At 36.8% G+C, this 144,179-nt stretch overlaps 5 protein-coding genes across 5 annotated transcripts; 4 read left to right on the forward strand and 1 right to left on the reverse strand.

Annotated features, from left to right (window-relative positions):
• Window positions 1-692: 692 nt before the first annotated feature.
• On the forward strand, window positions 693-7,257 carry LOC121967258 (nuclear transcription factor Y subunit A-7-like). Its single transcript, XM_042517361.1, has 6 exons — window positions 693-827; window positions 1,813-2,077; window positions 4,678-4,826; window positions 5,243-5,314; window positions 5,454-5,618; window positions 6,701-7,257. Exons 2-6 carry the CDS (start codon window positions 2,050-2,052, stop codon window positions 6,923-6,925), a joined length of 639 nt encoding a protein of 212 aa, XP_042373295.1. The 5' UTR covers window positions 693-827; window positions 1,813-2,049; the 3' UTR covers window positions 6,926-7,257.
• A 40,871-nt stretch (window positions 7,258-48,128) lies between these two features.
• Window positions 48,129-54,613, forward strand: LOC121967259 (homeobox-leucine zipper protein HOX32-like). Its single transcript, XM_042517363.1, has 18 exons — window positions 48,129-48,997; window positions 49,832-49,991; window positions 50,327-50,442; window positions 50,520-50,610; window positions 50,697-50,792; window positions 50,871-50,984; window positions 51,068-51,151; window positions 51,244-51,399; window positions 51,481-51,555; window positions 51,629-51,732; window positions 51,822-52,014; window positions 52,108-52,299; window positions 52,387-52,467; window positions 52,535-52,669; window positions 53,369-53,697; window positions 53,846-53,948; window positions 54,058-54,207; window positions 54,295-54,613. Exons 1-18 carry the CDS (start codon window positions 48,762-48,764, stop codon window positions 54,439-54,441), a joined length of 2,562 nt encoding a protein of 853 aa, XP_042373297.1. The 5' UTR covers window positions 48,129-48,761; the 3' UTR covers window positions 54,442-54,613.
• A 208-nt stretch (window positions 54,614-54,821) lies between these two features.
• On the forward strand, window positions 54,822-69,153 carry LOC121967260 (vacuolar protein sorting-associated protein 2 homolog 2-like). Its single transcript, XM_042517364.1, has 11 exons — window positions 54,822-55,009; window positions 55,319-55,363; window positions 65,618-65,652; window positions 65,735-65,785; window positions 66,018-66,122; window positions 66,199-66,270; window positions 66,394-66,465; window positions 68,305-68,385; window positions 68,525-68,560; window positions 68,665-68,726; window positions 68,815-69,153. The coding sequence occupies exons 1-11, from the start codon at window positions 54,976-54,978 to the stop codon at window positions 68,882-68,884; spliced, it is 663 nt and encodes a 220-aa protein (XP_042373298.1). The 5' UTR covers window positions 54,822-54,975; the 3' UTR covers window positions 68,885-69,153.
• Window positions 69,154-110,747: 41,594 nt separating this feature from the next.
• Window positions 110,748-111,711, forward strand: LOC121968503 (PHD finger protein rhinoceros-like). The gene is made up of 2 exons (XM_042518844.1): window positions 110,748-110,965; window positions 111,063-111,711. The coding sequence occupies exons 1-2, from the start codon at window positions 110,831-110,833 to the stop codon at window positions 111,531-111,533; spliced, it is 606 nt and encodes a 201-aa protein (XP_042374778.1). The 5' UTR covers window positions 110,748-110,830; the 3' UTR covers window positions 111,534-111,711.
• Window positions 111,712-112,788: 1,077 nt separating this feature from the next.
• Window positions 112,789-115,300, reverse strand: LOC122055100 (proline-rich receptor-like protein kinase PERK4). The gene is made up of 7 exons (XM_042616492.1): window positions 114,386-115,300; window positions 114,220-114,301; window positions 114,056-114,126; window positions 113,911-113,987; window positions 113,668-113,812; window positions 113,434-113,595; window positions 112,789-113,368 (listed from the first exon to the last, which is right to left on the reverse strand). The coding sequence occupies exons 1-7, from the start codon at window positions 115,298-115,300 to the stop codon at window positions 113,087-113,089; spliced, it is 1,734 nt and encodes a 577-aa protein (XP_042472426.1). The 3' UTR covers window positions 112,789-113,086.
• Between the last annotated feature and the right edge of the window lie 28,879 nt (window positions 115,301-144,179).

The following is a 144,179-nucleotide window of genomic DNA, read 5'->3' on the forward strand; positions in this document are numbered from 1 at the left end:
AGATGAATATTATCTCTTCGTTCACATTGTTTCGTTTTTTTTACCCCTCAGATCTACATAATTCTCGGGGTCCTGCTTATGATCTTGGCTCCTATTGGTGGATTGCGAGAGATCATCATAAATGTCAAGACTTACAGGTATGGCATGATCGATCCACAGACTGATCAGGGCTTTCCTGGACCGATCAGACTATGGCCTGATCGGTCCAGGTACTGATCGGTCTGTGGACCGATCCACCTATGGCCTGATCGGTCCACAGACCGATCAGGACTTTCCTGGATATAGCCGTTGAGTCGACAGCCTACTAAGCACGTGTTTTTTTTTTTATCGTGTAGCGACGGGCGCAAAGGGCGCAGGGGACACGGGCGCATAGGATCCGGTCTCGGGGCGCCCAAATCCAAATCTGTCGATCCTCCCCATGACTCATCCGATCCAACCATCCACGTGTACTTCGTCCCCCCGGATCTTTAAATGAATGATCCTGATGTCATTTCTTATTGAAGAAAAAACGTGGAGACGATTACTAAAATCCACTCACGATCAGCTACCACGCCGTGGAAAACTTTACTGATTTGGCAGAAACACAAGGCCCCACATATTCCTTCAATAGAAACACAGTGTATGTTCTAGTAACGTGACAATACGCAGCGCTATTAAGGAGCCAATATGTATTTATTCTTCTTTTCGGGTATCTTTTTAAATCATTAAATCGAGGAGGATAAATGCGGAGAGAAGGCGTACTTCTCCGCTGAAAGGAGGAAGGGATCGTTTTCGAAGTTCTCGAAGCTTCGCCATTCCAATCAAGCACAAGACGGGAAGCGATCCAGGTACGGTACGAGCGAAAGGCTCGTTCAAGCCTGCAGCTGCTGTCCTTTGTAACTAGGGTTTTTTGAATTCCGCTTCTCTGATCTTCTTCGCTCCTGCGTCAATCTCTAACGCGCGTCGTTAACTTTCATCGCAATTTGTGTTTGGTTCGAGATGGCTGCCCGCGATGCCGCAACTGGAGACTGTTTTGTTCTAGAATCATTCTTAGGGTTGGTTTTTTTCCATGGAGGATACGGTTGCCGGAACTGAAATGGACGATTTTGTTTTCGAGACGGTGTGGGCGCTTTTCTTGGGCATGATAATTTCTTGTTAAACTGGAATGTTAAGTTGGAAATTTAACATATTGATTCATCAAAAGCTCTGCTTTCGCTAGAATTGCTGTGAGTTCACGGTGAGAGCTTGATTTAGAACCGTCACAGTTTACTGCATGAGTAATTTACATGGAGTGTAAAGCGAATTGTTGGTTTAGAACCAACTCATAATAATATTCCACCGTAATTAAACACTGACTCGTAATTTTCCTTTACGCATGATCGACATCATGATTGCACAGTTTAGTCGTAACTTTGATTATTTTTTGTTGGACGTTTAGCTCTTCTTCATTCAAATGCAATACGCAATTGTCATCTTTTTGCCTAATGGGATTTTCCTCAATGGTTTTGTTGGACTAATTTGAACAATTTTCTTTCTTGACACTCATCTTTTTTGTCTTTTTGACTATGTGGTTTACTGCTATATCAATTTTTTTATCCATTATTTTCTCATATCATTTTATTTCTTTTTACTAGATCTATTTCTAATTTATTTTTTATATTCATGACCCTATTCATGTCAGAATCTGACTGGGATACCAGACCTTTTCTTATTTCAAATGAATAATAAAATATGTGTCCGTATAATAGTTTTTTATATAGTATATCATCTGTTTCATGTTAGGTATTTTGTATTATTTGTGTTGTAGTTAGTCACTTATGTTTGACATTTCAGGATAATATTCTTTGAGAATGTAAGGCTTAGCTTCAAGCTTTCTGTTGGGTATATTCAAGACCATCTTTGTTGGAATTTCACTTCAAACTTGCTTAGCTTCAAGTTCCATTGGGAATCTATCTGCAAGATCTGTTTCTTTTGAATGTCACAACAAGCTTCTGCACCTTTCAGTTTAAATAGGGCCGGACTTTGACCATACTCTGGTTATGTTTGTGAAGTTAGAAACTTGAATAAAGCATGAGTTCTTCGGGTCAAAGCTTGTCAGGTAATAGTCACTTACAATGATAATTTTCTGCTATTTTACCTGTGTGCTTCTTTGTTGGTGCTTTCTCAGTGAATCAACTCATAATCTCAAATGGAACATGTATTATTGATCTTCTGTCTTAATTGTTTAATAGGAGATGACTTTTATAATTGGGTTAATAGGTGTCATGCTAGTAGATTATCCTAACTCTGTGGGTACTTAAGAATTGGAAATTTAACCATTACTGCCTTCAACATATAGGATTCACTATGCTGTGTGCGCGCACGTCTATATGAAGGGATTGTTCTATCAAAAGTAGGAAACTTAAATTATTTGATAAATTTTCTACTTGCTTTTGCTTATAAAAGGAAAATCTTTTTTTTTTATTTCTAGGTAATTCATTCTTTTTTTTTAGGCTTGGTTGTTGTTATATAGTTATATATATTCTCTATCTGAAAGTAGCGCTCTATCAAAAATAGGAATCTTAAAGTGTTTATTAGATTATATATTGCCTTTGTTTGTTAAACAAAACTTTTCATTTTTTTTTTTTGTGGGTGATTCCCTATAGTTGCAGATGTGAAATATGCTTTGTTTTGCTAGTAGATGTTAGTCTTAGATATATAGTTGATACAAGAAAAGTATTTCAGTACATGTGTACTACATTATGGTGTATCTTTGAGAAGCGAAACTCCCTACAAAGCAATAAGTTACCAGTTGTATAAATCGACAACTGTGATGTTTCACAATTGAATAGTTTTGCACAATAAATTCATTTGGTCAGCACTTTACATATGCGTGCTTTCAGTATATTTTAAGAATCTTACATACGCCTGCTTTCATGTTATTTCGAGAATCTTGCAACAATCACTTCAAGATCTATGAAGTCAGATGTTCCTATTCTTTGAATTTTATTTTTTAATGGACTTCAGCAATGTAAAATATCACATAACAGTATATTCCATTCATGTTGAGCAATCTACCATGTTTGTTGGCTATTGATTTTTTTTATAAGTTTTGCTGTTTCTGTATTTGCTTTTCCTCCTATTGATGTTTTGATTGACTATTTCAAACACCACAATTAAATTTTATATGTATTTTTATTTTATAGTAAATTAGTAATGCACTTCTGACCTTTTTCTGTAGACTGAAACCATTTCATAAAAATTCGAGCACTCTCTGGCCTCTATTTTCAATTTTTGTGATACTAACCATTAGGGCTTTGAGAATAATACTTTTTGGGAAATTTTATAAACTAACTGGGTTGGATTTTTGGTAATTTTAGGTATTCTATGTTAGATTCATCCAACATTATACAATGATATATTTTCTATGCATAGTTCCTGTTTCTGTGATTCTGTGTCCATTCGACCAGACACGAAACCCTTATAATGTCGTTTGAAATGATAAAATTAATAAGAGCATCTGCAATGCTCGTTATTGCAGATGTTAATAACATCGTAGGGTGTTAATGTATGTTGTGGAGGGGTGTTATAACACCCCTCCGCTTGAATGCGTTCAAGCAACGTGGGGTGGGCCAGCCCCCACCCCACATGTTTTTTTTAAATTTATTTATTAAAAATTAAAATTTTTAAATTAATAATTGAATAAAACGGTTAATTTTTAACGGCTAGTTTTAACGGCTAGTTCGAAATTCCATTTATAAATATCCACCAATGTGTATGCATATTTTCATTCCAACTCGCTGCACTCTCCAATTCTACTTTCTAAATATTCATTCCATCTATTTTTTTTTAAGTTCTCCAATTCTGAGCTACTTGACACTCAAGTTCATCACCAACTTCGCGCTGACTTAGTTGAGCATATCTGGGGCAATACAACAACAATCCGTGAATTAGTATTTCATATGTTATTTTTAATAAATTTTGTTTTTCCAATTTTGTAATTTCAGCTGCTTAGTTGTAATTTATTTTTCTAACTTTGTAATTTCATTTTCTCATAAACATCTATTTTATTTAATAAATATATTAAAAAATTAAATTTTTTTGTGAAGAATAGTAAAATTATTTTTTAAAAGTAAGATTATTATTAAAAAATAATGATATTTTAAAATATATTTATTTAATATGATATAATTTGAAGATGATTGAGTGGACTGTGGGATGGATAATGAGTATTAACGTTAAAAGGAATGTGGTGAAAGAGATATGTTGTTATAATGAGTATGTGGCAGTCAACCTCATGCTTTTTGATAAGAAGATGGGTGTTATAACACGGATACATTGTGGATGCTCTAAGCACTAGTATTGAATCTGTCAATCTGATTTCTACTCAACTGTCAGGTATGCAAACAATTGCAATGCACTCCAATTCTTCTTTTTCTCATCTTATGTCATTTGCCACCGATTGTTGATAAAAAAAACATTTTTAATTGGGGATAAAGTAGTACTGCTGTTGCTAGTAGATCTATGTTACGTCTTCTTTTAGTTTTGAACAATGGTACAAATGATGGTCTATGTAGGTACGCTTAATTGCTACTTTATTCCCATTGCTGTCATCTAGTATTAGAGATATTGTTATTTATGTGTTAGCTCGAACCATTTTTGTATTTCGGCTTCTCAATGGTTGTTTAAAAATATTTAATTAGTTTTCAAATTTTCCAGATAATAGTGAAACTGATGAGCAGCAGGTGCAGGCACAATCTGAAAACCAACATCAGCCTTATGCTACTGCATGCTTCCAATCTGGTGCGGCAACACCCTTGATTGGATACATGATGCCCAGTGGCCAACTTGAAGCAGGGCAAACTATGGTATTCTTGAAATTGCTAACTATATTAAATTTCTTTGATGCATCTTTGACATTATGTCTTCTGAACTTGTCATCTTTTGTTTATCTTTCTCACAGTTTAGTCTTGTCATTTTTGGTTGGATATTGACTACAAATTCAAGATGACAATGGAATAATATAATATTTCCTCCCATACAGTAGTATATCTGCTAGTTAAGTGGTCTGCCTATTGGAATGTTCCTAGATAGACGTTGCTGTATTTGGAAGTAAATTTTTTCAGAACTTTTTTTCCATGTCATTTCATTTATGCTTGCCTTAGATGTGCAATCCTTGCTCAAGTTCTGTTAGTGGTGGATTTGATTTCAAAAAAAAAAAAAAATAATAATGATGATGGACTGATATTGGCTAATCGTTGTTAAAATTACTTTTTTGTGGCAGTCTCCAGTAGCTTACCCGTATGTGGATCCCTTCTATGGGGGAATATTTGCAGCCTATGCTGGACAGCAAGTGGTAGAAGTTACCCCATCAAGCATGCATGAATTACCATTATCAGAGTCCTTCGAGCATCTACAAATTTGTTTTTACTATGGTTCTAACCACTCACCAGCTATTACTTATTTTCTCTCTTAAAATTGGCAATTTCATTTAGATCCAACCACAACTGATTGGGGTGCATCATCCTGGTGTGCCTTTGCAAACTGATGCTGTTGAAGAACCTGTTTATGTCAATGCAAAGCAATATCATGGTATCTTAAGGCGTCGGCATTCTCGAGCAAAAGCAGAATCAGAAAATAAATTAGCTAAAATTCGTAAGGTATGTGTATCTAGATTATAACTAGAAGTGCATTCTAGTTTGGTCTGCTATCGTCCTTGGGGATATGGTGCAGCGGTAGGATATTTAAGTTGTCATCCAGGTACTTACGGCTCAATCCCCAGTTATAGTATATTTGTAAGAATTTTTCCTCCAAATGAAGGGTCAACCAAAGGATGCTGGACTTTTGGGTTGGCCGCTGTGTACGCTTTCCGATTTATCCTGTGAAAAAATTTCTATGGAGTCAAACCGGTCACCCTAAGGATAGTCAATAAGGCGAACTGATTTTTTTTTTTTAAGTTTAGTATGCTATCACCCTTTTATTAATGTTGTTTACTTTCTTAAAAGCTAAATAAATAACATATGTCAGCACCAAACATTCTTTAAATTCTTATGCAGGGGAAGTTCACCTCAAGTTTTGCATTTTATAAAACCTTCACAAGCCTTGCATGACAGATTTTTACTTTCATCGCCAGTAAAAAATTTATGATATTAGTTTGTGAGCCTAATTGAATCACAGTTGTTAGGCTTGCCCACTGCAACATGTATTTCAACTGCCCGTCCAACAGCAATCCTTTTGCATAACATCGGAATTGAATTCCCAATTCTGCCAGTAGTTTCCCTGTCCATGGTTTGTCAACATTGATAGAACTTTCAATATCTTGCTGCCTTGGCAAGTGACTTGACATGTAGCTTTTATCTACATTGCATTTTGTAGCAGTAGAGAGGCACACCTTAATCTCTTTCCATAGTCTTGGCGCTCTCTGTTTTTAACCTACATAGTGGTCAGACCATAATAGATAGTAATGCGGCGAATTGAAATTCTTGATTTATTTGTAGTATTTAACTCATCTGTCAGCCTTAATGTCTCTCATACTCATTTTGGCTGATTCTGGATATGTAGTTGTTTTTTCTGATCATTCAAGTTCGACCTTGTAATTCTTTTAGTTTGTTTGCACAAATGTATATATATATTATGGCTATGCAATGACTAACTACGTTGCTTGCTAATGTCACGTTTCCTTTAAACCCTAAACAACCAAAACATGTAGCTAATAACACAATTCATTGCTGACTCCCCACAGCCTTACCTTCATGAATCACGCCACTTGCATGCTTTAAGAAGAACAAGAGGATGTGGAGGTAGATTCCTGAATTCCAAGTCTGAAGCAAACCATCAGAGCGAGTCAGAGGGGAATCAACCAAAGGAACTTGCTTCAGATAACAATCCCCAACAAGATGCTCCTCCAGCTTCTGACCATTTTGATCACATACAAGACCTTGCTAAAGCTGCAGAGTCTGAAAAATAGATATCTGAAAATCCACAAAAGACGTCGTAAAATTCTTGCCTTGAGAGATCTGATGAGCATTCCAAAGAACAATGTTCTGGTCCAGACAGTGATTGCAAGATCAAACTACAATCTCTTAATCTTTAACAATTGTCACCGTGTCTCTGGGAGATTTCTCTTGGTGTTAGGAATCTCAGTAGGATCTTGTAAAGGCGGTACTTTATCAGTTGTTACTGTAACTTTTTGTCGAGATGTGTTTCATTAAGGAGTATCAGACAGTAATTTATGGATTTTAACAATTTGTCTCTGAAATTAACAGTTACCTTCTTGTCCAAATCTTTGAAGTTCTGAACGAGTCTGCTTTTTTGGCCGTATTATAGGTAAAAGGATCATGATTATACTAACTGTAGCATTTTTTTGGTTTTGTCATTGCAGGGTCATGAAGATGCTTTTGTTTTGGTTTTCAAATCAATCACATCTTCAGACTTAACTCAAATAATTCATATTTTATAAAGATGTGACATCATGATTATCAACTTTTCAAAATATTATTTTTTATTGCTTTTAATATGCAACTGATTGGAAATCAACTTGAGTATTTGCTCAAGAAGGAAATACTGTCAAGGTGGTTGATATCATCACACTTCCTTTCTCAATGCCTCTGCGTGAAGTTTTAGCAACAACTTTCACACGATCATAACCCTAATTGGTCAGATCCCTTTACCAGTTGAACTCACTATTTATTATGCAATGAGTGAGATGTTTTGAGACAAGATCTCTAGCTACAGATTTTGCGCCGCCAAAAATAGCTCGTAGGTCTCCCTGATCCTCGACTCTGGTCAAAGTCGAACTGAGGCATTCAACTAAAAAACAGCGGCTATTGATGAGAATTACTATGCCAGCACCTATTTTTAATATTTTATTCATCTTTCTGAGTAGTTTAATATTTAAGTTATTTAAATCTTTAAAAATAATTTTCTTTAAAATAAATCCTCCTATGTGATGATGCATGCAATATTAACTTATATAATTGCGCATCTAATTTAATTTAATAATTTTTATTTCTTAAATATTTTAACTATTTAATTACCTATAATTATTTCATCACTTAAAGTATTACTGCATGAATATGTTTATAAACTTTAAATTATAAACACAATATTAAAATGCACATGCTTTTATATTTGAATATTACCTAATTTTGATTTTTTTCCTTTTACCAACTAACTTATAATATTCATTAATTAATTATCAAAATAATTCAAATTTCTTAAATTTTAAAACTAATAACATAATTAAAGTCATCCTAATTATTTTTAAAAATCATAATAAATTAATTTTTTTAAAAAGTACAAACTTTATATAACAAAATATAATGTTAATAAACATCATTCATATTTATAGATACAAAATAATTAGATAATTTTAAAATTCTTATATGTTTTCTTTAAACAATCTAAGTATCTAGCCCACCGAATTAATTAATACAGGAGATCACTGATTCCATCTCACAAAAGTATTAGGATACTCCGGGAACTAGAGGGGGCATGATTAAAGTTGTAAATAAGTCGAGTCGAGCCGAACTTTGGGGTGTTCAAGCTTGTTTGATAGGTAATTAAGCCGAGCCGAGCTTAAAATGAACCAAGCTTTTGAAATGAGTGTTTAAGTTTGGCTTGGTTTATTTTTATGAGCTTGAGCTTATTTGAAGCTTGGCTTGAGCTTGTTTGAAGCTTGGCTTAAGCTTGGTTTATTTAGATGTTATCAAGCTCTCAATTCAAGCTTGTTTAATTGTTTGAAATTTTTAGTTGTTTGATTGGTTATTGAGCTTGATAATTTAAATTTATTTATTTTATTTTATTGTTTATTTAGCATATTGAAAAGAGTTTTATTAATGAATATAATTCGTGAATATTGTACATGAACATTGTTCACGAACGTTAACGAGCTGAACACATGTGTTCAAGCTTGTTTGTTTAGCTTAACGAGTTGTTCAAGTTTGTTTGTTTATATAATTTTATATATATTGAACGAACATAAACAAGCTCTTACCAAGTCGAACACCAAGCTTATTCATGAACACTTGGTTCATTTACAACCCTAGGCATGATTAGCTCTAATCACTTCGTTGATAATTTGTTATAGCGAAAAATTCAAATCAAGCGTTAACACTAGAATTTATTTAGTATCCACCTCCTTGAGGTGACTAATCCAAGGATTCATATAGTACACACACTCTACTATGAAAAACACTCCTTTTCAGAATCAATCTGGAGGTGGAGAAATCAAGTGCAAGCTCACAATAAGAAATATAACAAGAAAATGAATACACAATACAATAAACACCTTGTTTGATCTCTTATAACTTATAGATGCCTCTTGATCTTTGAAAAGTATAGCAACACTTGTCTTGCAAGGGCTCGAGAACTGGCGGAGAGTGTGTGAAAGAGACGTGCCTTCAAACCTTCACGAAAACCCTTTTCTAGGGTTCACTCTGTTAGTGCAATCGACCTCTAGGGTTTCGATGTTTGACAATATGACCAAGGGTTGACCCAAACAAGTCTTGATGTTTGGGAGAGAGAAGTCTAGTCAGGACTAGATGACTAGCAAAGGTAAATCCTAATCAAAGGTTAGACAAAGTGGAAGTCCCGGTGAGTGAAGTCGGACCCTAGTGAGTGAAGCTAGGTGGTGAAAGCCCCGGTGAGTAAAGTCAGACCCTAGTGAGTGAAGCTAGGTGGTGGAAGTCCCGGTGAGTGAAGTCGGGCCCTAGTGAGTGAAGCTAGGTGGAGGAAGTCCTGGTGAGTGAAGTCAGAACCTAGTGAGTGAAGCTAGGTGGAGGAAGTCCTGGTGAGTGAAGCTAGGTGGAGGAAGTTCTGGTGAGTGAAGCAAGGCAATGGAAGTTCTGGTGAGTGAAGTCAGGCAATGGAAGTTCTGGTGAGTGAAGCTAGGCAACCCTAGGAGGTAACCCTAGGTTATACTTGAATTCTGTTAATACTGTGCTAACTCAGTGTTGCAGGGAAGCTCAGCTAGGTCAACGGACTGACCAGGTAGCTGACACGAAGTCCAGACGGGTCGAAGGGCTGACCGGACGTCTAGTAGGTAAATTAAGGTAAGTCACTGGAGGGGAGTGACTGTGAGGACACGTTCCCAGGAAGGGAACATTAGGTGTCGATCCAACTTAGATCCATTTCGGAAATCTAAGTTGAGATCGTGACTAGATTCCGATCTCGAGGAGACGGAATCTAATTACTATTCTTTTTTATTATAAACTATGCTAACACTCTATTTTGCAGGATATATAGTTTACATTTGCCTCGGACTAACGTTTTCTTGCAGAAAGGAGATTGTTGGAAAACAAGGGTCCGAGCGCCAGGAGGCAAGTTTTATCCCCAAACGAGCCTTGCCACATGGAGCACCCTGGTTGGCTTCGCTACGTCACATTCAGGGTGCCCCGAAGGGATCCGGGCGCCCCAAACCTCCTATATAAGGAAGGTGAAGGCTGGAGCAAAACAACGAACTACAACGTCTTCCAACACTTGCGCTACCGTGTTGTGCTCCTGCGACGCTCCTCCGACAAAGTGCTACTGTTTTCTTTTTCTAATCATTGTCGGTACTATTTCCTTAAAAGCATTTGTACTTAAACTTGTAATATTTTACGAATTGCTAGTGGATTGCCCAACGAAAGCATTTGCCGAGTGCGGGCCTTGGAGCAGGAGTCGACATAGGCTCCAAACTAAGTAAATTGATTCTGTGTTAGCGTTGTTGTGTTTTTTGCTTATTCCGTTGCGTGCTTACTCAATATTTTTTTTCAAATCGCTATGCACCCCCCCCCCCCTCTAGCGAATTCTTGATCCAACAAGTGGTATCAGAGCAGGTACCGCTTTGATTTGGTGCAACCATCAATCAGGCAAAGGGGGGTTTTTTAAAGAAAAATTAGATATCGTTTGTTCTTAAAATATATTCTTACGCCTTTCGTTTTTTCCCTCAAAAAATATTTTTAAAAATTTTATTTCCATTTTTTCACCATTGGTTAATATTAATAAAATATCGTATTTACCAAAATTTGAAATAACATTTTTTTATTAATATTTTATTATTTTTTTAATTAGTGAAATATTATATTATTTCTCCAGCACTACTAATCCAAGACCAAGTCTTGGGATTTTTTTGTTTGTTTCCTTGTGTGCAAGACTAATGTCTCTTCTAGAAGGATGGAGCATCCACGAACCACCTTCATATGAGATGTACGAGAGACATGAATTCAATCTGTGGAGAATGCAGATGGAAACCTTTATTCTTATGAACGACCTCGATGGTGGCATGGCACTGAGAAGACCAACACAAAACTCAGAAGCAAACCAAAAGGTAATAAAGTTAGTTTCATATTTATTACCTAACAAAGTTACTTGCAGAATAGGGAAGGTCAAGGATGCCCATGAGTTTTGGACCTACCTGACCAAGCTTCACGAGGAGCCGATGGAGCTAGAGGATCAAGTCGAACTAGAGATCGAATCTGAGTCCGAATCCCCAGAGTCATCCTCAGAATCAGACCAAACAAGCTTTATGGCCTTAGTGGCACAAGAAGAAATGGAAGGATCTGAATCAGAGTTAGAACAAAAGTCAGAATTTGAATCTGAGACGACGGTGGACAAGGAGGAGAATCCTAAAAAGGATTCTATAGGTAAATTTGAAAATTCAAAATTTAAATATCATTTAATATGTTTTAAATGCAGTGAAAGAAGGCACTACAAAAGTAAGTGTCCCACCTATAAGACTCCAACCACACAACTAGAGGTAAAGGAGAAGTCGACACCTAAAATTCAAAAAGGGAAGGAGCATATCCAATGCTTCAATTGCAAAAAGATGGGTCACTACAAACTTCAATGCCTAGATAGAAGACTCAAGGATCTAGGGGGAGCAAAGGTTAGTAAGTTTACTATACATGACAATCCAGTTTTTTCTACACATGGTAGTAAATTAGATAATTATCATTGCCCTAGGTTGGATGTACCTCAACAAATAGATATGCATGCTTAACCAAATAAATTAACAAATAAAAATCTAAGCAATAATTTAGAATGTAATTCTTAATCTTTTATTCAAGGTTTAGGAAATTAGAAAAATAAATCAATCTTTTAAAAAATAAAATTCATAAACAAGAACAGATAATTAAATCTAGACATGAATTACAAATCTAAGATATAATCAAGTATCTTTTGATTATGAAATTAATCAACAGATATAATTCAAATAAATTAATTGATTCAAAATTAAATTAAAACTTAAATTTAAATTCAAAATTAAATGTTAAACCTTAACTAAAACTAGTAATAACCACACAAAAAATATTTAGGGGGAGGCTCCAGAATAGTTGGCATCTCCAAAACTAACTTACCCGACAGGGTAACCAAAAACTAACCTACCCGACAGGGTAATTATGACTAGTTCAAAAGGGATAATAGTTTAACTTGACCAACGGTACTAGTGAAGTATTGGATGATAGTACGTTAGGGAAGTTTTGTCTATGCATGTCTAGGAAGATATGACTTCGACCTGGTGCATTTGATTTAGTGGAACTAACCGAAACTACCATTTACGGATTCTAACCAGTTAGATCAAGGTTTTGTATTAAGTCCAGTGGATAAGACTATTTGGAAAACCTCGAAGGCATGGTTACTCTAATGATGTCCAAGTGACTCACCATAGCCTAGAAGTTTATCCAAAGAATGCCTATTTGTTGAGCTCAAAGCTAAACCTGAATCTAACACAAAGTTAAACCAAACCCTAAAACTAAACTTAACTCATCTCACAAAATTATAGGATTCCGTGATTGAAAACATAGATCGGGTGAGATGACTAAGGACTTAAATTAAATTAAAATTAAAATTAAAATTTAAAACTTTAATTTTTTTTTTAAAAAAAAATATATCTAAAAAAATTTTTAAAATCTTTTTAAAAAATTCTTTTCAAAACTATAAAAGCCTTTTTAAAAAATTATTTTAAAAACTTAAAAAAAACTTTTTAAAAATTCTTTTAAAAAAATTCTTTAAAAATCTTTTTAAAATCATTTTTTATTTAAAAAATTCTTTTAATTTTTTTTAAAAAATGATTTAAAAATCATTTTTTATTCTTTTAAAAATTATTTTAAAATCATTTTAAAAATTCTTTTAAAAATATTTTAAAGATTATTTAAAAATCTTTTAAAAAATTATTTTAAAATTATTTTAAAATCATTTTAAAAAGTATTTAAAAATCATTTTTTATTTTAAAATTTATTTTAAAAACTTTTAAAAATTATCTAAAAATAATTTTTAAAAATTCTTTTAAAAATCTTTTAAAGATTATTTAAAAATATTTTTAAAAATTATTTAAAACCCATTTTAAAAATAATTTTAAAAATTCTTTTAAAATCTTTTAAAAATCAATTTTATTTTAAAAATCAAATTTAAAATCAACTTAACTAAAAATTAAATTAATACTGATTAAATTAAACTTAAAACTTAAATTATGTTAAACTAATTAAATTATGTTAAACTTAAAACTTAAATTAAGTTAAAAACTAAACTTTAAACTTAAAATTTAAACTTAAATTTAAATCAAAATTAAAAATTTAAAATTTAATTAAGTTAAACTTAAATAAACCCAAACTTAAAGTTAAATTAAAATTAAAATTAATTCTAAGTCTATGTTACTTAAATGTGATTTAACAACTTAAAATTAACAACTCATTTAATTTACTTAATTTCTAAGCTTATTTAAAATAATAATAATAATAACAGATTAATTAATCTACTAATTTATTCAACTTCGAATTAATACTGACTACAAACTTAATTAATCCTACTTAAAACAAAAAATGAAATAAATATTATAACTAATATTGTCATTAAATTAACTCAATCTATTAATACAAAATTTAAGCTATTTTAAACAAATAAGTATTAAATTAGTAACAAATAATTTTAATACACCTAAATCTAAAATTAATTATCTTTTAGACTAGTTGTTTAATAAATGACCAATTATACCAAGTATATAGAGATAATTATGTCGAAAAATATTGCTAACCCTAAATCCCCTAGACCACTTAGGTACCCAAACCCCAGTGTTGACTTCAGGAGGAGTGTTGACTTTAAGGGGAGTGTTAACTTCAGGGGGAGTGTTGACATCAGGGGAGGTGTTCTTGAAAATTATGTTTGTAAAATCTTTTGAAAAATTATTTTTGTAAAAATACTTGAAAAATTTATAAATACGAAAATATTTTGAATAATCTTCTCACACTTTATTTGAAAAATATTCTTAAAATATTTTCAAAACTTTTTTTCATTTTGAAAACTATTTTACAAATTTATTTTATATATAAAAAACACTCTATGCTTTCCAAAAATCATTACGGCTTAACATATTTTAAAAAATTATTTTGTTACTTAGTAAATATTTTAAAACTTAAGTTGACAAGGTCTTCTTAAAAGGTTTTGGTGCACAATCACTTTCAAATTTTTTAAAATATTTTGAAAACTCACCTTCAAACTTTGTGTTCTTTTAACTTGGATCAACCCCCTTGACACATAAGAAGTTTTACTTGTGAAGTCCTAAGAATGTGTCAAGTTGAGGGGGAGCCCTGATTGAAAGACTAAAAGTAATCTTTAAAAATTACTTTTACAAATCTTTGAAACTAAGTTTGAAAAATTATTTTCATAATCCTTTATAAAATCTCTATTTACTTTACAATTGTTTGTGAAAACACATTGAAAAATACTTTAACATATATATATATATATATATATATATATATATATATATATATATATATATATATATATATATATATATATATATATATATATATAAACTTTCAAAATATACATTGAAAATATATGTTAAAATATACGTTGAAAGGTGTTTTTACAAACACTTTGGAAAGTTTTTTTTCGCACATTGTTGGTGCAAAACCTAATAGAACTAACCTTAAGTTCATATTCTTTTGATAAGTGCCAAAGGGGGAGAGTGATATCTTAAGTTAGAAAAGTTAAAACATTCCTAATCTCTCTCAAACTTTCTCGAATTTCTCAATCTTGAGAATTAACCCTTAAAAGACCTAAGTCTAACTTAAGAAAATTGTCAAACATCAAAAAGGGGGAGATTGTTAGTGCAATCGACCTCTAGGATTTCGATGTTTGATAATATGACCAAGGGTTGACCCAAACAAGACTTGATGTTTGGGAGAGAGAAGTCTAGTCAGAACTAGATGACTAGCAAAGGTAAGTCCTAACCAAAGGTTAGGCAAAGTGGAAGTCCCGACGAGTGAAGCTGGACCCTAGTGAGTGAAGCTAGGTGGTGGAAGTCCCGGTGAGTGAAGCCAGACCCTAGTGAGTGAAGCTAGATGGAGGAAGTCCTAGTGAGTGAAGCCAGACCCTAGTGAGTGAAGCTAGGTGGAGGAAGTTCTGATGAGTGAAGCCAGGCAATGGAAGTCCTAGTGAGTGAATCTAGACAACCCTAGGAGGTAACCCTAGGTTATACTTGAATTCTGTTAATACTGTGCTAACTCAGTGTTGCAGGGAAGCTCAGCTAGGTCGACGGGTTGACCAGGTAGCTGACACGAAGTCCAGATGGGTCGAAGGGCTGACCGGATATCTGGCAGGTAAGTTAAGGTAAGTCACTGGAGGGGAGTGACTATGAGGACGCGTTCCCGGGAAGGGAACATTAGGCGTCGATTCAACTTAGATCCATTTCGAAAATCTAAGTTGAGATCATGACTAGATTCTAGTCTCGAGAAGACGAAATCTAATTACTATTCTTTTTAATTATAAATTGTGCTAACACTCTATTTTGCATGATATATAGTTTACATTTGCCTCGGACTAACGTTTTCTTGCAGGAAGGAGATTGCTGGAAAATAAGGGTCCGAGCGCCCGGAGACAAGTTTTATCCCCAAACGAGCCTCGCCATGTGGAGCACCCTTGTTGGCTTGGCTATGTCACATTCAGGGTGCCCCGAAGGGATCCGGGCGCCCCAAACCTCTTATATAAGGAGGGTGAAGGCTAGATCAAAATAATGAACTACAACGTCTTCCAACATTTACGCTGTCGTGCTGTGCTCCTGCGATGCTCCTCCGACAAAGTGCTAATGTTTTCTTTTTCTAATCATTGTCGGTACTATTTCCTTAAAAGCATTTGTACTTAAACTTGTAATATTTTACGAATTGCTAGTGGATTATCCAACGAAAGCACTCGACGAGTGAGGGCCTTGGAGTAGGAGTCGACATAGGCTCTGAACCAAGTAAATTGATTTTGTGTTAGAGTTGTTGTGTTTTTCGCTTATTCCGCTGCGTGCTTACTCAATATTTTTTTCAAATCGCTATTCAACCCCCCCCCCCTCTAGCGTATTCTCGATCCAACACACTCAACACCTCTAATCAATTAGGCTTTTCCATAATTGATTGTCACGCCATCTGACCATCTAATAATCTGTAGAATGGCTCTTTTTTAGAACCCTAATCGATTGATAAATCATCTCAATTGATTCAGAAAGCCTTAATCGATTCTTAAACTCTCTATTCTCTCGTAAAATACCTTAATCGATTATTTCAATCAATTAGCATGGTCTTAATCGATTGCCTCAATCAATTCCCTCTCTCACGACAAAAACACTACCTAATTGATTGACCTAATCGATTAGCAGTGGCTGAATCGATTGGGTCAATCAATTCACCCATTGTTATCATGATTTCTCTTCGTAAAGCTACCAATCAATTGAGCTTCCTTATCAATCAATTCAACACTTCTAATCGATTGACGGAATCGATTACCTAATCGATTCAGTCACCTTCTGTGCTCTCATGAATTAAACTCTAATTGATTAGCTTAGGACCAATCGATTGCCCAATCTATTGTCCAACCCTGACTTTCTTAATCCAAGTCTAGGGTTCTCTTTCCCAACATTCGATGAACCGTAACTTGTTAAGACTTCTCCACCAAGTATCTGGTCAACCTTTGAAACACATGGAATTTCCTTTATCAACGTATGATACTCCTTTACCCACTTGGGCTTTCTGTTGCCTAACCATCGAGTTAGGGCTTACCTTGCCAATGCATAGTCTTCCTTGACCTACTTGGACTTTTAATTGTCTAACCCTCGAGTTAAAACTTGCTTTGCCAAAATGTGATCCTCCCTGACTCACTTGGACTTTTCATTGCCTAACTACAGTTAGGTCTTTGCTTTTCAATCAAGTATCTAGTTCTCCATGACCTACTTGACTCATGTCTCACATATTATCCCACATATTATCCAAATATCGAAACTTAAGCTCGAACTCACTCAAACTTAGTCAAACTGATCAATCTTGACCCTAGGATGATTGCACCAACAATCTTCCCCTTTTTGATATTTAACAATATGTTTAAGTTAGGCTTGTTGGATGTTGTATCAGTTGTAACATTAAGAAGATGAAGGGGTGGCCATTCACCTTCATCTTCCTCCAATGAATGCCATCAAACCATTAGTTTGTAACTGATGCTTGCTTCTTATATAATGAAGCGTCCAAGAGCAATCCAGTTGAGAGGCGACGATGATCAGTGTGTGATCGATCTAGGTGATCGCGAGCAAAGAGAAGAACATTCGAGAAGCAGAGGTTTTGGTTCGTGAACCTTGAGAAGAGCTTTTCGATTCAGTTTCGTGATCACTCTTTTAACAGCAAGCGGTTATCGGTAACCAAGTTTGTCTCGGGAAATCACTGTGAGTTGTTACCTCTTTTATCTTGTATTTGTTTCATGCAATTAGGAACAACAAGGTTAACTCATTAGCCCAACTTCATCCGATACCTAAGCATAAATGAGGGTTTCTAACTTAAACCCTATATTTTCTCCCCCTTTAATACACATCAAAAACTCTTTGCTTTAAGAGTTAATTTTATCAAAGGAACCCAATGAAAGTCTCATACCTTCCATTGTATCATATGCTCATCCTTGAGCATTCTTTCATTCCAATGAAGATTTCTAATCTTCCATTGTCTCCTCATCCTTATCATTAAGAAAAATTATGTTTTTTAAGAGAATCTCCCTCTTAAAGCATGCTCTACACTTTTATCATTGCACCGGCAATGATTTAGAGTTACTAAACTTTTAGGAAACCTAAAATTGCAAGTTTCGAGGTTAAAAATTCAAGTTTGAATCCAAAATCTCCTCCTAAACTCCAAATTAGTCTCATTTAACCATTCATTTCTTATTGTCTTTAAGAAAATTATCCTTAAATACTTATCAAAGCACTTTGGAGGATTAGGGATAGTTAACTCGACTAAACGTGGCTTAATGGACTGAAATCAGACCATTTCAGCCAAAATCAACATTCTTAACCAATTGGTTTCAGCTACCAATTGATTACAGCCTCTCTAATTGATTGAAGTTGGGATTCAATCGATTACGCCCATACTAATCAATTGATACAATCAATTAGGGTGCTTAATCGATTACTTGATCGATTCCGCGAGCTTCTGTGCTCATGAAAATCCACCTCAATCGATTATCCTAATCGACTGAGGTGTGGTAATCAATTGACCCAATCGATTACCATAACTAAACTTCTGATTTCCATTTCTGATTTTAACTCGAAATTTAGAAATACATAAATAATTCTATAAAATTTTAAAAATCATGAAACTTTGTGTAGACATTACTTGTGTCATATATTACCAGAAAAATAGTTTTCTAAGAAAATACTTCTTATTTTCAAAGATTGATATAAAATTAAAAATCATTGACTTCAATGTTTTCACTCTACTTTGTATCCAACTAATCAATGGTGATTCCTATCAAAGATAGACTTTACCCAGGTTTTCTAAAGTGATTTTGAAATATTTTTCAAAATGTAATTTTCAACCACGATCTTTGGGCTAGATGCATATGACTTGTACATTAGCTTTCCTAATTATTGGACTTCACATGATCTATGTTTTGATGATACTAAAACTCTAAAAAGATGCACTAAATCAACATCTTGAGTTTTGTTCATCTTCCAACATCTCATTTGTATCTAATGTAACTCAATACACATACAAGTCATCTTATAATTTTTGTGAGATGTAAATTTAGTTTTTCCTAAACTAAGGGATCATGCATTTTTAATTAGACATGTAAATTTTGATCATCTAACCTTGGATGTCATTGTCCTTAATTTCAAGAAATTAAAATAATATATGAAAATGATTAAGACATACATCAAAGGCATATTTTTCAAAAGAAAAGCTTTCATGACTAAATGATGCATATGTGACATGACATACGATATTTTTCATATGGATATGAGTGCAAAATATGATGTCATGTCATATGATAGGGTATAAAATCATGATAATTTTAGCACATAGAAAATACCTAGATTATCTATCTAAGTATTACTAGCTAATCACTAAATTTAAAAATAACCTAAGTTTTCCCTATTTCTCCCTTGAAAATACTAAAATCTCAACTTGATATTTCTTTGAATTCTATCATATTTATACCAATTTAATCAAGTTTAAATCTTCAAATTTTGACATATTTTATTATTTTAAGAGTAAAAATCAACTTTCATTTTCAAAGTGTAATGCCTTGAAAATGTCCTAAAGTGTCAACTTTATCAATGCTAGGTTAATTACCCTTCCAATTTTAGTTGACACTCTCTAAACTCATCTAGAGTATAGAAAACATACTCTTAGGAATCCAAAATATATTGGTGCTCCTTGGGTGTTTTAGGTATTCACTAAGGATAACTTCTCTTAATACCTTTCTAATGACCTTCCTAGGCTTCTTAGAAGCTTTGGTCACATTAGTCTCCTTAAGGTCAACTCTAGGGATAACCTCCCTTATAACCTTGACTTGAGTCCTAGACTTAGAGTTAGTTTTATAACTATATAGAACTCTATGATACGAGATCACCTTATCCTTGGACTTAGGCTTGTATCCCAAACTCTTCTTGCCCTTGGATGACTCTAGCTTTCCTAAACCTAGGTTTTGTTCTTTTTGGCCCTTTAAGAAATTTTTCATTTTTTAAGAGATTTTTCTAATTTCTCAAGTTTGGACCTCAAAACTTGATTTTCTATCCTTAAATTTTTAAATTTTGATTTTCTATTATTACTTGAATATTTTTATTTCTAGATATATATCAAAAATCCTTAGAATTATTACCTAAATTGTTATCTATCTTCCTATCCTTAGGTAAGGTAGTCCTAGTATTAAAAGATTTATAATTTTCCCTAGAATTTTCATGTTTTCTATTTTTATGATCAATCACATTAAAATGATAAAAAAAATTATTTCTAACATGCTTTTTATCATGATTTAAGTAAGTACCATTAACTAATAGTACCTTAGGCTGGTCCTTAGAAGTTCCCCCTTAACTTGAGCTTCCGTCTTTCTTCTTGGTCGGATTTCTCCTCTTTGGATATTAGTTCTGATAATATCTCTTTTGTTTACACAATAAGCACATGATGTGCTCCTTACCCTTTCGTATCATGGGGTCGACTTCTTTTGATTTTTCTTTGACCTTAGGTGTCACTTGACCCTTCTTCTTGGTCAACTTTAGATACTTGCTCTTGTAGTGTCCATTTTTCCTACACTCAAAGTAAATGATATGATTTTTATTTTACAAATTCAACTTGTTATACCCTTTTTGCTTATAGGGTTGGCACAAGACTCTTCTTCATTTTACCCGGAAGTGAAAGTTTCTTCTTGCTCCAATGTCAATAATTAACGCCCCCCTTAATTCTTGAGGTGGATGCCTCTTCAACTTCATCCTCATATGTTGATTACCTCTCAACCTCCAAATCCTCGTGCACACGAAACAAAGAGTTTACCTCTTTGCCCTTGTGATTGCGTTCGGTTGAGGATGAGTCTTCATAAAACTTTTCCAATTTGCTCCATAGCTCCTTGGCATCTGGTTACTCCCCAATTTTACACAATAGGGTGCTTGACAATAAATTAACCAATAATTTGGTTACCTTATCGTTTGTATAATACCTCTTGACTTGCTCCTCGGTCCATTTTTTCTTCAAACCTCTTAGGGCTTCAAAACCCTCCATTAGAGCAAACTATTGCTCTATATTTATCATGAAGTAGCTCTCCATTCTTGCTTTCCATATGTCAAAGTTTCCTATTTGGAATAATGGAGGTGCTTGGATGTCAAATCCAAGTCTATTTTGGAAATTCATTTTGAAGTTGAGCTCCTTTTAAGATAAGTCCTTTTACTTGTTAAAATTTAGGGCTTCAAGCTTCAAAACTTCTTATTCTTCCTCTAGCAAGTTGCTCTCTCGACGATTAATCCAATGAAGAGCGACCTCACTCTGATATCGCTTGATAGGACAATCTAGGATCTAAAGGGGATGATTAGCTCCAATCACTTCGTTGATGATTTGTTATAGCGGAAAACTCGAAACAATAGCTAACACTAGGATTTACTTGGTATCCACCTCCTTGAGGTGACTAATCCAAGAATTTACACAGTGCACACACTCCACTATTAAAAAAATACTCCTTTTCAAAAATAATCCAGAGGTGGAGAAACAACGTACAAACTCATAATAAGAAAATATAACAAGAAAATGAATACATGTACAATAAACACCTTACTTGATTCTTGTAACTTGTAGATGTCTCTTGATCATTGGAAAGTACAACAACACTTGTCTTCCAAGGGCTTGAGAACTAGCGGCGAAGAGTGTGCGAGAGAGATGCGCCTTCAAACCTTTATGAAAACCATTTTCTAAGGTTCACTCGACACCTCTAATCGATTAGAGTTTTCCCTAATCGATTGTCATGTCATCTAACCATCTAACAACCTGCAGAACGACTCTTTTTTTTATCATAATCTATTGATGAGTCATCCCAATCGATTCAGAAAGCCTTAATTGATTACCCAATCCATTTCCAAACTCTTTATTCTCTCGCAAAAGACCTTAATCGATTATCCCAATCGATTAGCATGGTCTTAATTGATTCCTTCTTTCGTGACAAAAACACTACCTAGTCGATTAAACCAATCGATTACCAGTGGCTGAATCGAATGAGTCAATCGATTTAGCCATTATTATCATGATTTCTCTTCCCGAAACTCCCAATTGATTGATCTTTCTTCTCAATCGATTCAACACTTCTAATCAATTGCCCAATCAATTTTGACACCTTTTATGCTCTCGCGAATTAAGCTCTAATCGATTGCCTAATTGATTAACTTAGGGTCAATTGATTGAACCAATTGATTAGAGATGCCAGAATCGATTGGCCAATTGATTCCGGCACTTTCTGTGCTCTCACGAATTAAGCTCTAATCGATTGACTAATCAATTATCATATGGTCAATCGATTGTCCCAATCAATTTCCCAACCCTAATTTGCTTAATCCAAGTCTATGGTTCATTTTCCCAACATCCAGTCAACCGTGACCTGTTGAAACTTTTCCACCAAGTGTCCAGTCAATCTTTGACTCATTTGGAATTTTCTTTGCCAACGTGCGATACTCTTTGACCCATTTGGATTTTCCGTTGCATTACCCTCGAGTTAGAACTTGATTTGCCAATGTGCGGTCTTCCTTTACCTACTTGAACTTTTTGTTATCTAACCCTCGAGTTAGGACTTACGTTTAATCCTCCCTAACCTACTTAGACTTTCATTTGTCTAACCGCGATTAGGTCTTTTCTTTTCAGTCAAGTATCCAGTCTTTTATGACTTATTTGACTCTCGTCTCACATATTGTCCAAATATTAAAACTCAAGCTCGAATCCACTTGAGTTTAGTAGAACTAGTCAACCTTGACCCTAGGACGATTACACCAATAATCTCCCAACTAGAAGTTTCCCACCTCATAGAAATTTTCCACCAACTATTAGGGTAAATCAAAAAGTACTCGTAGAGGCTCATCCAATCCGTTAACATTCTTAGCATTATAATCTCACTTGAGAAAAATCTCTATAATATACCATAGATAATATTCAACTATTAAATATTTGATTAATTATTTGAAGAACCTAATCATCGGACCATTACCAGGATTAAAATTCTTGTACTCTTGATTAATATTAAATGTATTCTTTATACTTCATGCATGTCATTATACTTATAATATCTTAAATAATATAAAAAATTGGTGCTCAATTAATTCATAAAATCAATAAACTATAATAAACTTTTTATTTATTCTAATTTTAAAATTTTAAAATAAATTAACATTGTTATTAATAAACTACTTAAATTATTTAGTCCTATTAATGTAATATAATGTCATTTTATAGAATAGTGCATTATAATTTCTTTTAAATATATATTGATATATTTTTACAATTTAATACTTATACTTTATAAAAACAATAATTTATATAATAGGGCATCTAATAGTTCCTTTCTTCATGTGATTAAATTTATTAAATAGTTTATATTATTAACTAACAATTTAAATTATCTTTAATCTTTTCAAATTCGGTACTAATTTTATGTATACCCATATGAATTAACATTAATTGTGCAAACTTTTATTATTTATTCTTTTAAATTTCACACAAATATATATCAATTGGTAATGATGAGCTATTATATGCGTGCTCTCATAATAACACCTTTATATTTTTTAAGTTTAATGTTTCCACTTTTATGGAAAGTATTGGTAGCCCTTCTTATAACATGTACCATTCGTGTTTATTTTTCATTTTTAATTATAATATGGAATAGTCATATTATTTTAATTTCATTTTAAGGAAAGCATTAATCCTTTAAAATAACTTTAAATTTACCGAAAGTAGATAAGGATAATGTTCTAATCATATTGCTTTTTCGTTAATGTTAATACGCATTTCATAAAAAAGCGCTGCACCTTTGAAAATGACTCCACTTTCATATAAATAAGTGTTTGACAGAATTACAGGTGTTTTTTTTTATGGTATATTCGGCTGATGCCGATTAAGTCAGAAATGATCGTTTAGGTCTCATATAAATTTTTTATCTGCTATCACAGTAAATAAAGAAGTACTCGAGTAATCTATCAATTTAATATTTTTAAATCAATTACTCATTTAAAAAATTCATCTCTTAATTTATTAAAATTAAAATTAAATTTTTAAATACATGGCATACTTGACATACTAAGAAGATGGGTTGTCATTATATTATTGTCCCGAGGCTGCAAATGTGATAAAAGATGGAATTGTTCGCCCCAGCGCACTCGTCTCCAGACCATCACGAGAAAGATAAATCACGGTAACCGAAAGGATAAGTAGTGGTGAGATGAATTACACAGGGTCCGGGGATTTATGCCCCGGCAACCCTATGATTCGACCCTCACGACCTCATGTGGTAAACATGTCACCACTTACCATCTCGAGACTACAAATATTTTTGATGTTAGTGGATGGAGATGGAATTAATTGTTAAATTGAGAGTCACTTAGACTACGTTTGATGAAGGGTAATTATTAATCAGTCTTATAATATAATCAAAATTATATTACAATATTGATTATTTTATTTGGTACAGTTTTAAAATTATAATGTAATATAATATAATATGAATTACAAAAGATAATAAAATTTATAATCTGGATTAGGCCAATACTATGTAATTCAATTGCATTTCAAGCTCAAAGTTTAATTAAAATTTAAATATCAAATATATCCCTAGTCTATTTCTTGCACCAACCGGTTGTCGGCGTCGCTGTCACCACCGGCCGTCGTCATTGGCCGCCTCCGGTGTCTGCCGTCACCAACCGCCACAGTCGTCCGCCGTCACCAACCGCCTCTGTCGTCCGCCATCACCGGCCACCTCCGTCGTCCACTATCGTTGGCTGTCTCCGCCTCCGGACGTCGATGCCGTCAGTCGTTGTCATCACCAGAATAGGTCATAAGATATTTTTACTATTTTATAATAATATAAATTACATTTCTTATAGAAAATAATGGACACCAAATAAAAAAAATATAATCACCTTTATAATCAAATATTGCATAGTATATAACTGTTTCCCCAAACATAGTAATATAATATTAATTACATTGCATTACAAACTTAATTAAATGATTCCTAACCAAACTTAATTACATTACAACCTGAGTATTTTTCACAAGTGATTAAATAAATTAGAGGAAACTAATGTGATGAATATTTGTTCTAACTCGTAGTTTGATATAGTCTCTTCCATATTTGGCTACTCATCTATGAGATACTTGATTGTATTCAAATGTTCGATCAAGTTTTGATCATCAATCCTTTCCTAAGATCGATTAAATTAATGTACCATATGAATGGAACTAATTCACAAGGCATAATTCAATGATACTAATTGTTTCACCTTATAGCCTCGCTAGCCACCATATAAACTAAGCCAATCTCCAAGTTATAATTTAAGACTGCGTTTGGTATGCATGATAGGATAGGATTGGATTGATTAGGATAGGATTAAAGGTAGGATAAATAATCTCTCATGAGGCCAAGGAATTATGAATCATACCCATAATCATCCATTATCCTACTCCTAATCAACTCTACCAAACGCTCGATTAAATTTTTTTTAAAAATATAATCCTATCCTATCATGCATACCAAACGAAGCCTAATGATACTAATTGTCTTTGGATTATGCTATTTTCTTATTGCTCCTTTGGTACTTTAGACTACTATAAATACCTTACATCAACCAATTTGATATTTTCGATCATCAAATAAAAATTAAACTACTCATGAAAACTCTTAATGAAGAATCCTCCAATTCTTGATAAAAATAGAGGGGGAAAAAGAGAGGGTATATACTCAAATTTGATTACGAAAATGTCAACTCCATCCCTTCTCTAATTTTTGCATAAAAAAGAAAAAAAAAACTATTTTCATTTCTTGGTCAGTCCTTCAAAATGTTCAAAACATCACCTTGTAAAAAGCATATAGAAAATTATGCAAATTTCTGAAATAAAATTTTTATTTAACATTTAAATCACCCTAAAAAATCATTGGACCCATTGTCAAACTCAACAATGTCTCTCTTTAACCAACCCAATGATTTAAAGGCTTGGCTTGTCATTCTCAACAAATGTGCCATTTATTTTTAAAATTAAACATAAATTTAAATAGAAACAAAAACTCAACTATATATATTTTACTGTCTCATAAAATGACAACATATACTTTTAAGGATATTCATCAAAGTTTGATAATCTGGTACTCGGATTGTAAATTATATTAGAGGAGCAAGATTTGAATTAGTTCCTTACATGTAGAAGGTCATTTGGTACTGTAAATTATCTCTCTTTTTTAGGTTAAATAATAAAGGATGTTGGTGTAAGGAGCATGACGATTTAATTTATATTTTGATAATGATAAAGGGGTTCAAAGTTAAGCTATTTTATGATCTAACAAGTATAACTAAGTGTGCAGGAAAATTCGAAGTGATCTTAGGCAAAGGAAAATCCTTGTTGAGACTAGAGAGGTGGAAAGTCCTAGCTGCAATTAGCTAATAAAATCCTGATCCAGGGGACTAGACAAAGTTTTAGCGAATTGAGGATGTTGGGTGAAATCCTAGAGTCAAGGATGCTAGGTGAAAATCCTAGGGGTCGCGGACACCTGGTGGAAGACTGGACGGGTCAGGTATCAGACGTTCAACATAAAGTCTTGATGTCTTAGACGCTGAGCAAAAGTTCAGACGGTCTGGAGGATTGGTCTAGTAAAAGGTAAACTCTCCTGAAAAGAGTAGGTGAGGATGTATTCCCTGAAAAGAGAGCAGTAGACGTCGGTCTGACCTAGAGTTTCAGCGAAACTCAAAGTCAGGACCGAACAGTCCAGAGGCTGTCAAAATTATTCTTTATATATTGTTTGCCTATTATTTTAACTATGTTTTGCAAAAAGACTAATATTTTACAGGTTAGGATTTTACTTTATTCGATCGACCGAATGTCCGGATCAGTCGACCGAACCCCTAAGTAAAAAGATCAAATTTTAGCTCGTGATGAAGTTTTGACCGAGAGATCGATCAACGAAATAGGGAGGTTCAATCGACTGAACAGTTGATAAACATCGAGTTGATCAGACAGATAAGCTAGCGAGGATAGTGGGATTAATCGACTGAACGACGAGATGGATCAACTGAACCAAGATCTCATCTGAAGTAACAACATTTGGATGGAAAGTCAGATCGATACAGAAGGATCAATCAACCTATCAGGGTGGATTGGTTGACCAATAAAAGTCAAGTCATGAGCAGTGATCCCGAGATCAATGGATAGGATCAGGTTCAACTTGACTATAAAAGGAGGCCTTGACCAATACTTCAGACAACGAATTCTCACGATCTCTCTATTGTGTGCTACTCAAAAGACAAGTCAACAAAGTCGTAATGTTGCTCCGACGACCTAAAACTTGAAACTCTAACTCTCTAAGTCATCGATATAATTTTCATTTATAGCATTTAATTTCTAATTCAATTGTACTTGTACTTGTCTCTATAATTTTACGAATTCATAGTGAATTGCCCAAAGTAAACACTCGATAAGTGTGAGCATTAGAGGAGTCGTCAAATGCTCTGAATTAAGTAAAACTAAAAGTGTCGGTATTGTTTTTATTTTCTTTATTCATTCTGCTGCATTTTACTCTGACTGTTTCTCGAAATCATGAAAAAACCATGAGCACTATTCACCCCCTCCTCTAGCGCTTTCGGTCCTACAATTAACACAACTAAAAAATAGTATATTTATCAATTTTTTTAAGTGTTCTATACAATAGATTTTATTTCTTTTAGACTATATTTGACAATAAAATACTATTATTATTTTCTTATTAATCTAAGTATCAGGCTCATACCTATTTGATTAATTTTGGAGGTGAACAACCTTCTCTTAATTTGTCCATCAAATAAATCTAAAAATATTATGTTAATTCGTCCAACAATCAATCGTAAAAAATCTATTGAAGTATGCTCTTGCCCCATCTAGATTTCGAAACATGATACCTTGAATTCACCAAATATCTTACCCTTTCATGGTGTAAGGGGCATTATTATTATTATTATTTTTAATTGATATTAGGTATCCAACTCTTCGAACCAATTAATTCTCTTATCAGTTCGGTCCTATAGAATTTTTTCACTAGCTATCAAGGTAAATTGGGAAGTGTTATTGCAGGCCCATTCAGACGACCAACATTCTTAAACTCTCTTCTCATTGGAGAGAAAATCCCCTACCACTACAGACTCAACCTTAGTTCTCTTAGTTATCCCACTATAAAAAATAAGCTTTTTGGGATGGTTTTTGCGATGATTGTTTTTTTAATTCATCCCAAAATCAATTTGAAAGAATTCTGTGACGAAAAATTTGTCATTACAAATTAGGCATTGCTAAATTTTGCGACGAAAACATGTAAATTCGTCATGAAATTTGTGGTAAATTTTATTTTTGTGGAAAATTTCATTGCAAATTTGCAATGAAAATAAAATTCGTCACAAAATTACCAAATATAAATCTTCGCTGAAATTTTGTTTTTTTCCCAAATTTAACGACTAATATAGTTTTTGTCGTAGATTTGGCAATGAAAATAGTATTCGTCGCTAAATCTGGTTTGCTAGATTTGGCAACGAATACTATTTTTGTCGCATATTTACAACGAATATAGATTCGTTGCCAATATGCTAATTTGCCAAATTTGTGGCACATGTTAATACAATACATCAACTATTTACAAACATGTTTATATAACACGTCCTATTTAACATATACATTCAACACATCCTATTTATATTCTAAACTAAATCTACAATATACAAGTAAAAAAAAATATCAAAATGAAACCAAATAAACAATATCCATACAAACAAATATCTTGTTGGTTGTTACTCGAAATATCGTACCGGTTCCCCTCTATAAAAATTGTGTATAAGTCCTAAACCTTTTATAACAACCTATTATGTTCTTTAGAAATTAAATTTGGAATCACAAACAGAACTTAACATTATTGATTCCAAATTCAACTTATCTGTTCTTAGAAGTTTAGACTTGGATCGCAAACGATGCTTAACATTATTGATCCAAATCCACCCATGTTACAAATTTGATTAAATATTTATTTCAGAGATCGGCTTCCAGGTTAAACATGGCGAGGCACTAGGCCTTCTTGGGTATGGGATCATCCACCATTTCCTAGACAAAGCCTTTCAACGAAATTCAATATTTAATCTCCTTATAGTAACACTAGGTTTAACCATTAAGAACAATCAAATCACAAGATCGAAAAATAAAAGAAACACAAAATCGAAACATAAATTCGATAGTCTAGAATCGTTATCCTCTTTCAAGATCTAAACAAAAGAATAAACTAGTTATGATGCAGAAACTAATAATTAGTTATACCTTTTGTAGCTTATAGACCTCACGATCTTCTATCGTATTCCTCTTCTTATCTCGGACGTCATGTGGGTGACGATCTACCGAGACGAGAATCCACCCAAGCCTCCTTCTTCTCCTTGCAAGTTTCGGCCACCAACAATCTCCTTGAGATGAAGAACTTCGGCCACCAACCAAGCTCCAAGGGATGCTAAAAAACAAAGTCTCATTTCTCTACTTCTTCTCCAAGCTAAATCCGGCCACCAACCAAGCTCCAAGGGATTGATGCTGCCTGCCACCAAAGAAGAAGAAAAGGAGGAGAGGAAGGATGAGGGTCGGCCACCACCAAGGAATAGAGAAGAGGAATAATAGATGTCTTGTAAGGTGAGACACCTCTACCCTCTCTTTTATATTCCTTGGTCTTGGCAAATAAGGAAAGTTTTAAACATAATTAAAATTTCCTTATTTTCCTTGCCAATGGCTAATGAGGAAAATTTAATTAAATTTTCCTCTTAATCCATCTTATGGTTGGCCCCTACAAGTCCTCCAAATAAGGAAAGTTTTAAACACAAAATTAAAACTTCCTAATTTGTTTCCGGAAATTTTTAAAATAAAATTTTCTCTTTTAAAATTCCCTTCATGGTTGGTTATAAAAGGAAACTTTTATAAATTAAAATCTCTCTATTAACTACAAATAAGGAAAGATATCAAACATTTCTCTTAATCCTTTGTAGAAACTATAAAAAGAAAATTTTAATTTTAAAACTCTTTTTTAAATCATGGCTTTCACATAAGGAAATATTTTAAAATTAAAATCCCTTTTATTTTTATTGTGGCCGGCCGCCTACTTGGGCTCCAAGCTAGGCTTGGCCGACCACCTTAAGGTGGGTAAGAAGTTGGGTTTATGTGGGTATAAGACTTTATAAATAAGAGGTTACGACATGGACCGAGAGGAGGAATTGATTTTGGTCTCCCGATGAACTTGAGCTTCCCGTGTTCGCCCCGAACACCCAACTCGAGTTCAGCAATAATAACTCATACCACTAAAGAGTTATTATTGAACTACCGCACCAAACCCATATTACTATATGAGCTCCTTCTTATCATGAGTGTGTTAGTCTCCCTATGTTTAAGATATAGAATGTCCACTAATTAAATGAGTTACTGACAACTCACTTAATTAATATCTAGCTCCAAGAGTAGTACCACTCAACTTCATTGTCATGCCGGACTAAGTCCACCTGCAGGGTTTACATAGCAATCCTTATGAGCTCCTCAAGGGGACATCATCAACCTAGATTACTAGGACACAATTTCATTTTATAATCAACAACACATCATATAAATAATAGCATTTTTCAACAAATCAGGCTTATTGATTTAACGAACTAAATCACACCCTTTGATAAATTAAAGAAATAAATATTAAGTATATGTGCTTGTTATTATATCATGATTAAGAGTGCACACTTCCATAATAACAGAGATATTGTTCTTTTATATAGTCAGTATAAAAAGAAACTACCTCAAATAGTCCTGCTCAATACACTCAGAGTGTACTAGTGTAATTTTATAGTCAAGATAAACTAATACCAAATTACACAACGACTATTCTAATGGTTTGTTCCTATCCATCTTAGTCGTGAGCTACTATTTATAATTTATAAGGAACTGATAACATGATCTTCTGTGTGTGACACTACACACCATGTTATCTACAATATAAATTAATTGAACAACTACACTTAGCATATAAATATAGACATTTGACCAATGTGATTCTTTATTTCAAAAATAAATGTTTACAAAAAGCTAGACTTTTAGTATACACTCTAACATATCTAACATATCAAATCCATACAAATAAACACCTTACATATCAAATTCATATCAAATCTATATAAATAAGTTAATAGGTTACATATCAAATTCATACAGGTCAATGGGTTAGATAATCAAATCATCTTCTTCTTCCACTTTCTTCTCCATCTATTCTTCTTCTTTTTCTACATCAAAACAAACAAATAAAAAGTTTCATTTTTATATAAGAAAGATTACAAAACTTATCCATCACCAAACATTAAAGTCCTCATTGTCATTTTCATCCTCATTATCATCATCATCCTTACATTATTGTCATTGTTATCATCATCATTATTCTCATGAATTTCACTTGCATCCAAGTTTATCATTACTCTGCGGGGATCTCCTAAAGTTGGAATAATATATTCCTCGGTCTGAAATATGTTGGTAACTTCGGCCTCTTGTTGATATGCAATGTCTTTCCAACATTTTTCAATTTTTTCCATGCTTTGGTTTTACAAATAACCCACCAATCAATTTTATCACATTTTAAACTAGGATATGAAGAATACAATACTTGAATCACTTGTTGTGCCAACACAAAATTATTCATATCTCTTATACAATCTCTTATGATTTATTTTAACTAAATTAGAATGTGGATGCACCTTCATCTCTCTGACAGAGTCAAACCAGCGACACATAAATAAAATAACTCACATTTCTGGCCTAGGGTATTTTACCTCTATAATTTCATCCAATAAACCATAAAAATCATTACTTGCACCTCCATTATTGGATAACTGAACACAAACCCTACTATTTATTGTAGTCTTCTGCATTCCATATTCTTGAGTATTAAAACTATATCCATTTATGAAATATGCTGACCAAGTGCATAACAATACTTTTGGACCCCATGATAGATGGATTAGTAAATCATGTTTAAGGTGAGCTTGATTATTATGAACCTAAAGTCAAATACGTCAAGTGTGAATAGTCTGCATATGTATAAATCAAATTTAGATTATTTACTTACATATGAATTGAACCATGGTGCAAATTTTTCTTCACATAAGTAATTAAACTCTTGTGCCGATAATTCAAAATATAAGTTTTAGAAAATCCTATCATAAAAAAATAAATTATAACACAAATAATTTATGACATAAGAAATAAAATAAATAAAAACTATATACTAACTCGTAATATAACAATACTTCTGGATAATTTAATAAATTATATATTGGACCGAGACATATATATATGAGAGGGGGATGAATCACATGGGTTTGAAAACTAATCTTTTTACGTTTTAAAACAAGAGTACACAACAGAGAAAGAAATAGACAGAAATGGAAAAAGACACGAACACAAGAATTTACTTAGTTCAGAGCCTTTTGTAAGGGATCGGTGGTCGGCTAGAAGGGGGTTGGATTGTTAGGTCACCCCCAAATCGATTCTTTTCTACAAGGTTAGTTTACGCAAGCGAAAATACAAAAACTAAAGCAATAAAGATAAGCAAGAATACAAACGCTAACACAATTCCTTTACGTGGTTCAGAGATTGCTTGCTCCTACTTCACGGCGTGTCCTTGAGGTGGGCGAACCCTTGATCCTTCGGTGGATCAATCCTCAGCAATCTCCGGCTAGAGCTTACTCCTTCTCGGTGGAGTATAACCTCTCACAAAGGCTCTCTTCTTCTTACAAGATGAACTTAGGTTTAGGAGGAAGAGAGTATGGCTTGGAAGCTTTGGGCAAAGACTAGGAGTTATTCAACAAGCATGAGTAACTTCCTTTAAGCCCAAAGCTTCCTATAAATAAAAGAAGAGAGTTGATCATCATATCAACTCATCTCGGCACCAGTCGATTGGCAAAACCATCAGTCGACTGGTGTTACCATTGGAGGTAGCCAACGACTACTTTACAATACCAACGGTTTGCTAACGGTCATTTACCAGTCAACTGGTAAAAGTACCAGTCGACTGGTCGCTACTGGCTGAGCGAATAGAATGTTTCTGTTCGCTGCAGTCAACTGCTAAAGTATGCAGTCGACTACTAAAACTAGCAGTCGACTGCTAAGACTGCACCTGGTTACATACACACACTTATCCTCTCTGGAGTTGCCCTTGAAGTCTTCTTCCTTGTCATTCGTCCCTCAGATGCACCCGAGCCCGCGGCTCCTCTCCGTGCCATCCTTCACATTACCTTGAAGTCCGCTTCCCTCAGCTCCACTCCGTTGCTCCTCGTCCGACGGTCCCTTGGATGTCTTCCATACCATCCTTCATCGACTCAAGGATCCGAGCCCTAGGATGAGCTTCCCAAGCTTCTCATGTGTGTTTCACCAAGTCTTGCAAGACTCAAACACACATATCAAAAACATATGAAAGCCTAACTTAAACTCTTTGACACACACATCAAAACCGTGATCGTACCGATCAAGCATAGGTCGATTGCACCAACAATCTCCCCCTTTTTTATTTGTGGTAATATGTTTAAGTTAGGCATAAATAACAACATGAAAATTAAAAGCAATATGTAAACATGAAGCATAATACCCAAGCTCCCCCTTAACATATGCTCTCAACCTTAATTTTCAAGTTTGCACACGAGTAGGTTTCTAACTTAAACCTTCCCATTTCCCCCCTTTTGACATCATCAAAAATTGTACCAAACAAGTACACATACCATGGTATCAATGTGGACTTAAAAATACCGAAAACTAACTTTTGAAGATGCTGGAAAATAGGTACCAGTCGACTGCTAACTGTTGCAGTCGATTGACACAAACTCAATCCGAATTTCAGCATTCTGAATCCAACTTCAGAAATGCATAAAAAATGCTAAAAAATTCAAAAAATCATGAAATTTTGAACATATATTTCTTATAATGTTGTTTAACAGGGAAAAATACATTTCCATGAAATTCATCATATTTTTGAAGTTTTGATAAAAACTCAAATACCTTGAAAATCACTCAAGTTTGTATCAATTTGAACCTTAGTTTTGCAATCATATGTTTCAACATAACTATACTACAGTAAATAAAACATAGAATTATTTTCAAAACATTTTAAAATATCTAACTATGATCTATGGGCAAGATATCCATTAATTAAACATTTACTTTCCCCATAGTTGGCCTATGATCACTAAAAATTGATACATTTCATAACTCATCAAAATGTCATAAGCATATGTGAATTATTTGTATCATCCTAATATCTCACATTTATGGTTAGAAAATAATACAAATCATTATGAGATAAAGGTAACCTCTACTTAGCCATTTTGATCATGAATTTATATCAAGGCTAACCAAATATTCTCCCCCTTAAGGTCTCAAGTCAACTATTTTTCAAGGATTTGAATTATGATTTCCATGGTTGACTTGACCTAAAATCCTCTAACCCTTGAGGATTGATTTTGGCACCTAATAGAGGTTCTTTCTAATTGGGTTGACTAAGTATTCCTTGGGGATTCATTTTCTATCTATAGTTTTGGTTTTTGATTGCCCCTTAGCAAGTAGACAATGATAGGTCTTTTCATTGTTGGGTTCATTGTATCCTAAATCATTTTTCTTAAAGCTTGCCCTTTGGTTCATAATAATCATATTTAGGATTTTAGAGCCAATTTCAAATTTTCTAAGGGCATTGGTAAGGTATTCTATCTTTTCCCTTAAGGCCTTATTTTCTTCTAATAAACATAAATCATTTGAATTTAAAGAAGAAGCATGCATATCATTGTCCTTAGAACACATAGATTCTAATTTTTCTTTAAGCATGCAAATATCATGTTTCAAAGACTTATTTTTCCTTTTAGCCTTAAATAAATCATCATTTGTACTTGTAATAATTTTAATTAAAATATGGGGAGGAAGATTATGTACCTCACTTACTGAGAAGTCCAAATTTGAAGTTTGACCTCCCCCTTCACTTGAGCTCCCTTCTTCATCTTCACTTGAGCTCCTTCCTTCTTCACTTTCAGATGAGGCGGAGGCAACATCATCAATTCCCATTAGAGCAAAATAGGGCACATGATGCTCTTCTTCCTTCGATGACGATGGATCATCTCATGTTGCTTTTAGATTGTGAGACTTCTTCCCCTTTCCTTTTGTCTTCTTCTCCTCCTCCTTCTTTCCTTCCTCTTCTTCAAGAGAGGACAATCATCTCTTATGTGTCATTCTCTTTGGCAATTGTAGCAAATGATCTTCCTTGTCCTGCTTTTGCTTCTTGAATTTTTTCTAGTATGGGATTTGTTAGTAGAAAAGGATTTAAATGCTTTTCTCATCTTCCTTATCATATATGCCTCTTGATCGCTATCCATTGAGGCACTTGACTCCTCAAAATTGGAAGATGATTGAGATGGAGCTTTCTTCTTCTTCCCCTTTCCCTTGTTTGCCACAAGGGCTACTCCTCTTGATCTTTCTCCATCTAGCCCTTCAACTCGTGTCTCATGAAGCTCCATAGTTGAAAAGAATTCACTAAATGTTCTTCCCTTTGCTTCTTGCTCCACCTTATTTTCTCAAGTTTCTTATTGTCTTGATCCCTAGGCACTTCGAAACAATTTTCCATGATTAGCATTATGTCAAAATCAGTTTAAAAAACTACTCCATTCTCTTCTTCCACCAAGAGAAGTCCCCTTCGAATTTGGGTGGATGAATGTTTGAGCCGACCATTTTGATGAAGTGCTCTTTTCGACGATTAGTCCGTTGAAGAGCGTCCTTGCTCTGATACTACTTATAAGGGATCGGTGACCAGCTAGAAGGGGGGTTGGATTGCTACGTCACCCCCAAATCGATTCTTTTCTACAAGGTTAGTTTATGCAAGCGGAAATACAAAAACTAAAGCAATAAAGATAAGCAAGAATACAAACGCTAACACAATTCCTTTACGTGGTTCGGAGATTGCTTGCTCCTACTTCACGGCGTGTCCTTGAGGTGGACGAACCCTTGATCCTTTGATAGATCAATCCCCGATAATCTCCGACTAGAGCTTACTCCTTCTCGGTGGAGTGCAACCTCTCACAAAGGCTCTCTTCCTCTTACAAGATGAACTTAGGTTTAGGAGGAAGAGAGTATGACTTGGAAGCTTTGGACAAAGACTAAGAGTTATTCAACAAGCATGAGTAACCTCCTTCAAGCTCCAAAATTTACTATAAATAAGAGGAGAGAGTTGATCATCATATCAACTCATCTCGGCACCAGTCAACTGGCAAAATCATCAGTCGATTGATGTTACCGTTGGAGGTAGCCAACGACTACTTTACAGCACCAACGGTCATTTACCAGTCGATTGGTAAAAGTATCAGTCGACTGGTCACTACTGGCTGAGCGAACAGAATGTTTCTGTTCGCTGCCAGTCGACCGCTAAAACATGCAGTCGACTAGTGCAGTTGACTGCTAAAACTAGCAGTCAACTGCTAAAATATAATGCCCGAAAATTCTCAAATAAATTTTAGAAATATTCTATTATTTTTATGAAATTTTAGAATATTTTTATGAAATTTTTGGAGTAGCAAAATTAAATAAAAACGTAAAATAGCTTAAGCGGGAATTGAACTCGCGACCTATTAAACCCTACAACTTATAGCATGACTTTAGTAACCAGGTAGAGGAGAGAAATTATATTTATGATTTAGTTGGGTCGTATTAATCACTTAATATAAATAGGGAATTTAAGTGAGAGTTTATTATTTTTGGATCGACAACTCTTCCTCACCCTCACCCTCAATCGTCGCCCTCTCCCTCTTCCTCACCCTCTTGGCACACCAAGCCCCAAGGGACCTAGGGTTCCATCCCTAGGGTCGTAGGAGCACCTTCCGGTGACGACTCTAGTACGAGGATGCTCATCTTCGCGAGAAGAACGCGTAGACATAAGAAGATCGTCGAGGAGATCTTCTTCTTCGAAAACCTAACGATCATAACTGTAAGAAACCTAGCGCAGGAAGTAAGTAACCCCTCACCTGCAGTATAAGTAGTTAATCGTATGTTTTTATGTTTTTAGTTCAGTCATATGCAGATTTTTCGGCACGTAGGGTGTATTTGACCCTCCTCGCAAGTTTAGGGTTTATTTGAGCACCTCTAGATGAGCCAGACATGTTTCCCTCTCCAGTTTTGGGGTTTTAGACGCTGTCGGGTGCCTAGAGGTGGTCCCCCAATAGAGAGGAGAGATAGAGCACACCAAGTGTTCAATAAAATGACTAGTACAGTTAAATGCTACAGTAGACATTTATAAGAGCTCAGTTAAATGCCATAGAAGCATTTTAAATAGCATGCTTAGTCTTGTTTCAGTTTATATGGGACTACGATCCATTGGGTGGGCTCCCACAGTTGTCCCTAGGTTCAGATAACCTAGCTCTAGGTTCAGATAACCTAGTAAGAGCAAGATAAGATAAATTAGCTTATGAATCAGTATTTTACTTTTATCAGTGACACTGTGTTGGACTCTTAGTTGTCCTTGGGTTGGGCTCTCATAGTTGTCCCTAGGTTTAGATAACCTAGTAAACCCTACTAATCTCAGGACTAGCTACCTCGGGTCTAGTTAGGGATGCGCGCATAGCAAGTACAGTTGCCAAACCCATCAACAGCATGATTATTATTTTTATATATTATGAAAAATAGTTTTCAAAACTTCACAATTCAGTTATGTGAATACAATTCAGATTTAGCATTGGCCTAGCATTAGTTTAGCTTAGTTTATGTATTCGTTCAGTTTTTCTTATTGATACAATAAGATAGTTCTATGCTCAGTATTTGATTATCATGACTCATATATCAGTATGCCATGTTTTAGCATCTTCAGTATAATTATCAGCATGCATTTCTAATAGCATCTTTTAAAAGCATGATTTCATCGAATACATGTTTTGTGAGGTAGATGGTTCTTACTAAGCTCCCAAGCTTATAGTTTCCTTTTCCTTATACTATAGATAAAGGTAAAGGGAAGATGGATTAGCGGAGGCTGGAGGACAATGTGTCAAGATTTGTGTGAAAAGGAACTTGGAATAAAATCTCTCGGGGTCTAGCAAGTTTAAAGAATTAGAATTTCTCATATTCTTATTACTCCACGCATTTAGAATGTTTAAATATCATGAATTGTGAAAGTATGCACCATGCTATGCCTAGACCACTGGTTATCTTGATGTTAGTTAATAAACCACGAATAATGACAGTAATGACATGCCTAGGAATCTTATGATGCTTTTAAGTTGATACAGTTGCATTGTATATGGATTAGTGGTGGAATGCAGCAAAAATCAGAGCTCCAATTGATCAGTCGATCGATTGGAGGGTCCTCAATCGATCAGCCGATCGATTGGAAAGTAATTTCCGCGAACAGAGAGCTGCTGAATCGATCAGCTGATCGATTGACCCAGGTTGGATCGATCAGCCGATCGATTCAGAAAAGATTTCCGTGCGCAGAAGCACGTTGGATCGATCAGTGGATCGATTGAAGCCCTTTCAATCAATCGAGTCTCAGCTTCAATCGATTGGGAAGTCTGATTTCAGCTCCTTGATCAAATGGGATGTTTGGGTGCTGCTAGCGGCATGTTTAGTTTGTATAAATGCTTAGTTTTAGTATGAGTATTGATACACAACTCATGGTTCCACTCACATGCTTAGTAATTGCCCCAACATGCTAAATTTGATAGAAACATATATTAGATAGCTTAGAATGGTAGCTTAGAATGGTGTTCTATTATATGATATAGTATGGAAAGTTCAGATTCCCTTCTTTAGCATATGTACAACAATGAAAGTGTATTTTGAACATAAATTCTAGTTTTAATAGCAATTAGCAGAGTTTTTAATTTAGTTCAGCCTTTCGCACATTAAACATCAGTGGTAGCCACATAATAGTTTAGCAACCGTAACCCCCGGCCTTACAGTTTAGTCAGTAGAAGGTGGGGTGTTACATAAAACAAGCAGTCGACTGCTAAGACTGCACCTGGTTACATACACACACTTATCCTCTCTGGAGTCACTCTTGAAGTCCTCTTCCTTGGCCTTCGTCCCTCAAATGCACCCGAGCTAGCTCTCCTCTCCGTGTCATCCTTCACGTTGCCTTGAAGTCCGCTTCCCTCGGCTCCACTCTGTTGCTCCTTGTCCGACGGTCCCTCGGATGTCTTCCACACCATCCTTCATCGACTCAAGGATCCGAGCCCTAGGATGAGCTTCCCAAGCTTAGCTGCACCAAGCTTCTCATGTATGTTTCACCAAGTCCTGCAAGACTCAAACACACATATCAAAAACATATGAAAGTCTAACTTAAACTCTTTGACACACGCATCAAAATCATGATCGTACCGATCAAGCATAGGTCGACCAACACCTTTGACGAATCCTACTTCAAGACCCAGGTCCCGCGGACCTATCGATGGGTAATTCATTAAAAGACTCTTCCAGAACTGTCGAAAGAAGTGATTGAATACAAGAGATAGGGACAGTGTAACATCCTTCACTTTTCCTTTTTAAAGTAGTAATAAAAAGTGCAACACTTAATAAAAATATTACTAACAATTAAGAGCGCTTGTATGCTGTTGTCGGTCTGCCAGAGATGATCAGATGACTTGAAAGGGCAGCTTGGTGGCAGATAGACTTCTATGAAGTAGCAACAGGAAGCCGGAGCAGTCGAAAAGTCGATCAGACGCGTAGAAGTTCGTAGTAGTTGTTTCTAATGGTTTGAGTGAAACGCCCTTATAAAGGGTGTGGAAGGCGCCTCCATAGCTTTAAAGGCGCCTCCAATATGAGAAATCTGATCCTAAACAACCCGACCTTTATCTGTGACGAAGTCTAAATTTTATCTTGTGGAAGGCGCCTTCTATGAATAGTACGAAGACACCTTCCATACCATGGAAGGCGCCTCAGACACTGTTCATCCTAGGTCTTTTGTGCTCTTTTTGTCCTGTAAAATATGTTAGTCCAACAATACAAAGTATATCCTGCAAGACACAGTTTCACACAATCATAGTAAGAAGTAGTAATTATATCATGTCTCCTTAAGACCAGGATCTAGTTAGGATCTCAATTTAAGTTTTCGTAATGGACCTAAATTAGACTGACGCCTACTATCCCTTCGAGACGAGGACGCATCTTCACATAGTCACTCTCCTCTAGTGACTTACCAGGTGTAGAGTTACCTCTGAAATCACACATTTGGACTTCGGGAATCAAACATCCCGACCTAACAGAATCGGACATATGGTCTTTTCTAATCGGGAATCACACATCCCGACCCTTGCTAGAATCTCACATTTAGACTTCAACCTATTGGGAATCGAGCATCTCTACTTTTTGAAATCACATATCCAGTATTCAACCAATCAGAAATCGAGCATCTTAACTTGGTTTAGTCAATCCTGCTCACTCGATAACAAGGTTAAACTATGACAACACCTAACTTAACTCACTTATCATTCATCAAAACCTAAGTTAGACCGCTAGTATAAATTATACCAACAATATATGTCTAGGCTTCTCTCCATTCTTGACTAGTTAAGTATCTCTGCTTACAAAGTCCACTTGATCGACCAAAGTAGTTACAAATTGTTAATGAATTTAAATTTGGATCAATACGACTCTCATCATTTCTTCCATCTCTTTGCCTTTTGCTCTGAATGTAAGATTCAAAATAATATGATGCAAAAGTTGTTACTTCCTCCATAATATTATCCATTAACAATAGAGACTTCAACTTGTACTTTATTTTTTTACTTTTTTATTCAAATGATATAGGAATCTGATAGTAATAAAATAAATTATATTAGATATTAATATATAATGAAATTAGTCAATTTTTAAAATAATAGATTATTAAAGTATAGAAAATAAATTTTTTTACCATTCAAATGGATACATCTATCAAAAATAGATAGGTCGTCCTGTTAGGATGTATGCTAAAAGTCTAGCTTTTGGTATAAACATTTATCTAGAAATAAGAATCACATTGGTCAAATGTCTACATTTATGATAAATGTAGTTGTTCAATTAATTTATATTGTAGATAACATGGTGTGTGGTGTCACACACAGAGGATCATGTTATCAGTACCTTATAAATTATAAACAGTAGCTCACGACCAAAATGGAAAGGAACAAACCATTGGAAGGTCGTAGTGTAATTAGGTATTAGTTTATCTTAACTATATAATTACACTAGTACACTTAGAGTGTATTGAATAGGACCATTAGAGGTCGTTTCTTTTATACTAATTTTATAAAGGAACAAAGACCTCAGTTATTATGGAAGTGTGTGCTCTTAATCCTAATATAATAACAAGCATATATATTTGATATTTATTTCTTTAATTTATCAACGGGTGAGATTTAGTTCGATAAATCAATAAGCCCGATAAGTTGGGAAATGATATCACTTATAGTGTGTGTTGTTGATTATAGAAGGAAACTGTGTCCTAGTAATCTAGGTTGAGAATGTCCCCAAGAGGAGTTCATAAGGATTGTCATGTTAAACCCTGCAGGTGGACTTAGTCCGACATGACGATAAGGTTGAGTAGTACTACTCTTGGACTAAGATATTAATTAAATGAGTTGTCAGTAACTCACTTAATTAGTGGACATTCGACATCTTAAACACAGGGAGACTAACACACTCATAATAAGAAGGAGCCCAAAATGTAATTTTGGATTGGTGCGGTAGTTCAATAATAGTTCTCTAGTGGAATGAATTATTATTGATAAAATTAAGTTGTGTGTTCGGGGTGAACACGGGATGATTAATTTTATCGGGAGACCAAAACCAATTCCTCCTCTCGGTCCCTATCGTAGCCTCTTAATTATAGAGTACTATACCCACCTATACCCACCTTCTTACCCATCCTATAGGGGCCGGCCAAGCTAGCTTGGAGACCAAGCTAGGGCCGGCCAAAGTTTGGTTCATGGGTGCTTCAAGGTGGCCGGCCCTAGCTTGGGTTCAAGCTTGGTGTGGCCCACCCAAATTAAAATAAAAGGATTTTTATTTTTAAAATTTTTCTTATGTGGATAACATGATTTAAAAGAGAGTTTAAAAATTTAAATCTTTCCTTTTATAAGATTCTACAAAAGATTAAGAGAAGAGCTAAATCTCTTTCCTTATTTGTAGATTAAAAAGGTTGATTTTAATTTTGGTAAAAACTTTCCTTTTAACCATGTTCATGATTTAAAAGTTTAAAAAATTAATAATTCTCTTTTATTAGTTTCTACAAAAGATTAAGAAAAGATTTGATATCTTTTCTTATTTGTAGATTGAAAGAAGATTTTAATTTTTAGAGATAACTTTCCGGAAATTATCCACATGTTTAAAGAAAGATTTAATTTATAAAATTTCCTTTTAACCAATCATGAAGGGATAAAAATTATTGGAGAAATTTTTATAAAATTTCCGGAAGCAAATGAGGAAGTTTTAATTTGTGTTTAAAATTTTTATTTGCTTGGAGATTTGGTTTGGTCGGGCATTATAATAATGAGAAGAAAAATTATTTTTAATTAAATAAAATTTTCCTTTTCATGGCAAAAGAATTAAGAAAGTTTTTATTAAAGTTCCTTATTTGCCAAGACCAAGGATTATAAAAGAGGAGGTGGAGGAGCCTTCATGTGTGAACAACCTTGATTCTTTTCCTCCCTCTCTTCCTTGGTTTTGGTTGCCGGCCCTATTTCTCTCCTCTCCTCTTGTTGGTCGAAACCTATCTTCTTGGTGGAGCTCTTGTTTGTGGCCGGATCAAGGAAGGAGAAGAAGAAGAGAAAGCAAGCTTCGGCTCTAGCATCCCTTGGAGCATTGGTGGTGGCCGAAATTCTTCATCCTTGAAGAAATTTATTGTGGCTGAAATCTAGAAGAAAGAAGGAAGGTGGAAAGGTGGTTCTCGTCTCGGAAGATCGTTGCCCACACAACGTCCGAGGTTAGAAGAGGAATACGGTAGAAGATCAAGAGGTTTTTGTCTTCAAAAGAAAGGTATAACTAGTAATGTTTTTCCGCATCATGCTAGTTTTATTTCTTTGTAAAAATACCAAATACAAGAGGCATGCGATTCTAATATTTCGAATTAGTTTTCGATGTTGTGTTCTTTTTTTTTCTTTTTAAACTTGTGCTTCGATTGCTCCTTTTGGTTGACCTAGAGTTATTTAAGGAAATTAAATATTAACTTTCCTTAAAAGGCTTTGTCTAGTCGGTGGTGGTTGTTCCCATATCCAAGAAGGTCATGTGCCTCGCCACGTCAGTACTGGAAGCCAATTTTGGAAATAGATATTTAATTGTCTTCGTAACCTAGGTGATTTAGATCAAACGTGTTAAGTTCCGCAGGAGATCCAAGTCTAAACCTAAAAGAACAAATAAGTTAAACTTAGGATTAAACGTGTTAAGTTCCGCAGGCGATCCAAGTTTTATTTAAAAGAACACATGGTAGCTAGGAAAAGGTTCAGACCTTTGTACAAAATTTTTGTACAGTGGAACCGTTAGGCTTTCCGAGTAGCAACCAACACGTCCAACATAACTTTGGCCTCGTATGTTAAGTGAACTAAAAGATATTCCATGGAATCAAAAAATAAGGGTGGAAATATCATTTCTAAATTACACAAAATGATTGGAATATCTCTCTTTAACGTCTCTATATGTGAATGTTTCAAAACTATTAAGCAAATATCATATAGGAAAATGTTTAACTCCGTAATGACCCTCATACAAAATTTGGTAAGAGTTCCTTAAAACTAATAGGAATGAACCTTTGTATGAATATATGATAGTCATAACTTTTCAAGACAATAAATTTGTATTCCTTCATATCGACACATCTTTCAAGATTAGAGACATAACCATCTAAAAATTTTGATGATTTCAACCATTCGCAAACAATAAATTCCTAATCCTTATTCAATATATAAGCTATCTTTGGCTTTGGTCTCCTATTACTTTCATTGACATCTAGAGTGGGTATTTTATAAAGGAGTCACATATCTTTTCTTAGGGTACTCCAACACGATAGCATATCATAAGCAAGAAAATCATTTATAGTCCAAAGAAGAGCAACCTTCATTATAAACATCTGATTAGTATAAACATCGTATATAGGAAAACTTTCATCTCATAGTTATTTCATCTCTGTAATCAGTGGTTGGATATAAACATCTATTAACTTATTCAGATTTATGAGCCTAGCACAACCAATGTTAAAATTATATAGGGTGTTTTCATGTACATCCTAGGTGGAAGATAATACGAAGTCAAGATAACTATCAACAAGAAAAACTTTTTCATAATTTGCCAAATAGAGTAAATCCATAAGCACAAAGACCTAATCTAATGTTTCGAGTCTCCTTTGCAAATTCTGGATATGTTCCATCAAAATTTTTCCACGCCTCTACATTTGATGGATGACACATTAGCCCCTCTTCTGTTTGATGGTTTACACGTCAAGTCATATGTGCAATAGTTACCTTTGATGCATAAAGCCTTTATAACCTAGGAGTAAAAGGCAAATAAAACAACTGACTGTATGATTTACGTCGTTGTTGACTCCTTCTGGTGCTCTTGTACCTACCTTAATTATCAAATTTACAAACATCTGCATCTACATCATCTCTTTAATATAGTATACAACTATCTCTTGAAACATCAATTCTTTCTACAGAAAGACCTAATTTCTTCACAAGTTTTTTCATACTGTAAAAATTATTGGGCATTATGCGATCACGTGGCAATGCCTCTCTAATAACTTGAATGAAATCATTAAAAAAATCTTCAGACACATTTTGCTTCGCCTTGATATTTAACAGTCTTGCGGTGATAGATAATTTAGTGTGACTATTACAACCAACCCATAATGGTTAATCTACATCACTCAATACTTCCTAAAATTAGAGATATATTTCATCAATACCTAGTACTTATACATCCTCCAAGGGGGATGTATAAATAGTAAACATTTGTTCAACTGTTGAAGGATAATTAGAATTTGCATCACGCGGTTCAGGAATAAAATTCTGACCTACTATATCAATTATCATCCTCTAATATGGATTTAATAGATTATAATAATTATGATCCCATCAACTGAGATTTGTATGTTTCGTCTATAATCCTCATCAGATGATGTGAATGGTTCATCATAATATGCCCAATTATAATAATTTGTGGTAAAACTAAAACTACAAAGATATTATAAAAGTTTTTCGCATGTAAAAATTTACCATTATGACACTTTTTATACGAACATCTTATCTTATTGTCATCCATATACTTAACTTTACTAGATTCAAAATTCAAAAATTGGTTCAACTTAGTTATAAACTCATCAGTTAAAACTCTGCAGTCAAGTAAATTCTTTTTATACATCCAACTTCTTTCATTCTACATTTTGCTTGTTTCTAATTTATCACAATATTATAAAAACTGCTATACATAAAAACTAGATAGTACATACACTAATGGTGTACTTAGTTTATATACAAATTGAGAGAAAGTTATTGTAATAAATCAATGACATAAGATAATACACTAATGTTATCATTATTAAAGTAACGGGTGTAGGTATACCTAACAAAGTCCAACAAACATGAGTGTCTCTCCAAACGCGTCAAATATAGACCCTGCACAAATAATATTATAACAAGATATTACAATAACAAATACAAATAGCCGCGGATAGCTGCGGATAGGCAAGGCCTGCTAAAGGCAGCTAAGGCATGCCGTGGCCAGCTAAGGCAGGCCGTGGCCAGCCAAGGCTAGTCGTGGCCTACCGCTACAGGGCACTTTGGCCACTGTCGGGCAAGGTCGGACAACTGTAATTGCCCACTACCAGGCAAAGCCAAAATCGGCAACCTACAACCAGTTGTGGCTACTCACAACCAGCCAAGCCTAGTCATGTCTGACAACTGCTAGTCACGGCTAGCCGTTGCCACTTGTAACCAGCCAAAGCCAGGCGTCACACCTGCAACCAACCAAGGCTAAGCGTGGCTACCCGCGGCCAGCTAAGGCTAAGTGCGACTGCTCACGGTCAACCAAGGCCAGCCAAGGTTGACTGCCTGTCAGCGAGGAGAGCAAAGGGTAAGGGAGAGAGAGGGAGCTTACCAGCTGAAGATCATCGCCGTAGGAGAGGAATCGCTGCCAAAGTCATCGTCGCCATGGGAAAAATGGGACAGGAAAATGGGGGAATCATGTAAGTATTGAATTTTTAGGGTTTTTGGAGATAAAATTACATTATCGTCAAATTCGTCGTAGATTTGGCGATGAATTCATGGTTTTGTGGCGGAACTGAAAAAAAAAATGTATACGAACCCGAATGAGGGATCTAGAGAGCTTGTAATGACATGAAATCTATTTCTATGTGTTCATCTAGTTTTCCTTATTATATAAATGATTTCAAATATCAATTTAACTTAATATATTTAGATTAGTGATTTTTCAAATACATTAGTGTTAAAAAATCACTGATCTTAATATATTGGTCAAATTAATATGTAAGGGTATTTTTATAATTAAGAGAATTATACAAATATATAAAAACTAATTTCATATCATTCTGAACTCTCTAGGTCCATATGCAAATTTTGGACATATTTAATTTATATTTAGTTTGTGACAAACCACCCTATGATTCATCGCCAATTTTACGATGAATCCTATTCATCGAAGAATCAATGGGTTCATTGCCAATTTTGTGATGAATCCATGGATTCAGAACTAAAAAAAATTAAATAAAAAATAAATGTGTCGAAAACCGGTCGAGGGACCTAGATAGCTCGAAATGATATGAAACTAGTTCCTATATGTTTATCTAACTCTCTTGAGTATATAAATTCTCTTAAATATCAATTTGACCCAACATATTAAGAGAAATGATTTTCTAACATCAAAATGACTATAACATGTTCAATCAATAACTTTGTAGCATTTTTACTAAGTCATGAGTCGATTAAAGTTCATCTAATTGTCTTAGTTATGAAAAAATGTATTATGTCAAATTGATATTTGAGAAGATAGATGTAATTAAGAGAACTAGACGAACACATAAAAACTTGTTTCATGTCTTTTCGAATTCTCTGTGTCTACAACTGATTTCGGAGGCATTTAGAGTCATTTTGATATTGAAAAATCACTAATATCAATATATTAAATGAAATTGATGTTTGAGGACATTTATATAATTAGAAAAAATACACGAATATATAGGAATTAGTTTCATATCATTCCGAGCTCTTTAAGTCCCTCAACTGATTTCAGACATATTTATTTATTTTATTTTTTTATTCTATGACGAATCTTAGGATTCGTTGTAGACTGAATAAAAAAATAAAAACTTACAAATAGAAGTAAAAAAAAATGCGACCAAAATCGATTTCAATCACATTTATTTTTTATTTTTCAATTATGCGATGAATCCATTGATTCATCGCAGAATTAGCTGCATCAATTCCTATATTTTTGCAAGTTTTTGCGACGAATTCGAAATTTGTCGGAGAGTTTGCAATGAATATTAGTTTCGTTGTAAAGTTTACAACTAATAATATTTTTGTTGTAAATTTTTTAATAAATATGGAATTCTTTGCAAATTATGTGATAAATATCAAAATTCATCACTAATTTACAATAAATTTTGTGATAAAATATTATTTATTACTAATTGACAACCAAACTTTTTCATTACTAATTTTGTTACTAATTAGGGATGATTTTTTATTTTATCATAAAATTTATTACAATTTTTCATTCTTAGATTAAAATTTTTTACAATGTTCATTAGAATGTCTAACCATTGAATGATTAGCAGGGCAACAACGTATTATTATCATTGAGGTTTGGATGATTGTTGGATGAAGTAAATTATTGCATATAATAATAAATTTAGAAAAAAGGGTGAACTTTGTTAGATTTGTTGAAGTAATGAAATGAGACTACTGAAATGGAGTGGAGCGTGAGAGAGAGGGCGCAGAAGAAGACAAGGACAGAGAGCACCTGGGCTCAGCAGCGCTGCGCAGGTCATGTAGGCAACACCGTCTGCTTTGCCCATCACAAACATCCATTGCATCATGCAATCCATGCCACCTACTCCTGCATACCAATACAATCTCTCTTTACCACTGACACCACCACCACATCGATACGACGCTCCCCTCCCCTCCCCTCCCCTCCCCTCATTTGATTTGATGTTTGAAGCAATCTCTCTCCTATCTCCTTCACTCTCTGTGCGCGCAATCGCATTGAAGCGATAAAAAGAGGCACTTTTATCTTTACTCCTCCCTCGCCAACACAGCTACAGGTGCAGTGCTACCAGCGGGTGTGAGGCAGGCCAAGCTCGAGCGGCACCAGCAGAGCGCCATAAAAAAATCCAAAACTTTTCCTCTAAAACAGTAGTTTTTTAATCTCTTTGCTATTATTCTGCAAACGAAAAAGCATACGGAAGGAGAAGGGGCAGCAGCACATCGCCGCACTCCCCAGCTTTTGAACTTTAAACGCGCCGCTCCCACCGTAAAGCCACTGGCCGACGAAATCCAGCACGCATCCAGAAGAAAATCGTCTTCTTTCGCCCTTCTTCTTATTCTTGTTCGTCACTGACGCCGTAGCTATGCCCCCTGTGTAGGGAGAAGAGCGGAGAGTGGGGGTTGTCTCTGCTGTGCTGTCGGCGAGGTCTGAGGCGCTACGATGCGTTCCCTTCTGCCTGGGTAAAGGAAGAGGAGTGGTCGCGTGAGTTGCGAGTCGGTGAGCGCCTCTGTTGTGGAAATATTTGATTTTTAGGGTTTTTTTTTCCTTCTGTGAGGGCGGATGGAGATGGAGTTGGTGGAAAGTGGAAAGGAGGCGCGGAAGGGACATCAGGAAGAGGCGGTGATGGATGCTGGAAAGTACGTGAGGTACACGCCGGAGCAAGTGGAGGCGCTTGAGAGGGTCTATAGCGAGTGCCCCAAGCCGAGTTCTCTCAGGCGGCAGCAGCTCATACGGGAGTGCCCCATCCTCTCCCACATCGAACCAAAGCAGATCAAAGTCTGGTTCCAGAACAGAAGGTAAACTTTGAGTGAGGGGGAAAAAAAGTAGTTTTAGGTCGATTTTTTTTCCCTCGTATTGAGTTTTGGCCATGTTATTAGGATAAATTTAGGTTCTTCAAGTCTAGGTTTCGTATAATAGCTCGGAAATGTTTCTCCTTCGTTGTTCTTCCTTTTAAGTTTTAGGCTGGGCTCTTGTGTTAGGACACTGTTACATCTATGTCGAATTTAGCAGAATTAGTGTTGTTTGTACGTTTCGACTCCACTTTTTCTTTGTCCATTCTATCGCAATCAATAAAATCTTAGAAATATGAAAGGAGTTTTATGTGCTGGTGTATGCATAAGGTTTACTTTATTTATCCATTACCTTTCTGAGCAATTCTGGTTCTTTTCTTCTCATACTCGCCCATCAGAGTAGTCTGAGGATTGAATTTTGTTACTTAATGAGGGCATTTCTAGGATGTAGTTCTGCTGCAGATAAATATCTGGAATTTCTTAAGATGACCTGGGGACAAGTTCTTGTTCTTTGTTTGGTGAATTAGTGTATTTTTCTTTGATCATATTTTAAGTGTTGCAAATTTGCTGTTTCTGAAGTTCCAGGTGCTGAAGTTTTGGTATCGGTTTATATTTTGGGTTAAGTTTCTAATATGTATATATGTATTTTGCCAAAAAAAAATTCTGAAAGACATCTAAAGATTCTTGTCAAAAGTTTAGTTTTTTTCTGTAGTTGTTAATTCCTGTCAAAGTTTTGACCATTGAACTGTGGTAGAGGATTGATACTTATCAGCATATAAATAATATGTAATGCATTAATTGTATGTCAAATTTGTAGTATTCACTCTTTTCTTTTGCTAGATGTCGGGAAAAGCAGAGGAAGGAATCCTTTCGGCTCCTAACAGTTAATCGCAAGCTTAGTGCCATGAATAAACTGTTAATGGAAGAAAATGATCGGCTGCAAAAGCAGGTGTCTGAACTTGTTTATCAGAATGGCCATATGCGCCAGCAAGTGCAAAATGTATGTATGCTTAAACTAAGCTTATCATACTTTCTGAAGTGCCTATCACAAAAAAAATGCAATGTTCTTGTTTGAATTATTTTCTTATTGTACTTGTTTTCGTATATACCAATTTTTTCATCTTTTCACTCCATCTAGTACAGGAACTTAATATGTTATCTATCTGTTTCGACTTGGATAGGTAGTTCCTCACAGCTGCTGTTATTTTGGCAATCCATTATGAACAATAATGCAATTTTATGAAATATTTGTCATATTTCAATTCTGAAAACACACACTAAACTCTGTTGTATGAAGTTTTTAATTGATCTTACTATTTGTCACTGAACATTCAGGCATCTGTGACAACAAGAAACACCAGTTGTGAGTCTGTGATTACAAGCGGTCAGTTTCACCATCAGCAAAACTTAACGGCTCAGCCTCCTCAAAGAGATGCTAATAACCCAACCAGGTAACAATAGTGTATTTGTCATAAAGACGAGTTTAGTGTCTAACAATTTGTTGTGTTTGGGGATATTTCTGTTGTAGTCTTCTTGCAATTGCGGAGGAGACCTTGGCAGAGTTCCTGGCAAAAGCTACTGGAACTGCTGTTAATTGGGTTCAGATGGTTGGGATGAAGGTGATCTTCTAGAACTATTTGACCACCTGGTTTTAGCCTAACTTTCTGTGTTCAAGTAGTATGATACTTCTCATTCTCTATAATAGCCTGGTCCGGATTCCATTGGAATTGTTGCTGTTTCTCACAATTCTATTGGAGTTGCAGCTCGAACCTGTGGCCTCGTGAGTCTAGAGCCCACCAGGGTGAGTCATTGCATACTGAATTCTCATTTAGGCGGTTTGCATCCGTTTAACAATAGTGATGTGTGTTTGGGACCTTAGGTTGCAGAGATTCTTAAAGATCGTCCTTCTTGGTATCGTGATTGTCGTTGCCTTGATGTGCTCAGTGTAGTTCCGACTGGTAATGGAGGAAATATTGAGCTTATATACATGCAGGTTTGCTCTTTTCTGATTTGTTCTGACAAGTTGGTCAGTTTGATGATTACATATTTTGGTTGTATTTTATCTCATTTATACAGGCATATGCACCTACTACTTTGGCAGTAGCCAGGGATTTTTGGACACTGAGGTATACCACAGCTCTTGAAGACGGCAGTCTCGTGGTATGGATTTTGCTAAGATATTCATTTAGTTTGAGTGTTGGGTTCTGTGCTTACACGGGTCATTGTACATCGGCATGACACCTTTATTTCAGACCTGTGAGAGGTCATTGACTCCCGCAACTGGTGGTCCGGCTGGGCCATCGGCTCCAAGCTTTGTACGAGGGCAAGTACTTCCCAGTGGTTTTCTAATTCGACCTTGTGATGGTGGTGGTTCGATGATTCACATTGTAGATCATATTGATTTAGATGTGAGTTTTCTTTCTTTTTTTCCCTATATCTTTAGTGAGGTTTACTTCTTTTTTTTATTGGCTATATCTTTCATACTCCAGGCATGCAGTGTACCTGAGGTTCTAAGACCCTTGTATGAATCATCAACATTTCTAGCGCAGAAACTGACCCTTGCTGTAAGCCTTTTTGTTTGTTGTTAATTGCTCGACTCAGCTTCTCCACTACTTGTGCCTTATCCACTTTTTGCAGGCCCTTCGCCACCTAAGACAAATTTCTTTTGAGGCTAGCGCTGACGTTCAGTGTGGGAGTCAACAACCTTCTGTTTTGAGGATTTTGATGCAGAGATTGAACAGGTCATGGATTTCTATTCTGTCGCAGTGTCTTCTCCAACTTCTTCTGTGTGTTTAAAACTAAAAATTCTGGTTTGTATTGATTATTACAGAGGTTTCAATGATGCAGTGAATAGCTTTGCTGATGATGGTTGGTCTTTACTGGGCAGTGATGGTGTTGATGATGTTACCATTGCTGTAGATTCTTCCTTGAATCGAATTATAGGGTCTCATAGTAATTCTTCAGCAATGTTTTCGACCATAGGCAGCGGTATTCTCTGTGCAAAAGCATCAATGTTGCTGCAGGTCTAATCTGAAATTTCCAGAAAGCTCCTTCATTCTGCCATCTTATTTCTTTCAACAGTAATTTGAAATTTTTGCAAACTTGTTTGCTCGTAGAATGTACCACCTGCAATACTGGTTCAATTTTTGAGGGAGCATAGATCAGAATGGGCTGATTGTGCTGTTGATGCTTATTCGGCTGCATCACTAAGAGGTTGTACCTATTCAATCCCTACCGTTAGAGTCAATTCTGGTCTTTTGGGCAATCAGGCAATACTTCCTTTAGCTCACACTATCGAACATGAAGAGGTAATCTTTTTTCTAATGCTCGGAAAAAGTATCCTTATGGTTGGTGATTGCTTCTTTGGATGTTTTTTTTTTTGTTTGTGACTGCAGTCCTTGGAGGTGGTCAAGATCGAGGGTCATTGTTTCAATCAAGACGTCAATTTATCCTCCAGGGATATGACCTTGTTACAGGTTTGTATTGTACGAGCTGTCTTACACTAGAATTGTTTGCTGATTTCTTCTATCCTTTCTATTGCAGCTTTGCAGTGGAATTGAGGAGAATGCTATCGGTGCCTGTGCTCAGCTTGTCTTTGCGCCCATCGATGAATCTTTTACAGATGATGTTCCTTTGCTGCCCTCAGGCTTTCGTGTTATACCACTGGAACCTAAATCAGTTAGTATCATGATGTTAACTATATCTTGAAGAACTTCATAATTGATACTTTTGATTACATCTTCTGCTGGTGTAGATATTGTTTTAATATTTTTATGATTAATTGGATGTGAAAGACAAATGATATCTCATGATTGTTAATGCGAGTAGGACTTTTTCCATTCTTGGATGTCTCATGCTATCTCCAATATTGCTTGTTCTCCTACTTGTTCCTCGATAGGTAAAACAAGTTCTATGTCAAACAACATAGACATGGTTTTGGTATATGATGATGTCAATTGACACTGACCAGGTGTTTCAGTACAATTCGATGCTGAACTACACTAAGTAGGGGGTTGGTTTTAATATTTACGGTGGCATGATACTTGTGCTGAGATTTGATCTGCGGGTTTGTACACGCGTGGATGAGTGGTGTTGATCTGCCTGTTTCAGTGGGGCAATATCATCTGACAATAGATCCGAATCGGCTTGGATTAAGATTGTATTCCATGGGTTTTTGTACACAAATACAAGTGATTTGGATTCAGATGACGTAGTGAGTAATTTGCTCTAACAAAAAAGATCCAATAGTTTAAAAAATAATATTTTATTTTGCTTAGCGCTTCTGTTAATTATCAAAAATAGTTGGCTAATCATTTTTATTTCATGTACTTAAGACTTTACCCGACTTGTAACTAGCTTTGTAAACTGTACTCTTAGGATTCCTCTGCTCCTTCACGAACCCTCGATTTGGCATCCACACTAGAGGGTGGTTCTGGTGCTGCTCCACGGTCCACTAATGAGACTGCTTCAACTGCCTACAATCTGCGATCGGTCCTCACAATAGCCTTCCAGTTCACATTTGAGAATCACCTTCGAGACAATGTAGCAGCAATGGCTCGACAATATGTTAGAAGTGTGGTTTCCTCAGTTCAAAGAGTTGCTATGGCTATTTCTCCAACACCAGGCTTTCAGATTGGATCCAAAATTCTTCCACCTGGCTCTCCTGAAGCTAACACTCTGGCACAATGGATTTTCCGAAGCTACAGGTAATTTTACTCCGCCGTGGCTTATGTTAAAACTGAGAGTTGTTCTTCAATACTTTCATGCTTTGCTGCATTGATCACTGAGATGAAAGAAATGCAATCTTAATACTTGACTGAATTACCGGTGGTCTCTTTTTATCAATTGTTTTAGGGCTCAAACTGGAGCTGCACTCCTTCAGATAGACTCACAAGCTAACGACTCGTTGAAAATGCTTTGGCACTGTTCGGATGCAATCATGTGCTGTTCTTTAAAGGCAAGTTCTTATCATTTTATGAATTGTCTTGTTTTATGGCTGCTTGCCAACCGACACCACAAACGCTCTTCCGATGCTTCAATCACCTTGAATGTAACACCATTTGCAGGCCTCGCCTGTTTTTACCTTCTCAAACCAAGCTGGTCTTGATCTGCTGGAAACCACACTGATAGCACTGCAAGACATTATGCTGGAAAACATCCTAGACGATAGTGCCCGAAAGATGCTTTGCTCGGAGTTCCCAAAGATCATGCAACAGGTGAGTAATAAGCAAGTGAAGCTGTTGCATTCGTGTAATTGTATTTCTGATTTGCCTAAACTTGTTCCGACTGTCTCCCAATTGAAGGGCTTTGCTTATCTACCCGCCGGTGTCTGCCTGTCGAGCATGGGGAGGCCGGTGTCATACGAACAGGCTGTTGCGTGGAAGGTCTTGAATGAAGAGGGTTCAACCCACTGCCTTGCTTTCATGTTTGTGAACTGGTCTTTTGTTTAAGTCCCAATTTCAGTTATTCTAGATCTGTGAGCTTGTAAAAGTGGTTGAAACAACAAAAGTCATGCATCTCATTTTGCTTAAGCCTGAAGTTGGCAAGAACTTGTGTTGCAACATCTACGGATCTATCTAGAAAACAATGTTATGTAATCTTATAGTCCAATTTATCTTGTTATCATTGTTATTTAGGCAAAATCAAAACAGTTCTCAAATTATGTAAATCATTGAAAAGGTTATTTCTTTTTTTAAAAAAGTTAAAAGGTATTTTATTATGTTTATTTTTTTTAAAAAAGGCGTTTTTTACCCTATTTCTTTATTACATTTCACGGGACCGAATCTGCCCCCACTGCTCAACGGCTAGTTTGGGCTGCGTGTTGACGACGTTATATTTCACCGTTTAGCTGCGGCTTATTCCAGGTGAGCCGTGGTGACGCAGTGTACCGTTTCCTTGCCCCCAAACCTGGTCTCGCTCTCTCTTTGTCGATCTCCGTCGATCTGGGATAGCTTGACTTCCTCCGGTCATAGCGACGACGAACCATGAATATCTTCAGGAAGAAGCCTTCCGCCAAAGGTAAGAACCAAGAAAAGACGTCGTCTATGATCTACATTTTATCTCGTCGCACTGGATTTGGGAGGTTTGCCCCTTGATTTCTGATCGACTATGGGTACAATGAGTACAAACTCTCCCACTCTCTCAAATAAAACAAAGATTCTGGCTTTACTTCTTTCTTGTTTCTTCGTTGTTGTTTTTTCCCTTTTTGATTAGTGCCATTTTATTGGTTTAAGCAGTAAGTGCATTGTCGTTTTCCCATATTGTTCGATTAATTTGGATGATAATCTTTGGAATTGTTGTTGTTGTTTTTTTTTTGTTTCCTTGTAGATGCTCTAAGGACGAGCAAAAGAGAAATGGGAGTTGCGACACGAGGTACGAACTTCGCTTGCTGGTATGTTTAGGGTTTTATTATGATAGGTAGTGAGGATCGCTTTAATACTAAGGACAAAGACACAGTTTTTTACCTTGTGCATAAATTTTCAATTGGGGTGGTATTTAGTATGTGATTCGGTTTCAGACAAATGACCATTGATTTGGTTTATAATTAGGAGACTAAAAGTTAATTATCAAATTTTTGGTCAAGGAGTAATTATCATTAGAAGGTGATTTCAAATCACCACTGTGGCTGAATCATCCTGAATTAGAGTGATTAAATCACTATTAAATCACTTTTAATGATGTGTTTATTTGGGCGGAAATAGAGGAAAAAGAAATGAAATAAAATTATCAATTTCTCCCTTTCACTTAGAAGGAAAATTAAGACGTGAAAGGAATTTAACTACATTCTATTTTTGTCCAAATCATCAGAAATGAAGAGAACTGGAATTTGTGAATTTTTTTTTATAGATGACAAATAAGCATGCGACATTAGTTTCCTCTTTTCAATTCTGTTGAGGTAAACATGATGAAGTAAAATGAGTGAATACATTCTTTTCTCTCCTATTGCCCCTCACTTAAATCACTTCCTTACTCTCCTACTTCTTCCCTCCATGTTAACAAAAACATTGGTTGTGTTCAAAATATTGTGACAGACCTATCTTCAATTATGGCAATAATCAATGGCGTAGCCAGGATTTTCAATTAGGGGGCGAATTCAATAAATTAAAAAAATTAATACAACACAAAATGTATAATAAAAGTTATATATTAACTTCATATGTTTTACAATAACATTTTATGAGATTTCTACTTTGAAAATGTTGAATAATAACTTCATTATAAATTGTATCAAACACATCTCGCTCAATATATGATACCAAACAATTATTTACCATATCATCTCTTAACTGATTATGAAGTGAGGTTTTGATTTTTTTCATTGTTAAAAACACACTTTCTCTAGAGTTGTAGTTGCAATAGGTAATAGCAATGCTAACTTCAAAAATAAATATACCAAAGGATACAATCGATATTTCGTCAATTGAATCATCCTCTTAGTAAGCTTGAATCCGCGCAACCTCAGAGAATTGATTACTACTTCGCATGTTAAAATAAAGTTATCAAGTCGGTGCTCAAGATGCATTAACTCCATCGTGGAGTAATCGAATGGATAAAATTGAACAAACTGAAACAATTTTTTTGTATCAGAGAATGAATTTGATGGATCAAGACAAGTCATACATAACAACTCCATGTTCACCTATTAAACCGACTATTAACTTTTGATGTTGCAAATCTATCATTTCATAAAACGTTTTAACGTGATAATAATGAAGATTTGTCCTTCCTTTAATATTTCGTCATGATCTCCGTGCTAACAAGTCTTCCATTTGCAGGGTGACTACCTCATATTTAACACAAAATAAAGAAACTTCATTCAGTAGCAAATCCCAACCATCATCTCTCATGGTTTGCAATTGATGTTTGCTTGATCTTACAAGAATCATGACATTTATGATATCTTGATCTTTTCTTTGCAAAGCTTGCAACAAATCATTCGTGACTCCTAAGATATTTTTCATTAAGTGCATCTGAAATATGAATTCATATTTTCCATCAATTCCAATAGATTATTTGCTTGCACCCTTTGCTTGTGATCTTTTCCTCCTCTTCAACAATTAAAAGGACATCAATAAACAAAGGATACAAGCATATCAAACTCAACAATGTTTTATAATATGAACTTCAATGTGTACTCCCACCTCTTTTCAATGTCTTCTCTTGATTCATACTTCGTTCACCATTGCAAATTCCTTCAATAATTTTTTCAAATTGTTTCTCACTAAGTATGTTTAGTTGCTTGCATGACGTTCTAACAATATTGTTTAACTGTGCAACCATATCAACAAAAGTAGAAATCCTAATATGATTTTCAGCAAAAACTACAATTGTAAGTTGCAGTTGATGAGCAAAACAATGAACATAATAAGCTAACTTGTTCTCACAAAAAAAATAAAATAAAAGGAAGGTCGTTGCTTTTGAGAAAAATAGAAAAGAGAAGATAAGGAGGAAGAAGCAAAAGAGGAGAGCTTTACCTACTTTGTTAGCAACCTCGACTATCTTCGGTGAGCTCGACTATGACACAAAGAGAGTAAGGCAAGGCAAAACAAGGCTATTCTTGCGGTGCCAACAAAATCTTAGAAAACACGAGAAGAGGAAGAAGATGTGAGGATTACTCTTGTTGCTGGAAGAGGGCAGTAGCTAATGTTGCATTTCTTGCTTGCTGGAGAAGAGAAATGAGAAAAAAAGAGGACTCTTGTGCTTGAGAAGAGGAGAGGAAAAAACTACAGGTTTACTCCCATTGGAGAAGAGATGGGGAAGAAGAGGAAGGGAAAAATAAAAAAGAGGGAAGGGCGAAATGGCGGTGGACTACGACATGGCGGAGGATGTTGTGTGCATAAAGAGAAAAGGGAGAAAAAAAAAGGAAAGAGAAAGTTTCCTCAAAAATACCCTAATTCGTTTTAAACCGATCGAACCCGTTTAAACCTTAAACTTGGTTCGATCATAACTTGGCCAAATCAACTCCAAATCAACAGGTAATCCTTGTCTCCGTGCCTACTCGTTGGATTTAGTTTGAAATCAATTTGATTTTAATTTAGCGCTATCACTTTGTGTTCTACGATTTAGTTCATCTTTTTATTATTATATATTTTATTTTTAAAATTCAATACTTAACATTCTAAGTTGCAATATTTCCTCATAAAAGTGGTACTAATGGATAGCTTAGGTCGAGGATTTTCCAAATATATGGTTAATTTTAATTTCCAGCGACGAACGGTAGTGAATCAGCAAGTTAAAGTGGTGGTGAGGGTTTGATATTATTTTCTTTTAAATCTCAAATGTCAAAAACTCTCCAAATCTTATGCCAACTCAACAAACTAAGGATGCCAATGCCAATTGCTCTACTCTTTCCGGAAGATAAATATTGATTATGAAAAATATATCCTACACAATTTTAGAGGAAAATTGATCACTTCATTTACACTTATGGATTACGAGCTTCTATATAAACTTTAGATACGTGACTTAGATTCTGTAAGACTTTCCAAAGACATTGGGCAATATTTATAGCCCATGCCCTTGAAAAAGAAACTTTTGTTATATGTACATTCAAGAGTTCTCCACTGGAATGACTAAACTTAAAAATCAAACCAGACAGACATTTAATCAAATAGATGTCCATGAAATAAATGGTCTTCAACTAGAAATCGAAGAGTATCCTTCCTATCCGGATCTTGAATAGACAACACGTAGTGAATCAGCAGACTAACTAAAACATTGGCGTGCTTCAGTCCAAGGTTGTGATTGACTATGAGACCGATATGATGATCCTTGAAACTATCTCCTAGTCGGAGAAACATCTACGAGATATGAGTACTAGATTTTTCCCATTCAACTTCACTACCTATTACAAGAACTATATCATCATTACGGAATAATGGATTGGCAAGAATTGGTTAGTTCACTCAATCCAGAGTCACTAGCTCACATGCTCAATCCATAGATTCTGTTGTTGAACAAGATCTTGACAATATAATGGAACCATAATAGAAACGTAAGCGTTGACGTCACTACTACATAAAATGTCAGTCATGATAAAGCAAATATTACTTATTAGTAACAGCTAAAAAGAAATGCTCATACTCAATGGATACTTTACTTTATTCCCCACTCAACTTTACTTCCCACTGAACTTACTTTATTCTCTACTCAACATTCTGAATGAACACCTCATCCTTCACTCAACTACTTTATGAAGAAGCAAAGTAAGAAAGCCTCTCTATAAATAACTTGAAGCAAGAAGCAGATAGAGAAGAAAGAAGCAAGTGTGTGCCGATGCAAGTGTGTATGAGTGTTTGTGAGCAAGAGTTCCTTCTATAATTTCCTATAGTAAGTCTTTCCTTCTGTAATTTTATACTATAAGTTTCTTTCTATATTATCTTATGTGTGTACTTTACAATAAAGTTTGAATATATAAGTTTTATATGGCAGCGTAAGACTTTTTCTAGGTTAGAGCAAGGCTCTGTTTTCTTCTTGATCTGAGTCTTAAGAACCTATGAACCACAAATGAATGACTTCTAGTACAATTGACTGTTTGAGAAACTAGACTGTCTAGATCTAGCTTGGTGGACCACAACAGAGCCTTGCTTTGACTAAAAAAGTCTTACGCTGCCATATAAAACTTATGTATTCAAACTTCTTAGTAAAGTACACACATAAGATAATACAGAAAGAAACTTACCATAGGAAATTATAGAAGGAAAGATTTATAGTAGAAAATTACAGAAATAACTCTTGCTCACAAACATTCATACACACTTGCACTGACACACACTTGCTTCTTTCTTCTTTATCGGCTTTTCGCTTCAGGTTATTTATAGAGGGGCTTTCTTACTTTGTTTGTTCATAAAGTAGTTGAGTGGAGGATGAGATGTCCATTCAGAAGGTTGAGTGGAGAATAAAGTAAGCTGGGTGGGAAATAAAGTTGAGTGAGAAATAAAGTGCCCACTGAGTATGAACATTTCTTTTTAGCTGTTGTTGATAAGTAATGATTGCTTTGTCATGACTGACGTTTTATGTAGTAGTGACATCAGCGTTTACGTTTCTGTTATGGTTCCATCATATTGTCAAGATTATGTTCAACAAAAGAATCTAAGGATGGAGCCGGTGAGCTAGTAGCTCTTGGCTTGAGTGGCTAAGTTTCTTGCCAATCCACTATTCAGTTTTCTTCTTGTAATGATGATATAGTGTCTTTGTACAGGGTAGTGAAGTTGAATGGGAAAAATCTAGTACCTATATCTCGAGGCTAGTAGATTTTCTCCGGATAAGAGATAGTTTGAGGGATCATCATGTCGGTCCCATAACCGATCACCATCTTGGACTGAAGCACGCCAATGTTTCAGTGGGTCTGGTGGTTCACTAAGTGTTGTCCATTCAAGATCCGGATCGGAAGGATATTTTTCGATTTCTAGTTGGAGACCATTTATTTCATCGACATCTATTCTGATTAAATGTCTAGCTGCCTTAATTTTTAAATCTAGTCATTCTGATGGAGAGCTCTAGAATGTATAGATTCCAATATTGCCAGTGTCTTTGCATTTGACAGAACTTATTCAAAATTTATATAGAAGCCCGTAATCCGTAATCCATAAGTGTAAATGGAGTGATCAATTTCCTCTAAAATTGTGCAGGATATATTTTTCATAAGCAATATTTGTCTTCTGGAAAGAGTAAAGCAATTGGCATTGGCACCAAAAGTTTGTTGAGTTGGTACAAGATTTAGGGAGTTTTTGACATTTTAGTTCGTAACTAAATTCTGCTTCATAGACTATTGTTATGCCTTTTAGGGGACTTGTATGAAGTATTTTCAGTAGCTCGCATAAGTCTAAAAAGGTTTAGAAAGTTAACTTTTCAACCATGCTACGTATGTATGTGGAAATATCTTCTGGAATAGTATTGGGTAATCTTGTCTTGTTTGGAGTTCAACGAAAGTTAAGTAAGAAGGCCTATGAGTGTGGTCTGATGGCTGTATTTTCAATTTTTTAGACCGACAACTAGTTGCTTGTAAGTCTTTGCAGTCTTAAGTAATGTATAAAGAAATTAGGGACTACTTTTGTCCTAACGGAAGTAAATGCATCATCCAATGAGTAGAAACCTTTGTAAGAAGGTTCTTCGCATCCTTGGATGATGCTTTTTTACTTCTTCCCATTCAGAATACACTCGTGCTTGGGTACCAAAAAATACTGCATAGCAAGAATATTCTTGTTGTCCAGTTTTTGTGCCATTGTTAAGAAGTAATTAGACAAAGCTTTGATTATAACAATCTTGTAGTTGAAGCTTCCCGGTATTGTAGGAATATTCATATAGAATCGAGTTTTTCTCTTGGGGCAAAATGAAATTAATCCTCATGTCTTATAAATTGTTGAAGTTCCTGATTACTAAACTTCATTGTTTTAATGGGAAAGGTTCTCACCTTCTTTTGTTGATCCATAAGCCTATAATACCTCGTAAAGGTTAATGTAAAAGTCTCAATAAAGCATAATATGCCCTTAAAAAAAAATTAATGTCAAACCCTCACTGCCACTTTGACCAGCCAATTCACCATCGTTCGTCGTCATAAAATTGAAATTGACCACACATATTTGGAAAGCTCTTGACCCAAGCTATCCATTGGCACTATTTTTACAAGGAAATATTGTGACTTGGAGTGTTACGTATTGAATTTTAAAAATAAAATATATAATAATAAATAGATGAACTAAATCATAGAACATGAAGTGAGGGTGCTAAATTAAAATCGGATCGGGTTTGAACTAAATCCAATGGATAGGAGCGGAGATAAGGATTAAGGGTTGATGCATTATACTTGTGAAATATAAAAAAGGGCAGCCCGGTGCACGAAGCTCCCGCCATGCGGGGTCCCGGAGAAGGATCCATTGCATCCAGCCTTACCCTGCTTTTTGCAAGAGGCTGTTTTTAGGATTCGAACCCGTGACCTTTTGGTCACATGAGAACAACTTTACCGTTGCGCCAAGGCTCCTCTTCGTTATACTTGTGAAATATAATTTTTTGAAATTATTATGTGTAGTTGTGAAGTAAAATGCAAAGTTTGAGACTTTAGAAAATTTCGTATGCTATTTGTTTCTAAGTTGTTGTAAAAATTAGGTGATAATGTTTCTAAAATATTATAAAAAGCAGCCCGGTGCATGAAGTTTCCACCATGCGGAGTCCCGGGGAAAGATCCATTGTACACAGCCTTACTCTGCTTTTTGCAAGAGGTTGTTTCTAGGATTCGAACTCGTGATCTTTTGGTCACATGGCAACAACTTTACCGTTGCGCCAAGGGTCCTCTTCGTTTCTAAAATATTATGTTAATGGTAAATTAGGTGAAATAGCAATGTTGAGATATTTTAAGATGTGAGATGAACCAACTTCAAACACGACATCTCCCCTTCCACCACCTCCTCATCCATCACCACCTCCAAATGTTGACTCGAATGAGTATCCTAGTGATCCTTGACTCAGAAAGCACATCCTCAAGTATAATGGGAATGAAAAGGAGATTGTTCGGCATTACTATTTGCAAAAAGGGCTGTTTCAACTTAAAAATCATGAATTTCCTTGATGCTCTTGTCCAAAGGAGAAATAAAAATTTTGAGTTATATGGTTCAGTAATCCATCTTAGAGATTATAGCATTTCAAAAGACGCGGTCTTCTGTCTCTATTGCTATTTATTCAAAGTTGATCATGGTAGTCAAAGTGGTGGTGATTTTTTTTTTTGTTACCGAGGGATTTAAAAATTAGAGAAAAAAATAAAAATTTCATGAACATATCGGAAATCATAGCATTGTAGCAAAAGGTGATTATGCTCATCTCAGGCGCCCCTCACAACTTGTCCCCAAGTTATATGAAGGGAGATAAATCACGGGGTCAGTTTATAGTTGAGTGGCTAGGGGTGGGAGGAATTTTTTCCCTGTGGACTTGCTCTTACGGGAATTGATCCCTTTCCCGTTGTAGTAAATCTGTCACTCTTTAACCAATTGGGCACCCCGGACAATATTGAAAATCATAGCAGCATTCATAGCAGGAATATGATGGCGACTTATGATTTAATGAATCAAAAACATTATATTGAAACTTGTTTGGTCAATTAGTCAAGTTAGGTAGTTGTTGATTATTGTGTTCATTTGATAGTATCAATTGATTGCATACGATTTCTTGTGTGTCAAGGATTACCATTTCGTGGTCATGATGAATCCACAAATTCATGGTAATTTTTTTAAACTGTTAAGATTTCTTATCGACCATAATGAGGATATCAATAGAGCTGGGTTTGTAGATGAAAGGGGAAATATTGTTGAACATTTTTTAGGCATTGTATATGTAAGCGACACTACTATTTTATCATTTAAGACTGCTATTGATTCTTTATTGTGCCAACATGGGTTATCTATGTCTAATTTTGTGGGGGTGGGGGTAAGGATACGATGGAGCTAGCAATATGAGAGGAAAAATCAATGGCTTATGTTCATTGTTTTGCTTATCAATTGCAACTTATACTTGTAGCTATTGCTAACAATTACATGAGGATTTCTACTTTTGTTGACGTGGTTGAATAGTTGAACAATATTATTGGAGCGTCATGCAAGGGAAGATATACTTTGTGAGAAACAATTTGACAAAGTTATTGAGGGAATTTGCAATGGTGATATCTTCACGGGGGGGTGGTAAGGATACGATGAAGCTAGCAATATGAGAGGAAAAATCAATAGCTTAAAAAACTTAATTATGTTTATTGTTTTGCTCATCAATTGCAACTTATACTTGTAGCTATTGCTAACAATTACATGAGGATTTCTACTTTTGTTGACGTGGTTGAATAGTTGAACAATATTTGTTGACGTGGTTGAATAGTTGAACAATATTATTGGAGCGTCATGCAAGGGAAGATATACTTTGTGAGAAACAATTTGACAAAGTTATTGAGGGAATTTGCAATGGTGATATCTTCACGGGGGGGTGGTAAGGATACGATGAAGCTAGCAATATGAGAGGAAAAATCAATAGCTTAAAAAACTTAATTATGTTTATTGTTTTGCTCATCAATTGCAACTTATACTTGTAGCTATTGCTAACAATTACATGAGGATTTCTACTTTTGTTGACGTGGTTGAATAGTTGAACAATATTGTTGGAGCGTCATGCAAGGGAAGATATACTTTGTGAGAAACAATTTGACAAAGTTATTGAGGGAGTTTGCAATGGTGATATCTTCACTAGATGAGCTATGAAGCTCGAGAAGACATTGAAAAGAGTTCGGAATGTACATTGGAGTTCATATTATAATGCACGTTGGAATTGATAGGAAAATATGAATTCATATTTCAGATACACTTAATGAAGAATGTCTTGAGAGTCACGAATGATTTGTCACAAGCTTTGTAAAGAAAAGATCAAAACATCATAAATGTCATGACTCTTAATATCCTTGACCCCTCCATTAATCTGCAACCGAATGCCCAAATCAAAAGAATAGCTGCCCCCCTTAATAAAATATCCTCCAAAGACCCCCACCCCAATTAATTTGTAGCCGAATGTTTGAATCAAAAGGAATTGTTTTTCTTTATAGATGCTCTTTATCGGTAGTCTTCATCATTTTTCTTATGTGATATTTTTTTATAAATGTATTTGTGATATCTTGCTCTTTGCCCCACCATCCCACTCTCTCCTAAAAAAATTTCTGGATCTATCCCTGCCTCCGCACATGGAAGACTTGTTCGTTTTTCATGGGAGATCATGATGAAATATTGAAGGAAGGACAAATCTTCACTATTATCACATTGAAACATTTTATGAAGTGATATATTTGCAACTTCAAGAGTTGAACAGTCACTTTAACGAGGTGAACACATAGTTGTTGTTATGTATGACTTGTCTTGATCTATCAAATTTATTCTTATGTATGATAAGAGAAAATTATTTCTGTTTGCTTAGTTTTATTCATCCGATTTCTCCCCGATGGAGCTAATGCATCTTGAGCACCAACTTGATAACTTTATTTTTGACATGCGAAGTAGCAATCAATTCTCTGAGGTTGTGGAGATTAGCAGATTAGCGAGCTTGCTAAAAGGATGGTTTAATTGAAGAAACATCGATTGTATCCTTTGGTATATTTACTTTTGAAGTTAGCATTGCTATTACTCATTGCAACTGCAATCGTTGAGAGAGTGCTTTTAGCAATGAAAATAATCAAAACCTCACTTCGTAATCTGTTGAGAGAGTAAATGATTTTTTGGTATCATATATTGAGCGAGATGTGTTTGATACAGTTGATAATGAAGCTATTATTTAGCATTTTCAAAACATGAAATCTCGGAAAGTGTTATGGAAAAACATGTGAAGTTAATTTATGACTCTTATTAGACATTTTGGGTTGTATTAATTTTTTTAATTTATTGAATTCCGCCCCGGTTGAAAATCTGGGCTATGCCACTACAATCATCCTTGATTCTATGTCACCTTGTGATTCTATAACTTGAGCCAAACAGAATACAATATATTGTCTTGTCTCTGCTAACGCAGAAACTGAGTGTCAGAGGCTAATTACCAGGTCTTAATCAGATGGACATGACTATAATTTTGGACATGACTAGATTTTCAACTACTGACCATCTATCTTGGCTTCAGGTGTAGAAAGAGAGATAGCTTCATTGCAGCTGGAGGTCAGTTTGTGCAAGCAACCATATTAATAATCTCTAAATTTTATGTCCTTAATTCTTTTTCTGAAAAAAAGGTCCATTACAGGAGAAGAAATTGGTTGCAGAGATCAAGAAGACTGCACAAACTGGGAATGAAGCAAGTTTCTTTCGTGTTTTTCTGCTTCTTTGCAATTTAGATTGATTTCTTCTTACTGTTCATGTCACATTAAACTTTAATATTCTCCATTTGGCCATTCTTATTAGTTTTGATCTCAAGACACTTCATCATATTCTGTAGTCAAATGCCACATAATAACATTGTCCGACTATTAATCATAAAAAATGAGGATTGGATGCCACCACTTAGCAGTACATGTATAACTTTACAGGCTGCCACTCGTATCTTAGCTCGCCAACTTGTTCGACTGAGACAGCAAATCACTAACCTGCAGGGAACCCGTGCCCAAATAAGAGGCATAGCCACTCATACCCAAGTTAGTAGTTATCAATCAGCCATTGTACACAATGATATGATGGTATGGAAAAACTAAAACCTTTATTGTTTTCCAGGCAATGTATGCTAGTACTTCAATTTCCACAGGAATGAAAGGTGCAAGCAAGGCCATGGCAGCTATGAACAAGGTAATATTAAAATAAATGTTCATCCTGTCAAAAATACATTCCTATTTGAGACATTAGCTAACAGCATTAGTATTCATAGCAAACAGTACCAGTGTTCTTACTTGTTGGGTTGTACTGTTTCAGCAAATGCAACCAGCAAAGCAGGTAAAAGTAATGAGAGAGTTTCAGAAGCAATCAACACAGTTGGATATGACGGTAACACAAGCAACTACACTTTTAATACACCTTTTCATCAGAAGCTTGTTGTTAACTAGATGTTGTTTTGATCTTTGTTAAAGTTTTGAACATTTAGTTCTCAAGATTGTGTTATGGAATCATATTGAATAGGCCTCACATTCTTTAATAGCCACACGTAACTGCTGATTTTTCAGTTCTCAAGATTTAGTTCATTGGTTTGGATGATTTTTCAGGCATGGTTGCTTACCCCTGTTCCCTTTACAATTTTTATCAAACAACTATTTTTTATGCCTTGTACATTATTGTGGAAATTTCTATTTGTAATATTTTCTGAGCTAAACCATATTTTGTTCTGTGAATCTAATTCTTTTGCCAAATTTTGACTGAAAATCTAAAAGGAGAAATTATTTGGTAAAATCTTCTTCCATAGACATCAATCCTGGATGTTATAGTACTTCAAACTCGACTATTGCTTTGCTCAAATCATAAATAGCAGGATAATGAGCCTTTTTAGGTCTGACATACTATTATTTGCGATGCTTTCTCTTTTCTCTTGTTCAAAATCTTCTCCAGAGTACATAATTTTATAAGAGAAGCATCCCTTCACAATTTCTTTTCATTTGATATTCATGCTTTGGGGGGCTTATTATTCAACAGGGAGATCTTAGTGAGAATGTCATAATAGGATGAAGAGTGGATGTTTAAAATGGATAGGAATTTTTTTTGAGTGTTGGGTAATTGTCATATGTAATGTATTCTAACAAAACATATATGTGTAATATTTGTACTACCAATCACATTCTATTGGTGAATGTATTGAGCAATCAGAAGAGAATTTGTAAAAAAATGCTAATATAAATTATAATCTTATTCAGCTCTAATAGATGAAATAATTTAGAAGATATTTACATGTTCAAAGATGCCAATAGATTTTATAGTTAACAAATTGAATTAATTGGAGTTGGAATTCTGAAAGGTAGAAGGAGATTATTCAGATTCTATTTCATGGAATTAGAAGTAAATTGAAAGATTTTAATATCCTTATCTGCTTAGAGTTTGACAGGATGACATCTATTAGCATAGCCCCAATAGCTGCACACACGGCTTGTTATTCTTGCTGTGTTGATCCTTCTAGGAGTGTGTAGCCCATCACATTTTCTGAAGCAGATTATAGTTCCAATTGTAGTTGATCTAGTACTTAAACAATTTACTTACATTGTCATTAAGTACTTAAAGACTAGGTTTTAAAAGAGAATCCATTTTTCTATGTATGTTGTATCTTAATCTTCCACGATCAGTAGTTACCTGTGGACCCTCCTTCAGTTAAATTTTGGGTAATTTTGATCTCCAAGTTTTGTTTATGAGTATTCTAACCAAATATTTTAATCCTAGTTAAGATGGAGGGTTATGATGAATACTGGCTTAGTCAATAGTAAAGCGTTTAGTAGATATTGTATTTGTTAAGACTTTATTAGTAACAACAGCAGAGGTTGCTACTTGTTTATATTGCAAGGACTAATCGTGGGAGGCCTTTATATTTTGTCATCTTGGACTCAGAACTTTGATTCTTTCATTCATAATATTTCATTGCAGTAAGTTCTCATCTAGATATTTGTATGTCTCAACTAGTTGGAGATAAGAGAGTTGCACAACTTTTTCCTCCATCATCAAGATCTATCTATTGGATTCACCATAAACAACCAAACTAAGACCCATCATTTCTATTTAGTGATTTATAATGACTTTCTATGTAGTTAGGTGAACTTAAATACAATGTCTATCCCAATGATTAATGAAATCTGTGTTTATTGTCCACAAATATGCACTGAGAAACATAAATATGTTCTCATTATGAAGATTGAGATGATGTCGGAGGCCATAGATGAAACGTTGGATAAAGATGAAGCAGAGGAGGAAACAGAAGAACTCACAAACCAGGTAAGCTTATATATTTTACAGTGTTAGCATCATGAACTATAGTAGCTGTGAGATCTATTATTGCAGCTAGCAAAAAGTTTCAGTTAAATTTTCTGCCATGAAATTATTTTAATCTCAAATTTCTCGTTTTATTCATTAGGTGCTTGATGAAATTGGTGTTGACGTTGCTTCTCAGGTAGCCCTTCTATTTTGTCCCTATGACATTTGCCCTTGCAGATTCTTTAGATTAGAAAGTGATGATGAGATAACTCATTCTTATCTCTAAACTGCTTTTTGCAGTTGTCTTCGGCTCCTAAAGGTCGGATTGCAGTTAATAATAAGAAAGTTGATACTGCCTCGAGGTATGAAAGCTTTTCTAGTCATCAATATGCTCATACATTTTTGCTAGTTTAAATTCTTGCATTCTGAGCTCGGACAACTGCTTCACAGGCATGTCGCTCCAGAGAAACCCGAAGTTGATGAACTAGAGAAGCGGTTGGCATCTCTCCGGCGCATCTGAATCGCCAACTTGGAATAGCTCTAATAAGGCTTTTGGCAAGAACTATCATCCTATCGTTATGTGAAGATTGTTTACTTGTAAGGCATATCTATTATTAGATATAAATCCTATCAAGAGAACTCTATGAAGGGTGTTCATGAGCAACTCTATCGTCTCCCGTATTTAACATTGTAATATATTATTCTCTTATTGTGTATCGATCATGTGATGGGTAGAAAAAACCTTGTATGGGTTCTGAAAATATTTTTAATTTTAAAAAATAAACTACAGCTATTGGACATTGGAAAAAAATAAATAAATGTCACTCAACCATTCAATTTTAATAAATTAAAATATAGCAAAGCAAAAAGATCAATATTAAATATTTATTTTAGTTCTTTTCAATGTGATCCTTTGTAACTGTATTTCTTAATCTATCGTAAACGCACGCCGCCGCTTCGTCGCAGACATCAATTACTGGAATCAATCTTGATTTCTCATTGCATGTTTTGTGTGGAAGATGTCAGTCTGTCTGCTAGGTTTTCTGAGTGATTTCTTCTTTTTAATTTTCGGAGTTAATTTGCTAGATTGTTCTTCTAAAGTCCGATTTGCGTCGGATTTTGCCCGATTTTTCTACCTGAAAATTTAATTGGATTGACGTTAAATATGTTTCCCCTTTGCAACTCCGTTCTCTTTTGATTAAGTTTGGTTGAACTCGATCCTGTCGTTTTCTCCAGAAAAATTCTTTTTTTTTTCCTTCCGTTTTTATAATTTTTTTTTCTTTTTGGTTTCGATATACAATCATTTCGGGTATTAAGTACTGAGACAGACGTTCTGATTTATTGGGTTATCCACCTTAAATCACCGATCATTTGATGCGTTCTTTATGATTACTACAGTCTTGCAGAGCCAATCTGTCAGCCGATTCTAAAAACATTTGATTTTATTTAAAATTATTAAATTTAGTTAAATTTGAACATGTTCAATAATTTTTTTTTTAAACAATTTATCATAATATCTTCTTCACGCAGATTTGTCCCTTCAGGATGGTCATTATGAGGTCTAGATTTAAATTTTGATATAATTAAGATAAATATTTTTTTCATGTGTCTTTTACTATTCTAAAGACTAGTAGTTATCCATAATTTACTTTCTCCGTATTACTATTAGGATAAATTAGCATAGATACTAGGAGCGAACGTAATCATCTTTTATCATCTTGTTCGCGCCTCCCATTATCTGCTTTATCAATTTTTTCCGATTATGCCCGTGATTTTTATTTAATTTTATTATATATTTATAATACTTATTATGTTATCCAATAAATAAAAATTAAAATATAACATTAATTGGGTTAACGAGTTAATAGGTTATCTCTTTCATAACCTTAATCTTTTCACAATAGTAGTAAAAAATGAAATATGTTACCCTAATAGTCTCATAGGGTCGACCCCACAATCATATATAAAGAGGTTGTTAGAGTCAATTTGTAGCTAGGGGGTGAATAGCTCGTTCCGCTCGTTGTCTTGCTTCGTGATGATGATATGCAACGGAATGAAACACAAAACACACTTACAACGCTAATACGAAAAATTTACTTGGTATCTATCTCAAGATGAGGCGACTAATCCAAGGATCCACACACACGAGCTCTCTCTACTAAGAAAAACATTCCTTCTCGATATTACCGGAGGTGGAGAAATCTCTTACAACACCCACATAAGCACACTACTCAACGCAAGAAGAAAAATACAAATAATACAAATGAAACCCTTCTTCTTGCTCTCTTGTTGCTTGTAGATGCCTCTTGAACACTAGAAGTGCAACAACACTTGTCTCCAAGAGCTTCCAAGACACGGCGGAGAGTGGTCGGAGAAATTGTGCAAAGATCAGGAGAACACTTGCGAAGAAGAAAGCGTGCAACGACTTTATACTTAGTGCTTTTAGGGCTCCCAATTGATTGAGCTTGCTCCCAATCGATTGCCGCGTCAGATCCCAACGATCTTAGCCGTCCAAAGCCTACAACCTGTACAACGGTCATATCCCAATTGATTGACCAATCGATTGAGGAGGCTTGAATTGATCAACTGATTGATTTAGCGCGCCTTTGTGCGCTTGCTTCCTCTTGATAATCTTAGCTCTAATCGATCGACCGATCGATTGGTGGTGCCCAATCGATCAGCTGATCGATTGGGGATGCTTCTGTGCTTGCGATTCAAGCTCCAAATCGATCGGCTGATCGATTTGGCTACTGTTTATCGCATCACTCTCCCAATCGATCGGCTAATCAATTGAGCTTTGGTTCAATCGATCGACTGATCGATTGACCGTCCTTGACTTGCTTAACTCAAGCTCAAGGGTTCCCAAATCCAATATCTGGTCAACCATAACCTATTGGAACTCCTCATGCTTAGCATTTGGTTAACCTTGACCGGTTGAGACTTCTTTACCAAGTGTCCGGTCAATCATTTGACCCACTTGGACTTTTCTCCTAGTGCCAAGTGATCGGTCAACCTTGACCTACTTGGACTTATCGTCTCGTGCCAAGTGTCAGGTCCTCCATGACCCACTTGGACTTCCTTCCACCAGATGTCCGGTCACCCTTGACCCATTTGGATTTTCACGTGTCTGGCTTCACTCACCAGGTCTTTCCATCTGCCTAGCTTCACTTACTAGGACTTTCCATCTGCCTGGCTTCACTTACCAGGACTTTCCATCTGCCTAGTTTCACTCACTAGGACTTTCCATTTACCTAGCTTCACTCACCAGGACTTTCACTTAGCTTCACTCACTAGAATTTTCACCTGACTTCACTCACCAGGTCTTTCCAACACCAAGTGTCCGGTCAACACTGACCCACGTGGATTTCCTCTTCTGCCAACCTCCCTATTGGACTTGTTCTTGCATAATCTCTAGTTAGGACTTTCCCAGTCAAGTATCCGGTCAACGTTGACCTACTTGACTCTTCTTCTTGTCAACCTGGTCAACCATTGACCAGTGGGGAATTGCACCAACAATCTCCCCAAACAGACAATTGCACCTGCAATTTTTATATATTGTCAAACATCGAAACTCAAATCAAGACTCAATCTTAAGCCAACTCAAGCTTAGTCAACCCGATCAACCTTGACCCGGGGAATATTGCACTAACAATCTTCCCCTTTTTGATGCTTGACAATACCTTTAAGTTAGGCTAATTCCATAGTCTCAACTTCCCTTCATGCCAAAGTATGAATGATGGTTTCCTTCATTCTCTCCCTTTCCTGGGTAATCTCCCCCTTTTTAGGTAATGAAGGCCTAACTTAAATCCTACATTCTTCCCCTTTGACACGCATAAAAAACTGTCCCCCTGAAGAGTTACTCATACATTGTCACAACCTTACATGTTGTTCACAACACTACAATGAAGGTCTCATACCCTTCATTGTATCTAATGCTCATCCTTGAGTATTAAACCACTTCACAGTGCTTATCCTTGAGCATTCACAACTCAACAATGAAGATATCCACTCTTCCATTATTTTTCAATGCTCAACCTTGAGCATTTACTCTAATGAAGGTTAACCACATTCCATGGTGTTTGAAAAATAATTTTCATGTCCTTAAAGAGTGGCTCCCCTTAAAGACATGTTTCAAACTTCTGCCATTGCACCAACAATGACTTAGAGTTTCCAAATCCTTAGAAAATAAAAAATTTAAAGTTTTTGAGGTTCAAGTATCAATATTTGAATACAACCTCAACTTCAACTTCAACTTAGTCTTTGTTTAACCAAACCGTTCTTGTATCAACAAGAATATCACCCTTAAATGTATATAAATATATTATAAAGAGTTAGGAATGGTTATTAGGACTCAAGGTGGCTTAAAGTGATGAAATTATACTTCTATAGCCAAAATCAGCCTTTTCAATCCATTGAGGTTGGGACTCAATCGATTGAAGTCATTTCAATCGATCCACTGATCGATTCCGTGAGCTTCTGTTCAAGGAAAATGCCTTTGAACTGATCCACTAATCGATTCAAGCATGAATGAATCGATCGATTTATCGATTCAGTGAGCTTTTGCTCACGGGAAACTTATCTCAATCGATCAGCTGATCGATTGGGGCACTCCAATCAATCGACTGATCGATTGAAGCTCTGATTTCATGAAATTAAATTTTAGCCAAAATTTAAAAATGCCCTAAAATTTTTACAAGATTTAAAAAATCATGAAACTTTTTGTAGACATTATTTAGGGTATATACTATCATGAAAAAAATAGGTTTATAAGAAAATATACCTTATTTTCAAAGATTGTCATAAACTTGAAAACTCTTGAAAACTTTAATGTTTTCTTTTAGTTTGTGTCTAACTTTTTAATGATGATTACTATCAAAAGATAGCCTTCACCAAGGTTTTCCAAAGTATTTTTAAAATGAATTTAAAAATCAATTTCTAACCATGTTTTTTGGGCTCAATGCACATGACTTGTACATTAGTTTTCCCAATGATTGGAGGACGCATAGCTATGTGTTTTGTTGAAATCAAAACTCAATAAGATGCACTAAATCAACATCTTGAATTTTGTTCATCATCCTAACATCTTGTTGGTACAGAAAGTATCCGACGATCGAACCTTAATTTTGATAATGACAAAAGGGATTCAAAGTTAAGGTTAATTGTTATCTAATGACCTTAAATGAGGTTTCAGGAAAGTCAGGCAGGTGAGAAATCCTAAGGGGCAGTAACCTTAGGTCCTAGGGGGTGGTAACCCTAGGTGGAGGAGAAATCCTAAGGGGTGGTAACCTTAGGTCCTAGGGGGTGGTAACCCTAGGTGGAGGAGAAATCCTAGGGGGAGTAACCTTAGGTCCTAGGGGAAGGTAACCCTAGGTAGAGAAAAACCCTAGGGGGTGGTAACCCTAGGCGGAAAGTCCAGTCGGTCTAGAAGACCGGACTGACATCAGGTATGCTCTCCTGAGTGGAGTAGGTGAGGACGCGTTCCTCGGAAGAAGGAACAGTAGGCGTCGGTTCGACATAGGGTTTCGGGTCGGAAATCCGAAGTCGGAACTGGACAGTCCGTGACTGTCAAACTTTCACATTATTATGTTTATTGTGTGCTAACTTTGTTTTGCAGGATATGCAGTTGGTTTGTGGACTAACATGTTTTGCAGGGACAAAGGAGCAAGATCAACCTCGGATGAACAATACCCGAGGCACCCTCATGGAGCTTGAGGCGCCTCGGGTGCAAGGCAGATGCAGCGCACACAGTAGGGCTGGAGGCGCCTCGGACGGATCTGAAGGCGCCTCAGACAGGCTTGGAGGCGCCTCAAAAGGGTGATGGAGGCGCCTTCAACCAGATAAGTTACGACTAGTTCTGTTCTGATCCGCGCGGTTGACTTGGCAAGTTGAAGGCGCCTCGGATAGGCTTGGAGGCGCCCTCAACAGCCTATTTAAGGACACTTCGACCAGCAGCTCAATTAATGATCAGAAAAGCCATCTGTCTTCAATAAGCTGCTAACGAGACGTTCCGGCCAAGCTACGATAAGCCACCGATGACCCGGAGCTTCAGTTTTAAGATTTCTTGTTGTCGGTATAAGTTTTCAATACTGTTAAATTGTAATACTCTTGTACACTTTTGCACTATATAGTTGTTGTCCACCGAAAGTGATCAACGATCGCAGGCCTTGGAGTAGGAGTCACCCAAGGTTCCGAACCAAGTAAACACTTGGGTCCTTTCTGTGTGTTTGATTTTATTTCTGCTGCTTTACTTGTCAAATTTCTGGTTATGAAACGCGTGAAAGCCACGAGCGCTATTCACCCCTCCTCTAGCGCGATCTCTATCCAACAATTGGTATCAGAGCGAGGTAGCTTCGATTTGGTGCAACCACCAATCAAGCATTCTTTTCGTGGTGATTTCATTTTTTTCGGAGTCGATCGAAATCGGTATTCTTGTCGTTTTCCGATCTTATTTCTTTCGTAATCGGATTTGTCTCGAAGTTGGTGCAACACCACTCGAGATCATTATTTATTTTTATACCGCACTGTTAATCCAGGATCAAGTCCTGGGACAATCTTTTCGTTTATTTTTTAGTGTACAAGTTTTTCAAATGGCCCAACAAGAAGGCTACAACACAGTCCGTCCCCCGCTCTTCTCCGACGAAGACTTTGACTACTGGAAAGGCCGAATGGAATCATACCTGCAAACCCAGTTTGAAGTCTGGATGATCACCAAGATAGGCCTCGAACTCCCACTTGACGACACGGGCAAATTAGTATCATACGTGAACTATGATGCATCCTTAATAAAGAAAGTAGAAGTGAACGCAAAGGCAACCTGCATACTCCAGCGTGGTCTGACAAAGGAGGAACTTAACAGAGTAGAACCCTTCTCAAGTGCAAAGGAGCTGTGGGAAAAGCTAATCGAACTACACGAGGGTACATCAGAAACCAAGGTAAGTAAGCGAGATTTACTTTTCAATAAATTATATAATATCAAAATGCAAGAAGGAGAAACAACAAGCCAGCTCCACGCCCGGATACAGGATCTACTCAACGGTCTACATGCAATCAGACAAAAAGTAGAGAACCGGGACATCTTGAGGTATGCCTTGAACGCTTTTCCGAGGAATACCTTATGGGCATCCATGGTAGATGCTTACAAGGTTTCTAAGGATCTCTCTTCCATTAAGTTAGATGAATTATTTGCAGAATTTGAATTACATGAACAGGTAAACTCACAACCAGCCGAGAAAGGTGTTGCTTTGGTTGCAGGTACAAGCAGAACCAGGGAAGCAAAAACAAAGCATAGAACCGAACCAAAATCGGAAGAAGAACCGAACTCTGATGACGATGATGAACTCACAACAGAACTCGTCAACTTGGTGAAGAAACTCTACAGAAAGAAGAGGGGCTTCAACAAAAAGGATATTAAAAAGGTAATTCAGTCGAAGGAAGCCCAATCAAAGGTAAAGTTTGAGGTGACGTGCTATGGATGCAATCAGAAGGGGCACATTAAGGCTAATTGCCCAAATCAGAAAGATGCGAAGAAGCCAAGAAGGAACAAAGCTCTGAAGACAACCTGGGACGAGTCATCCTCAAAAGAGTCCGACGACGAAGAACTCGAACAGACGAGTTTTCTCGCGATGACGGCCCGGGACTGCATCAACAAATCCGGAAGCGAGGACGAATCGGAAGCTGAGTCCGAGAGAAGCCACGGATCCGCATATGTTTTCGAAGGGCCAAACCCCTCTGTAAGTACAAATCATCTATATAATTTAATTAATTATTTAATACATAAATTAGCAAAATCCAATGTTCGGATCAAGTCACTTCTAAAGGAGGTGACATCCCTTAAAGAAGTGACTAATACCGAATCCTTGATGACTGAAACCTCAACTCAAGTCTAAAAACTTGAGGAAGAGAATTCCAGCATGAAAAGTCAAGTCAAGGATTTGAAGACTACATTGGAACGGTTTACGCTGGGTTCCAAGAATCTTGACTTGATTCTTGGAAAACAGAAAGTCGTATACAATCGATCCTGACTAGGATATAAAGCTAAAAAGAAATATCATTCTTATTTATCGCTTATTAATAGACTGAAGAGTAAGATAGTCCAAGCATGTGTACCTAAGTCCAACTTGGTCAATCAAGTTGGACTTGGTCAATATTGGATCCCCAAGGATCAAGTTCATTACCTTGATAAATCATATCGATGCTATGATCCATGGGGAGCCAATAGAAAAACTATCGTAATAAATAAATAGAATTGTTTGATGATTGTTTATTTACTTTCTTGTTAATATGTATGTTTAGATTATATTAGACTAAGGACCTAGGCGTAATTTACACTTGTTTAGTTAAACCTAGGGGTCTCAAAAAGAAAATTAAATATATGTTTTCTTTGAAAGGTTCTGTCTAGAAATGGTGGATGATCACATACCCAAGAAGGCCTAGTGCCTCGCCACAGCCTGGGAACCGATCTTCGAAATGTATATTTAATTAACCAATTGGAAAACCTAAGTTTAATTCAAATGTAAATTAATCCTTAGAAATAAACTAAATCAAAGAAAATCATCTCACAAAACCACTTAAGGTTTCCTAATTGACAACTTAGTATCGGATGAGATGAATCTAGGCTGAATTTAATTAATTAACTTCCAAATTTAAATCTTTTAAACTTATTTAAAATTCTTTTAAAAAACTTATTTAAAAAAAATCTTTAAACTTATTTAAAATTATTTTAAGAACTTATTTAAAATTCTTTTAAAAACTTATTTAAAAATTCTTTTAAACTTATTTAAAATTCTTTTAAAAACTTATTTAAAAATTCTTTTAAAAACTTATTTAAAAAATCTTTTAAACTTATTTAAAATCCTTTTAAAAACGTATTTAAAAATTCTTTTAAAAACTTATTTAAAATTCTTATAAACTTACTTAAAATCTTTTAAAAACTTACTTAAAATTTTTTTTTTTAAACTTATTTAAAATTCTTTTAAAAACTTATTTAAAAATTCTTTTAAGAACTTATTTAAAATTCTTTTAAAAACTTATTTAAAAAGTCTTTTAAACTTATTTAAAAAACCTTTTAAAAACTTATTTAAAAATTCTTTTAAAAACTTATTTAAAATTATTTTAAAATTTTATTTAAAATTATTTTAAAAATTTATTTAAAATTATTTTAAAAATTAATTTAAAAAATCTTTTAAACTTATTTAAAATTCTTTTAAAAAAACTTATTTAAAAAATATTTTAAACTTATTTAAAATTCTTTTAAAAAATTATTTAAAATTCTTTTAAAAAATTATTTAAAATTCTTTTAAAAATTTATTTAAAAATTCTTTTAAAAACTTATTTAAAAAATCTTTTAAAAACTTATATAAAAAATCTTTTAAACTTATTTAAAAATTCTTTTAAAAATTTATTTAAAAAATTCTTTTAAAAACTTATTTAAAAAATCTTTTAAAAACTTATTTAAAAAATCTTTTAAAAACTTATTTTAAAATTCTTTTAAAAACTTATTTAAAAAATCTTTTAAACTTATTTAAAATCCTTTTAAAAAATTATTTAAAAAATTCTTTTTTTTAAAAAAAATAATCAATTAAAAAGCCCAACGAGGCGCCTCTGCCATAGCAGAGGCGCCTTCTAATATCGGCAGGAAAATTCCCACCAAAGACCACGAAGGCACCTCAGACTGAGTCCGAGGCGCCCTCAAAGCGACATTGAAGGCACCTTCGAAGGGCTTGAAGGCACTCTCAATACCGAAATATGCAACGAACAAAATGTTCGTTGCATTTCACTTTCACGCGGAAAACTATCGATCCAAGGTGCCTTCAACCCAAGTTTTCTTCCTCTAAGACCAACAATGCCTCCTAGGTATACCTGAATCCATTTTTCATCATTTTATATGTATTTGTTGTGTTTTTTTTTACTATTTTATGCTTATATGGGTAAAATTAGGAAACGACGCAATGTTGCGTCCACATTGGGCACTGCCCCCTCTGCCGATGCTAGATTCCCCACTGAGCAGCATAGGCTTAGTTTCTTTCAGCATTCATACTCTGTGATTAAATGTAGATACCTAAGTAGACCTTGTTTCATGAGTTATTGTCAGCCTGTCATTCAGATGATTGCACACTATCAGCTAGATAGACTGGTTTACTGCAGTCATGCAGTAAACCGAGATTTATGTGCCCAGTTTTTCAACAACCTTGAGAGGGTTGATGATTTGGTCTATTCCACTAGAGTTGGTGGAAAGAACATCTAGTTTACTCCTTCTTTATTACGTACCAGTTTAAAGCTTAGACAGTCGGCTTACCCTTTCCTGTGCTACCCTGGTAGGGATCTGTCATTTGGCGAGCCCTACTCCCACATTACTCTAGATACACTCTATGAGTATTTTTTTTTTTTTTTTTGGGGGACCACTTGGAGTCTCTGACTTCAGGTCGATGTCTCTTAGGGTGCAGGACTACGTCATGTATAGATTCCTGACTGCATGCATTCTACATCTCAGGACGTCCCGAAGATGCGTCCATCTCATTCCTTCTTTTTATATGCATTATGTCATCATCTAGATATAGACATTGCATTGCATATGTTTTCTAACATTATTCATGCGGCTAGTCTCGTCACATCTCGAGTAGTCCACATACCCTACTGCCATGTGCTGACTTTCATCTTCTCGACGATAGAGGGCATAGATGTGACTCAGGGGACGACTATTCCCCTTACACATTATGATGAGTTTGGGCTGCATCATCTTAGATTAGCGCATATAGATATCACTGCTCAGGGGGTCCTAGCATTTGGGGGGGGGGGGAGGCCTCCGCCAGCCGATCCAGCTGAGGATGAGCTAGTTGCTCCAGCCGAGGGAGGTGGCCTAGCCCCAGATGAGTTCTTTCAGCCACCTGAGAGACGAGAGGAGTTATTTGAGTTCACTCATGATCAATTATTTGGAGAGCCCCTCGATCCATCTCAGCCTTCGACATCAGCACAGCCTTCCACTTCCTCATCCATTGAGGATAGCTCGCTCGTCTTGAGCGGACCTCCGCGCTGACACATCAGCTGGTCGTGGACAGGTTCCTGACACTACAGACTGAGGTCACTTCTCTCCGAGAGGAGATTCGACGAGCGTTGCATATACAGCCCCCACCACTAGCTGACGTTCCAGTTGATGATCCTTCTACCTGATTCTATCTTTCTATGCATTGTATATTGGACATGGACATCTCACTAGTACTTTGTTTGCTTAGATATTTGATTAGTCGTACTTACTCCTTCAAAATTCCTTATGCTTAATAGTACCTCTATTTTTTTTTTTAAAAAATAATATTTAAGAAAATATTATTTTCAAAATCCCAATTTCTTAGATTTTCAAAATTTTGGACTTAGCCTAGGCTTAACCCTAGAAATCATCTTAGATTTCATCCAGAGCATCTCACAAACACACTAGACATAACTTGTTTGTGTTTGAAACACTTAGAATGGGGTGAGATGCATAGAGTACAGTCTAGACTTTAGAATGCTTATTTCTGTGAATCGCAGTAAGTCTGGACAATAAATATCAAAATAACAGTAATCAAGTTAAGTTATCCAGACTTAGTTAAATATAACTGGATCACTAACTTAACTTGACTAGTCAAGTGAAAGCTGTTACCCTCTAAGTAATCAGCTAGTAACTAATAGTTAGACATGTGGCCAAGGAATGTTAGTTACTCATGCTTGGACTTTAGAAAAATGTTTTCTGCTTGTTTTAATTCTCCAAAGTGAAAATACCTCAGTTAAAATTTTACAAGTGTTTCAAGTTAAGCATTTTTTTCAAAATTATCTAAGTTTTTTCCAAATTTGACTAAGTTGTTTAAAAGCTTCTCACTTTTCAAAGCCAAAATACTTCGCTTAGCTAAAAGTGTTTCAAACTTAGCATTTAAAGCGATTTCTAAAGGCAAATTTTTTCATGCAAAGTGTCTTTCAAAACTTGTTAAATTTGACAAAGTACTTCCAGCTAAGTTATTTTTTTTTTCAAAATCAAAGTAATTCACTTAGCTAAAAGTTTTACAAAAAAATTAAGTGTTTATCAAAGTATGTTTAATTCTCTCTTTAAAAGCCTTTATGTTTCTCAAATTTTTTCATCCCTCTTTAAAAGCTAAGTGTTCATTTGACGCCCTATTTTGAAAAATAAGTGAAAAATTATTTTTGAAGAGTTAAGGTTTCTCAAAACTAGCCAAGGCAATTTATTCGTTTCTTTCTCTTTTGCTCCCTTAGTTATTTTGATATATGACAAAGGGGGAGAGTATATATATAAGAAAATTCAAAGAAAGCTCAAAGAAAATTTTATATTTAAAATTTTTTATAGTCTAAAGGGGGAGCTGTTATTAAGGGGGAGCTTATCTTTGTATATGCTAAATTTGTGCTATCTTTTGCTAAATTTTTGCTTATGTTAGGTGACGTTTGGTTTAGAGGTTTGGGAATGAGGGAATGGATTCATTCCCAAACCTTATGTTTGTTGGTGCAACCTTAGGTCAAGGTTGACCTGGTTGACCCGACTCGAGTTGACTTGACTCGAGTTGTATTTTGATGTTTGACTTGGGAAGATTGTTGATGCAACTTTAGGTCAAGATTGACCTAGTTGAGTTGCATGTTGATGTTTGACACTCGTGAGAGAGTTCTATTCTTGATATGGGACAAGAATAGATGTTTGGGAGATTATTGGTGCAACCGTAGGTCAAGGTTGACCTGGTTGACCTGATTCGGGAAAAAGTCCAAGTATGGAGACTTGGCAATGGAAAAGTCCAAGCAGGGAGCTTGGCACGGGAAAAGTCCAAGTATGGAGACTTGGCACTGGAAAAGTCCAAGCAGGGAGCTTGGCACGTGGGAAAGTCCTAACTGGGATGTTAGGCAGTGTGGAAAGTCCTGGTGAGTGGAGCCAGGCAGTGGGAAAGTCCTAACTGGGATGTTAGGCAGTGTGGAAAGTCCTGGTGAGTGGAGCCAGGCAGTGGGAAAGTCCTAACTGGGATGTTAGGCAGTGTGGAAAGTCCTGGTGAGTGAAGCCAGGCAGTGGGAAAGTCCTAACTGGGATGTTAGGCAGTTGGAAAGTTCTGGTGAGTGAAACCAGGCAAGGGAAAATCCAGATGGATCAGGGATGATCGGACTTCTGGTGTTGGAAAGTCCAAGTAGGTCAAGAGAGTGATCGGATACTTGGCACGAAGAGGAAAATCCAGATGGATCAGGGATGATCGGACGTCTGGTGTGGAAAAGTCCAAGTAGGTCAAAGGGATTGACCGGACACTTGGTGGAGAGTCTTAGCAGGTCAAGGGAGTGACCGGATGCTAAGCATGATATACCAACAGGTCAAGGTTGACCGGATGTTGGCTTGGGAGACTTGGGACTTGGTTTGGGCAAAAACCAAGCTCTGGATCGGTCTGCAGACCGATCCAGTGATACGGTTGGGTATCTGATCGGTCTGGTGACCGATCAGATAACCAACAGAAGGCGATCATGGTTCTGTGGGCTTACTGATCGGTCGATCGTGGAGCTGATCGGTCCCGGGACCGATCAGGGACGCGAGGTGGGATCGGTCCGAGGACCGATCAGATTCCACAGAGAGTTGGGCAACTCTGTGAAGCCTTCGATCGGTCGCACAGGGCCTGATCGGTCCCCACGACCGATCGAGCACGATAGCGGAGTTCGGGAGAAAGCGCTGATCGGTCCGTGGACCGATCAGGCACCTCTGATCGGTCCACGAGACCGATCGGATTCGAATCACTTCCTCCCGATCGGTCCGCGGACCGATCGAGTTCTAGCTGCACGCAACGGCTAGTTTTCATTGTCTTCTTCGCGGTATAAAGGGTCGAGGCATCTTACGTGCGATAACTCTTCTTCCTCCTTCCTGCTAAGTGCTGCTGTGCTTGAGTTTTGTTGAGCTCGTCCAAAGCTTCGCGTGAGCTTCCAGCTGCTGCTGTTAGAGTTTTTGAAGCTGCTGCTTCATCCGGACTCCAGTCGACGAGAAAGCAAGATTGGTAGAGTGCTTGTGTATTCTTATTGTATTTCTTGCTTACTCTTTGTTCTTGTACTCTTTGTTTGCTGTTGCAAACGTTTGTGGCGAGGTTTCTCCACCCACAAGGAGTATATTGTATTAGCCGGTTTTCCGGGGGCTCATCCACCGACGGATTGATAGGGCTCGTCCACCTCACGGACACGCCGAGGAGTAGGAGTTCATCTCCGAACCTCGTTACATCCTTGCGTTTGAGGTTTGCTTTCTTCTTCTTAGTTTCTTCCTTGTATTTCCGCTGCAACTAACCTAATCGTAGGAAGAAACGCGAAAGATTGGGGTCGGCTATTCACACCCCCTCTCTAGCCGTACGAAGAGATCCTAACAAGTGGTATCAGAGCGAGGCCGCTCTTCGACGGATCAACACCCGGGGGAGCACGGGCTAGAGATGGATCTCTATGGAGAAGATATCACGATTCAACCCTTCTACGAGTCTCACGACAACTTCACGTATTGGAGGGTAAGGATGATGTATTTTCTTAGGACTAATATGTTAAATTGGTTTTGTGTACAAGAAGGGTTTTCCCCTCCGATGGATGAGGAAGGAAAACCTATCAAGAAGAAGGAGTGGACGAAAGAGCAAATCCGACAATCCGAAATCAATGACGAGGTAACAAAAATTATTGAATTTGCGTTACCTAATAATGTTTTGTGCAAGATAGATAGGTACAACAACGCTAAGGAATTGTGGAACAACTTGGCCAAGTTCCATGAGGAGAGCTCCACTTCAAGCCATGAAGAGGAGTCAAGTGAGCTAAGTAGCTCACACCATGGAGGAGAGGAATTAGAAGTTGAGGGTTACTCAACATCTAAGGAAGAAGAGGATGAGAGCACTTCTTCAAGATTAGAGCAAGAAGAAGAAGCATCTACCTCCGGAAGGGATGAAGGAAAAAGCATTCATCCATCTTCAAACCTAGGTAACTCAAACATGTTAATTTCAAGTAAATTGCATATAATGTGTTTTGAGTGTAGGGGATTTGGGCACTACAAGAGTAAGTGTCCAAAGAGGGTAAGAAAGACTCCACCGGCACCAAAGGTCAAGAAAGCAGGAGTCCCGATACGCAAAGGCAAGGAGCACGTAGTGTGCTTCCAATGCAAGCGAAGGGGACACTATAGGAGCCCAAGGGGAGGCAACCTCACAAGGACAAGGGATGCACATCGATAGGGGGAGCTAAGGCAAACCCTAAGGTACCTTTTAAGGCATACTATTGCAATTCAAATAAGAAACATGCTAGTAGTTTTATTGCTATTGCAAATAATGATGAGCATGTTAACACTAGAAATCAACACATGTGCTTAGGTGCTAAACATGTCAACCTAGATAGGGATACTACTAGGAATGCCAACCCTAGAATTATCTCATCTAAGGTTAAGGAGAACCTAGGTAGGAATCCCAAATCAACTAGACACATGCCTAGGAATGCCTCAAAGAAAAATGACAAATCAAAAATTGAGGTATTAGAGAAGGAGAATCAAGTCTTGAGGTCAAGACTTGATACTTTGGAAAAGGCTCTTAAGAACTTGGAGAAGTCATCTCTAGGGTTTAAGGGTCAAATTTCAAAGCCCAAGGACAAGAAAGGTTTGGGTCACAAACCTAAGTCCCAATTGGTCAAGCCCACTTACCATAATGTTCCATTCGATTATGGAACAAAATCTAGGACTAGGAAGACCACCACCAAGGTCACAAGGGAAGTCACCCCTATAGTTGACCTTGATGAGACCCAAATGACCAAGGCTTTAAAGCCTAAGAGGGTCATTAGGAGGGTTGCTAGGGAAGTCATCCCTAGTGAATATTTAGTGAACCCAATGAGCTCTAATAGGTATTGGGTTCCTAGGAGCATTTTCTCTACCCCATAGATGGGTTAGAGAGTGTCAACTCCAATAAGAAGGGTAGTTAACCCAACTTTGAGGAAATTGACACTCAAGGAGCATTTTCAAGGTTTTTGGGAACCTTTGAAAATGAAATGGAATAATCTTTGTCATTCACTCCTTGGAAGAGTAAGTTGTGCCAAAGTGAGAATATATTAATCTTACTTTAAATTGACACAATTTGGAAAAACCTAGAGAAATATCAAATTGGGATTTTGATATTCTCTTAGGTAATCAAGGCAATCCGGGCCTTAACTTAGAAGTGCTACTCTTGTAGAATTTTAAATGGTATAAATCAAACAAGAGATCAAGAAATGTCAATTTGGGTTTTGACATTTTCTTGGAGCACTTTGGGCAATCTAGGATTAGAATTTAAGTTAGCTAAGTGATTAAGGATACTTAGATAGATAATCTAGGTATTTTATTTGTGTTAACTTACCATGGTTGTTTGCCATATGTCATGTCATGACATCATATTTAATTTATGATCATTTGAAATGCCATGATAATGCTTAGGTTATTATATGTCATGTGTTAGTTTAGTTTCAAACTTTATGCCATGACATCATGACATTGGCACATGTTTTTACTTATGATATCATTATATGCCATGTCATCATCTCTTGCATTATAATCAATAAAATTGATTTAAGGACAAGCATATAATTTGATATTGAGATCAAATTGATGTTTAGAAAATGCATGAGAACTTAGTCTAAGATAACCTAAACTCATATCTCACATCAAAATTGACTTGGATGTGTTTGATACACTTTAGATGTGTGTGAGATATTAGGATCATGAGTTAGGATCAAGGTACATAGGTCTTGTACCTAGATGAGCCTAATTCAAGAAATGAAGGATCATAGGGAAAGCTTGTGTACAAGTCATGTACATTTAGCCCTAAGATTATGGTCCTAAATTCAAATGGTTTTAAAAGCATTTTAAAATTGATTTGAAAAACCTTGATGAAGCTTTCATAGTGATAGCATTCATCATTGAACATTGTGATATAAAGTTGACTTAACTTTGAACTATTTCAAAGCTTTTGAATTTTGTATCAAGATTGAAAAATGGAAACTATTTTCATAGAAAACTATTTTTCCATGATAGTGTATGTTATGAGGAATGTATCCTCAAAATTTCACGATTTTTGGAATTTTCTGGAATTTATTAGGAGTTTCTGAATTTCCGGAAGGGGAAATCAGAAATTCTGATTTCAGTGGCTGGATCGGTCCGGGGACCGATCCATGGGGTTCCTGATCGGTCTGGGGACCGATCAGTGTGTGCCAGTTTCTGATTTTCAGCTGTTGGTCTGAAATTTCAACTGGAAGTTGGGTTTTGTGGATTTCTAAAGGTTTGAAACTCTCCAAGACATTGTTGGTGCAATGGTCAAGGGGGAGTTGACCTTTAGGGGGAGTTTTTACCTAATTGTCAAGGGGAGTTGACTTTTAGGGGGAGTTTTTACTCTTAAAGACTTGAGTGATATGGAATTATCACTAAGTTGGTTGTTGAGTTTAGTATCAAGGGGGAAATTAAGAGTTTCAATGAAAGGTATGGGACTTTCATTAGGAAGAAACTCTTGACCTTGATATCCTCCTTTTCTTTTTGATGTGTGTCAAAAAGGGGAGAGTGTTCATTGGAGAATTATTGAAGAACCCAAGCTAGGTTATCGGGTTAACCTAAGCTAGGGGAAGAATGTCAAGGAATGTTCGAGGAAGAACATTGGAATACTGTTTGATTTGTGTCAAATAGGGTGATAATTATTGGAGAACCCAAGTTAGGTTATCGGGTTAACCTAAGGGGAGAATGTCCAGAGAATGTTCAAGGAAAGAACATTGGACATTGGAAGATGGTTGGAAAACCTAAGTTAGGTTATCGGGTTAACCAAACTTGATTATGGTTTTGTCAAACATCAAAAAGGGGGAGATTGTTGGTGCAACCTTAGGTCAAGGTTGACCTGGTTGACCCGACTCGAGTTGACTTGACTCGAGTTGTATTTTGATGTTTGACTTGGGAAGATTGTTGATGCAACTTTAGGTCAAGATTGACCTAGTTGAGTTGCATGTTGATGTTTGACACTCGTGAGAGAGTTCTATTCTTGATATGGGACAAGAATAGATGTTTGGGAGATTATTGGTGCAACCGTAGGTCAAGGTTGACCTGGTTGACCTGATTCGGGAAAAAGTCCAAGTATGGAGACTTGGCAACGGAAAAGTCCAAGCAGGGAGCTTGGCACGGGAAAAGTCCAAGTATGGAGACTTGGCACTGGAAAAGTCCAAGCAGGGAGCTTGGCACGTGGGAAAGTCCTAACTGGGATGTTAGGCAGTGTGGAAAGTCCTGGTGAGTGGAGCCAGGCAGTGGGAAAGTCCTAACTGGGATGTTAGGCAGTGTGGAAAGTCCTGGTGAGTGAAGCCAGGCAGTGGGAAAGTCCTAACTGGGATGTTAGGCAGTGTGGAAAGTCCTGGTGAGTGAAGCCAGGCAGTGGGAAAGTCCTAACTGGGATGTTAGGCAGTTGGAAAGTTCTGGTGAGTGAAACCAGGCAAGGGAAAATCCAGATGGATCAGGGATGATCGGACTTCTGGTGTTGGAAAGTCCAAGTAGGTCAAGAGAGTGATCGGATACTTGGCACGAAGAGGAAAATCCAGATGGATCAGGGATGATCGGACGTCTGGTGTGGAAAAGTCCAAGTAGGTCAAAGGGATTGACCGGACACTTGGTGGAGAGTCTTAGCAGGTCAAGGGAGTGACCGGATGCTAAGCATGATATACCAACAGGTCAAGGTTGACCGGATGTTGGCTTGGGAGACTTGGGACTTGGTTTGGGAAAAACCAAGCTCTGGATCGGTCTGCAGACCGATCCAGTGATACGGTTGGGTATCTGATCGGTCCGGTGACCGATCGGATACCACTCAGTAGCATACTGTGGGTTCTTGATCGGTCCGGGGACCCGATCGACCTCTGATCGGTCCGGGACCGATCAGGGAGGTGGGATCGGTCGAGGACCGATCAGATTCCACAGAGTTGGGCAACTCTCGAAGCCTTCGATCGGCCGGGACCGATCGGCCTCGACGGTCCCCACGACCGATCGAGCACGATAGCGGAGTTCGGGAGAAAGCGCTGATCGGTCCGTGGACCGATCAGACTCTTCGATCGGTCCACAGACCAGTGACGATCCACTTCCTCCCTGATCGGTCTGCAGACCGATCAGGGTTCTAGCCGTTGCGACGCAACGGCTAGTTTTCTCGCTGTCTTCTTCGCAGGTATAAAAGGGTCGAGGGCATCTTCTGTGCGATAACTCTTCTTCCTCCTTCCTGTTGCTAAGTGCTGCTGTGCTTGAGTTTTGTTGAGCTCGTCCAAAGCTTCGCGTGAGCTTCCCCGACTGGAACAGCTGCTGCTGTTAGAGTTTTTGAAGCTGCTGCTTCATCCGGACTCCAGTCGACGAGAAAGCAAGATTGGTAGAGTGCTTGTGTATTCTTATTGTATTTCTTGCTTACTCTTTGTTCTTGTACTCTTTGTTTGCTGTTGCAAACGTTTGTGGCGAGGTTTCTCCACCCACAAGGAGTATATTGTATTAGCCGGTTTTCCGGGGGCTCATCCACCGACGGATTGATAGGGCTCGTCCACCTCACGGACACGCCGAGGAGTAGGAGTTCATCTCCGAACCTCGTTACATCCTTGCGTTTGAGGTTTGCTTTCTTCTTCTTAGTTTCTTCCTTGTATTTCCGCTGCAACTAACCTAATCGTAGGAAGAAACGCGAAAGATTGGGGTCGACTATTCACACCCCCTCTCTAGCCGTACGAAGAGATCCTAACAATGTTTGGTTGATGGGAATGGAATCAAGATTTTGGAATGAAACCCAAAAATTTGGGTATGGATGAAACCCACCCTCTCCATTGGGTTTTGATGGAATGAGAATAAAAATTAAGTTTTGGATGAAAATACCCTTAGTATATTTGTTCAATTTTTTTTTCATTTCACTCTCTCTCCTTGTTCTCTCTCATCATACTTTCTCTCTCCTCATTCTATCATCATATTTTCTCTCTCAATATCTTTCTCTCTCCTTATTCTCTCTCATCACACATTCTCTACCATTTTCTCTCTGTATTCTCTCTCATCACACACACTCTCTTATATTTTCTCTCTCTTCATTTTTATCATACTTTCTCTCTCCTCAATCTCTCTTACTATTCTCTCTCTCTCTCCATATTTTCCCTCATCACACTTTTTCTCTCTCCATTCTCTTCCATTACACTCTCTCTCCTCATTCTCTCTCATCAGACATTCTCTACCATTTTCTCTCTGTATTCTCTCTCATCACACACACTCTCTCTCTCATTATTTTCTCTCTGTTCATTCTCTCCTCATTTTTTCATCATACTTTCTCTCTCATTATACTTTCTCTCTCCTCAATCTCTCTTACCATACTCTCTCTCTCTCTCCATATTTTCTCTCATGACACTTTCTCTTTCTTCATTCTCTTCCATCACTCTCTCTCTCCTTATTTTCTCTCATCACACTTTCCCTCTCTTCATTTTTCCTAACACACTTTCTCTCTCATCATATTTTCTCATCATACTTTCTCTTCTTAATCTCTTATTTTCTCTCATCATACTTCTCTCTCTTCATTTTTTCCCATCACTCTTTCTCTCTCAACACACTTTCTCTCTCATCATACTTTTTCTCTTCTTAATCTCTCCTATCACGCTCTCTCTCCTCATTTTCTCTCATGACACTTTCCCTCTCTTCATTTTTTCCCATCACACTTTCTCTTTCATCACACTTTCTCTCTCATATCATTTTCTCTCATCATATATTTCTCTCACATTCAACTTTATCTTCCATCTAATTTTTTTTCTTATTTTCCTCTAAAGGTAAAAAAAAAAATTTAAGTTCATTCCGATTGAAAATATTCAACTAACCAAACATTATTTTTAGTAATGCTTTGTATCTTTTCATTATTATCCTTTTGCTTAACTTTGAATTTCAGTTGCTATAATCAAAAAGGGGGAGATTGTTGGTGAGGAAAGCATCCGACGATCGAACCTTAGTTTTGATAATGGCAAAAGGGATTCAAAGTTAAGGTTAATTGTTATCTAACGAGCTTAAATGAGGTTTCAGGAAAGTCAGGCAGGTGAGAAATCCTAAGGGACTGTAACCTTAGGTCGTAGGGGGTGGTAACCCTAGGTGGAGGAGAAATCCTAAGGGGCGGTAACCTTAGGTCTTAGGGGGTGGTAACCCTAGGTGGAGGAGAAATCCTAGGGGGGTAACCTTAGGTCCTAGGGGGAGGTAACTCTAGGTAGCGAAAAACCCTAGGGGGTGGTAACCCTAGGTCCTAGGGGGTGGTAACCCTAGGCGGAAAGTCCAGTCGGTTTGGAAGACTGGACTAGCATCATGCATGCTCTCCTGAGTGGAGTGGGTGAGGACGCGTTCCCCGGAAGAGGGAACATTAGGCGTAATCCGAAGTTAGAATCGGATAGTCCATGACTGTCAAACTTTCACATTATTATGTTTATTGTGTGCTAGCTTTGTTTTACAGGATATGTAGTTGGTTTGTGGACTAACATGTTTTGCAGGGACAAAGGAGCAAGATCAGCCTAGGATGAATAGTACCCGAGGCACCCTCATGGGGCTTGAGGCGCCTCGGGTGCAAGGCAGATGCAACGCACGCAGTAGGGCTGGAGGCGCCTCGGACGGATCTGGAGGTGCCTCAGACAGGCTTAGAGGCACCTCAAAGGGTGATGGAGGCGCCTTCAACCAGATAAGTTGCGACCAGTTATGTTCTGATCCGCGCGGTTGACTCGGCAAGTTGGAGGCGCCTCGGACAGGCTTGGAGGCACCCTTAACAGCCTATTTAAGGCCACTTCGACCTGCAGCTCAATTAATGATCAGAAAAGCCATCTGTCTTCAATAAGCTGCTAACGAGATGTTCCGGCCAAGCTACGATAAGCCACCGATGACCCGGAGCTTCAGTTTTAAGATTTCTTGTTGTCGGTATAAGTTTTCAATACTGTTAAATTGTAATACTCTTGTACACTTTTATGCTATATAGTTGTTGCCCACCGAAAGCGATCAACGATCGCGGGCCTTGGAGTAGGAGTCGCCCAAGTCTCCGAACCAAGTAAACACTTGGGTCCTTTCTGTGTGTTTGATTTTATTTCTGCTGCTTTACTCGTCGAATCTCCGGTTACGAAACGCGTGAAAGCCACGAGCGCTATTCACCCCCCCTAGCGCGATCTCAATCCAACACATCTTACTTGTATCTAATGTGCACTAAAACACATACAAGTTGCGTTATAATTTTTGTGAGATGTAGATTTTTGTTTTGCTCTAAACTAGGGATCATGTATATCTATCTAGGCGTTTTAATTTATGAACATCCACCTAGGATGCCACTTGTTAGTAAATGCCATTATCCTTAATTATAAAGAATTTAAAATTGATGCATGATGATTTTATGACATACATCAAAATAAGTAATTTTCAAAAGAACCCATACTATAGCTACATGACATATGTATGACATGACATGATATTTTTGTTTATTTTTCATAATAAGCATAAATGTAAAGTATGATGTCATGACATATGATGGGCAAACAATCATGACAATTTAGCATTAATAAATATACCTATATTATTTATTTAAATATTCTTAAACCTTAGCTAAGCTTAATAAAATCATTCTAGGTTGCCCCTATTTCATAAGAAAATGTCAAACTCCCAACTTGACATTTCTTTTGATTTTCCTCATTTGTGCCAATTTAAATTAAATCCAATTCCTCAAGGTTTGTCACATTTTACTCTTCCATAGAGTAACCAATTAATCCTTTTTATTTTTAAAGGTTAACAAAAACCTTGAAAATGCCTCTAAGTGTCAACTTTATCAAGGTTGGGTTAACCACCCTTGTCCATTTAGAGTTGACACTCTCTAAACCCATCTAGGGTGTAGAGAATATGCTCCTAGGAACCCAAAACCTATTGGTGCTCCTTGGATGCTCTAGGTATTCACTAGGGATGACTTCCTTAGATACCTTCCTAGCGACCTTCCTACGCTTTTTAGAAGCCTTGATCACACTTGACTCACTTAGGTCAACTCTAAGGATAACTTCCCTTATGACCTTCTTGATGACTTTTTTGACTTCTTAGAAGTCTTACTCACATTGGTCTTGACAAAAATACTTTTAGGGATAACTTCCCTTGAATCTTTGACTTGACCCTTAGATCTAGGGTTGGTTCCATAACTATATAGAACCCTATGATATAAAGCCACATTTTTCTTAGTTTTAGGTTTGTATCCCAAACCTCTATGGTGGCTTTTGTGTTCCTAAACCTAGCTTATGCTTATTTTGCCCTTTTAGAATATTTTTCATTCTTTTTAGGGCATTTTTCAATTTGTCGAGCCTTGACCTCAAGTCTTGGTTTTCCAACCTCAAATCCTTAGATTTGGATTTTTCATTTTTCCCTTGAGCATTTTTGTTTTTAGGACTATATCTAAAGTCCTTAGAGTTATTGCCTAATTTATTATCTATCTTTCTAACCCTAGGTGTGATAGTCTTAGCATGATAAGCTATATAATTTTTCTTAATTCTATCATGCTTCCTATTTTTATAATAATAGCATTAAAATGATATAAACTAGACCTAACATGCTTTTTATCATGACTTAAAGGAATAGACTCAATAAATGATACCTTGGGTTTGCTCTTGAGATCTCCCCCTTGAGTTAAGCTTCCTCCTTTGACTTTGGTTGATTTTTTCCCCTTAGGACATTGACTCCGGTAATGTCCTCTTTGATTGCAAGAGAAACACATAATGTGCTCCTTGTTCTTCTTTGTCATGGGGCCGACCTCCTTGGCCTTCTCCTTAACCTTGGGTGTCGCTTGACCCTTATTCTTGACTAATTTAGGACACTTACTCTTGCAGTGCCTTTTTTCCCTACACTCAAAGCATATAATGTGATTTTTATTGTTTAAAATTGAAATAGTTATACCTTCTTTGCTTGTAGGGGTGACACATGATCCTCTATTTGATTTTGCTTGACTTGTGGAGGTGGCACCATCTTCTTCTTCATTTAACTCGGAGGAAGAAGCTGATGGACCGGGTAGGCCTGTTGGAGAGGGTTGAGTTGCCTGAAACAAAAAAACTAAACACCTTCTCAATCTTTCAACTTAGGTTAGTATCAATAGAAAATAAAATTAAACAATAAGAAACTAAAGAAAGAGACACCAAAATTTACTTGGTTACAACTTAGGTGGTTGTTAATCCAAACCAAATGAAAGCTCTTAAAATATCTCCTTCATTGAAGGCGGAGAAGCCTCTTACACTCGTAATAGCTCAGACTATTTCTAAGAAATGAATACACAAGTTGTTACATCTTTCATAGGTTCAGGGGTCTTTTTATAGCCTCTGGAAAATCTTATCCGCAAGCTGAAGGCGCCTTCCATAGGGCTGGAAGCGCCAACAGCGAGGCGCTCGTGGATAAAACTTTATCCACGGCCAACGGCTCATTTCAGCCTGGTCGAAGGCGCCTTCCATAGCCTTGGAAGATGCCTTCGTACTGTTCATCAAAGGCGCCTTCCAGCCATGGAAGGCGCCTTCCACAGAATGTGTGGAGGCGCCTTCAACAGCCTTTGTAGGCGCCTCTAGTAGCACTTGCAGCTCCATTTGGCTCCTTTGCTGCTGCGATCTCCTGGGTGATTTCAACCACCGGAATAGGGCTCACCCGAACCTAATTTTCGGTCTTCTCCTCGAGCAGCCTTCCTCTCTGGCTTCTCGTTCCTCGAACATCACGTACGTTCTTCTCGTCCACCAGTGTACTCTTCTGCGGCACCTCGTCCCTCAGACGCACCGAGCCCGTCGGCTCTCTCCCGTGCTGTCCTCGCTAGCCATGTCTTCCGCTCGACTTCCTGTGCTCCTAAACTCCTGCACACTTGGACACAGGGATCAGAACATAACAGGACCTAACCTAACTGTTGTGCCCAAAGGATGCCCACATATCTCCACAATGGCATGATATTGTCCACTTTGGGCCTAGGCCCTCATAGCTTTACTCTTGGGCTCTCCCCAAAAGGTCTCATGCCAATGGAGATATCATGCATCCTTTTAACCCCATGATCTTTACCAAATATTTCCAATGTGGGACTTTGATTGAACTCCAACAATCCTCCCCTCAAACGAAGGACCACAATTACTCTCATGATCCGGGCCTCCCCGCGAGCATCTGGTCACTCTGACTTACTTTGGGTCTCCCCGCAAGCATCCGCACCCGGTCACCTTGACCTACTCCGGGCCTCCCTGCGAGCATTCGATCACCTTAACCTGCTTCAGGCCTCACTACGAGCATCCGATCACCCTGACCTACTTGCCTCCCCGTGAGCATCTGGTCACCTTGATCTGCTTTAGGCCTCACTGTGAGCATCCGGTCACCCTGGCCTACTCGCCTCCCCGCGAGCATCTGGTCACCTTGACCTGCTCCGGGCCTCCCTCGCGAGTATCCGGTCACCCTGACCTGCTTTGGGTCTCCCTGCAAGCATCTGGTCGCCCTAACCTACTTGCTTCCGCACAAGTATCTGATCACCCTGACCTGCTCCAGGCCTCCCTGCATGCATCTGGTAACATTGACCTACTCCGGGCTTCTTGCAAACATCCGGTCACCCTGACCTACTCCGGGCCCACCCTCAACTTCGTTCAAGGCCGCCCCACATGACATCTAATTTGGACCATGACTCTGATATCATTTGTTGTGCCCAAAGGATGCCCACATATCTCCACAATGACATGATATTGTCCACTTTGGGCCTAAGCCCTCATGACTTTACTCTTGAGTTCTCCCCAAAATACCTCATGCCAATGGAGATATCATGCATCCTTTTAACCCCATGATCTTTACCAAATATTTCTAATATGAGACTTTGATTGAACCCCAACACTAACTTGGTTGATCACACCAAAAATAACCTTGGGGTTTCAATAATCTCCCCCTTTTTTATGTGAGCAACCCAAGTTAAGGTAAATCAACCATCAACTAGAGATAATAAAATTACAATACCAAATAAAGAATATGCAATAAAATGTAAAAAGATTTTTAAATTTAAATTTAACCACTACCTCTCCCTAGACTTAATCTCCCCTTCTCCCCCTTCGATCACATAAAAAATGAGGTAAAAAAATCTAAGGGTAATTTAAATAAGAGAGTTTTAAAAAAAAACACTGATTTTCTAATAATTTTTAAAAAACTTATCAAGTGTTTTGAAAATTGTAAAAAAAAATTTGGAAAATAAGTTTGATATCACTTTGCAAGGTAAATAATTTAGAAACTTTAAGTTTTGCAAAAGGAATTTCCAAAAAAAAAATTCTAAGGAAAGAATTTTTTTTTTGAGAAATGTTGATAAGTATGTAAAGCATTATCTAATCGTTATTCAATACTTTATCAGTTAGTCAATTAAACATTTTATTTAGTTAATTGACTTACAGGCTGTGGCGAGGCACTGGGCCTTCTTGGTTATTGGATCATCAACCACTTCTAGAGAAAGCCTCATAATGAAATCAAATATTTAATGTACTCTCTGAAAGCCCTAAGTCTAATTAAACTTTTAATTTAGACAAATATTTGGAACCCAATATAGGTTCCTTCCAACTGGATTAATTAGAAATTTCTTTGGTATATATTTCTGAGAAATTTTTCTAACTTGTCCTTTGTGGTAATAAAAATATCAATTTAGACCATTAAATTTTCTGCTACTTGTATTATATGAGCATGCATAATTTTTCAAGTTCTTTATTTATTTTTGTAAAATATCATTTTCCAATTTTATTTTGTCAAATTCTTCTAATGGATAAGATTTGGCTAGAATTAATTTCAACTCTTTATTTTCTTTTTCAAGTTTGTAACAATCTTTAGTTAATAATTTAACACATTTAAACAACTTATCAGGTGGAAGAGCTTACACCTAACTTACCTTGTCGATCTCATTGTCCGTAACTCCCCTTGAACTGCTGCTTTCTTCTGTTGACGCTCCCCCTTCATCGATACTCTCGATGCTCATTTTGGACGACCTTTCTTTGTGTTTGACTTCTTGATGACTTGCTGTCAACGCAAGTCTGGAAAAGGCTTTGACCTCTGATTTGGACGATGTTTCGTTCCATATCGCCTTTAGGGTCTTGTATTTGTTCTTTTGGACGGACTTCTTGTTCTTGTCTTTATCCTTCTCATTGATCTTTAACTTAGGACAGTTGTCTTTAATGTGTCATTCTTCATTGCAATGGTAGAATCTGATTGTTCTTCTCTTTCTATCCTGCCGATTGTTAGATTTTTTAGATTTAAGTAATTTTTTAAAATGTCTTACCCTCATTATTGTTTCGTCGTCGAGAGAGAGGCTTTTGAATCTTGTTCATCCATCTTTGCCTTAAGGGCAATGTCATGCTTCGGCTCCTTCTTTGTATCTGCACATCTTAATTCATGGAATTCAAAAGTTGAAAATAATTCTTCTAAGGTAACAGATTCTAAATCCTTAGAGATAGTAGACATCTACTAATGATGCTCATTTCATATTTCTAGGGAATGCATTAAGAGCGTACCTTAGCGAATCTCGGTTGCTTACCTTTTCTTTGAGATTTGAAAATCCGGTGATGAACTCCTTAATCCTCGAGTGAAGGTGTGCAATGGTCTCGTCTTCTTCAAATCGAAGGTTGGAGAGCTGGTTGCGAAGTAGGTCCCGTCTAGCAAGTTTTGCCTCCGAGGTTCCTTCGTGTAGTTCCAAGAATTTCTCCCAGAGTTCTTTTGCGGACTCATAGGCTCCGATCTGATTGACTTCTTGTGACGGTAAAACACTCAATAGATGAAACTTTGCTTTGTCATTTGCCACAAAGTCGGCTTGCTCCTTCTTCGTCCATTGAAACTTTTCCTTGCCCTTGGGTGCTTCAAAACCAAATTCCATTATTAATAATAAATCAAAGTCTGTTTTGAAAAATACTTTCATTCTCTTTTTCCAGCTCACGAACTTCCTCTCGAACTTTGGTGGGTAGATACTTGGTCTGACCATCTCGTGTGCTTCGTTTGGCAGTTAGTCCTCCTGAAGCAAACCTCGCTCTGATACCACTTGTTGGACCGGGTAGGCCGGCTGAGAGGGTTGAGTTGCCTGAAACAGAAAAACTAAACACCTTCTCGATCTTTCAACTCAGGTTAGCAGCAATAGAAAATAAAATTAAACAATAAGAAACTAAATAAAGAGACACCAGAATTTACTCGGTTACAACCTACATGGTTGTTAATCCAAGCCAAATGAAAGCTCTTAAAAAGTCTCCTTCACTGAAGGCGGAGAAGCCTCTTACACTCGTTAATAGATTAGACTATTGATAGGAAATGAATACACAAGTTATTACATCTTTCCTAGGTCCAGGGGTCTTTTTATAGCCCATGAAAAATCTTATCTGTGGGTTGAAGGCTCCTTCCATAGGGCTGGAAGGCACCTCCAGTGAGGCGCTCGTGGATAAAACTTTATCCACGGCCAACGACTCATTTCAGCCTGGTCGAAGGCGCCTTCCATAGCCTTGGAAGACACCTTCACACTGTTCATGGAAGGCGCCTTCCACAGAAGGGGCGGAGGCGCCTTCAATAGCCTTTGAAGGTGCCTCCAGCAACACTTGCAGCTCCATTTCGCTCCTTTGTTGTTGCGATCTCTTAGGTGATTTCGACCACCAGAATAGGGCTCACCCGAACCCAATTTCTGATCTTCTCCTCAAGCAACCTTCCTCCCCGGCTTCTTGTCCCTCGAACGTCGCGTACATTCTTCTCGTCCACTGATGTACTCTTCGGCGGCACCTCGTCCCTCAGACGCACCGAGCCCGTCTGCTCTGTCCCATGTCGTCGTTCTCGCTGGCCACGTCTTTCGCTCAACTTCTTGTGCTTCTAAGCTCCTGCACATTTAGACATAGGGATCAGAATATAACAGGACCTAACCTAATTTGGTTGATCACACCAAAAATATCCTTGGGGTTCCAACAGAAGCTTCTTCTTACTCTGATGTGAAGGAATGATGCTCCTGTTAGAGTGTATACTAAAAGCCTAGCTTTTTGTAAACATTTATTTTATGAAATAAGAATCACATTGGTCAAGTGTCTACATTTATATTAAATATAGTTGTCCATTTAATTTATATTGTAGATAACATGGTGTTTGGTGTGACACAGAAGATCATGTTATTAGTTTCTTATAAATTATAAATAGTAGCTCACAACCAAAATGGAAATGGACAAACCATTAGGATGAGCGTAGTGTAATTTGGTATTAGTTTATCTTGACTATAAAATTATACTAGTACACTTAGAGTGTATTGAGTAAGACCATTTGAGGCTGTTCTTTTTATACTGACTGCATAAAAGAACAGAACCTCAGTTATTATGGTAGTGTGTACTCTTAATCCCGATATAATAACAAGCACATATACTTAGTATTTATTTCTTTGACTTATCAATGGGTGAGATTTAGCTCGTTAAATCAAAAGGCTCGATAGGTTGGGAAATAATATTATTTATATGGTGTGCTGTTGGTTATAGAAGGAAACTGTGTCCTAGTGATCTAGGTTGATGATGTTCCCAAGATGAGCTCATAAGGATTGTCATGTAAACCCTGCAGGTGGACTAATTAGTCCAACATGACAATAAATTTGAGTGATACTATTTTTGGAGTTAGATATTAATTGAGTGAGTGTTAGTAACTCATTTAATTAATGGACATTCGATATCTTAAATACAGGGAGATTAACACACTCATGATAAGAAAGAGCCCATAATGTAATTTGAGATTGGTGCAGTAGTTCAATAGTAGCTCTTTAGTGGTATGAGTTATTATTGATGAACTTGAGTTGAGTGTTCAGGGCGAACACGGGAAATTCAAGATCATCAGGAGACCAAAATCAATTCCTCCGCTCGGTCCCTATTGTAGTCTCTTATATAAAGCCTTATATCCACCCAAAGCCTAGCCTCTTAGCCCATGCTAGGGGCCGACCCCTATCCTTGCTTGGAGCCCAAGAAAGGGGCCAACCAAGCCAAGCTTGGAACTAGAGCTAAGGCCGGCAAAGCCTTACTTGGTGCCCAAGCAAGGGGTTGGCCAAGTAAGGAAAGGAAAGGGGAATTTTATTAAAAATAAATTTTGATAAAATCTTTCCTTTTATGTTTTTATCCACATGGTTTTAAAAGAGAGTTTTAAATTTTAAAATCTTTCCTTTTATAGATTTTCTACAAAGGATTAAAAGAGAGATTAGATATCTTTTCTTATTTGTAGATATATATATTGTTAAAAGAAAGATTTTAATTTTTAAGATAATTTTATTTTTTTGTAACCATGATATAAAAGGAGTTTTATTTTTAAAATCTTATCTTTTATAGATATCTATAAAAGGATTTAAAAGAGAGAGATTTTAATTTAAAAAACATTCCTTTTATAGCTAACCACAAAAGAGATATTTTATACGAGAGATTTTAAATTTTGTTTAAAATCTTTCCTTGATTGTTTAAACATGTTGTGGCTGACCATATAGAGGAATAAAAGGAAGTTTTATTTTATAAAATTTCCTTTTTTGGATTCACCGAGGATTATAAAAGAAAGGTAAAGGATGTCTTCATGAGACAACCCTCTTCTATTGTTCCTCTCTTCCATCCTTGGTGGCTGGCCCTCTCTTCTTCTCCTTTTCTTCTTCTTTGTGGCCGGCGGCATTAACCCTTGTGGAGCTCTTGGTGGGCAGTTGCTTGGAGGTGAAGAATTAGAGAAAGGAGGCTTTGTTTTCTAGCATCCCTTGAGCATTGTGGTGGTGGTCGAAACTTGAAAGAGTAGAAGGTTTTGGTGGATTTCTTCTTGGTAGATCGTCGCTCACACGACATCCAAGAGAAGGATAGGAATACAATAGAAGATCAAGAGGTTTTTGTTTACAAAGAAAGGTATAACTAGTTGTTTTATTCCACATCATACAAGTTTTTCTTTGTATGAATTTTGAAATACCAAACACAAGAGGCTATTGGTTTTAGGCAATCGATTTTATATTTCGATTTTGTGTTTTTTTATTTTTCGATCTTGTGATTCGATTGTTCTTAGTGGTTAAACCTAGAGTTACTATAAGGAGATTAAATATTGAATTTCTTTGAAAGACTTTGTCTAGGAAGTGGTGGATGATCCCATAACCAAGAAGGCCTAGTGCCTCACCATGTTTAACCTAGAAGTCAATCTTTGAAATAAATATTTAATCAACTTTGTAACATGGGTGGATTTAGATTAATAATGTTAAGCATCGTTTGCGATCCAAGTCTAAACTTCTAAGAATAGATAAGTTGAACTTGGAATCAATAATGTTAAGTTCTGTTTGCGATTCCAAGTTTAATTTCTAAAGAACACAATAGGTTGTTAGGAAAGGTTTGGGACTCGTACAAAATTTTTATACAGGGGAACCCGTACGATATTCTGAATAGCAACCAACAGCTCCCTCTCAATCCTAAAGGTGGAGGCCTCTTCATCTTCATCCTCTTGCACATGAAATAAGGAGTATACTCCTTTGACTTTGTCTTCATGCTCTCTAGAGTATGGACCTTTTTCTTCTTCTTCCCGTGTTGAGCACCTCTCAACTTCATATTCTTCTTCCCCTTGGTCTTGATTTAATGAGTCACCCTCTTTGGATTCTTCTTGGTTTGGTGTAGTGGAGGGGACCTCATGGATTTTAGTCAATTTACTCCATTTCTTACTTAGCAAGGGCACACTTAATTAATTGAAAATAAATAATAAAAGTATAAAGTAAGAGACAAAGGGCTATTTGATTACAACCTAAGTTGTTAACCCAAGACAAATAGAAGCACTAACAAACTCCTTTTTCAATAATATTGGAGGTGGAGAAGACCCTTACAACAGTCAGAAGCTCAAAAATAAAATATAGAAATGAGTACAAAGTGTGTTGTTGAACTCCTAGATTTAAGATGTTATTTATAGCCCTTCGGGCAAAAGTTATTGTCGTTGACATGGCATTTAAGGCATTTCTAATGACATCCAGGGCGTCTCCAATGAGATAGAATCTCATTCATATCATAATGGCTCCTCAATGGTTCTGCGACGTTGGAAGCACCTCCGTTCATCTGGAGGCTTCTCAGTTACTGTTCATTTGAGGTGCCTCCAGTCCATCAGAGGTGCCTCAAGCCCCATTTGCGACAACTTAATTGTTGTGCATCCGAGGTGCCACCAATCAACTAAGGCGCCTCAGGTCTTCAAGTCAACTTCTGAGTTGACCATTTTTCAGACTCCACTCACTTGGGTGTTGCTCTGGTCATCCAAAGTTGAGCTTATCCAAACTCAACTCTGACCTTCTCCTTAAGCATACTTCCTCCCAGTTTCTCGTCTCTCGGATAGGCCATGCGTGTCCTCCTCGCTCCATCAGTTTACTTTTTCGTAGCTTCTCATCCCTCAGATCCACCGAGCCAATCGATTATATTCTTGAGTCATCATTCTCGCTCGTTGTATCTTCTACTCGACTTCTTATGTTCCTAAGTCCCTGCACACTCAGACACAAGGCATCAAATATATAGGGTCTAACTTAACTTGATTGATCATGTCAAAATTTTCCTAGAGTACTTACAATAATATCGTCTTTGATCTCGACCATGACTATGCCCGAGTTGGAAGAGTTTGGTTCCGGAAATAGATATTTGTTGATGGAGATATGATATGCGATCGACCCTTATATGAAGGGGAGATTGATATTGTCACCTTTAATCTCGATTCCGACTATGTCCGAGTCAGATAGTTCTTGTCCAGAAATGAACATTTGCCAATGGAGATATGATATGCACTCGACCTTTATACGAATGGAGATTGATATTGTCACATTTGATCTCGACCCGTGACAATGTTCGAGTCGGGAGAGCTAGTTTGGGCCTAGAAAAGGGTATTTACCAATAGAGATATGATATGCATTTGACCCTTGTACTAAGGGGAGATTGATATCGTTACCTTTGATCTTGACGAGGGAGTTTGGCTCAGAGACAGATATTTGTCGATGGAGATATAATATGCACTTGATCCTTGTACGAATAGGAGGTTGATATTATCGCCTTTGATCTCAACCCTAACTATGTCCGAATTAAGAGAGTTTGAACCCTGAAAAGAGTAATATGTGCACACTAAATCGAGTATAGGCAGAAATAATGTATTTGCGGCTATATGAATTAAACTACCATGTAATATAAGAGCATTGAAAAAGCTAAGATCACATAAGGAAAATGTAACCATATGAGGTAGGAGACTTATCTTGCCATGGAAAAAAAGCTCCTATGAGACTACCAACGGAGGTTCAAGTTGTTCACCAAGAGACAATTTCTAGTGAACAACCTAAAGCAAACAACTTCTTGAACCGATAGACATGTGAAGCGACTAATCCGATGGAGCAGCTTATGCCAGTTTGATTTAGACATTGTGTCAAACATCTTCCTCACATCCTTGTATAGTTGCTCATCCTTGTATAGAGAGACTGTAAACTACAAACGATAATTTACCAAAGGACGCATGTAGAGATCTAAATTTACCAAAAGGCGTACGTTACTTTGGTATTTACCAAAGAACACACTTTTTTAAGTGCATACCCTATTTTACCTTCCTGACAATTTGACTTTTTCTACCATTTTTTTTTCTCCACTATATTTCTCTCTCTTCTCTTTCTTCACTTTTTTGTATCGGCATGCAGAATATATGAATAACATTAGTCAATTTTTTAATAACATTTTAATACATTTGAAAAAGAAAAAATAAATAATAAATAACATATTTGAACTCCTTGTAATTTTAGAAATCCACTGGAAGTAAAATGAGTATAATCAGAGCTCTCTAGGTCGATCAGTGGGTTTCGGTCAAAATCCACTGATGGACCTAGAGAGCTCCGATTGCACCCATTTCAGTTTCTATGGATTTCTGATGTTGCAAGGAGTTCAAATATGGTATCCATTATTTATTTCTACTTTTCATAGGTGTTAATATATAAAATCAAAGAATTAGCAAAAAAGCCCACGTTGGGCCTGATATGGAATCATATCAGGCCCATGTTGGTTGGTCCTAGGAAGATCGTACCGATTCCACTGTACAAAATTTTTTTACAAGTGTCAAACTTTTCCTAACAACCTATTGTGTTCTTTAGAAATTAAAGTCGGAATCACAAACGGAACTTAACATTATTGATTCCAAATTTAACTTATCTATTCTTAATGGTTTAGACTTGGATCGCAAACGGAACTTAATATTATTGATCCAAATTCACCCATGTTATAAATTCAATTAAATATCAATTTAGAAAATTAGCTCCCAGGTCAAACATGGCGAGGTACATGACCTTCTTGGATATGGGAGTATCCACCACTGCCTCGACAAAGCCTCTTAACGAAATTTAATATTTAATTTCCTAAAATAACATTAGGTTTAACCAAATAGAACAATCGAATCACAAGATCAAAAAAATAAAATAAAAGAAACATAACTTCAAATATCTAATCCGAAAATCTAGAATCATAAGCCTCTTGTGTTTGGAATTTATACAAAGAAAAACTAGCATGATGCGGAAAATAATTACTAGTTATACCTTTCTTTGTATGCAACAATCTCTTGATCTTCTACCGTATTCCTCTTCTTATTTCGGACGTTGTGTGGGCAACGATCTACCGAAATGAGAACCACCCAAACCCTTCTTTCTTCTTCACCAAGTTTCGGCCACCAAAACTCCTCCAAGGATGTAAAGGTTCGGCCACCACCACCAAGCTCCAAGGGATGCAAGAAACAAAGCCTCTTTTCTCTCCTTCTTCTCCAAGAAATATCCGGCCACCTTCCAAGCTCCAAAGGATGAAGAGTTTCAGCCAAGGAGAAGAAAGAAAAAGGAGAAGGGAGAACTAGAAGGGTCGGCCACACCACCAAGGAAGAAAGGAGGAGAATAGAATAGAGTTATCACCCATGAAGGCACCCCTACCCTCTCTTTTATAATCCTTGGTCTTGGCAAATAAGAAAAATTTAAACAAAACCTTCCTTAATTTCTTTTCCATGAAAAGGAAAATTTAATTGATTAAAAATAATTTCCTTTTCATGAATCAAGTGGTCAGCCACCTCATAGCTCCAAGCAAGGAAAGTTTTAACACAAAATTAAAACTTCCTAATTTGTTTCCGAAAATTTTAAAATAAAAATTTCTCTAATAATTTTTCCCTTCATGATTGGTTATAAAAGGAATTTTATAAATTAAAATTTCTCTATTAAAACATGTGGATGATTTCCAAAAAGGAAAATTATCTTTAAAATTAAAATTTCCTTACAATCTACAAATAAGGAAAGATATCAAATCTTTTCTTAATCTGTTGTAGAAACTTATAAAAGGAAATATTTAATTTTAAACTTTCTTTTTAAATCATGAATATGGTTACAAAAAAGGAACGTTTTATCAAAATTAAAATATTCCTTTCAATGTACAAATAAAGAAAGATATCAAATTTTTTCTTAATCTTTTGCTGAAAACTATACAAGGAAAGATTTAAATTTTAAACTCTCTTTTAAAACCATGGAATCCACATAAGAAAAAATTTTAAACAAAAATCCTTTTAACTTGCTTAGGGCCAGCCACACCATGCTTGGGCTCCAAGCATTGGCCGACCACCTACTTGGCTCAACCTTTTAGTCTTGGCCGGCCCTAGCTTAGGCTCCAAGCTAACTTGGTCGGCCACCTAAGGGTGGGTAGAAAGGTGGGTATAGGTGGGTATAATACTTTATAAATAAGAGGCTACGATAAGAACCGAGAGGAGGATTTGGTTTTGATCTCCCGATGAAATTAAGCTTCCCATGTTCGTCCCGAACACCCAACTTAATTTCATCAATAATAATTCATACCACTAAAGAATTATTATTGAACTACCGCACCAATCCCAAATTACATTTTGGGCTCCTTCTTATTATGAGTGTGTTAGTCTCCCTGTGTTTAAGATGTCTAATGTCCACTAATTAAATGAGTTACTGACAACTCTCTTTAATTAATATCTTAGACTAAGAGTAGTACCGCTCAACCTTATTGTCATATCGGACTAAGTCCACCTGCAAGGTTTAATATGACAATCCTTATGAGCTCCTCTTGGGGACATTATCAACCTAGATTACTAGGACACAGTTTCCTTCTATAATCAACAACACACACTATAAATAATATCATTTCCCAACTTATCGGATTTTTTTATCAGTCAAGATAAACTAATACCTAATTACACTACAACTATTCCAATGGTTTGTTCCTTTCCATATAAGTCGTGAGCTACTGTTTATAATTTATAAGGAATTGAAAACATGATCTTCTGTGTGTGACACCACACACCATGTTATCTACAATATAAATTAATCGAACAACTACACTTAACTTATAAATGTAGATATTTGACCAATATGTTTCTTATTTCTAAGTAAATGTTTATACAAAAGCTAGACTTTTAGTATACATTTCAACAGCCCAACCTTCATCAACGCTGGAGAAGTTATATGTATGGGAGAACAGTGAAGTCAGCCATGTAAATATGAAAGTTATCATCAGAACATGAAAACAGACAGCTTTCAAAAGCTTGTTTCTCCCTAAACCTAAAATGAAAGTCATTGGCATGCACACAGGGACATAGAGGTAGATCACAAGTGAGAGAATGACCAAGAATACTTGATTTTAAACTCCATAGCACCAGTGCCTATGAGAAGATAACATTCAAGTGATACACAAGATTTAGAAAATATCATATTAAGAAACTAGATCTTCTTACTATAGTATATTGTTTTTTGCTAAATTGTCTATAATTTGCACTAGTCCTAAAAATTAGGTCATTGTAGCAGTCAATAGAACCATTAACAAAATAGATACCTATGATGATCAACCAATTCTGGATGGACCTATAAAACTTCTCCAGCGTTGATGGAAGTTGGGCCTGATATGATTCCATATTAGGCCCAACGTGGGTTTTTTTTATGATTCTTTAATTTTATATATTAACATCTATGAAAAACCGAAATGAATAATGGACACCATATTTGAACTCCTTTCAATATCAAAAATCTATAGAAACTGAAATGGGTGCAATCGGAGCTCCCTAGGTCCATTAGTGGATTTCAACCAAAATCCACTGTTGGACCTAGAGAGCTCCGATTGCATATATTTCAGTTCCTATGGATTTCTGATGTTGCAAGGAGTTCAAATATGATGTCCATTATTTATTTCGGCTTTTCATAGGTGTTAATATATAAAATCAAAGAATCGGCAAAAAAAACCCACGTTGGGCCTGATATGAGTCCATATTAGGTCCAACGTGGGTATTTTTGACGATTCTTTCATTTTACATGTTAATATATATGAAAAGTCAAAATAAATAATGGACATCATATTTGAACTCCTTGCAATTTCAGAAATCCATAGAAACTTAAATGAGTACAATCGTAGCTCTCTAGGTCCATCAGTGGGTTTTGATCGAAACCCACTGATCGACCTAGATAGTTCCGATTACACTCATTTTTATTCCAGTGGATTTCTAAAATTGCAAGGAGTTCAAATATGCTATTCATTGTTTATTTTTACTTTTTCAAATGTATTAAAATGTTATTAAAAATTGACTAATATTATTTATATGTTTTGCATGTCAATATAAAAAAGAGAAGAGAGAGAAATATAATAGAGAAAAAAAATAGAGAAAATGTCAAATTATCAGAAGAATAAAATAGAAAATGTATTTAAAAAAATATTTTTTTTTTGATAAATATCAAATTAATATATATCTTTTGATAAATTTATATTTTTATATGTGCCTTTTATAAATTATCGAATTATAAATTATTACAGATCTTGTAATTATTTGTTTGGAAATAGTTCCAGCAACCCACTCTCAGTGAAGGGAAGAGGTGAAAGACAAACAATGTCATTTGTCGAAAGATGCGCAACAAGCGTCATCGATGGAGATTGATGGACGGGAGCATGGCTTGGGAAGAGGCGGCCCAATAAGTTGTTGGTGGCAACTATTTGTACTGACGTGGGCAACTTCTAGGCATGTGATTGGCAATGGTGATGATGACATTGATGAGGGATGGGCCAAAGGGGAAAAACAGAGGAGTCGGCATTGGCGATGAATGGGAAGGTTAGAATGGCTTCTAACAGTCCATTGATTACAGTCGGAAGTCAAAGTAGACTCAGCAAAATTAGGACGATGATAAATAAGTCGAGTTGAATCGAATTTAAAAATATTTAAATTTATTTAATAAAATAATTAAGTCGAGTTGAGTCGAACATTATTCACTAATATTATTCACGAATATTAATGAACTGAACACATATATATTCAAACTTATTTATTTAGATTAACAAGTTGTTCAAGTTTATTTATTTAATTAATTTTATGTATATTGAACGAACATAAATAAATTCTTATCAAATCGAACATCATACTTATTCACAATGCATTTACAATCCTAAGTAAAACTTCTCAATTTCCTTCTGGTGATGCGGCCCAATAGGCAAACAACGGAAGTGCCGAGGAGTTGCTTGGAGGAATGGAAATCATCCTTCCCACGTGGCCTAAACCCATCCATCTAAAGGCTTCCGAGCCATGTTCTTCTCCTTCTTTTCTTTGTTGGCAACCGAGAGATGGAGAAAGATTGTGATTGAGAGCAGCAACTAGTCTCCTAATAGCCTTTGGAGGAGACGCTCTTTTAGTGTTGAACTTATTTTGTAAAACATTTTAATCACCAACAAATAAGAACAACTTAAAAATTCAAAACTCCTTACGACCTAGAAGCATAGTTGTTAGTTTCATGTCTCCTCGGATAGGTCTAATGGCTAGCACATGAGATGTTGTCACCATGAGATCTGGGGTTCGAATCTTGGTAAAGCCGAGATAAATACCTCCCTTATATGCTAGTCACTATTCCAAAGGTCCGTCTGTGATTTACCTCATCCGTGTTAGTCCTTGGACGAATTGACGGGGAGCACTAGGGGCGAGCGTATTTATTTTTTGCCACCATAGTTGTTAGTTTCATGGAACTAATGATTTAGATTTTCTAAAAATCTGGCATGACGAAAGAAACACAAATCCACCCATAGGATTCTTTGGTTGAATAATTTTGGAAAATGTTTAGAGTGGTCGCCCAATGTTTTTCACTCAAGTTTTCACAGACTCGTCAAAATGTTCCGGTTTGAAAATATCATCACGATGACATGGTGATAGAAATTCATCCTGACATAAAGAAAAATAACGTTGAAGCCTTCTCCTAGCTAGATTTCTTCCTATGCACCGTGATTTCTTACGGAGAATAACAAATATCAAAGAGTTCACCAGGAGTTATCCGATAAGACTATTCTAATGTCTAAGATAACATAGAAATTTGATAATAACGGAAAGAAGGAGAAATGTCATTAGAGAATACCCCTTTTACCTTCTCGTCCCCTTTACCTTTATAGAGAGAAATCCCTATAGACTTCTCTCATTTAAGGAGCATTAAGAGGTCATAAAGTGGTCATTAAAAGATCATTAAGGAGTATTGTTGTAACCATAATATCTTTTAATTTTAGTAATTGCCGCATGTCAGGAGCTCGGGAGGTATGTTGGTCGACAACTCGATGGATCAACAAGTCGGATTGACTTGGAAGATCGGATCGACTCGAAAGGTCGGATACTGCCACATAATATCTACGTTGACCAAAATTAAAAGTCACATAAGTCTTGAATGATACTACCCAGACTCTTTGTTGATAAAGTCAAGAGCCCGCCATGTGAACTCTTACCATCCATATCAAATATGTTTACTTTAGTTGATTCTCTTAACACATCTAGTTTGTTTGATTACTAAATTCATCTAATTAGATAAATGGACCAACTTGCTAGTTATTCACAATGATCAAGTGAACTGTTAAAAATTAGACAAATAACAAAGTTAACGTAAATTGATTCATTATTATATTCCACTAGTATAAATAATCAACCTTAGTGGTCTTACTCTTCTAATCATATCTAATTAAAAATCATTTAAATAGCATTGTGATTGTATTAAATTTACAACAAGTTAAATCAAATTGCATCAAATAAGTCATGCTCACGTAATTAGTAAAGCATGTTTTGATTTATTTAAAAAAAAAGATTTATTTTGTAAATATGCAAAATTAGGGGTGCATTTAAGATTTTGCCCCTGTAAACCGCTGCAGGCATTAAATGAGCCAGCGAGTTGATGGGACTTATCTCATTTATTCCCTTAAAAAGACCCAATCACTAAAATTCAGTTATGCTTCAAACACAATTAAAGTAGAAAGCAACTATTGACTTGTCTCAATTGATAATAAAGAGAACACCTAATTATTTTAAAATTATTAAATTATGTATCTATTTTATTTTTTTATTCCTCCGTATTCATTAGTATCTATCCTAATTAATTTTTAGATAGTATTTAGTTAAATAATAAAAATAAATTTTAATTTATATTTTAAAAATTTGTACTCTCAATTATTTTATGTATTTATTTAGTTCTCCTGATTATATTCATGCTCTCAAATAAAATCTCTATATACTATATTGAGAGCAATACTATTTGAATTTGAATATGTCTGAATTAATTGTTATACTGTAATAATTGATTAAAAAAATTTTAATTTGTATTTAAAAAATTATTTTTCTCAATATGATATATGAAAATGATGTGTTAGGACATAATTATAATTAGGAAAACTAAACAATTCCATATCATTTTGATCTTTGGAGGGCAATCTTGTTAGTCACAAAATATTTATGAAATAATTATTTTTTTTTAGAAAATAAGCTTTATTATGTATAAACTAAAAGTAGAAAAAAAACATTAAAACCATACATTTTTTTTATTACGGGAGGTATTTAGGCTTTTGGCCCGACTAATCTCAAAGGTGAGTGGTCTTTTCTTAATTTATCCATCAGGTAAATTTGAAAGTGTGAGTGGATCATAACGTGATAGTCCAACATCACCAATAGTTTTAGCACTGCGGGTGTACTATATGTCCGACAAAAAATCAAACATTGTGTGGGTTAACTATCGTGTCTCTTACGCTGTGCTATGTCTGGGAGCAAAACAATTTTTTATACCAGGTATCCAGATCTTATAACCCGATTAATCCTATTATAGACAGTCTAATCCCATATTCTGTCGACCAAGTAAATCCAGGAAGCATGGTGGCTCCTAACATGACTCCCCAGTTTCATCAGTAGTTCAATCATTGTAGACATGCTCTGCATAGGAATTGAACCCTGATTATTTGAGAAATACACTCTGCCTCTTACCACCACACCCATCCTTAAGGGTAAAACATGTGTCAAAGATGGCTCGCTCATCCCAAGTGCTTTCTCACTGTCGCCCTCACAATATGACGAAGGGAGTAAATCATGGTAACCAAGTGACCTTTTTAGATGAGAGGAATTTTATATGATAGAAGTGTCAAATTAAGCAAAGGTCGATTTTTAGTAAAGTCAGGAGAAGTACCTTTTTATGTGATGATATACTCAATTTTTTTAATTTATATCTCTATAAATAACTATAGGATCAATCTTATATACCATCCAAGGTTAGCATATGACCTTTTGCCAAATTAAGAAGTTTTTTATTTTTATTTTTAAAATTTTTTATTAAAGTTTTCTATTTCATTTCCTTTCCTTTTTTAGCTTTTTCTTTTTATTTTTTTATTTCAAATTAACTATTAAAAAACAAGAAAATTATGTTTTTTTCTTATGATTTTCTATTTGTCTTTTCTTTCTTTTTTTTTTCCTATTATTATTTTGTTTTGTTTTTCTTTTTTCACTTCTAATTAGCATATTAAAAATTTTAAAAAAAGAAACTAAAAAAACCTAAAGTTAGAGCTACTACGGGGAAAGCCACTCCAAGACACGAGTATTTTGGATAAAACCTTCTGAGTGAAATATTGTTTTGATGATATGAATAAAAAGAATAACTTTTTGTTATTTTTCTGCCACAGAAATTCACTTTGAAATCATCATATTAAATATTATATTTTATTCTGTCTTCAATAAATTAATTTTTAAATTAAATTATTAAACTAATATAAATATTTAACAGTCTTAGAAGTTCTAAATTTATGATGGATATTTATTAAGATATTTAATTATATAGAGTCATTAAATATTTTTAGCCATAACTATTTATAAGTTTTAAAGGTATTAATTTCATTTTAACTTAGTACTATTGTATTTATAAAAAATTTCTTTTCAATTTTTTAAAATTAAAATCTAAACAAATCATTAATATTTATAATTAAAAGTGTTTAATGACTACTATTGGATTAAATTTTTATTAAAGTCAATGTCGATTAATATCGGTCATAAATTTGAAATGGAAGGGCAATTTGCAAATAAAATTAAAGGGTCCACTTGATAAATTCTAAAGTTTGCCTTAAATTTTATGAAAAAACACTATTAAATTGGAAGCGTTACCGAATCTCATATCATTTCATTTCATTTAAATGCGCACTAAACCACCATTTATCTCCAGCTCTCCTTTCTCATCCATTCCTTCTTCTTCGATTGAATGAAATGGAGATTGTGGTTAGCTCGATCGTGCAGAAGAGGGATCTCATCACCCTCGATCTCCTCAGATCCAATCGCTCATCCAAAGCCCTCGGTCCACCGCTCAAGATCTCTTCTGACAACGACGATCTCCCTCCCCTGGTGCGTGCGCATCAATCGATTTTGTTGTTGTTGTTCTTCTTCTTCTTTTTTTCCCCATTTTAAGTAGTCGTTGATCGATGGGGCGATCGCGTCGCAGGACCTCAACCGGGCCCTCGATGACGATGCCCTGAGGCAGGCGGCGCTCCCCGGGAGTCAGAGCGTGTGCACCATCGAGAAGGTGAAGCGGGCGCTGAAGCGTGAGACGGAGCGGCAGAGGGTCGGCGGCGGAGGGGGTTCTGCTTCGACTTCGGCTTCTCCTTCTCCCTCGTCGTCATCCTCATCGGTCACCACGGCCTCGATCAGGCGCCGCGCGGACCGAGGAGACGAGGGGCTAGCGGCGGACGGAGGAGACGGAGACTCCGCCTCCGTCGCCGCCAGAGGGAGCCTCGTGGTGGTTGGGTGCCCCAGTTGCCTCTCCTACGTTCTGATACCGAAGAGGAACCCGAGGTGTCCCCGTTGCGACGCGCGTCTCGCTGCGGCGTCGGTGCTGTCTCCGCCGCCGCCGCCACCACCACCACCGACGAAGAGACCACGAATCGACCTCAATTTTTCGCTTAGCACCCTCTAGTTTCTTTTATTACAAATCCATGCGATGAAGGGCTTTTGCATGTAAATTTTTCTCTCTGTCGTTTAAAAAAGCACAAAACTTTATTTTTTTAAAAAAAATTATTTCCATTTTACTTTGTATTTTTTGTTGATTTGTAGACGTTTGTTTTGCTAATCAATTCACCCCCCTCCCAAATTTTTCTTTAATGCATTTATTTGATTGGTTCCATATTTTTTCATAGTTTATTCTTATTCTGAGGAAAATTGTCCTTATTTTTACCGATATTTTGCAAATTAGCCCAATCAGGGACTAATAGAGTAAATAAAGCACAACCAAATATCAAATCTAACAAACATGGTCCATAATAAAAATATATATGTGCAGGACTGATGTCGTCTTCAAGTAGATCAGAACTTAAATATTTAACACATGGATCTGATTCATGGAAACTCCAGTTTTTTTTAATGCAGATCGATGCATTGATTCTGATAGGTTGGAAACATCAGTTAAGCAATGCATAAATGTTTTGGCAATTCTAACTGAAAAGTAATTGAAATTGAAAGCTGAAAGAAAGAAAAATGTCTAGTGTTTTCTTTCTGAACTGTTCTTGTTAATTGGATTGGGTTGTATTTGCTGGTTAGTTGGCAGCTCTTTTTCATGCATTAAAATTGAGCAGTAGGTTTTCTTCTGAAAAGGAGGGTCTTTTAAATGAGCTGACACTGATGGGTCTGGGTGTCATCCAGATCATAGACACAACATCATTGATGGATATTCTTTCATGCACATTTTCTATTTTTCTATTTTTCTTTCTTTCTTTCTTTTTCCCACACTGATCAGGCTTGCTATCCTGCTAACAGAATGATTTGTAATGCTTTAATAAACTACGACCAAGTGAGCTTTGCACATTTGTCTCTCAAATGTGGGCTCCTAGGCCTTGGTCATGTTACTGACATTCACTCAAGTTTGGGTGTGCTACACCGAAATATTGTCGCATAGTGTTGGTAGCCATGCATTTGCTTGAGCAAACATTTGTGCCACTTCGTTGCAAGTTTACAATCGCTAGTTTATGAGGCTATCTAGAATATAGTTAGCGTAGTGAGTAAAGACATGAGAAGATCATAGAGTTCTACATTGTGACATGACATTCACACAGGATATTATGTTTTACTCAGAGATTGTGTATTACATTGCAAAATTCTATATTCACATGAGATAGTATTACAATACATGGAGACGAGATTATGTTCAAAAATAGCATACTAGTTCCTCTGATTCATAACAATGCAAGCAAAAAAACAATGCATCCTACATTATTAGTGCCCACATTTGAATAATCCAGCACGAGGCAAATAGTTACTCTTAGTGTAGCGCTAGACAAAACAATTGAAGAATACATCTTTAGTCACCAATCCCTTTGTTTTTGTGTTTTGCGGGTAAAGATTACTGCAAGGGATCAACTTGGAGATCGAGCGATGACATGTACTTGCCTTGCTCAAAGATTGGATATGAGGAAACATTATCCTCAAGAGAGAACCTGAACTCAATTATATTCCAAAAATGCATCTTCATAATGGTTAATGAGGTCCATGCCTTTGGTTTCCAATATGATCCAACTCATCGTCAAAGAAGCCATCGCTGTTTGATGGAGAAGGAAGAGTGGGTTCATACTTTGAAATTGGCTCATTGAATTCATCAGTGTACTCAGGAGTTAGTACAACTTTCCTAATGCGATTCATGCTCGAGTTGTATGAGCTAGTTTCATAGTCTGAGCCTGAGCTAAAGAGCATACTTTCTCCCGGCCTCACTCCCTCATTCAAGTCTTCAAGTGGTACAGCACCTTCTAGTGCTCTAACAATCTGTGAATTATTTCCGACATAAGTAAAATTTGGAAATGCATACTAAAATCACCTAGCGATCGCACCTGACTCATTTTGGGTCGTTTCTTGGCTGAATGACGAATGCTAGCAGCAGCACATCCCACCATGCGTGCCATTTCCACGAGATCATATTTTCCATTTAAGCGTGGATCGGCTAGTTCATAATAATCTCCATCAGCCAAAGCTCGCGACAAAGTTGGCCTCGCCTATTTGAATCAAGTTAAACGATATTATTAATCGATATGCCACAATAATATTAAGAACCATGGCAACCTTACCCAATCTACAAAGCTATCTTCCATGAATGAATGAGTGTCGGCAGGTCTTCTTCCTGTTATTATCTCAAGTAGCATTACTCCATATGAGAAGACATCAGATTTCTCTGTTAGCTTTCCGCTCGATGCATATTCAGGAGCTAAATACCTAGCCATCGACGAAAGAAAGAAAACAAGAATCATTATTTCTCAAAAACAAAGAAGATATCTACTAAATATTCTGCAAACATATATCCAATTTCTCACCCAAAGGTTCCCATCACTCTGGTCGAAACATGAGTGTGATTGTCTAATGAAAGCTTAGCCAAACCAAAATCTGCCACCTGAACAAATGTTTTAATAGTATAGTGATCACAGAACGAATTTCAACAAAAATATACAACTTCCATACCATTGCTTCAAATTTGAGGTCCAGAAGAATGTTTGCAGACTTGATATCCCGGTGAATTATTTTAGGATGACCTTCATTTGATGATGATGTTGATGATGATGATAATTTATTCAGAGCTTAGCTTACAAAAATGAACAATAACACGCACGATTTTATTTACTCACAGTCTTCATGCAAGTAGGCAAGGCCTCTAGCTGATCCTAACGCAATTTTCAGTCTCCTCGACCAATCCATCACTGGGAGTCCCTTCGCTACGATCGATAAAGTAGATCGTCAAAGTAGCTAGGAAAAGAATCACATTTGATTCGCTCTTCAAAATTGGGCAAGCACTTTACCATGGAGGTGGTATTCAAGGGTCTTGTTAGGAACAAATTCATAGACCAACATCCTTTGTGCACCAGAGATGCAATAGCCAATTAGAGACACGAGGTGGCGATGGTGAACACGACCAATGATGTCGACCTCGGCATGGAACTCCCTCTCCCCTTGTCCGCTCCCTGACTTGAGCTGCTTCACCGCAATCTCCTTCCCGTTGGGCAGCACTCCTTTATAGACGTACCCAAACCCTCCTTGCCCAAGCAGATTGGAAGGGGAGAAGCCACTTGTGGCCGCTACGAGCTCCTCGTACGTGAACGTGCTACTGTTGAAAGCCGCAAGGGCGACGATGGGGGAGGGAGGCGGCAAGGGTTTCGGGCAGTGGGTTTCTGTAAATCCTACACTCATATCATCGTGCTTCGTCATGCTACAGGGCAGCCCCTGCAGTACTGGCCCGACTTTAACTGCATGGTCTCCATGGTGCCACTTTGGAGGTGGCGCACTGTAAAAGCCACTGTCTACAGATCGCACATGAATTTGTTTGAGGACAAATAAAATTAAGATAAGAATTGGCGATGAGAATTTGATAACATCACCTTTGAATGAAGGATCGGAATAGTATTTCATTGTATCGTGAGGCCTCTTCTTCTTCTTGGCACAGCAACAAGCGCACACAAAGATCAAGAACACAGCAACTAGCCCAACCACTGCCACCACTCCTATGACTATGACGATCGGCAAATTCGCCTTAGGTTGATCGACTTGATTAGAGTTTGTCGATAACTTTAAAGATGTTATTGAATTCTTTGAGTACTCCAACCCTGATGTAAAATGAAACAATGACGACGAGGACCTTAATTGGTGATGGGAAAATTGAAGAGAGATCGCTTTTAACAGAGGAGAACTAGTACCATTTGCAGGTGGCACCATTAATGAGGAGCTTGGTGGAGGAGGTGAGGATGATGGTGAAGGAGACGAGGATAAAAAACTCCTCGAAGAAGTTGAATTATTCACTAGTTGGGGAGCTGAAGACATTTTTCCAAAGATGGGACTCCGGATCTATTAGTTTCACCACCCTTTCTATAACTTCTCATTTGGATTTGTATGCCAAGAATCCCTGAAAAAAAATTCATGCTTGATTCAAATGCATCCAGTATAGCTCATTGTATTCAAAATGTAAGAAAATTTTAGTAGAAATGAAGAAGAAAGGAAGAAAGAAACTTACAACAAAATGTTTTTATCTTGCACAATTGAATTTCTTTTGAAACTAAAGAAACAGGGAGAGGAAAAGAGATGGTGCAACATGCACCACTCTCTTATCTTTAGAAAGCTATGTAGGATCTAATATATTGGGAGGTGAGATGAATTAAAGGCGAGAAGGAAGACAAACAAGATGGCAAGAAAACGAAGAGAAAAAAATTGAGAAAAAAGAGAACTAAATTTGTTAAGAGGTTACCTAATTTGGGTGGGTGGTGACTGCTTCTTGCACCACCATTCAATAAGTTTGATTGAATTTTGAGTTAAATTTTATTAAATTATTAGTTTGTTTAGGCCAAGTCAACATATATATATATATATATAATATAACATAATATAATATAATAGCATATGATTGATTGATTTTCTAAAAAATAAGTCATATTAAAATTTGAACAAATATTTTTACATCAATAAAATAAATCTTTATATTTTAAATTTTGCATTGGTGGGAGGTGTGAATTGAAGAAGGGAGCTATGAATTGAAGAAGCCAACAAACCAAAGGTACCAAAAAAAAAAAAACCTGAGCGGGATGGACTTGTTAGGTTAATGGATTAGAATGTATTAATGGGTTGGTTGACATTAGATAGGATAACAATTATCCTACATGCTATCAAGAAAAGAAGAGTAAAGAGAAAACATAAAAAGAACCTCCTAAAACGAAGAAAAATAAGTTGTTCTCTGAATGTTACCATAATAAGAAATTTTATTATGAATAAATGATAATTCTTCAACATCTAAACAAGACTCTTATATATACTACAACTTAAGGCTTAAATAAAGAAAAAAACTACAATTAATAGATCTTAATTTCAATGTTATAAAGAAAGGAAATAGATCTTTTATATATAAAAAAGTAGATAATTGAACGATATTAACTCAAAACAGGATGTAGATCAAAACAAATCCTCTCCTATAAATACTAGAAATACCAAAATTATCCTAAAAATAAAATTTTTAAAAAATAACAAAAAGACTTTGAAAAGGGTTTAAATGGTGGGATTGGGGCTAAAATTTTGTAGTTACGATTTCATCCATAACAAACGTAGGTTTTCAAATTATGCACGTGTAACCACCGACAGAGCCTAATTCTAAGTATCGAGTCAAAAGTTATGTCTTTTAAAGTTTGAAGAGTCATATTGAGTTTTATCATGGATTGAGTCTGCATTAGTCTTCCTGGGTTGAAAAGAACTTACCCTCAAGTTCATATTAGCTTCATCAACATCCGTCGACTAAGGAGTTAAGTGTTTCTCATTGAAAACATCAGAAGTCTTCAGATAACTAGGAATGCGCAACCTGTAAGCATTGTCGTTAATCTTCTGTAGTCTCTCACATGTTCTAATTTTCTGATTCTTTAACTTATTATACTCTTCAACAGGAAAATGATCACAAGTTAATATAGCCCCGACAAAATCTCTAATTTCAAAAAGTACATGCCAATGATGACTATCGACCCGAGCCTTATACTTGGTATTGTTTTTTATAATTGCTAGTTTTAGCTGCTCATGAATACCTTGAAAATGGTCTACCATTTCATCCCCTTTAGGACTAATTTGCCCTACACATGGAACATGGGCTAAGTCCAGAACGCCCGATGGATTCCGCCCATAGATAATCTCAAAAGGACTTAATCCCGTGGTTCTATTTCTTAATCTGTTGTAGGTAAACTTTACTTGAGATAATGTCTAGTCCCGCTGCTTTGGTTTAGTTCCTGCGAGGCATCTCAAAAGATTGCTCATACTCTGATTCACCATCTAGATTTGTCTATCTGTTTGAGGTTGGTAAACACTGCTAAAGTTTAACTGTGTCCCTAATTTTTCTTATAAGCTTTTCTAGAAATAACGGATGAATTTAGTATTTTGATCTAGAGTCATGGGCCTAGGAACGCCATGTAAATACATTATCTCCTTGAAGTAAAGATGGACAATCCGAGCAACATCCATATGTTGGACTCAGGTGAGGTCGGTGAGAGGGGAGGTGAATTACCTGAAATAGGAGTTAGCGAAATTCTTTTGCTTGGAACTTAGCAAGGATATATGTAATATATCCAATATATATATTTTAAATATATATATTTGATATCTCAAGATAAAGACTAAAACGATTAAAATTCAATCTAATGGAATAATCTTGACTAAAACGATTAAAATTCAATCTAATGGAATTCATAGCTGAAAACACAGATGAAATAATTAATAATAAATGTAAAAGAGTATATGTGAATTTAGGGATTTATTAGATTTTTTTGTATTTTTATTGAGTCATTTTAGATAATTTATGGGGATAAATGGGTTGACCTTTCTAAAGTTTATTTTGAATATCCAATTAAAGTGGGAGTTGATTGATTTCATTAATCTAGGTTTATGATTAATTAAGCCTAAGTATAAATAAGGAAACTTAGATTTTACGCTCATTCTCACCCAATCCCTTTCCCCTCTCCCGTGCGGCGCAATCTCGCCCGATCCGTCATCGTCACCGGCTGCTGCCCAAGCTCCATCGCCGGTGCAGCGCATCCTCCTCTCACTGCCACCTCCCATCGTCGATGTCAACCCCCTCTCATCGCCCCCTTTCTCCGTCGATCCACCGCCATCTCCTTGTCACCTCCCTCTTCACGCACACGCGACGTCCCTTGTGGACGTCGTTGCATCGGCGGCCCACAAGCCTCGATTCCCTTCTGCCCCTTTTCTTTTCTCATTCCGATCTCCTCGTCGACGTCGGCTGCCCCTACCACCGACAGTCAGGAGCACCATTCGGAAGTCCATCTGGCATCCTGAGGGTTCGCCGCTCATCTCCTGTTCACTGATCTTGAGAAAACCACTACCCACTGTTGTCGCTGACCTAACCTCACAGCGAATAGTTGCCGCTGACACGGATTGTTGTCAAGCTCATTGTGACTCACCCTTGCCGGCCATTGCTTCGTCAGTTGAGCTGCCGCCATTGGGTCTCTGACGTCAGCCATTATGAGAGCCGCTAAACTCCCTGCAGAGCCACTACCACTCTTCTCCACAGCCACTGCGGTGATTTCACTACGCCGATGATGGAGAAGGAATGGGTTGTGAAGGTGTTGTGGGATAAATTAGGTGGTTTCAATTAAGGTTTGCTAATCAGTTGAGGGATTGAGTTTAGTTATTTGATTCATGGTAGATTGGCTATAATACATGTTCCATGTTGCAGAGTTTGGATTCAATTTGAAGTATACCCTTGGACTTGAAGAATGTTTAGCATGACTTACATTTGAAGTGGATAGATCTTGCATATCTTTTTGATAGTTTTGATTATAGTGCATGATTGTTTACTGCCATGTCTGATGAGATTACAATTATTCGTCTACTTTAAATCTGTCCTATAGTGCTCTTGAGTTGATACCTTATTGGTTATCCTTATATGTTGATCTATTGTTGATAGCTATGCAGTTATGTTTATTATTCATGATTGAGTTTATATATATATATATATGCATGATATTACTAGACCCTAGTGTAGGATGATCATACCGTAGTTTAGGATATTGAGCATCTTGCTAAACCTGTGTTTGTTATTTCATACTATGGTATAGGATATTGAGTATCTTAATAGACCCTTGTTGTTATTTAGGCATATAGCTTATGTTCATGAATTTATATTATAGTATGGTTATAGACTTATCTTAAAATTTGGTGTTGGTCATTTTCATATCACGTGACACATCAAGTTAATTAAAATTGAAACTCATTGCAACTAAAGACAAGCATTGTAGTATGGAGTCCCAAGTCGTATTTTTCCAAGGATAACTAGTGAGTGTGTGTTAAAATCTATAATTGATTCAAATCGACTTATTACATCAACAAGGTCAATTATGCTTTTCCATTCGATTCACATTGCAAATTGTATTTTTCTACAATCAAAGATTAAGATCAAGGAAAATTCATTCTCATCTAAACTTGATTAAACTCCACCTCATCAAGTTAACCACAATTAAATTGGGATTCTTAAATATCAACTCATCAAATGAGTTAATTCTTATGAATTCTGGTTAAATTCATAGAAATGAAGTGTTAAACATTTAATATGCACAAACACAGTAGCCATTAAAATCTTTCATTACATACATGAATTGAGCATTCATCATACAAGCATGCTCAAAGTACAAAGATTGAATGTAAAGATCAAGGAATTTCCAACTAATAACCGAATCTAACAATCTAGCTATAATAGAATTTCAAGTTCAAGTTGAACATAATTACAAACTATTAAAACAATATTCGGATTGTAGAACTCAAACAGAAATGAAATTGCAAAAGTATATCAGAAACAAAATTTCAGAAGTAAACTCAAACAGAACTTGAAGTGGAAAATGCTAAACAAAGAATTAAGAGTAATCAAACAATCAGATCTTCAGATCTAAGCAAATTTAAGAACAATTCAAAGACAAAGATAAAGAAAAACCAAACCTAAAAACATTCCACATCCAAACCCCGAGCTCCAACTGCCCCTCTCTGCCAAAACAGAGATGCTCTCGGAAACCTCCCCTCAAACACCCAACGAGCAATAATCAAACTTTTAACTATTACCAGGTGACGCTCACAGATCCGAGAAACCTCCCTCTAAGCTCACACTAGACTGGTAACCTCATCAGCCAAAGAACAAAGCTCAGATTATGAAAATTGCAATTCAGATCGGTTGATCAAATTTATCCAGTTTCGCTGTGAAATGAAGATCGAAAGAGGATCAGAAACTCCAAGAAACCTCCCTCTAAGCTTTGTTGAATGCGAATAACGCCGATCGGGAACCTCCCTCGATCAGGTATGCGGCGGTGAAACAGAATCATAATCGCAACTGAAGAAACCTCCCTTCTGCCACTCTCTGCTCTCGGAGGATGAACGTCGGCTGCTCGAAATTGCTGTCGGAGAAGAAAGGCTGCTCTCGGATCTAGAATTGTGGAACGGAGCCTCGGCGTCGCGGAGAAGAAGACGAAGGTGAGCAGTGATCGCGAAAACGCCGAGCCCAGGGAAGCACTGTAGCTTCTCATGCTATTTAAATCAACCTCACATTTGATCCAATGGCTGAGAATGCTCGGAGCTAGATCAATGGTGAAAGATGACCTAAAATTCGATCCAAAGGCCCTGATCTTCATCTACGGTCCAGATCTACTCCTTATTAGGTTGGATGGTCCGGATCTTCAATGGATGGTGTAGATCTGCTCCAATCTTAAATGAACGGGTACAATTATTCTGGAGCTTGATTGTCTCTTTAAAACTCCAATCCGAGCACAAATTTGGTTCAAATTCATCCCAGTCCAAGAACCTTTGATGCCTACAAAATAACAATCAAATATTAACATCAAATAAAGCCATAATACAATAATTTACAATTAAGCCTAAAATCGATACACTGCATAAAAATGTGATGTAAATATGGGTTATATCTATAAAAACTACATAAAACCATGAATGAATGAATGAAAATAGTGTAATAAAATCATGGTTATCAAATTCCCCCACACTTACTCTTGAGCGTCTCGTGCAAGTCAAGAAAAACTAAAAATCCTACTTAAATGGCACCCCCTGACAAATTTCTAAACATGATTAGAAAATAAAGAAAGTAAACCATCTAAGATTATCACATTCCAAAATCTCAAGCATTCATGGACTTAAAACTTTACTCTTGGTTAACAACATAATAATTTCCATCTATCATGAGTAAATTGAAATTGATTTCACACTAAAAACCTCACAAGATAGAGTTTTTGTGGCCCTCATCCTATTCACATGTAATCACACAAAAAAAAAAAAAATGGAGGGCACTCATGCTACTTGTGCTTCTTGCCCTACCATATGATTGCTTATCTTCTACTCTCTACCATGATCATGGATACAAATCACAATATGAAGGTTAATCATAGAAAAGAAAATGTAAGGATATGAATTAAGTGCACATCAAGGCATTAGTTGCAAGAAAATATAAGAAAAGAAAGAATTAACTCAAATAAAAGAAAAGAAAGAAAGATTTAGCTTTAGTGGAAAACATGGATACAAAGAATGCTATATAATTGAGTACTTGGCCATACTTCCCTCTTTCTCTTCTTCCTTACTCTCCTACAATTGCATATCCAATGATTCCTCAATTCAATACTTAGCCTTCCCAAAATTTGACACACATTAGTAGAACTTAACCTTCATTGCATTTGTTTCCTTCTTGTTTTAGCTATAGAACTCACTGTACACTTCCCTTTTAATTGTTTCTTTCAAGTTCTAACTAATGATCCTACTAATCCTTGAACTCTAAGGCTTTTTCTTCTAAATTTTGACCATTTGTTTCACCTTGCATCACTGACCATTGCAAAATCTTCACTTCTAAATTTCAGCATTTCATCATCTGTTATGATGTCAATTTAAACCTTCTTGTTCTCTAATTGTGCATTCAATCAATGAGACAACTTGGATCATACCTTACCTCCCCCACACTTAAATCTTTGTCCATCTCGGACAAACCAAATAGAGCACACTAAATTTAGTAGCTTACTTATATCATTGATCTTAATTCAAATTCTCGGATTAAGTATCAAGATTTGGAATTCCAAGTCATTTTATCCTGAAGATTGAATAGTTGAACTTGTCAATGTCCCTCATTTAGCACTTAATCAGTAAAAACTTGAATTCAATCCACTTTTTGATCAGAACATCAGTTATAAGATTAGTACAGCTGCTGATCAGTGAGTACATTTCAGTTCTGTCCACTTAATTTGTGTCCCTATTTTGTATCAACTTCTCAGTCCAAAAATCTTAGAAACTCTAGATAAACTAGATTAGCAGTTAACAAGACAAGAACAACATCCAGACTTCAATTTTTCAAGTGATAAGCGCATGCTCTAAAAACCAATTAACATAGCAACTGCATGTTTCCTGAATTTCCTGTACAGTTTCTAAATTTTATATCAACTCATCATCGTCTAACCTCCAAAAATTCCAATTTCTTTACATCTGCCTTTTAAGATCCTTATCAAATCATCCTCCAAAGATTTCTGAATTTTAGCAACTTAAACTTGCTACAACTCATTTACCAAAATGCAGAAATGCTTCATTCAATTTTCAGTCAGCACAAATTTAGATTTCTGCAAAATTGTATAGAGTATCAATTTTCAGCCAGCACAATTTTCAACTTGTTACTGCAATGAAGTATCAATTTCAATCCTCAACATTTAGACTTCTCAAACCTTTCCTTCATTGTAACTTGTAGTTATTTCTATATTAGCTAGAAAATGATTCCATATGTGATTTGAAACCAACAGATTAAATTCACACAGATTTAAAGTAAGCTGTTCTCAGCTTTCATCTCTTCACTGCTTTTAGTATCAATTGGCTGACATCATTTTCATTTATTTCTTTTAAAACCTTATAATACCATCATGAATGCTTCTTGAATTGAATGACAATCACTAATCGAAGTTCAAATCATGCTCCTTGATCAGGTTCTCAACAACAAATCCATGTTTCAACCGCTTACAGATTAACATTTCAGTAGCTATGTAGGTATGTTACATGAAGAATTCTCTTGCCAAGAATAGAACACAGCAATAACCAAATTAACCAACATTTGTTACTGAAAATACAAGATCTTCACTTAAGTTTCTCAATGATTTGAAGCCTGCTAATAAAAGTTGGCACACACTTGATATAACTCAAAAACTAAAATCTGTTTTTCACCTCACTGTTTTAAGTATCAAGTTCTACCCTTTCTTTCTTCTTTTCAACTTCAATGATGCTATCTTCAAGTGCTTCATGAGTGGAATAGTAATAAAATTTTGAATCTTGATCCATAATGATCAAATTTCCAGCAGATAAACATTACTGCTTCTATAGAGAAACTGTTTGCAGTTTCAAACAGCAGCTTCTAGAATTCAGCAAGTTTAAGAATTTGCTTCTTCACTGTTTTGAGCACCTTGATTCCATCCAGTAGATTTGTGGAGAATTGGAAAAGATGTAAACATTTACTTCTGAGAATATAAGAGTTTCAATTAATTTCCCAATGATTTAAAGGCTAGTAAAGAAATATTGGTACTCATTTGATACTCAATTAAATTGAATTCTGTTTCCTTTCTTGCTGCCCTTACTGCACTCTTTTCAACTTCAAATGGTTCAAATATTTTACTTGCCAAACTTATAAAGTTCCTGATCAAACTTGACAATTTAGTCTCTGTAATGAACTTAATTCCATTATGTTTTGATCATTCGAACAGCCTTGATCTCTAAACAAGCTCATCTTTTCATTTCTGAATTCTTACAACTGAATGGTAAAGTTTCTATTCTTGAAGTTCTTTTGTGCATTTGATTACTAAAGCATTTTTGCATCAATCCCTGATTCTGTTCACAACAATACCCAAATAGAAAATGCAATCTGGTACAGCTCCACAAATCCAAAAACCTTATTCTGCAAAATTCCAGCTCCAACATCATTTCTACTTTTCTGTTTCAGACATGGTACAGCTCATGGGCAGCCCCTCTAACAGAATTTTTAGATGTTTGCATTTCAAAACCTTCTTCAACATGTTTTCGAATAATTCAAAAATATCACCAAATAACAATTTCCAGAATTCAAGTCTATTTAAGCTTGCTTTATACATGAATAAGCTCAAGGAATGATTCTATTTAGCATTGCAATCTTAAGAGCTTGGATTTAAAACCTTGTTATTCAAAAACAGAATTATCAGGTGGCTCAAGAAATCCTTCACAAAAACAACCCTTTAATAATTACTCTTCCCAATCTTGAACCAGCCATAAGAAAATGCATCAAAAATGTAATCTACACATATCATCCAAAAACCTTCCCCTACACTTCAACTTAGTCCACCTTGCCAAAATATTCATTATATAACAAACCATGTATTCACATCTAAAAGATTTTACAAATGAGAAGACATAAAATGAGGTGTTGCCACCATGAGGTATGGGTTTAAATCTCGGCAAAAGCCGAGATAAAATGTCTCCCTTATGTGCTAGTCACTATTCCAAAGGCTAGTAGTCCGGCTAGTAGCCATCCGTGATTTACCTCCTCCGTGTTGGCCCTAGGACGGGTTAGCGAGGGCGCTGGGGGCGAGCGTATTCGCCTTTTGCCACCATGTATCCACATCCAAAAGATTTTACAAATGAGAAGACATAAAATAATGTGATGATTATCAAGAAAAAATAGCAAGAATTTGTGTGAAAGAGAAACAAATTAATATACCTTCACGATCATGATTTAATCCATTGAATTGTGGTTTTGAAAGAATCAAAGCAAGTTCTAGAGTGCAATAACACAAGAGCATCACTCAATTAAAGCTCGTCCTCACTATGCATGAAAATGTATCAATTCAATTTATCAATCAAATGTCCATTATTAAATAGAAACCTTGAGAAAATTAAAAGCTCATTATTGACATTAAGCCCCAAAAATACATTCTCAAATCTAGCTCACATTCTCTACTTCTAACATGTTATAGAAAAATTGCTAGGGGTGCCATTTTCTTATTCACACTCAGAATTAAATGCAATAAGAAAACTAACAACTGTAAACATAACTAAATGCAATAAGAAAATCAACTTTTGCACTCAAAGAATTTATTAAAGAAAAAACTAAACATTAAACATGAATTAAAATGCAAAAGGAAATTTAGTTGGAACAAACTCCCCTTTTTCCCGGTGGTTGAAGAAGATTTAAAAGAAGAAGCCACCCCGAAAGTGGAGTACTCGTGGTTACCCTCAAATCCTTTTTATTCATCATTTTTCCATTGCAAATTCTTTCTGGATGGCTGAGGCGGTTTAGTTCAAGCATCCACTCTGGAAGCTTGTATTCTCCTACAACATCAATAAAAGACGATCTCTCCCACACACATATGGGATAAATAGAAAATAGGAGAATATTAGTGTGGGTAGAATATATATCAAGAAATGAATTACATCTAATAAAATCAACAATTGGTACTTCTGTGAAATTTTCTAATAATTCACAAAAAATACTCACCTTATCATGTTGAAAAGTACCTAGAGTGGTGTTTGTTACCTCTTCCTCATCAAGTAATGGCCCAAGCTCTGGTTCTGGTGAATGTACATCCAAATGTAGTGATTCTTGGGTACTTGCCTCCATAGTACAAATCCCTACACTTACATCCTCAATTTTTGGTGATTCTTGAGGTAATGCTTTCAGTAAGCAATCCCCTACACTTAAATCATCTTCAACATCAATGCCTGCATCATTCACAACATCTAGAGTAACACTATTAGTAGAATCAAAAGTATGTTCAACTACATTATCACAACAATAAAAAGTACTTAAAGAATCTAGTGAAGTAGTAGATGCAGTGTCAGGCCTGATAAGAGCTCCACAACCCATCTCCTCACTGGTGCTTTGTGTTTGTAACTGGTTTATGGATGATGCAATTTGATCCAATTGTAACTATATATTCTGTATCCTTAAAAGTTGTTGCTCTGGATGCTCTCTCATTTGTTGCATAATCTCCATGACTTTCCATGTTGACTCATCCATTTGAAGTTCATTTTGTTCAAAAAGATTTGGCAAAGAATAAGTTGAAACTTCTTGAAATCCATATGAATTCTGGTAGGTTGGAAATGACTCACTAAATTGACCTTGTGCACTTTCATACCTGAAACATGAATTATCCACCCAATTAGCATTAAAAGTATTAGAAAATGACTCATACCTATTTTGTTGATCCATTGTTGGGTAAAATTGATACTCAGGCTGAAAATACTGATTCTCCATTTCACCTTCAAAATTCTGAAAATATGGATCCATGCTAAAGAAATCTCCTGTTCTCACATAACATCACTAAAAATCAAGATTAGAAGACTCAAGAGCATAAAGTTTCAAATACATGATAATATGAACATAAAGGCACTTAACAATTCAAGAATAAATCAACATGAAAATATAAAAAGAATAGCAATCAAATCAAGAAAGATGCATACAAAATTAACCAATCAATGCTCAATCTAAAATAAACACACTACTAGTTACTCCTTGGCAACGGCGCCAAAATTTGGTGTTGGCCATTTTCATGTCACGTGGCACATCAAATTAATTAAGATTGAAACTCATTGCAACTAAAGACAAGCATTGTAGTATGGAGTCTCAAGTCATATTTTTCCAAGGATAACTAGTGAGTGTGTGTTAAAATCTAGAATTGATTCAAATCGACTTATTACATCAACAATGTCAATTATGCTTTTCTATTCGATTCACATTGCAAATTGTATTTTTCTACAATCAAAGATTAAGATCAAGGAAAATTTATTCTCATCTAAACTTGATTAAACTCCACCTCATCAAGTTAACCACAATTAAATTCGGATTCTTAAATATCAACTCATTAAATGAGTTAATTCTTATGAATTCTGGTTAAATTCACAGAAATGAAGTGTTCAAACATTTAATATGCACAAACACAGTAGCCATTAAAATCTTCCATTACATACACGAATTGAGCATTCATCGTACAAGCATGCTCAAAGTACAAAGATTGAATGTAAAGATCAAGGAATTTCCAACTAATAACCGAATCTAACAATCTAGCTATAACAGAATTTCAAGTTCAAGTTGAACATAAATTAAAACAATATTCGGATTGTAGAACTCAAACAAAAATGAAATTGCAAAAGTATATCAGAAACAAAATTTCAGAAGTAAATTCAAACAGAACTTGAAGTGGAAAATGCTAAACAAAGAATTAAGAGCATTCAAACAATCAGATTTTCAGATCTGAGCAAGTTCAAGAACAATTCAAAGACAAAGATAAAGAAAAACAAAACCTAAAAATATTCCACATCCAAACCCCGAGCTCCAACTGCTCCTCTCTGCCGAAACAGAGATGCTCTCGGAAACCTCCCCTCAAACACCCAACGAGCAATAATCAAGCTTCCAACTATTACCAGGTGACGCTCATAGCTCCGAGAAATCTCTCTCTAAGCTCACACTAGACTGATAATCTCATCAGCCAAAGATCAAAGCTCAAATTCTGAAAATTGCAATTCAGATCGGTTGATCAAATCGATCCAGTTTCGCTGTGAAATGAAAATCGAAAGAGGATCAGAAACTCCAAGAAACCTCCCTCTAAGCTCTGTTGAATGCGAATAACGCCGATCGGGAACCTCCCTCGATCAGGTATGTGGAGGTGAAACAGAATCAGAATCGCAGCTGAAGAAACCTCCCTTCTGCCACTCTCTGCCCTTGGAGGATGAACGCCGACTACTCGAAATCGTTGTCGGAGAAGAAAGCCTACTCTCGGATTTGGAATTGTGGAACGGAGCCTTGGCGTCGCGGAGAAGAAGACGAAGGTGAACAGTGATCGCGAAAACGCTGAGCCCAGGGAAGCACTGTAGCTTCTCACGCTATTTAAATCAACCTCACATCTGATCCAACGGCTGAGAATGCTCGGAGCTAGATCAACGGTGAAAGATGGCCTAAAATCCGATCCAAAGGCCCTGATCTTCATCTACGGTCCAGATCTACTCCTTATTAGGTTGGATAGTCCAGATCTTCAATGGATGGTGTAGATCTGTTCCAATCTTAAATGAACAGTTACAATTGTTCTGGAGCTTGATCGTCTCGTTAAAACTCCGATCCGAGCACAAATTTGGTTCAAATTCATCCCGGTCCAAGAACCTTTGATGCCTACAAAATAACAATCAAATATTAGCATCAAATAAAGCCATAATACAATAATTTATAATTAAGCCCAAAATCGATACAATGCATAAAAATGTGATGTAAATATGAGTTCCATCTATAAAAACTACATAAAACCATGAATGAATGAAAATAGTATAATAAAATCATGGTTATCACTTATGTTCATGAATTTATATTATAGTATGGTTATAGACTTAGGCTCGTGCCTGCAGGACACTGATATTATAGGTAGATAGTTGTATACTAATATGAAGGTGTATATATTAGTGAGATTATACTGACCTAGACTTGATGGTAATCACTCCCTAGCAAAAGGGTAGTGTATTTCACTAGACTTTCCCCTCTAAATCAACCCCTAGGATTTCTTGGTATTAATCCCGTTATTTGTTATATCTGCGATGATTCCACGGAATTAGTCGAGATATTAATTCTAGGTGATAAGTAACTTGGGGACGTGATTATCTGTTTTTTGCTCATATATTAGTAGGATTATATGTAATATTTGGCACCGAGTATCCTAGTAGACCCTTACTTGTTATATAGGCCCATGCCTATACATTAGTAGAATTATACTATAGTGTAGAATTTCGAGGATCCTACTAGACCCTTAGTTGTTATATCTTATCGACCATTGTGAGTTTTTAGTGACCATTGGTATATACCCTGTCTGCCCACGGGGTCATCCGTGGTAGAGCATTCTCCTGCAGATAGTGACTAGTTACTTGCCCTATCTGCCCATGGGACCATCCGTGGTAGAGTGTTCTCCTGCAGACAGTGACTAGTCATTTACCCTGATTGCCCATGGAATCATCCATGGTAGAGCGTTCTCCTGCAGTCAGTATTGGTTATGTGCTTGCTATATGTCAGTTATATATTTGTTCATGCAGGTTTGGATGTACTGTATGTACTCCCGATTTATTGGTTATACTCGGTTGAGCAGGTTAGTGAGGTGCTATGTTATTGATTATACTTTTGATCAGCTGGAGATTATTTTGTGACACCTATGTTAGTTAGTAAGCATTTTACCTGAGACAGCTTCCTTTGACCTCCTGTTAGTATATTATTCATGCATTATTTTCTTCTACCCATTGAGTATTTTATACTCACTACCCGTTGTTTTTCTTTGATCCTCAGGTAGCAGATAGAGGATGTGTATCACTCAGTGGTCCTAGCTGCCAGTCCCACTCGAGTTTGGATTTCTATATGAGTTGTTAGCTTACTTTTCGCTGCTTATAGTTTGGATTTCCTCTTTGTATCAAATGTTTATGTCATCGGTTATGCTTTTGGTTAATTTAATATGTTCACATGTACATGCATACATATACGCATTATCATTTTGTGACTTGGTGTTGATATATTACATCGGTATTTTATGTTGGCTTGAATTGATTTGATATCGTATTTCCTATATTGTTACTAGGGGGTACCGTCTAGTTTGGTAGATAAGTATACCCTCGGGGCATGATAATTTTATTGGTATCAGAGCATGGTTTGAGTTTGAATGCTGGGTTTTGTATTTTTGGGATTTTGATCTCCTTTTGATTTATGATTTTTCGAGTTTGAGATAAGGCAAGCCAAAGGACATCTCTGGGCTATAGGAAGTAAGGTATATCTCTAATGATTATCTTATTTTCTATGTTCACTATATTGTTAGATTATGGTTAGACACTCTCTAATTTAGTTGAATTGGGTATCTGTTTCTATATCTTCCTAGTAGGTATTCACTGACTTGGTGTACCATGATGACACTTAGTCAATCAATCCTATTCGTAATTGTGGTTGAGGTTGACCATGGAAGCGACTAGTGACCCATTGAGGACTCGACCTTGATGATGAGAATGTTATTTCTCTAGTAGCACCGCTTGATACCGAGTAGGAAAGCAAGGATCAGATCTATCAACAACCTAGGGGAGATCAAGGAACACAGTCTCAGGTCATCTCTTGTTATTACCAGTTTGGTAAAGGACAAGGAATATACATCCACACTCATAGCCAGTAAAGGATCGATGCATCCTAGTGATGGAGACTTTCACCATGAATTGCTTGTACTTGGTTAACTAACTTAGAAAGTACCTCTAATATGTGACCTGCATCGATACAGAAAAAGTGTAGAGCTAGTTGCTTAACACTTGAGATACATTCGGGTATGTTACCGGACTTGATGCGAAGAAGGATATAGATCGCATATCATTGTTGGCTCGGTTAGTAAAGGATTGATTTACTCTGGTTCATAGAGTTTCTGACCTTAGGTAGGTTGTGCCTAGTTAGATAGCTTAGAGGGCATATTTAAGTACATGATTTGTACAGATGCAGACAAGTTGAATGCCATAGAAATTAAGGTATGGTTGGTTAGACTCTATCTAATTTTGTTGGATGGTGTAGCTATTTCTATACATATCTGTTAGGTACTAATTTATTTGTTCTAGCATAATGACACTTAGTGAGTCCTCCATATGCATAACAATAGTTCCTTGCAGATTATATGTTTCTATATTGGAATTATTTATTTATATTGTTCATCTTCACTACCTTGAATCCCTCTGAACTTTTGATATTGTGCTTCTGAGGGTACTTACTGGCTGAGGAATAGCTACAAACAAGTATGATTCCATCTAGTGATTTCGTCATCTATTTTATCACTACAATTCAAGTTCCAGTGATCTTTTGTGCAAGTTCTAGACTTTGCATCTTCAAAATTAATTAAAGTTTAGTTATCACAATAAAAGAAGGGTGGTCCATAGTTTTTATGATTCCACATGTAATTTGAATAGATAATTCTTGGTTGTAAATTTTCTTGTTATATCGGTAATCTGGAACAATGTTCCATAGTTCATTATTCTTAAATATCAGGGTAAATTAAGTTCCCTTAATTTGAAACATTACACAAATGGTTTCTTTTCCATGCTCTTACAGTTGGTCCTATTTGCTAATCAATAAGTGGTGATCAGATCTACAGGCCATTTCTCTCTATCTCTTTTGCTCATCTAGCATGCTTTGTCTGGCATCGATCATCACTTAACACACACACTCTCTCTCTCTTTCTATGTGTCAAGCTCATGATTCGCTAATAACTTTTTCTAACATTGTTCAACTCTTAGCCAAGCTTTTTGTCATACAATTTTTCTTGCTCTTGCATGGGGCAATTAGGTCCTTTCCATGTGAAGGATAAAAGGCTCATAACATAGTTGGAAGTGTCAATTTCTCACCAAATTATATGTGAAGGATAAAAGGCTCATAACATAGTTGGAAGTGTTAATTTCTCATCTATTTGGTAGTGGTTCTTACAAGTTCTTGGTGACTCCTCTATATTAATGGTTAGCAAAATCATTTGATACAATTTGTTTGAATTGGATAAATGACATTGAATGTCATTCTGATTGATCCTGTCTGAAATCTGTGAGATGGGATGCTGGCTCTGATGGACGGTGCTCTTCCGTGATCCTACACACAATGAAACAAATCAACAAAGTATTAGTGAACTAAGATCGGGATTGGGATCTCTAGCTAGGCCCTTCGACGCTCAAGTCAGTTTCTCTCTCAAAGATGGAAGAAGAAGAAGAAGAAGAAGAAGAACTAAAGTGAAACATAGTTTAGATGCTAAAACTTGCATACCTTGCCAACGGAGAGGATTCCCCTTTTTATACTACCTCATATGACCTCTGTAGTCGTGAGGTGGTCCCCTATTTGTTAGAGTTTGTTAGGAGATGAAGTTATTTCCTAGGCTTTGTGCAATACTCTGTTTACGAAATCTTTTTTGTATCCTAGATGTACCTCTTTTGTCGTTTGTGACTTATGGAGACACACCATTATAACCGAAGAAGCTTCTAGAAGATATTTCTTGCCAAATTTGCTAGGCTATCATATCTTGGCCGGTCGCTCAAACCGGCTGCATATATGATAATAATACTTTCTGCTGAATATGTCTCGGTCGATCATTCAAGCCGACTGTATATAATAAGAATACCTTCTGTTAAACTTATCTTGGTCGATCGTTCAGGTCGGCCGTATATAACAGGAATGCCTCGGTCGGTCATTCAAGTCGGCCGTATATATAACAAAAACACCTTATGCCTTACGCTCGATCGGGTTTTGCCCGACTGAGTGTATACGAGAACATGGGTGCTCGCTCGGTCTCTGATTAGCCGGTAACGTGCTAAGAATAATATATAAGGCTAAATGTCTTTACACTCGGGCAGGCTTTGCCCGGTCGAGCGTATATGAACGCATGGGCGCTCGCTCGGCCTTCGGTCGGCCGGTAACATGCTAAACACCACATACAAGGCTAAGTACCTTTACGCTTAGGCAGGCTTTGCCCAGCCGAGCATATACGAGCACACGGGTGCTCGCTCGACCTTTGATCAGCTGGTAACGTGCTGAAAACCATATACAAGGCTAAATGCCTTTACGCTCAGGCAGGCTTTGCCCGGCCAAGCGTATACGAGCGCATGGGCGCTCGCTCAGCCTTCGATCGGTCGGTAACGTGCTGAAAATCATATTCAAGGCTAAATGCCTTTACGCTTGAGTGGGCTTTGCCCGGTTGAGTGTATACGAGAGCGCATGGGCACTCGCTCGGCCTTCAATCAGTCAGTAACGTGCTGAAAACCATATACAAGGCTAAATGCCTTTACGCTCGAGTGGGCTTTGCCCGGTCGAGTGTATACGAGCGCATGTGCCTTGCTCAGCCTTTAATCGACCGATAACGTGCTGAAAATCATATACAAGGCTAAATACCTTTACGTTTGGGCGGGTTTTGCCTGACTAAACATATATGAGCACATGGGTGCTCGCTCAGCTTTCGATCGGCCGGTAACGTGCTGAAAACCATATACAAGGCTAAATGTCTTTAAGCTCAGGCGGGTTTTGCCCGACTAAGCGTATATGAGCGCATGTGCCCTCGCTCGGCCTTTGATTAGCCGGTAACATGCTAAAAACCATATCCAAAGTTAAATACCTTTACGCCCGGGTGGGCTTTGCCCGACCAAGTGTATATGAGCACATGGGTGCTCGCTCAGCCTTCGATCGGCCAGTAATGTGCTGAAAACCGTATACAAGGCTAAGTGCCTTTATACTCGAGCGGACTTTGCCCGGCCGAGCGTATACGAGCACATGGGTGCTCGCTCGGCCTTCGATCGGCTGGTAACGTGCGGAAAACCATATACAAGGCTAAATCTCTTTACTCTCGGGTGGGTTTTACCTGGCCGAGCATATACGAGCATATGGGTGGTCGCTCGACCTTCAATCGGCCGGTAACATGCTGAAAACCATATACAAGGCTAAATGTCTTTACGCTCGAGCGAGCTTTGCCCGACCAAGCGTATACGAGCACATGGCCGCTCGCTCGACCTTCAGTCGGCCAGTAACATGCTAAAAACCATATTCAAGGCTAAATGCTTTTACGCTAGGGTGGGCTTTGCCCGGCTGAGCATATATGAGTACCTTGGCATTCACTCGGTCTTCACTTAATTGACTATATATCTTTCCTATCCTTCTCGACCTTGACCCCTCCTCTACTAACCAGACCGACCTATCATAACCAGTATCATTAGCCTCCCTTTCAAGTCTAGTTGAAGAAGGTATAGCCGACTGACTAGACCTAAGTCTACTTTTGCCCTTTTGTTAAATATTATTTTTTTAAAAACATTTCATATCTACTATAGTGATCCCGTGACACCCTCAGCATATATCCTGTGACCAAATTAAATAGGGGTGTGATCCTAATTTCTGCAACACCAACCTTTACTCTTTCTTGCTTCACTTTCTTCCGGGGATATTATTGAGAGTTATGGCTTCAAGTATTCCTCCTTGGGATCAACTATTGTCCGAGAAAGAGAAGTCTTTAGTGGAGGCTACACAAGCCTTAGATTTCCATCACTCGCACCAAAGAGAGCTGGAAGTACATTTACAAGCAACTCAGTCTCAAGTTCAGTCTGAAGTGGCTTTGAGGAGCAAAACTTATTTGGATTTAAAGCAGAAGACTGAAGAATTAGATGACCTGAGAGATTGTCATACTTCAGAAATAACCGTGTTGACTAGAAAAGCTCATGTAGACGGGGTACTAATATTGCGATAACAACAAGACTTGGAGCAGCAGAAAGTTAAGGTAAATTTTTTACAAGCTGAATTAGATTGGGTCAGATCAGAGCTAGCTTCTTTAACACAAACCCAAGAGGCTGAATCACACAAACACAAGAGGACAGGGCAAACATCTCATCTTTGTCCAGGCTATTATTCCCCCACACGCCCATACTTGGGATGGGCAGAACAATCTGGTAGCTCCAGGAAGCAAGACAAGTAGAAAATTATTTATTTGTTATATCTGTTTATGAAAGATTCACGGAAGTTCAAGAGTTATGATTGTATAATTACTGATGATAATATAAAGTTCTATGTTTATATCTGGTTATGTTATTTACCTCGCCAAGTATTTCTTAGTTCATCCAGGTCTAATTTAGCTAATCATACGTTATTATATATATATATATACACACACACACAATATTTTGAGATTCACGCGGTTTTTCAAAATTATTTCGTTGGTAATTGGTCCTTCAATAGAAAGAGAGTATTAGAGACGCTCGAAGATATGACGCCTTAGCATATGATTTGGTCTGTTCTGTCTATCATAAATGCCTCTTCCTAGGCGAGCGTCACATAGCATTTTTCCCATTCATTGAGGCGACCTTTAGCACACTTTTTTGTTCCTGTCTCATCACATACTCCTCTTAGTAGATCAACGGTCCTCTTTTGTTGAGTTGTTTCAATTTAACGGTGATCCCCATATTGCCCTAAAACCCTAAGTCTCTTTTAACTCTTCACTCTTCGTCTTCCTCCGGTCACTCTTTGGCGATTTTATTTTCCGACCCCCTTCAACAACTTGCGCTTCTTCGTCTTCCCTGGTCCTTTTCTTTCCTTAAAGACTTAGTAAGTCGCTTGATCCTTGAGTGTTTCTATTTTTCACCATGGTTGAAGAGTCTTTACTTCCTTGGTACGCTCAAATCCACTCTTCCTTTACTACCGCCGATCGAACTTCCATCCGTTCTCTATATGAAATCCCTAAAGAATATCGTATTAAGGTCCCGCAACCTGACACTCATCCCTATCTTCCTCCTGATGGCTGCATTACCTTTTTCAAAGACTAGTTAGTTGCGGATTTGTGCTTTCCGATTCCTCCATTCTTGATAGATATAAGTCAATATTTTAGTATTCCTCTGCAATAGTTTACCCCCAATACTTTTCGATATCTTTGTGTGCTATATATGGTATTTCGCCTCTTCAGTATTCCTCCTACTCCTCAGAATTTTTCCATGTTTTCCTATCCTAAAAAGTCAGAACCGAGAGTGTTTCTTTTTTAATCTCGCTCCAAGATGGTGTTCTTTGAAGAAATGCCTTCATCCATTAAGGGTTGGAAATCATGTTTTTTCTTTATCAAATTTCCTGGGTCCGTCGCATGATCTACTAAGTGGCAATCCACTTTTTCCTCTCTCCTTGACATAAAAGAGCTTCATCAACAACCAGTTTTCTCTGAATATTCCAACAAATTACTGGGTCATCACTTTTATATTCACCAATGGATACACAATGATCTTTTATATCTTTTTGGCATAAGCCTTGGTCAAAAGAGACTACAATGTTCCTTTGGTAAGTCTTGATATTTCAATCATCACTCTTTTACTAACTAAAACATTTTTTTATTTGTTACAGTGGACGCTATATTCAGAGCTTTGGTTGATAAACAAATTCGTCTAGAAGAGGATGCGGTAATAGCTAAGGATCCTAGGAGCTTAAGGCAGAGCTTAACGTCGCATCAGTTCAAGCATCTGATGCTCCTTTACCTGAGCCTTCTATACAACCAATGCTCGCCTCTAGTTCTCATACCACTTCTGGAGAGACATCCACAAGTTTACCTCTAGAGGACGCCCCTTTGGAGCTACAAGAACAAACACCTGAAGTTACTCCTAAGGGAAAACGTCTGGGGTGAAAATTGACTCTGACACCCCTCCCAAGAGACGCACCCCTTCGATTTCTGAAGATGTTGAGCAAGAAGGTGCTCGAGTTGCTTCTCCTTAACCCACTTTTTCTTCCTTGTACCCTGTGCTTGCCTCTCCACCTATTCAACCACCTGAAGATCCTTGCCTTCTAAGTGCCAGTTTGGATCCTAAGTTCATGATGACTTTCCCAGAACCAATTCCTTTACCTAACCAAGGAACTCAAGGTCCTCCTATTCTTCTTTTTTCTCCTCCTTCCCTTCATAGTTCCCTATCGTCTTCCTCCATATCTGCTTCCACCCTTCCCATATTATTGGAGAGGGGGGGTTCTTTGACTACAGTTTGGGCGAAGGACTGTAAAGAACTTGAAAAGCTCTCCCTTGTTAAGTGGGCTAATAAATTTTCTTTCGAAGAAACTAAGATACTGTGCCCTTTGTGATTTGTTGTTTCATTAATGCATTCTAACAATAACTTCCCTTTCTACAGCGATGGGTTTTTAATATGAGTATGGCCAGCCAATTATATGATTTATCTTAAGAAAACGCTCTACACTAAGACTGCAAACTGCTAGATCGTCCTCGTCTCATGCCTCCAAAGAATTAGTGGAGTTATCCAGCCAATTACAAGAGACCCACAAACTTCTCGAGGTAGAACTTAAAAATTCAAGTAAATGGAAAGATTCTATAGAGAATTTTGAATCTCAAGCTAAATCAAAGACCATCTTTCGCACTGAACTGACATCCAAAGTGGAAAAGTGCAATGTTGAGAACGCTCAATTGGCGTCTCAGCTACAAGCATTGAAGGATGCTCACGCTTTAGGAATGACTGCTAAAGACTCTGATTTATAATCTAAAGATTCTGAGCTAGACACTTTATGTTCATCCCTAACTGTAGCTAAAACAGAGTTGTCCTCCAAAGATTCTGAATTTAAAGCTTCTCAAGATGCTTTTGCGGACTATCAGGCCGGTGAAGATGAACGATTCGAAAAGAGGAAAAGAAAACTCCTAGAGTCTCCTGAATTTAATGCCCCTATTGCTGCTTCGATTGCTAAAGCTTTCACTCATGGAGCTGAAGGGGGTGTAAAACAACTAAAGAACAAGGGACATCTAGTTTCTGACCCTCCAGTTAACTTTCTCGATCGTAGGGAACTGCTTGCTACAATACCTCCTGATTTATCCCCTATGCTGATTTAACTTTTGATTTGCTTTTCAATATATTTTTGTGATGTAAAACAACGAATATTGACATTCCTATGATATTACAATTATTTGCGTAATTTATTACTGTTCTTATTTGTGGAGTACCTGGAAATTTGTATGACTTTATGTTGATTATAATTGGTTTTGGTTTCATTATTGAAGGATTAAATTACTATTTCCAATCAAAATTTATGTTTGGGTTTGTTTTATCACCCTTAGGGTTATTATTTATTAATCTTCCTATAAGTATATTATCTTTATTTTAATTTATACTTTATTTCTTGGTAACAATTTTTGCCTGACTCTTTCCGACCGGGTAAGACTACTTCTATGTTTAATTTTGCCCGAACTTATTACTCGGTCGACCTCAGATGACCGGTCGGGATTACTTCTATGCTTAATCTCATATGAATTTAATACTCGACCAGCATTTGATGACTAGTCGGGTGTATTCCTATGTTTGATTTCGTCTGAACTTAATACTCAGCTGACCTCTGATGCCTGGTCGAGTTTGGTTATTGTAACTTTAATTAGTCTTTCAGATTTGATCGTCAGTAACAGCTGACCGAGTTTGTAACCCTTATTTTATATAAATATTTAGTAGTTCTTGGGATGTGGGAACTTTTAATTTTGGTAATGGCTTTAATGTCTTGGGGATATAACCTTTTGCATCGGTTACCGATACTATTTTCTTATTAGTGATACATATGTTCATGAAGTCTGGACCGTACCTATCTCATCATGTTCACCGCCTTATCAATCCATCCAACGACTCCTTTTTGATCCCGCTTCTCTCTTCACCCTAATCTAATGCTTCCCCTTAAAATTCCTTTTTCGATACCGTACCAAGACTTTTAAAGGGAAAAGAGAGAAAAACCCCTAACACTTCATCTTCTTCTTCTTCCTTTAGTTTGCATATTCCTGATTCTTCTTCTTCCACTAATTGTCCTTGTTCCTACTGCTCCTTCCTGTTCACTATGTCGACCTCCGATGAGTGGTACATGTTAGGATGTATACTAAAGGCCTAGCTTTTGGTATAAACATTTATCTAGAAATAAGAATCACATTGGTCAAATGTCTACATTTATGATAAATGTATTTGTTCAATTAATTTATATTGTAGATAACATGGTGTGTGGTGTCACACACAGAGGATCATGTTATCAGTACCTTATAAATTATAAACAGTAGCTCACTGTTAGGATCGTTCGTTCTCGGCTAGAGAGGGGGGGTGTGAATAGCCGCCCCAAATTCTCGCGTTCTTCCTACAATTAGGGTTAGTGCAGCGAAAACTAAATGCAGAAAGAAAACAGGAGAAGAAATCAAACCTCTACGCAAGGATGTAACGAGGTTCGGAGATGAAACTCCTACTCCTCGGCGTGTCCGTAAGGTGGACGAAGCCTATCAATCCGTCGGTGGATGATGTTGGGATCGTTCGTACTCGGCTAGAGAGGGGGGGGGTGTGAATAGCCGCCCCAAATCGCTCGTTTCTTTCTACAAACTAGGGTTAGCGCAGCGGAAACTAAATGCAGAAAGAAAACAGGAGAAAAATCAAACCTCTACGCAAGGATGTAACGAGGTTCAGAGATGATACTCCTACTCCTCGGCGTGTCCGTAAGGTGGACGAGCCCTATCAATCCGTCGGTGGATGAGTCCCCGGAGAACCGGCTAATATCAACTCCTTGTGGGTGGAGAAACCTCGCCACAATCACTTGCAATAGCAAGCTAAGAGTACAAGAGAATAGCAAGAACAAAATACAACAGGAATGTAAACACAGTAGCTTGCCTTCTCGTCGACTGGGGTCCCGGATGAAGTAGCAACTTCACGGACAGATGCAACAGCAAGCCAGTCGAAAAAACTGTCGGGGAAGCTCACGCGAAGCTTCACCAGCGGTTGAGCTCAGCAAAGCTCGGAGCACCAGAAGAAGCAGAAGCTTCAGGCAGGAGAGAACTTCCAGAAGGAAGAAGAAGTAGCAGAAGGAGAGTCTTCACCGAAGTCCTGTAGCCCTCTTTTATACCTGCGAAGAAGAAGAGCAGAGAACTAGCCGTTGCGTCGCAACGGCTAGATTCCTGATCGGTCCATGGACCGATCAGGAAACCTCCTGATCGGTCCACAGACCGATCAGGCTTCGGTCCCTCGTCTGATCGGCGTCTCCTGATCGGTCTGTGGACCGATCAGGGAACCTCCTGATCGGTCCATAGACCGATCAGGCTTCGGCTCCTCACCGACCGATCATGCCATGGGTGGATCGGTCAGCAGACCGATCCACGGCTTTCTTCTCGCGAGGTTGCGTTGCCTCCCGATTGGTCTCCGGAAATTCAGACATAATTGAGCCGCCCGATCGGTCACCGGACCGATCGAGGCAACGATATCACCGGATCGGTCACCGGACCGATCCAAACTTTCGACCCTAAACCTAAGGCTTCCACACCAACATCCGGTCAACCTTGACTGTTGGTACATTATCTAACATCGGTCACTCCCTTGACCTGCTAGCACTCCCGTTAAGTGTCGGTCAATCCTTTGACCCACTTAGACTTTCACACACAGATGTCCGATCATCTGATCCATCCTGGATTTTCCTCTTCGTGCCAAGTATCCGATCACTCCCTTGATCTACTTGGACTTTCCAACACCGGATGTCCACCCTTGATCCATCCGGATTTTCCCTTGCACGGCTTCACTCACGGGACTTTCACCTAGCTTCACTCACTAGGGTTTTCACCGCTTTACTCAGGATTTCCACCTGCCTAACATCCTGTTAGGACTTTGCCACTTGACTTCACTCACGGGACTTTCCAACTACCTAACATCCCAGTTAGGACTTTCCCGTTGGCTTCACTCACGGGACTTTCCAACTGCCTAACATCCAGTTAGGACTTTCCCCCTGGCTTCACTCACGGGACTTTCCACACCGCCTAACATCCAGTTAGGACTTTCCCACCGCCTGGCTTCACTCACCAGGACTTTCCAACTGCCTAACATCCCAGTTAGGACTTTCCCTCGTGCCAAGCTCCCTGCTTGGACTTCTCCGTGCCAAGTCTCCATACTTGGAGTTTTCCAGTTGCCAAGTCTCCATACTTGGACTTTTCCCGTGCCAAGTCTCCACACTTGGACTTTTCGCGTGCCAAGCTCCCTGCTTGGACTTTTCCCGAATCAGGTCAACCAGGTCAACCTTGACCTACGGTTGCACCAATAATCTACCAAACATCTATTCTTGTCCCATATCAAGAATAGAACTTCTCTTCTCGTCAAACATCGTCAAACATAACTCGTCAAACATCAAAACACAACTTGAGTCAAGTCAACTCGAGTCTGGTCAACCAGGTCAACCTTGACCTAAGATTGCACCAACAATCTCCCCCTTTTTGATGTTTGACAAAATCCAAAATCAAGTTAGGTTAACCCGATAACCTAACTTAGGTTTTCCAACCATCTTCCAATGTCCAATGTTCTTTCCTTGAACATTCTCTGGACATTCTCCCCTTAGGTTAACCCGATAACCTAACTTGGGTTCTCCAATAATTCTCCCCCTTTTTGACACACATCAAAAAGAATTCCAATGTTCTTTCCTTGAACATTCTCTGGACATTCTCCCCTTAGGTTAACCCGATAACCTAACTTGGGTTCTCCAATAATTCTCCCTTAACTCCCCCTTTGACCATTGCACCAACAATGTCTTTGAGAGTTCCAAACCTTTAGAAATCCAAAAACACCACTTCCATAACTGAAATTTCAGACAACAGCTGAAAAATCAGAAATTCGGCACGCCCTGATCGGTCCCCAGACCGATCATCCCTTCACCAGATCGCACTCGTGCTACTACTGGAACTCACTGGATCGGTCTGCAGACCGATCCACAATACTCTGGATCGGTCCGCAGACCGATCAGATCTTCCCTGGATCGGTCCCCGGATCGATCCAGCCACTGAAATCAGAACTTCTGATTTCCCCTTCCGGAAAATCAGAAACTCCTAATAAATTCAAGAAAATTTCAAAAATTACGAAACTTTGAGGATACATTCCTCATATCATACACTATCATGGAAAAATAATTTTCTATGAAAATAACTTCCATTTTTCAATCTTGATACAAAGTTCAAAAACTTTGAAATAGTTCAAGTTTAACTCAACTTTGTATCACAATGTTCAATGATGAATGCAATCACTAGGAAAGCTTCATCAAGGTTTTTCAAATCAATTTTAAAATGCTTTTAAAACCATTTGAATTTAGGACCATAATCTTAGGGCTAGATGTACATGACTTGTACACAAGCTTTCCCTATGATCCTTAATTTCTTGAATTAGGGTCATCTAGGTACAAGGACAATGCACCTTGATCCTAACTCATGATCCTAATATCTCACACACATCTAAGGTGTATCAAACCACATTCAAGTCAATTTGATGTGAGATATGGGTTAAGGTCAACTTAGGCTAAGTTCTCATGCATTTTCTAAACACCAATTTGATCTCAATATCAAATTATATGTTTGTCCCCAAATCAATTTCATTGATTATAATGCAAGAGATGATGATATGGCATATAATGATATCATAAGTAAAAACATGTGCCAATGTCATGATGTCATGTCATAAAGTTTGAAAACTTAAATAAAGCATGACATATAAACTAGCCTAAGCATTATCATGACATTTCAAATGATAATAAAATAAATATGATGTCATGACATGGCATATGGCAACCAATCATGGCAAGTTAGCACAAATAAAATACCTAAATTCCCTATCTAAGTATCCTTAGCCTTAGCTAACTTAAAATCTAACCCTAGATTGCCCATATATCCCTAAGAGAAAACCAAAATCCCAATTATGGTATTTCTCTAGGTTTTCTTAAATTGTGCCAAATAAGATTAAAATCGATATTTTTCAAATATGGCACAATTTACTCTTCAAGGAGTAAATAATAATTTCATTTCATTTTCAAAGGTTCACAAAACCTTGAAAATGCTCCTTGAGTGTCAATTTCCTCAAAGTTGGGTTAACTACCCTTCTTATTGGAGTTGACACTCTCTAACCCATTTATGGGGTAGAGAAGATGCTCCTAGGAACCCAATATCTATGTGAGCTCATTGGGTTCACTAAATATTCACTAGGGATGACTTCCCTAGCAACCCTCCTAATGACCCTCTTAGGCTTTGAAGCCTTGGTCATTTGGAACTCATCAAGATCAACTCTAGGGGTGACTCCCCTTGTGACCTTGGTGGTGGTCTTCCTAGCCCTAGGTTTTGTTCCATAATCGAATGGAACACTATGATAAGTGGGCTTGACCACTTGGGACTTAGGTTTGTGACCCAAACCTTTCTTGTCCTTGGACTTGGGTTTTTGACTCTTAAACCCTAGAGATGACTTCTCCATATTTTTAAGAGCCTTTTCTAAATTATCAAGTCTTGACCTCAAGACTTGATTTTCCCTCTCTAATACCTCAAGTGTTAATTTGTCATTCTTTCTTGAGGTGTTCCTAGGCATGTGTCTAGTTGATTTAGGATTTCTACCTAGGTTTTCCTTAACCTTAGAAGTGTTAATCCTAGGGTTAGCATTCCTAGTAGTATCCCTATCTAGGTTGACATGTTTAGCACCTAAGCACATGTATTGATTTCTAGTGTTAACATGCTTATCATTATTGACTAATGCAATAAAATTACTAGCATGTATCCTACTAGAATTGCACGAATGAGCCTTAAAAGATACCTTAGGGTTTGCCTTAGCTCCCCCTATCGATGTGCATCCCTTGTCCTTGTGAGGTTTCCTCCCCTTCGGACATTGGCTCCTATAGTGTCCCCGTTGCTTGCATTGAAAGCACACCACGTGCTTCTTGCCTTTGCGTGTTGGGACGCCGGCTTCCTTGACCTTTGGTGCCGGTGGAGTCTTTCTAACCCTCTTTGGACACTTGCTCTTGTAGTGCCCAAATTCCCTACACTCGAAGCACATTATGTGTAATTTGCTAGAAATTAAAATGCTTGAGTTACCTAGGGTTGAGGATGGATGAACGCTCTCATCTTCATCCCTTCCGGAGGTAGAAGCTTCTTCTTCTTGCTCCGACCTTGAAGAGGAACTCTCCTCCTCTTCTTCTTTAGATGTTGAGTGGCCCTCAACTTCTAAATCTTCTCCTCCATGATGTGAGCTACTTGGCTCACTTAGCTCCTCTTCATGGCTTGAATTTGAGCTTCCCTCATGGAACTTGGCCAAGTTATCCCATAATTCCTTGGCATTGTTGTAACCTATCTTACACAAGATGTTAGTAGGCAATGAAAATTCAATTATTCTCGTTACCTCTTCGTTGATTTCGGATTTGTGAATTTGTTCTCTTGTCCACTCCTTCTTCTCAAGTGGTTTTCCTTCCTTATCCACCGGAGGAGTAAAACCTTCTTGTACACAAAACCAATTCATTATGTTAGTCATAAGAAAGTACTTCATCCTTACCTTCCAATACGCGAAGTCGCCGCATTCGTAGAAGGGTGGAATGGTGATGTCTTCTCCATAGAGATCCATTCTCTAGCTTTGCTCCCACGGGTGTTGATCCGATGAAGAGCGACCTCGCTCTGATACCACTTGTTGGGATCGTTCGTACTCGGCTAGAGAGCGGGGGGTGTGAATAGCCGCCCCAAATCGCTCGTTTCTTTCTACAAACTAGGGTTAGCGCAGCGGAAACTAAATGCAGAAAGAAAACAGGAGAAGAAAT

Source organism: Zingiber officinale, chromosome 3B (assembly GCF_018446385.1).
Source record: "Zingiber officinale cultivar Zhangliang chromosome 3B, Zo_v1.1, whole genome shotgun sequence".
Taxonomy (NCBI): domain Eukaryota; kingdom Viridiplantae; phylum Streptophyta; class Magnoliopsida; order Zingiberales; family Zingiberaceae; genus Zingiber; species Zingiber officinale.

Excerpts from the sequence above, each read along its gene's own strand:
- LOC121967258 (XM_042517361.1), top strand. The coding sequence starts at position 2,050 with ATGAGTTCTTCGGGTCAAAGCTTGTCAG. Across the intron at positions 4,827-5,242 it reads TTGAAGCAGGGCAAACTATG|TCTCCAGTAGCTTACCCGTA; the intron begins GTATTCTTGAAA and ends TTTTTGTGGCAG. Across the intron at positions 5,315-5,453 it reads CCTATGCTGGACAGCAAGTG|ATCCAACCACAACTGATTGG; the intron begins GTAGAAGTTACC and ends AATTTCATTTAG.
- LOC121967259 (XM_042517363.1), top strand. The coding sequence starts at position 48,762 with ATGGAGATGGAGTTGGTGGAAAGTGGAAAGGAGGCGCGGAAGGGACAT. Across the intron at positions 50,443-50,519 it reads GATGCTAATAACCCAACCAG|TCTTCTTGCAATTGCGGAGG; the intron begins GTAACAATAGTG and ends TTTCTGTTGTAG. Across the intron at positions 51,556-51,628 it reads CGCAGAAACTGACCCTTGCT|GCCCTTCGCCACCTAAGACA; the intron begins GTAAGCCTTTTT and ends CACTTTTTGCAG.
- LOC121967260 (XM_042517364.1), top strand. The coding sequence starts at position 54,976 with ATGAATATCTTCAGGAAGAAGCCTTCCGCCAAAG. Across the intron at positions 66,271-66,393 it reads CCATGGCAGCTATGAACAAG|CAAATGCAACCAGCAAAGCA; the intron begins GTAATATTAAAA and ends GTACTGTTTCAG. Across the intron at positions 68,386-68,524 it reads CAGAAGAACTCACAAACCAG|GTGCTTGATGAAATTGGTGT; the intron begins GTAAGCTTATAT and ends TTTATTCATTAG.
- LOC121968503 (XM_042518844.1), top strand. The coding sequence starts at position 110,831 with ATGGAGATTGTGGTTAGCTCGATCGTGCAGAAGAGGGATCTCATCACC. Across the intron at positions 110,966-111,062 it reads ACGACGATCTCCCTCCCCTG|GACCTCAACCGGGCCCTCGA; the intron begins GTGCGTGCGCAT and ends ATCGCGTCGCAG.
- LOC122055100 (XM_042616492.1), bottom strand. The coding sequence starts at position 115,300 with ATGGTGCCACCTGCAAATGGTACTAGTTCTCCTCTGTTAAAAGCGATC. Across the intron at positions 114,302-114,385 it reads AATACCACCTCCATGGTAAA|GGACTCCCAGTGATGGATTG; the intron begins GTGCTTGCCCAA and ends ATCGTAGCGAAG. Across the intron at positions 113,596-113,667 it reads AAGATAGCTTTGTAGATTGG|GCGAGGCCAACTTTGTCGCG; the intron begins GTAAGGTTGCCA and ends TGATTCAAATAG.